At 34.4% G+C, this 144,179-nt stretch overlaps 1 protein-coding gene across 1 annotated transcript; it reads right to left on the minus strand.

Moving 5' to 3' along the window:
• Nucleotides 1–3,047: 3,047 nt before the first annotated feature.
• LOC149542191 (glycoprotein 3-alpha-L-fucosyltransferase FUT11-like) lies at nucleotides 3,048–105,357 on the minus strand. The gene is made up of 7 exons (XM_089797211.1): nucleotides 104,515–105,357; nucleotides 101,313–101,479; nucleotides 84,448–84,689; nucleotides 41,417–41,521; nucleotides 40,970–41,126; nucleotides 40,629–40,859; nucleotides 3,048–3,677 (listed from the first exon to the last, which is right to left on the minus strand). The coding sequence occupies exons 1-7, from the start codon at nucleotides 104,872–104,874 to the stop codon at nucleotides 3,422–3,424; spliced, it is 1,518 nt and encodes a 505-aa protein (XP_089653337.1). The 5' UTR covers nucleotides 104,875–105,357; the 3' UTR covers nucleotides 3,048–3,421.
• Between the last annotated feature and the right edge of the window lie 38,822 nt (nucleotides 105,358–144,179).

Below are 144,179 nucleotides of genomic sequence, written 5' to 3' on the forward strand. Positions count from 1 at the left end.
ATAGAAAACAAAATACAACATTAATCTATAAAAAACATTGAAAAATATGAAAAAACAATAATCTACACAAATCATATCTAAATATATAACATGCAACTATATATAAATTATGCATGAAACATGCAAATGTAAATTTGAATACAACGATGTAAAAGCTAAGAAATCTAATTTTAAAAATAACTTACAACTAAATGTAAATAGTGTAACTACAATTCTTAATGCGGATAATAACCAAAATGCAAAATAAAACTTAATATAAACAAAAAATAAATAAAAAACTTACTCAGCTTTTTGATCTACTTGGTGATCTTCAAATGTAGAATGTTTTTCCAAATGATTTATCTCCCTCTTTTCTTCTCTCAACAAAAACAATGAAGCTTTACTGAAAACTTTTCTTCTGCAAATGTATTCTTTTACAAATGAAGAGAAAAATGAGAGGAGATGAGTGTTTTATAATGAGACAGAGAACTCTTCATCTCCCATGGAAAAAACTCTTCATCTCCCATTAAGAAACTCTTCAATTTCCACTAAAAAAACCTTTCAATTTCCACTACTCCACTCAAATTCGAAATTCAAATTAACATTAAAAAATTAAATTTTTTTAAAATACACATATCAAATGTGTACACGTCGCTACACATCATCGTTGATAGTAATTTTTGTAAAAATGTTTTACGCGATGCGTTTCATTTCAAAAAAAAATTTAAAAAAATTTAAATGAGGTGACGGGCCACCACCCCCGCCACCCCATTCTTACACAGCGTGCGGCAGTAACAGCCGCTGCTGTCTGCGGCAGTTACTGTCGGCGCCGACAGTAACAGCCGCTGACAGCAGCGGCTGTTACTGCCGCACGCTGACCACCGTTTACATAATGTTTTGTTTTTTTGGTTTTTTGGTTTTTTAAAATTTCTTTTTTTATTTTTTTTTTATTTTTATTTTTTAATTTTTTTTTTTTTTTTTTAATTTTTTTTAAAAATTTTTTTTTATTTTTTTTTTAAAATTTTTTTTAATTCTTAATTTTTTTTAAAAAAAATTCACTTTAAAAAAAATTAATTTCGTATTTTTATTTCATATTTTAAAAAAGAATATATGTAATTTATTAAAATTTATAGGAGCCTATTTTTTCGGACCCTATTATTTCGGGTCTCATTTGGCATTTTCTTTGCCAGCTATTATTTCGGAAATATTTTTTATTGTCTTTTATGTTGGCCATCTATTATTTCGGCCTCCATTTGACTCCGTATTATTTCGGCCAGCTATTATTTCAAGAATTCTTTTTTAATATTTAATTTGAAAGTTTGTAACTGCTCCCAATTCTTTTTTATTAACAGGAATCTTGGCATATTTCCGTGCTGGGCATTTGTGCTGCCATTGTATAGAACGCCTCTCGGCATAAAGAATGCCTCTCGGCGTAATTATTATTATTAATTTTGTATTCTCTGAATTTTAAAACTTATTGTAAACTGGAAACACCGTTAAAGAAATGAAGCACTCTCAAAGAATTTCCAGAACTACTCCTTTCCACTGAAATTCATCACTATTTTCATCAGACCATTGAACATTTAGCAATTGCCTGCGATTCTCTGTCGTTCTTTAAAATTCATGCAGCCAATAAAAATGTAAACCATTCGAATGAAGCTTTATACGATTGAAAATCACTTGAACCGAAAAAAATAGTTCAAGATTTATGAACTATGACTTGTTTTGAAACCGCAAAATTTTGGGTAGGCGATCCGCGCTCAATCACGATATTTTTCACGTTTACTACTTTACTTTGAACAAAGTCCGATAGAATGTTGCCTGTTTAAGTTCGTACGAAAAATTTAGGCCTCATATATTTCTACGGCCATTCTTATGTGAAGCTTATATGGGCACACTTATCTGCTGTAAGTATTTATGTTACTACTAGTAAATACAGATAACCGGTAGCTATTTACAACTGAAGCTATTACAAGTTGTCAGTATGGTGGTCCCTGTTGGTCTCATCATTAAAAAATTTCAAGGTCTTGTAGACGTCATTAAAAATCTTTCATTTCATTTCAGTATGGACAGTCCTTAAAAATCTTCGAGGTCTCGTGGATGTCATTAACAATCTTTCATTTCATTTCAGTACGGATATATTGCCATCCCCCATCAAAATGTCTCGCAACTGAGCATAAAAAGTAATCAATATCAGGTTAATCCACTAGGTCATGGAAGCTTTTAACTGGATGACAAATGGGTGCAAAGCAATGATAAATTGGTACCGTACATAGTTCAAAAAGTGAATTTAGTCCAAATCCTACTAATGAGAAGACACTTGCTTACATTAATAACTGATAGAACTTACCAGCGAAACAAAAAGGTTAAATATATCTGATACGCTGTAACTGACAGAGGTAGACAGTCTGCCGCCCGGTTAAACTTCTTCAACACGGTTGATGAATAAGTGAAATGTCCATTAATCATATCTAGCTTGTGATTGACAGTCTTTTATCTCTTCAGCTATCTAAGCATGTAAAACGTGTTGCATGTATAATGTTTATGTGAATCCAATGTTTCTCTCGTGATGTTCTTCTCAATTTGGGACAGTAGAATATTTTGCTGAGCAAAACTGTCAATCTATCATTTCTGCTTTGTATTCCTGATTAGTTATCGTAGAATAAATAGTCACATGCTCCTCTAAATGTCTTATCAATACAAAGAGATAGCTCTGGTTCAATTCAGTTCAAAAACTAATAGCAATAAGGTTGAATAACACCTGTAAATATTTGGCATTCAACAATCATTAAAAGTTGTATTTTATGCTTCTATGCCTCCCTATATTACATTCTAATTCAAAGAAAAGAATAGCAAGTCACTTCGATGCAACTGATGCTCAAAACCATTGCCATCTAAGTGTAGTCCCTACAGATCTCTTCATGATACCTTTCAAGCCAAAGGAGTTCATATGATTAGATAAAACATTTCTTGAAGGCCTCTGTGTAAATTACATCAGCGCACAACAAAATATATATATATTAGAACAATACAGCATATAAATTTGTTGCCAAAACAAGACAGCCATGTATTCTATGTTATGCTCCATTTCCAGCTAATAATGTATTTTTCAAATTGATCAATGTAACATTTTTCCTTTGAGTAAGTCCTACCATGTTGGCTATGGTACAGTGACATCTAATAGCAAGGCTGTTTCCTTTGGGAAATCTCTTCTCGAGCTATCTTCAAAATCAATGAATCAAATTTGAGGATCATGTCTGCTAAAAGAAAAATCCTTCCCAGTCAAGAAGCGTATTGTCACAACACATAATTCCCGAACAATGAAATTTTTTCTATCAATTGAGTGCAAATCAAAGAAACGCCTCCAATATGATCCTCCATGTTGTGTTTAAACTATCACGGTAACCACCTGCTCAAAACAGGTTTGTTCTGCTATTGTAGCCTAAACAAAGATCACTTCCAATTTCGCACAAGGATTTTTCTCAATAAAGGTTTTAATGTTCTCATCATTATGAAATTTCCATGTATACAATGCTTGTCGTTGGGTCAAACCAACAGGATATATTCTGTAAATCTTTAACTCATTACTTCCACGAATCACTTCTGGGCGTTCAGTCTTCCAAATAGGCACATGATTCAGGGACTTAAACTTGGAAAGCACAGCTAGCTCAAGACCCTTCAGTGTAAGATTGTGAGACCTGACCAAAACAGAGACAAGAACCTCGCCATTAGAAATCACTGTCTACATGTCCACACTTGTTTTATTTCTTTGTTGACAATACATAAATAAGATAAGAAGATATCAAAATCTACTGCAGAAAGCACATACAACCATCTTACAATTTGAGGGGTTGTAAATATAAACATGCATGATACACTATAGCCTATCGTTAGTAATTGTCATCACAATGATTCGCTGTCTTATCCATGCAAAGCAATCATTCCTCCATCTCTATCATAAGAAATTTAATTGTGTGATACCTATAAGAGACTATCAATTTCATGCAGAGCTCCAGATTTATATTATATATTGATTACTGTTATATTTGCAACATGGAACCTCACATTGATGTAATATTATTTTAAATATATAGCTCTGCAATTTCAATACAGTATTGTAGGTTTACAATTTATATTATTTAATTTCAATCTTATATAGCCTCGCATCTCTTTTTAAATAACAATTTTTCTTGTAATATGGTGGGTTGATCCATAATGATCTAGAACACTTTCATGTCATGAACCAACCAAGAAAGAACAGAAACACACAGCATTTCACACGATGGAAAAATTGCTATAACAGCAGGGTGGCAATTTTGATACCATCAGGGCCATTACATCAGTTGTTTAACGGTTTTATGCATTTCAAATTAAGAGGCCAAGAAACAGGGAAGGAATGTGTCCCTTCCAAATCTATGACAATTGCAAGCCCTTTGTTGCACACAAGGCCATTCCCAATCTTCCTATATGAGGTCTAAACCCAATTAAAATTGGTTACTGGACAAAGTATGGTGGTGAAAAGAGAGGTTTGAATGAGCAGAGCTATGAGAAGATTATGCTGACCAAAGGAAGGCAAGGAAGCTGCAAGTGCAACTTCAAATTGGTTTTCCTCACACTGGAGCTCACAGCCGAAGTATCATAGATCAATTCTAGCAAATGATACTTCCTCTATCTTTATGTTAATTTCAAACAAGCATAAGATTAAGAAACTTGAGAGATCACAGACAAGGCCCAAAAATGGGGTTTTATTTCTCAAGGCAACCCAGCACTGAAGGAATCAAAGAAGTGATATTGCCATATTGGACAACTAATTCCAGTTTACCTGAGTCTTAGCATCATTCCAAAACCTGGTAAGGCCATAGATAATAATAAATATTATTACTAACGACTCAAGATATACTTATGGATAACTGACAATTAAGGAGAGTGGTAAGTAGTATTATGCACGTAACTAATCATGCTCCTTGATTGACAACTGTCAGGTGTCCATAAGACAGGTAGATATGCTTATAAGTGGCAATTAAGGAGAGTGATTACTAACATCCATAAACATTTTGTTAATTTCAAGCTTATCAAGCCAAGTATGCTCACAGGACACAAAAGTAAGCATCAAGCATCTTGCTAAACTATTAGCTTATCTACAACCTACAAATTCCTTTCAGATTGTTTCAGACTAAGATATGGATATACAGACCTAATCATTCTCTTACTAAAACCCTCTTTTTGTCAATGCGTCAAGGGGGATAATCTAGATGGTCTCCTACCAGGAATTTTTTTGTTAATGTTTGGTAGCTTCAGTCAGATAAACCTATGAGACTAAACTGAAGATATATATGTATATATATATATATATATTATGTGAGATATTATATAGTTTAAGAATCATTTGTTATTATATTAATCAGAAAATAGTGGATAGACATATCCCATGAGGGGACATGTCTCTCCATGTCTCATCCATAATATAAATAGAAGAGAAACCGCTGCCATTGAAAACATATACCTAACATGGCAGTGCTATTACATTTGTCAGTAATCCCCAAACCTCAACAAATTTATCAATCAGATTGAATTTTTTAAAGAATAGTTTGGATGGGGTAAAGTCTCTCCTTAACTAATGCTGACCTTATCATGCAACATGTTATCATGCCTTTAAAAAGAAGAGTGTTTCTCGCACATGCAACTACATTATAGTGAGGTAAAGTTGTATTTTGGGAATATTTTTTCATTGGGGGTTATCCTTTTCTCAATGTCTTGGAATTCAAACCCCTCCTTCCCTCTTTCTTGAATTACTATCCTACCATGCAAAATTTTCAATTGTGACCACTGTGTGTTTTTGTTTCTAGTCCTTATCTGTGAGGATGGTACTCCTGTGAGTTTGGCTGTGTAGGATGGCAGAAAAGGAATTTTGGGTTGACCTTCTAGCGCCACATTTCATCATTAGCTCTAGTTGCTGCTTCAGCTATTTGATCATCTCCTTATTTTGCATAGCGTAGCCTGCTTGTGAAAAGTAAGTGTTAGCTGCATTCCAGGTGGCTCAATTTCTGGATGGTTTGTTTTTCTTCCCCTCTGAGCTCTTCCCTGGTTTTGTGTGGGTAAAGACCCATTTGTGCAGTTATCTTTTGTTCTTAAGATGCCTTTCTTCCATATCAAGTTTTTCTCCTAATCAGTTACGGTGGTGCTGGCACATTCATTCCCCTCTGGAAAAATAGAATGTAAAGGGATGATGCCGTTAAAGCCCATCTCAAACGGACACACCAGGGCCTCACAATGTTCTCCCTGTAGAACAGTGTTAGCTTAAGCATCTGGGGTAAATGAGAATTTTACAGCCTCCAAGTTCCTCATATTGGCCTTCATGCCTCCTGATACATGTATCAAACATTTTATACAAATGCTTCAGTGATAAACAATTTTATTAAGACGTGAATTAACTGAAGTCTCAGAGACAATCCACAGCCAGTGAATGAAACTACCCCTCAAGCCTACAGCCAGTTATATGTGTCCTGCATTACTAGTTTAAACTGTAGAATATGATAATGCCCAGTGACTCTTAGAAGACTCACTTCCTCTGCATCTCTTCCAAATGCACCTCCACTGCCAAAATAGCAATTGTGATTGGATAAGTCCTTACGAACTGGAACATTTGACAAGATACTTCAAGATAATAAAAAGCTCTCTCTACCCAACAGAATCATGTTGAACACTTTTAGATGTTGTCACAAAGTGTATTTTGACATTCTTTGAAAATTTATTAGAGATAAAGATTTATATGGTATGAGGAACTTGAAAACCCCATTCTCATTGATTTTCAGGTGCATTTATGATGGGAGCTGCATGCCAGAGACTTATTTCAGCTTCGAAAAGCATCAATTCCTCAACTATTTTCTCGGGAAGGATGTAAATGAAGGTGGTCCTTGGATTGTTTCTTATATTAGTTGACACCTAACAGGAGACATGAAGGAAAATGCTCTCCTGCTCCAACAGTGAGTCAAAGACATATATTTTTGAGTGCCTGTACTCTTGGAACTGTCTTCTTGTTGGGAAGTTTGATGATGGATTTGCTGATTCCTGATGCAGTGATATTTGGTTCTGGATTAATGGATTATTGATTATTCTGGTCTTTTATAATTATAGTTATGTTGAATCATGGTTACGAGGAGACCTGTCTCCCCACACGGAGATGTATCTCGGAGACTTTTCGTGTCTCCAAAGACCTCAAAAAAGGTTGGAGACTTAATGACGAAGTCTCTTGAAGTTTTCCAGTCTCCTAATCCAAAAAGTGAAGTCTTCCCAAAGTCTCCAGATAAAAAATAAATGTAAAATATAATAATATTAGATTTATGTATGTGAAAATTAACACTATTGCAGCCACTGATTATTAATCTCCTATCGTAAACTATTATTGAACTGCTGAAAACAAATTCACAACTAATATCAAAAAATAACACAACTGCAACTTCACCAATAAAATATAGAAAGAAATTCACAACACAAAGAACACAATATTTTCGGACAAATTGTCCCTAGAAAAACTCTTAAGGGAAAACCAGTGCTGCAGATAGAAAATATATTAACTTCAGCAAATCAAGACATACAAAATTCCTTGCTTCTCACTGGCAGAATTCAGACAACCTCCTAATTTCTCCTACTAATATCCCCACTACTATCCCCAACGTTATCACTACACCTTTGCTATCACTACGAACTCATTTGCTAACTTGCAAATGCTTCTTCAACTTGTGTTCCTCTATTCTGTTATGTTCTCCAAATGATCCCACTTTTATACTATCTAACCAAGAGGTTTCTAGTTGCTTCTTGATCAAGACAACCTAACCAAGAAGTTTCTAGTTGCTTCTTGATAACAACCTAACTAAAAAGTTTCTAGTTGCTTCTCGATTAAAACAACCTAACCAATAGGTTACTAGTTCTTCTAGAAGGAGTCAATTAATTAACAAATAAGTATTTGCTGATTAATCACATATGGATGAACATCTGTCCAAGCTACCTAAAACTAACCTTCCCTCTTAGCGAGGAAGTTGTTCTACACAACACCCAACTTATCTCTGAAGAAGATGAATTTAGCCTTCCCCAATGCCTTAGTCGGAATGTTTGCTACCTGCTCCTCCGTGAGTATGTACTGTAGTGGAACAACCCCCTGTTGTACACAATGTCTGATGAAGTGATACCTAACGTCTATACGTTTAGACCTATCATGAAACACTGGATTCTCAGACAATTTGATGCAACTCTGATTGTCGCAGTGTATCACAGTAGTCTCAACTTCCGAAGCCATATAGCTTCACATGTCGCCATGCTAGCTGCTATGTATTCTGCTTTTGCTAAACTCAGAGCCATAGACTTTTGCTTCCTATTGAACCAAGATACAACTTTTGATCCCAAATTGAAGCAACACCCTGAAGTGCTCCTTTTGTCCAGTGTACTTCCTACCCAATCTACATCAGTATAGCCCATCAAACTGATACCTTCACCTTGAACATATCTGATCCCATACTCAACTGTAACACACAAGTAAAGCAGCACATGCTTGGCCGCTATCCAATGCACTGTCTTTGGTTCAACCATGAACTAACTAAGTGAGTTCATTGCAAATGCAATATTTGGCCTGCTGTTGACCAAGTACATAAGCGCACCAATCAACTGTTTGTATAAACTGGGATCTACATCCTTCTCCTTAGATGTATCTACCTTCCTCCAATTTGTGATCATGGGTGTAGACAGGGCTTTGCAATCCTCCATTCCGAATCTCTTCAAGATTTCAATGCAATTTCCCCTTGACCAAGGAAAATCTCTCCATCTATTTGCCACACCTCCATGCCTAGAAAGTAGTGCATAAGTCGTAAGTCCATCTCAAACTCTTCTACAAGGTCCCTCTTGCAGTCTTCTATGAGCCCTAGTGAACCTGTAAGAAACAAGTCGTCCACATAAAGAACAAGAATGATAATCTCACCACCAACCACCAAGTAGTAGAGGTTAGCATGTGCTTCACTCTTCACAAAGCCCATTTCCTGCAAGTATTTGTCAATGTGCTCATACCATGGTCTAGAAGCCTGCTTGAGTCCATACAATGCTTTCTTCAATCTGCACACGAGTCTTTTTGTTGTATGCTACAAAGCCTTTTGGTAGCTCTGTGTACACCTCCTCCTTTGACTCACCATTAGGAATTCTGTCTTGACATCCATTCGATGGACCGACCATCCCAACTGTGCTACAAATGAGATCACAGCTCATTTAGAAGTATACCTAGCCATTGGAGCAAATGTCTCCTCTTAGTCTATTCCCTCCTTCTAAGAGAACCCCTTGGCCACGAACCTTACCTTGTATTTCTCAATGCTACCATCTGCACCGTGCTTTATCTTATAGATCAAGCGTGATCCAACAATTATTCTATCTGTTGCTCTAGGAACTACCTCCCACACATCATTCAGTTGCTCTATGTATAACTCCTCCTTTAACTTACCATTAAGGAATGTTGTCTTGGCATCCATTGGATGGATCGGCCATCCCATCTGTGCTACAAACGAGATCACGACTCATATAGAAGTATACTTGGCCACTAGAGCAAATGTCTCCTCGAAGTCTACTCCCTCCTAAGAGAAACCCATAGCCACGAACCTTGCCTTGTATTTCTCGATGCTACCATCTGCACCATGCTTTATCTTATAGATCTAGCGTGATCCAACAACTGCTCTATTTGTTGGCCTAGCAACTACTTCCCACACATCATTCTGCATTATTGAGGAATACTCCTCAACCATAGCATCTCAACATACACGATGCTCTGTAGCCTCCTGATAGCTAGACGGCTCACTATCTACCAACTGACTAATGCCACATAGTCATTGAACTTGGCTGGTTGTCTCTGTTGTCTAGTACTCTTCCTAGGAGCTCTCACAAACTCCTGAGTATCCCTTAGTGACTCTTGAAACTCGCAATTCTTGCTGCCAATTGCAGAGGATGAAATATCAACCTCTAAATCTTTTAGAAGCATTTCCTTTTGCACCTATTGCTCCATGCTCTGTGAATCTTCACCACCTAAGCCTACACTTGTACTGGTAATTGTACTTGTGCTTTGTTGCCCTTGACTAGGCCTTGGAGCTTCTGCTAGCTGCTCACTCTAATCATCCGATGGAAAATCTTTGGACCTTCTAAATGCCTTGTCCTCCATGAGCTTAACATCACATCTGACAATAATTCTTCTAGTCCCGGTGATAAAAATCCTATATGCCTTTGAGGTTTCACTATACCCAACAAAGAACCCCCACTCTGCAGTCTGATCTAACTTGGTATGTGTATCACCTGGAATATGACAATATGCCAAACTACCAAATATTCTGAAATGGCTAACATCAGGCTTCTTTCTTGTGAAAGCTTCCTCTGGTGTCATCCTCCCTAGTACCTTGTGTGGAACCCTATTCTGAATGTTGACTGATGTACTACACGCTTCTGCCCATAAGTAGCGGGACATATCTTGGTCATATAACATAGCTCTTGCCACCTCCGATATAGAATGGTTCTTCCTCTTAGCAACTCCATTCTACTATGGATTGTAAGGAACAATCCACTCTCTCTTGATTCCTTCCCTGGTACAAAACTCCTGGAAGTTATTTCCTTTGTACTCGCCTCCATTGTCTAACTGAAGAACCTTTATCTTCTTTCCTGTCAAGTTCTCCACTAGAGCCTTGAACTCTTGGAACCGATTGAAAACCTCATACTTGGTCTTCAAGAAGTATATCCAGGTCTTCTTGAAGAAATCATTGATAAATGTAACATAGTACTCATATCCTCTGAGAGATTTTGTTGACATTGGTCCACATACATCTGAATGTATTAGATCAAGAACACCTTCAGATCTGGTGTAACTCCTTGGAAAAGATGCTTTCGCAAACTTCCCTAACACGCATCCCTTACATACATCATCATACTTTGTGCTCACCTCTGGAACACCTGTCATCGTCTCACGAAGCAATTTGAGTGCTCCATGATGAATATGGCCCATCCTTCTATGCCATAGGTCTCCAAGATCTCTAAGATTACAGCTGCTCATGAGTGCCTTGGGAGTATCAAAGTGCAACCTATAAAGGCGACCACTCCTAACTCCAATAGTTATGGGTGATTTCCAATCCTTGTGCTTAATCAACACATGTCCCTCTAAAGAGTACATTATACCCCCTATCCTGAAGAACAGATACAGAAATCAAATTCATACCTAATCCTGGCACATGCAACACATCATGAACTGGAATTATCTTTCCATTCTCCCTCTGAAACTTAACAGTCCCTTGCCCAACTAGGTTGAGTTTGGACAAGTTTCCCATAGAAATCTGGATATTGGTCTTCTCCTTATAACTAGAGAAGTACTCTCTAACTCCTGTCATATGAAATGACGCCCCACTATCTATGTACCAGATAGTCTGTGAGGTTGAGCTCATCATACAAGCTATAAGTGCAAACTCATCTTCCAGTCTATTGGAGAGTTCTTCTGCACTTGATGAAGCTGCCACCTGCTTCTTTGCCTTCTTCCTTTCTGGGCAATCACTAACATAGAGACCATACTCGTGACATCCAAAGCACTTGACCTTAGAAAGGTCCTTCTTCTCACTTTGTGAATTCGATCCTTTGCTAGATCCCTTCTTTGCTTTGCCTTTCCCCGCTAGGGCATCATTTTCCTATTCCACCTCACTTTTCTGACTCTTGTTGCCCCATTGACAAGACTTAATCTAAACTCCTCCTGAGTGAAATTAGTCCATATTCGATCCCAACTCGGTATGGTATCTAGTCCATTGACAACTTGAACAAAGATACACCACTGTTTAGAAAACCCATTTAGGGCTATTCTCACTAGCTCGTCATCACTGGGACTATCTCCAACAGTTGCTAACTCGTCCTTGACAAGCCTAAGCCTGGTGAGATAACTTGTAACGTCTTCTCCCTGGTTCATCCAGGTATTCTTCAACTTCTCTCTGAGAATCATCTTTCCATTGGTGGTAGCATTCTGGTACAAATTCAAAATGGCATCCCACATCTTCTTCGTCGTGTCTAGCTCAAAGATATGTGGAACAATATGATCCTTGACACCATCAAGGATAATTCTCCTTGCCTTGGCATCATCCTTCTTATATGTTGCAAGTTGTGTCGCATCTGTAGGTACAGCTACAACACTGGTAACATAATCCTTGATACCATTCTCTTCCAACAATAAAGAAATTTTGGTCTTCCAGATGCCAAAATTTGAGGTAACATCCAATCTGTCCTGATCTCTCAAACCAACTAAAGCCATCTCAAGAGATTAAATCAATAATAATTCTGAAGGGATCACACTAGGTTATATAAACCCTTAATTTCTTTCCTAGGGAAAAATTCTTCTACCCTCAACAATGCTTTGATACCATGTGAAAATTAACACTATTGCAGCCACTGATTATTAATCTCCTATCGTAAAAGATTATTAAACTACTGAAAACAAATTCACAGCTAATATCGAAAAATAAAACAACTGCAACTTCACCAATAAAATACGGAAAGAAATTCACAACACAAAGAACACAATATTTTCAAACAAATTGTCCCTAGAAAAACCCCTAAAGGAAAACCAGTTCTGCAAATGAAAAATATATTAACTTCAGCAAATCAAAAGATACAAAATTCCTTCTCTCACTGGCAGAATTTAGAAAATCTCCTAATTTCTCCTGCTGATATTCCCCACTGCTTTCCCCAACGCTATCACTGCGCCCTTGCTATCACTAGAAGACTGTTTGCTATCATTGCAAACTCATTTACTAACGTGCAAATGCTTCTACAACTTGTGTTCCTCTATTTTGTTCTATTCTCCAAATGTCTCCTTTGACCCCCTTTCTATACTATCTAACCAAGAGGTTTCTAGTTGCTTTTTGATCAAGACAACCTAACCAATAAGTTTCTAGTTGCTTCTTGATAACAACCTAACCAGGAAGTTTCTAGTTGCTTCTCGATTAAAACAACCTAACCAATTGGTTACTAGTTCCTTCTAGAAGGAATCTATTAATTTACAAATAATTATTGGCTAATTAATCACATATGGATGAATAGCTGTCCAAGCTACCTCAAACTAACAGTGCATTTTAGCCCTCATTTTAATGTTTTATATGCAAAAGTTAATACCAATGACAATTTAAATGACTTTTTGAAGAGCATGATAGTTAAAGACCTTGAGATGGATGATCACAACCTTGTGGAGTAGATGATAGTACCATCAACATACTAGTACTAAATAGATTATGGTTTTGTTTATTGCACTGAGTTTGTTCATTATTGTTTACATATCGACAATTTAGCATCAAACTATCTTTTTTTAATTTAAAATTTGAATATGTAATGATAATTTCAGCAATTATCAATCTGATATGATGATGATCATATGCAAAAAATCGGAAAACAAGTATGACTATGAGATACAGTAATGTGATTATGTGAGTTCTGAAATATTTGACTCTATGTTTATGTGACATTACTATTATTATTTACTTTACTCTTTTGGTCTTACAGTATTAGTATTTAGTATTTAGTATTAGACTCATTAAACTATTAAAAAAAATTGCCATCTCCAAGTACCCCCATCTCCTATTTTTGACAAATTGGTGTAGCGGTACCAGTACCAATACCAGAGACCTCCAAGTCTCCTCGTCTCCTAGTGACCTTGTGTTGAATTTTTATTTGATGATTGAGAGCTTTCTTAATCAAATTGACTGGACTTCATATGGGGTTAAAATCAGCGCTTGCATCGTTATCTTGTTATTGACTTGGAGCTTTCTATTAACTAGACAGTTTTACACTGCTACTACTCCCAAAACAAGTTAGACTTGTTAAAGTTGTAGCTTCAGTTGGATTGACTCGATCTGATATACATTACTGGTTTTTGGTAAATCATCATTTCCTATATATACTTATCCATGTTAAATTTTATATATATATATATATATATATATATATATATATATATATATATATATAAAATTTATGTTAATATAATATTATTAAATGATGATTACACCATAGAGACATGTCTCCTCTCATATTTATATGAGATCCAAATCTGCATTTGGAAACCATCAATTACGTGGACCATCCAATAAAGAACAAGTGACGATGGCTAAAGGAACTAAAAATAAGAATGAATGGAATATAGCAAGACCGTGGAAATGAAGTAGTAAAACACATATAAACAAGGATCACGGGACCAGAAACGATGATTATTTCAGGTACATCGAGATGCCATAAACCCATGCCGCCGACCAAGATGGAAAATATACATGTTAATTTGTTAAACCATATTGGGAAAAGGAGATCCTCGTTAGGCAAGACCACCAATGGACATGTAATGATGCCAACATGAAAAGGATAATAAAAATAACTATGAATACTATGCAAGAACCCAAAGGGAAAATCACATAAGATCACATGTTGGTTAAGGGTAATATCGGGCAAAGAGGTGTACCAATGAATGATCTACCATAGTCACGATATGGGGGTGATGGTCCGAGCGTCGGTTGAAAGAAGAGTAAGAACATAGACCCACAAAAGGTATGGTATGTATTAATTGTATGTACTATTATCGATGGTATCATGTGGCACATTTTTAAATAGTAATTTCTACATGTAATGTGATATTTTATCATTATAAATAATAAGAAAGTATTATTATGTGTAACAATAGTACATGTATTATTGTTACATATAATAAAAATTACTAATATAAATCTATGAGCACTTGCCTTGATTCTTGTCCCCTAAGAATGTTCTTGTAGGAAAAAGAGGGAGATTTAGATTCAGAGGGAAATGTCTCATAAAGGGACATGTTTCTTCACAGCTTATCAACTAACTTTACACTCGACCATTGATGAGATTGCAAAAACATTTCTTTATACTTTGCCGAGAATAATAATAAATGGAAGCAGTGGGCAATATCCATTGTATTTTAAATTTAAATAATAATTATTAATAAATAAATAAAAAATTTAGTGATAGTGACATTGCATATGATAGTAGTCATGAATCAAAACATGAAGGCGTGACAAAATTGCAACCTTTTGTATGGAGTGCAACATAAGCATAATACTGGGAATATTTAGATGATGTTATTAGAAGTCTTATTATAGCATTGTAAAGATTAACAATGAAGAACAATCAAACATGCTATTAGCTGATGTAGATAAGATGTTTTGAGATAGAGATTGTATTACTTCATATGTTGGAAATAGAGTTGGACACATCAAGCGAGCTTATACCTTGCATATATCATAACGAAATGATATAGATTTTGTGAGTTGCAAAGTCATTGTTCAGAGAATTGCAGTCAAGGAAGTGATTGAAAACCCTATAAAATGAAGTAGGAATTTTACATTGTGGGGGGAATTATAACCAATGTTTCATTCTCGCTATTTGAAAAATGCTTATATGTATCAAGAACATTAATGTACAGATAAGTATTTATAATCATATTTAATTTCTTATTGTAGTCTCCCTCTTATTTGTAATTCTACACATACTACAAGAGTTGTTTACCTTGATCTTTTCCTTTGTATTTAAAGTTGATCTTGCAGGAAAAGAAGAATGATACATTAGATAGCTTATAAAAGTAGCTTAAAAGTTGTTATCAAGCTGGATGAAGTAAGGCTCTTGAAGCAAATATTTTTAATGATTGAGATTATGAGTATCCTTCTACATTAAGCGGAAGTATGACACTTCTTCGAGGGCAACACATGAGATTAGAAGATCAATACTCAGATGGAGTCTAGAAGTAAATGTGTGTGACTGCATGATTTTGATGGGCCTACTCTTGAGTGCATCATGAGGAAGTATTGACTTATCACTAGAAAATCATAAGATTGATATCAAATTCATAGTGAGTGTGACAAGTATTGTTGGGGGAAGAGAGCCTCTAAGGGAGTAACTACTAGACCTAACTTCCCAAGATCATTATCCTGAGGAGTAACTACTGGACCTAATCTTTGTGAATGATATCTTCTCTATGACGAGAAGTCCTAAGTGAAATTTCTTGTAATGCATTCTTCTTTGTGAAAGAGAATTAATGTGAAACTCTTTGTACCACCCTCTGACTTGGTTCATGGCGGTTACTATTTCACATATGATATGTAATGAAAGGTGGCGATCTTTCATTGACATATATAAACAGAAGGTAACCATTGTAAGGTGACGATCTTATAAATGGTAGACATGTTATCATAATCAAACATAAGGTAACCATTGTAAGGTGGTGATCTTATAAATGATAGACCTATTATCATGATCAAACAAAAGGTAATCATTGTAAGTTGACAATCTTATAAATGGTAGACCTGTTATCATGACAGACTTGATTAAGTTGTTGTCCTAGAGTGGTGAAAGTCATGATAACGAACATATCACGGTCAGACCTCATTAAGTCGTTGTCCCAAAGAGCCAGAAATTAGATAACTCATATCCTTCTAGGATATATCATATTCTTTTGGTAGCCGTCAAGTATTTGATGCCAGTGCACATACCAAAAGAATATAGGTATGATGAATATCATATGATTGATATTTCTTGTTGAATCATACTTCATATTATAATAAAAGATAATATCTAAATTGATGGATTTATGTTGATATCCTTAAATATGATATTCCAAGAATATCATACTAAGATGATATCTCTTCATATACTTGAGAGCATAATGTGTTCTACAAATCCTCCCTAGCTAAGAGGGAGTGTTAAAATTGTAGCTTCAGTCGGATTGATTCGATCTAATATACATAGTTGTTATTGGTAAATCATCATTTTCTATATATACTTATCCATGTTAAATAATATATATCATTGTATATAATATGTATATATATTATAGTTTATAATATATTTTATATATATATAGTTATACATATTCTTATTTATGTTAATATAATATTATTAAATGATGATTACACCATAGAGAAATGTCTCATTGTCTCCTCTAATTTATATGAGATTCAAATTTGCATTTGGAAACCATCAATTACAATGGTCATGTTATTACATTTGTAAAAATCGATCCATATACCATTAACAAGACTACTGTATTTCTTGTTTGCCCAATTTTAAAATGTAATGATTTTACCCAATTTTCAAATTATTGGGGCCCCACATTTCCTTCTAAATATAAGTGTCCACAATGCATATTGCTTTCTAAATAGAGCGGTCCCACATTTCTTGATATACATGTGGGAGCCCCAAATTCAAGTTTCCTGCAAAAATATTTAAAAACTCTAAAGAGGTGTATTGAGGCTTGGTAATCCTTGGTGCAGACTTGAAGATTGAATCCAAGAAAAGCTCAGTGAGTTTGCACCCTTGACTTGGCCAACTCTGAAAGATACAAAACACCAACTTGTAACTATCTTGAGATTACAAGTGAGGAATTACAAACCTAGATATTACTCAAGGTCTGTTAGGTTGGAGCCTCAAATTGTAGAGACAAAAAGCCACAATCAAGAATCAGAAATCTAATTGGACTCACAACTTAGTCTATGATCATAATTAAAATATGATAGTAATCATAAATTTAAGAACATATATATATATATATATATATATATATATATATATATATATATTACCGTTCACCAATTATAATGATTAGTTAAATAATCATAGTAACAATTTCTCTCATGATCAATTTAGTCCGACAGAAGCTCTCACATCAACACTCCCTCTTAGCTAGGGAGGATTGTCAATTTGATCAACATATATTACTCTCAAGCAATTTGAGAGAACCATCATCTCAATATGATACTTAGAAAATGATGAGAACAATATAGTCTCATCATTTAGATGTTACCTTAAGATATCATCAGAAGTATGGTATAATTATGAATATCCACAATTTGAATGAATGAACGAAAGATTTTTAATGACATCCACAAGGCCATAAGCCTAAGGGACCCACACAGAACTCCCAGTCAGTCTGATGCGATTTCTCCAGCCTGTCTCTTTTGTTGTGAATCTGCATAACTAACATGGCCCCCTTGAGGAGTCTTGGTCCTTCGAAAAGGTCTTTTATGTTGTTCAATTTTAACGTTTCTTTGTGTTGGCTGCGAATGTCTTTGTACCTCGTGCAATCCTTCAAATAGTGTCACTCTGTTTCCACCACACCCTCGTTGCAAAATCTACAAATTTTGTTCTCCCACTCTTCCTTAAGGACCTTCCATCTACCAGTTTCACATCTCAAATGGTGGGAACCAGATCTCAATTGAGCGATTGGGATTTTTGCCTTTCCTTTGATCTCGGCTCCTAAATATTCTTTGTCGTCATGTTTGCATGTGGGATTAAATTCTTTGACATGATAGGCTTTTTTTCTACCTAACTAGTTTGCCCAAATGACAGATCTGACTTTTCCTGCCACCCACTTTTTTATTTTAGACTTGTTTTTCGAGCATTCTTGGCAGTCAATGTTCCACTTATTAAACCATATATCGTTTTGTTTCCTCCGTGTCTTCTTCCGACGTGCCAGTTCTCCATCAACCACCCTAAGAGGCCAGCGATGTGCATCCATTTTACTCACCTTCTTTAGATAGCTCAGCAATCTAACAATTGCCGAGGTCTCCACCAGGAACATGCCTGCCTTCGCTAAAATAATCTGATATGGGACTGTGAATTTGATTCTGAGATTAGTTGTAATGAAGTGTTTCTGAATCCATTCAATTTGTTGCCATTTATGGTTTTATACGCTGCTCCCCCATACCTCGCTGCCATATAAAATAACTGGTATCACCAGCAACCTAAAGAGGGTTTTCTTAGTCATCCAATCCCATAACTCTGTTGTCGTGCACCTATTTTAAAGAAGATAAGATGCCTTCCATCCCACTTGTATCCTTTTTGATCTGCATGTTTCCCAACTGAGCCGGTAATGGAAATCTATCCCCAAATACTTGTATTCTTCTACAATTTTTAGTGATTTGTCATTAAATATGAAAGTGTATAGTTGTTTTCTCTTCTTCAAAGAGAAGACCATGATCTTGGTTTTAGAAGTGTTGACCTCCATCCCTACTTCCGTGCAAAAGGTTTCTAAGTTCTTCAAATGTTCTCTCAGCCCTTGTGCTATTTTAGCAATGAGAATGAGGTCATTAGCATATAAAAGCAATCTGATCACATAATCAACCAGCTGAATTCCCTCTCCATTGGCTTTGTTTAGCCACTCCTCTAACTTGTCAATATAGAGGCCAAACAAGGTAGGCGATAATGGGCATCCCTATTTGACCCCTATGTCACTGCCAAAGCATTCTGACATGCCCACTTTAGTTCTGATTTTCCCTTTAACCTGTTCGTAAAGTTTATAAACAACAGCTCTATACTCTATTGGGACCTCTAATTCTTCCATCCTATTCCATAACTTATCCCTAGGGACAGTGTCAAAAGCTTTCTTAAAGTCAACAAAGCAGCAAAAAGCCTCATCCCCCGGTTTATCCCACGTTTTTTCTATGAGGAATCTTAGGGTAATGCAGTGATCAATGGTGGAATGTTTTGGTCTGAAATCCACTTGTCCCATAGCTCTTTTCCCTTCTTTTTATGCCTGTCCGCTGATTCTCTGCTCTACCATACTCTCGTAGAGTTTGCTTAATAGTGGGTTTACCATGATGATGTGGTAGTTGGAAGGGTTATTGACATCCCCGCTCTTATGGAGAGGAATAACTACACTGGCGATCCACTTTGTGGGAAAGCAGCCTTGCGTGACCATGTTAAAAATGTTTCTGATGTGTGAAGTCAACAAATCTGTCCCCCACTTTAGAAATTCAGCCTACAGCCCATCAATATCCTAAGCTTTTCCACTTGCTAATCTCCTTATCCCTAGAGTAATGTCTTCATCAGAAAAAAGTTCATCTGAATTGTTGGTTGTGGGAAGTGAAACTTCGTCCTCCAGTCTCTCATAAAGAGTCTTTGCATACTCTAACCATTGAGAATCCGTAATTTTATTTTCAACCTATTTTCTAGCTTCTTGTAACTTCCTCCAAAATCTTTAAGATTGTGCTTTCCTAACATGATTAGCTCCTTCCTTCGATTAATCACATATTCTTCTTTTTTGGATTTGATCAGCTGCTTGTATTCTCTTATGATTGTTTTGTTTTCCTTTCTCCCTTTAAATTTCCTTTTTGCAGCCTTGCATTCTTCGTCATACCATGGATTGGCTGGAAAGGTGTTTGAGATGCTCTTCTTTATCCTTGTTCTCTTGCAACCCTTTAGTGCTTCCTTAATTAGTGGGATTAAAAAACTGCTACTGATGTGAATTTTCTTATCACTATTGTCCTTCATATTCGTGATGTTATGATGCATTTGGAGGTGTTGTTCAAGAGCGGTGCAAAATATTTTTTTATTATCGTTGTTTATAAGAATCTTGCCCTCTTTATGTCCTTTTGTGCTTTCATCTAGGACCTAATCACTTTTCAGTCTTTTGACCTTCATATTGCATTTAATACAGAGAGGCATACGGTCTGAATTTAGTTCTATGGGACATTGTTTAATTCTGAAATCAACTACTTCAGTGATGATTGATTGCGAACATATTAGACAGTCTACCACACTTTGTTCATTATGCATTTTGCAAGTAAATTTATTTGATTTAGGCCACATCTTCATACAATTACACACAACTAGCCCGTGGAGGTTGCATAGCCCTAAGCTTTCAGCCCCAAAGTGAGACACACCACCTTTTTCATCTTGTGAAGTCTGTTTGCTGATATTATCATCATCTTCTTTTAGCCACAAGGGATTACTATCCTTTGTTAGATCATTGCCCAGCTGAATAGCCTAGTTACTCGCTGTCCTAGTATTAAAATCTCCTAGAAGGATTGTGTTACCAATTTGATTAAAGGAAAGCACATCTTTCTTTAAAGTTGCAAATGGATCTTCGTTGTCTAGATGTCTCTTTTTGTAGAATTTAGAGCTTTTTGGTGCAAAATAACACGTTGTTGCCCATGTGATCTCCTCATCATCCTCAATCTTCAGCCATATAAATTGTTTATTTGGGTCCTCTTTCTCCAATTTTATGGTTTTGTTCCACGTATCTTTTATCAAGATACTAATACCTCTATGATATTCACCATACTTATATTTTCCTTAGTATGTTCATGAGCATCAAGTCTCATGATGCCTACAAAGAAAATATCTGCACATGATGTCTCCAATACTATATCTCATAGCATACACCATGCCATATCTCAATGATGTAACCTCAAATGCTACCTAAGAGAATGCAAAATCATGATCTCCATACATGTCAACGAAATGTCATCCATCATAACAACATGTTAAACTATTGAAAGATCATCACCTTACAATAGTAACCATCATAAAACATCAATAAAAGATCGTCATCTTTTATGATGTCTCTATAAACATGTAGTAACTCACATGATAAAAGAATATATACATATTTCTTAAAAAAAATGTTTAACTGAGACTCAATCTCAGAAAATACTTTACATTTTAACCATACCAAGTTCACCTCTAAGTGATCTACTTTTAATTTTGAGAGTGGCTTGGTAAGGATGTCAGCAGTTTGCTCATATGTGCTAATATATCGCAATTGTATGGCATTTCTCTCCAACATATTCCATAAACATCAATAAAAAATCGTCAGCTTTTATGATGTCTCTATAAACATGTAGTAACTCACATGATAAAAGAATATACACATATTTCTTAAAAGAAATGTTTAACTGAGACTCAATCTCAAAAAATACTTTACATTTTAACCATACCAAGTTCACCTCTAAGTGATCCATTTTTAATTTTGAGAGTGGCTTGGTAAGGATGTTAGCAATTAGCTCATATGTGCTAATATATCTCAATTGTATGACATTTCTCTACACCATATTCCTTATATAATGGTAGGGGATCTCAATGTGTTTTGATCTGTTGTAAAATGTTGGATTTACAAAGAGTTTTATACAACTTTGGTTATCACAGTGGATGATAGTGGGGTCCATTGGTTGTCCAAACAATCCTACTAGTAATTTTCTCAACCATACTACTTCTCGAGCTCCTATGGACACTATAATGTACTCGGCTTCTATAGAATTCTAAGCAACTGAAGATTGCAACGAAAGATTGCTTTTAGGCTCAACAACACTGCTAGCCTAATTTGAGTTTGAATATCCATGGAGGTTTATATCAACATTATCATATTTCAATCCAAGTCCACTAGTTCCATGTAGATACCTCATTATGTGTTTTGCTGCTACAAGATGTATCTTCTTGGGTTCACACATGTATTGCCTGAGAGTATTTGTAGCATAACAAATGTTAGGCCTTGTATTTACCAAATATGTTAGGGATCCAATTATTTGACAATAAAGTGTACGATTGACTAATTCTGACTCAGAAGTTGCATCTTTCAACTTATGTAGCTTCGTTTCCATGGGTGTAATTAGTCCATGATTCCAAATTCGTTTAGAATGTCAACGATGTATTTCCCTTGGCTTGGGATGATACACTTCTCTTCTTCCATACTTCTAGTCCCAGAAAGTAATGTAGGAGGCCTAGATCCTTCATATTAGATTTGGATAAAAGATCTTTTTTGAATTTTATAATAAGATGATCCTCTCCTGTGATTAGTAAAGCATCAACATAAAGAACTAAGAATTAACATATCACCATTAGTTACCTTGAAGTAGAGGTTGGGATCAACTTTATTTTTGGAGAATCCCAACTTGATGAGATAATTGTCTATCCTCTCATACCAAGCTCTAGGTGCTTGCTCAAAGCCATAGAGAGCCTTCTTTAATCAAGAGATGTGAGAAGTGCTATCATAAATAACAAACACTTCAAGCTGCTCCAAATTTACTTCCTCTTCTATAATACCATTAAAAAATGCAGTCTTTATATCCATCTGGCGTATTTTCCACCCTTTTGAGTTAGTGATAGCAATCATGGTCTGCACTAAAGTGTAACTGGAAACTGGGGCAAATGTTTCCTCATAATCAATTCTTGCCTTTTGGGAGAAACCTTGGGTAACAGATATAGCTTTGTATTTTTCAATACTTCAATTTGTTGCGTGTTTTATTTTAAACAACCATTTGAATGAGACAATTGATTTTCCTAAAGGCATTGGTACTATGCCCCAGATATCGTTCTTCAGAATGGTATTGATACTCTTCAACCATGTCATCTTTCCAAACTTGATGTTTTAGTGCTTCATTAGCATTAGTTGGCTCAAACTTAATAAGTTCACTCATGAGGCAAACATAATTTGAGTGATTTCTCGGCTTCTTGCTTTCTCAAAATGTGCCCTTCTGTGCAGCATAATTTTCTGCTTATTCAAGAACTTTCCTTGCCTGCAGTGGTCTTTTTGTAACATTATTAGCAGGTTTAGATGGTGTAGGAGTAGAACTCATAGATTCTTAATTTTCTATCGGAGTTTTTCTCTGAAGTTCAATATCAGGATCTTCTATCTCTTGAGATGACTCAATGTCAGTCTCACTAATGTTTTTAGATGTTTTGAATGCTGTGTCCTCTTCAAAGGTTACATCGCTGCTTAGTTAAATTATTTTCTGACTGGGAACAAATATCTTGTATGCCTTGGATGATTCACTATATCCAACAAATATCCCTTTCTGCTACATCTCATATTTTTCTTTAAAATATAAATGCCCTATATAGTCGTTATGATTTCATGTGAATTGGAAATGGTTGGTTAGATTGGTTATTTGTTATGATTTCATGCAATCTGAAAATGGTTGATTAATATGGTTATTGTTATGATTATATTAGTTGCATTAGAATGTTTTGGAAGCGTACTTTCACCATGTTATTTTTCTTTGCAGGTGCACAACAAAGGGGGGAAAGCATTGACAGAGGGAATAGGGCACAAGCACCAACCTGTCATCAAGTTAGTTAGGTATTTGCCTAATCACGGTAAAACAAACTAGGGCAGACTAAATGATACCAAGCATCCATTATGAGATGACTAGGTCGTCTAATTTACAATATATAAATATATATATATATATAAACAATAAACTAAATAAAATTGGTACCTTTAAATTAGAATCTGGATGTTTTGCACCATCTGATGTGGAATATGATATGTTATAAATAATGGTATATTATATATACATATATATAGTGTATATGTAAATATGTGTATTATGAGTACGTACAAGTACACTTAAATATTATTAGTATTTTTAATAGTATGGGTGAAATTCAATTTCCATATTAATTTATTTTAATTTATAATGTTTATCGGACTCTTATGATTCCTTTCAAATATTTTAACCTTCTTACATTTGTTCATATTTTGCCAAGATCGTAAATGCATGTTGCACCACCTTGTTTCTTTCTACAAATGTGGCTCCACCTTATGTCATTTCTTGCCTACGTTGGCCAACCATCCGTCTATTTATTTTTCCATCGCAATTGATCATACTCTTGCTCTGCAGCTTACTGAATTATTATTACTAGTCTACAATTACATGCTGCCTTGGAATATACATTATTCACTAGCAAAAACTCAGAACTATAGTACCAGATAATAGTTCTTACTTGAGTTATTGATCGGCAGCTTCATTAAGAGATTCACATTCCGAAGCCCTTGTATCAAGTTGATTCTTATTCTTGCATTGATTTATGTTACTTGTTAATCAGACAAAAGATTATAGTCATTATATCGAACAGTCCAATCAGGCCATGTTTCTTTTGCTATATGATACGAACTGGATAGAGAATGATTATACCAATCATTCCATGAGCACTTCAGGTCAATAAAGGCCTTCTAATACAGTGTTTTACTTTTGATAACTCAATCGTCTATGTCAAAGAAATCTCCGGAACATATCATCTATATTCCAAAATATAGTTACATTAATGTATACGTCCCTAAGATTATGGAAAATTGTAAAAGTCCCTTCTTTGCAATATGAATACAACAAAAATCACCTATCTAGCTAAATATTTATAAAGCAAGCTGAAGGACTGGATAAACCAAAGATCATCAAGGATAGCCAAGGATGGCTGAGATGAAAGGTGTGGTCCATATGATATGGATAGCTTGATAAACTTGCAAGTTAGAAAGTTGTATCAGAAATATGATGAATTTATGAATAACTGAAAATTAGAAAAGCTAGTCACTTCATCATGGGAACTAGGTATTAGTTGGTATGTCAAGTCGAGCAGTGGGTAATCACGTACACAATGTCCATGAAAGTCCCTGACCAAGGTTGCTTTAGTGGCGAATGATGTTGTTATGGTCACCAAAGGTCAGGATAACTCATAACTAGATGGATAGTCTGTTGGGAGGTATCTACAATCTAGTTGGCTATGTAGTTGACAAATCTAACACCAGGATGCCCAGGTGGCAAGACGAGATGGTATACATGTGCCTTATCCCATACAAGGTTGGGCCATTTTTAGTAGAGAATGAGTGGGGATCACACTAGGCCCATGGTTGGGAGGTTAAGCTTTTGTCAATGCTTTTCCTCTCCAAATGCCTAGACTTGCAAAGAGTAAACCACTTCCTATTTCTAGACATGGTGTGATCTTAACCTTGGTAATAATTTGTTAATTCTTTTGGTAACCTATTTTGATCATTCTTTCTAGCATATCAAGAAAGTTAAATCTTTCGGTTGATAGTTAAGATCTTCTCACGAAATTACAGTTAATCAATTAATTTATGTTATTCCTTTCATGTGAATGGATAGCTAGTTTATTTCTATTCAATAAAAGAAAGGTTTTATTAAGGTCTTTATTCTTTAGAAAAATTAGGCCGTTACACCTTTATGATGACTCTTGCTTTGACCTTTTACCCTTACGAATGTGAATATAGACTGGACAACCAAATATTCTTAAGTGGCTTAAGTCAGGTTTGTTTCCAGTGAAGGCTTCTTCAAGGGTTATGTTATCAAGACTAGAGTTAGGACATCCATTTTAAATGTAGACAACAATATTAGAGGCTTTTGCCCAAAATGAGGTATGAAGATATTGATCATGCCTTATAGCTCTAGCAGCTTCTACTATAGTTTTCTTCTTTCTATAAGATACTCCATTTTGTTCAGGATTATATTGTACACTATACTCCCTCTTAATCCCAAGAGTATTACAAAATTCTTGAATATTTTCATAAACATATTCTCCTCCATTATTTGACCTTAGGGTTTTAATTTTTTTCCCAGTTATGTTTTCAACTAAGGCTTTGAACTCTTTAAATTTAGCTAATACTCATTTGATTCTTTAAGTTTTAAAAAATAGACCCAAGTCTTCCTTGAGTAGTCATCAACAAAAATAACATAGTGCAAAAATCCTCCTAGGGAGGGAACTATCATCGGTCCACATAAATCAATGGAAGTTCAAGTACATTTTTAGATGTGTTCAATACAGTGAAAGGTCCCTTTACAATTCTTTCCTAGTCCATAATCCTTACATATTCGTTCATGTTCAGGTTTTAATTTAGGTAGTCTTAGGCTAGATAACAACCTTTCCATCTAAGAAGGTTATAAGATATCCTTTGTCTTCTAGGGCTGAGATGGATAATAGATTTCCTTTGATTCCTAGTACAAAGAATACTCTAGTTAGTTATAAGGAAACTCCGAAATTTAGTTGGATAGTGCAGGTCCCAATTCCTTTTATAGGGTTTGTGGAGTTATCTCCAATGGTTATTTCTTCATTTGAATTTTCATCAAGACTATCTAGTTGTTCTTTGAACTTGGTTATATGACGAGATGCTCCATTTTCTATGACCCAGGTATTTCTACTAGACATTAATTCACTTGATAATGTTGAGTACAATACCATTTTTCATGTATCCTTGTCTTCTACTATGAAGGCTCGGTTCTTGAATCTTTCAGGACATTTTACAACAACATGACCAAACTTGTCACATCTATCGCATTGAACGTTAGACATATCCCTCTTCCTTTTGAATGAATGTTTATTGTCTTTTCCCCTCTTGTGTGAAGTTTCCTTCCTTTCCTTTCTTCTGAGAATTTGTGTTTAACACTCAAATCTCTTCATTTGTGATGATTCCTCTTGAATACAATCAATTTTTAAACAATCGAACTTTGGAAGTTTGGAACGAGCATTTATTCCTTGTTTGAATGATTCCAAGGATGTGGGAAGTCCATTTAATGCCAACATTATTAATTGTTTATTGTCAATTATCTCTCCAATTGTAGATAATTGGTCTCTCAATTCTGTTATCCTAATAAAATAGGATGTAATAGCCTCACCTTTATTCATCTTAATATGATGCAGTTGTTGTTTTAATGCAAGGACTCAACTAGTATCGTTTATCTCATACTTGTTGTTTTAATGCAAGGACTCAACTAGTATTGTTTATATCATACATGTTCTCTAAGAAAGTAAACATGTCATGAACAGTGTTTAATTTTGATATAACAGGGACTATGTGATCCTTTACTGAGTCTACTAGGATCTTATTGCTTTATTATTATTCCTTTTCCATTGGGTTTTCTCAAGTCTCATCATTTGGTATTGATATAGCATCTTCTACATATGAATCTAATTCATGTTCTCTTGGTTGCAAGAATTGGGGAATGTTGGATTCTGCAATACTAGAATTACAAGAATTCTGGAATTTGGAAATTCAAAATTAGTTTTTGGAATATGACTTGGACCTGTTTGGTTCACCTGCATGGTTCACCTGGAAGAAAACTGAAAAGATGATTTTTTTGTGTTTGGTTGCAAGCATTGGAATTTGATTGGTTCACCATCTATGACATGAAACTAAAAAGTTTAATTGTTTCATGCATTCCAACATCTTCTCTTCTATCCCTTCATTTTCAAATAGAAGACACTGCACAATCTTTGAAAACCCATTAGTATTGTCTTTACAAAATTCATATTCAGCTTTCAAGTCATCCAATTGGGACAACATTGCAGAGCGTCGTAACCAAAGGATGACCTCTATATCTCCATACAAGACTGACAATCTGAATGCCATACTTATTCCTTCATCATCTAGAGAAATGTCTTCATATAATCTCTTTCTCAATAAACCTGCATATGTTACATTTAGGGTGACTCGTATAATTCAATGGCAAAAACTCAATTAAAAACCTTAATGTTACTTACCTAGAGTTGCACGCACATAGGGGTCTTTCCATAGATGATCATACTTGTTGGAGATGAATCAACAAAGATTTTGCCATCGTTAACTCAAAAGTTGTGACCACCTTTTTTCTATGTTACTCGGGGACGCGTTTCCACCCCTAAACTTGAAGTTTCGGAAACGGGGACGGTTTCAGGGACGAGGGGACGGCAGGGGACGTTTCCCAGGCATCCCCACTTGGAGAAGAAAACAGGAAACGCGTCACCGAAACTTCGGAAACGGTCAACGAGTTTCCGAACCACGTTGACCGTTTCGAGGACTGTTTTTCCGTTTCCTAATGTCCCGGGGACTGCATAAAAGGTTTCCTATTAAAATTTATTAAACTCAAAAAAACCATTAAAAAAATGATTTTCCAGTCATCTGCAGGCCCGGACATGTAGAAGTCAAATTTTTTATAAAATATATTATAAAAGGAATGATTAGGGGCAACTATCATACCATCTTTGTTTTCATTTTGAAGCTCAGGATGATAGTGATAGTGACTTTGATATGGATGATTAGGGGCAGCTGCCTTAGTATCTTTTGTTTTCATTTTGACTTTGATGTTTCAGACTTGGAGTGTTCTGTCTTGACATTATAATATTATATGATCATTGATACACTATAGTTGATACTTCAAAAGTTTAAAACTTTAAAGTTTGAGTCCTTATCTATTCAATGTTTCCATTTTATTGAGAGTTGATGTTTTTCATTCTCTTATTTGACTCATTTCATTATGTGCTAATGGTATCTTAAGTACTTAAATGATGATTGAAAATGATGCTATTTAGAATTTTCTACAATGATTCGATTAGATGCTGATTGCTATGCTCTATGATCATTGATGGATCATTATTTGATGAATGAAATTGATAAGTTTAAACTATGTTGCTATGATGAATGTAGAATTGATGAATATATTTGAAAATTCAGATAAAATTCAAATATATATATATAGCCGTCCCCTGCCGTCCCTTGTTTCGGCCAAAAAAAAACCGTCCCGAAAACCCGTTTCCCCGTCCCCCTGTCCCCTCATCCCGGGAACTTGGGGTAACATAGCCTTTTTTAAATCGGTAGTTGCAGTACAAACAATGCCATCTAGAACACACATCTGAGGAACTGTCAAGGATTCTTCACCTCAGAAGTTGTAATCATATCATGGTATCAACTTTAATGGTAAACGCATGAATGAAATGGCAACACTGCTACTGATATTGGGTTTGGATTTATTTGCTACAGGAAATGGTTTGGAATAACCAGCAACATAGTTGTTTCATAAGCACGCAATCACATAGTGACAATGGTAATGCAGGTTTAACACTGTGAACAATTATTCGAAAAATGTTTTCACTTCATTTCAATTCTAATTCCATCTTTTTAGTGAAGCATCAGTATGCATGTTTTGGGTTAAAAATAGAATTCCAATATTCCAATTCCATTTTCAATTTTTGAAACACACAGCAAATTTGGAAATTCCAATATTCTCAATTCTAATTCCAACTCAATTCCTAGAAACAAACGGGCTCTAAGTGTCATCATTAATCTGAGTTTCCATGTGACAAAGATAGCAGCACCTTCAAGTCTATCTTTGAATCTAACCCTGTTCACCATGATTACTAATTTATTGCAAACTCCTTTTGGCAATGTTTTAAACTTTCTGAAGTTGAATATGCTATTGGTATTCTTTGCACACTAGGCTTTGATACCATGTTAAGGAATATTGGATCAGAAGTAATACCTTTAATTCTTTTGCAGCCCTTGAACAGATAAAAATATGCTGCAACTATTGAAGAATTTCTGATTTTATTCTTAATACTAGAAATATAGAACAGAGAAAGCTGCAGATGTAATAGTATTAACTGTGATTGACATATATTTCATCTGCAGCATTTCTCTCAATTTAAATATATTTTGAGGAGGCATGTCCCTACATAGGACATGCCCCGTCACCCAACACTCACTTCTTCTCACAATGTAACAAAGCATGATAACACACCTGAAACTTGCATATGTCAATTGGCATTTACATGCCTGATATGTATATGTTAATCAGCATTTATCATGCCCAATCTATATATGTTAATCGCCAATTAACATGTCCGATCAGTATATGCTATTCGGTAGTAGTTAAGGCACTTTTATATATAATGTGATCGATGCTAATAAGAGCCTGATAAGCATATGTGGTGATCTGTAATTAACAAGGCCAATTTACTTGAATGCAATTGGTCAATCAATTCAGTCTATGATCATAATTAAAACATGACAGTAATCATTAATGTAAGAACAAATATATATATGTATGTATGGATGTAAGAACATACATGCATGCATGATGCATGAATACATACATACTGCTACAAACAATGATTCAAAAAATGTTTTCCGTTCATTTCAATTCTAATTCCATCTTTTTAGTGGAAGGTTGGTATGCCTGTTTTGGGTTAAAATTAGAATTCCAGTATTCCAATTCCATTTTCACTTTTTGAAACAAACAGTGAATTTGGAAATTCAAATATTCGCAAATTCTAATTCCAGCTCAATTCCTAGAAACAAATAGACCCTAAGGGCCCGTTTGGTTGCTGGAATATAAATTAAGCATTGGCATTCAGAATGCTGGCTTTGGGATTCTGGAATTTGGAATCCAGATTATGATTAGGGAATCCAATTTGGGAATGTTTGGTTGACCAAGAATTCATTGTGAGAATACAGATTTCCTCTGTTTGGTTGCACATTGTAAAATTGGAATACTAGCCAAAATAACATGCAAAATATTATCATCCAGCTGTAGCATTATCATCATGCAAAAAAATTCAATACTTATTTGGTTTGTTGAAGTCCAAACATTTTTAACAAGTATAAAAAGATTAAGTCATGTTGAAAGTAAACATTATCATAACAGATGAGGATGAGAGTGTACTAATGGATACTAAAACTTTTATGACTCTTGTTCTATAAAAAAAAATATCATTGATTATAATTGACATAATTACTGATATGAAATATGTATATTGTTCAAGTCTCGTTGAATGAATCCGAATCACAAGAATTGATGAAATAAGAGTCAGGAACATCCCATTAAAGAATATATATTTGTAGAGATCCAATAAATTTTTTGATCATCACAGCATTCAAACTCACAAGTGCAAATTATAAATGTTTATATTAAAATTTTACAAAATCTTACCTGGAAACACTTTTACGCCAGAACAAAAATCAACAGAGTAGATTGTTTTTGTCCTGCATACGATTCATTTAACTAAGAAACAATGTATGTGAAAAAATTATTTCACCTAACTTTTTTGTAGTAACTACCGAGGTGGATCAAGCAAAAAAAGCCTGATAAATTACTCAACAGTGGCAAATATATGAGCAAGTAATAGCGGAAAATTTCCCCCACATTAAAAAAAATTAAATTTCAAAAATTTGTTCAAAAATAGGTGCTCCCAAATGGGCATCCAGATGTCAAACCCAATTAAATTTTACTTTAGTTGAAATCTTCATTTTCAAAAAATGGGATTTAAAATGGGAATTAAAACGGGAATCCCAAATAACAAGTATTTTGAAGGAATTTGGAATTCTTGTTTTGGGGGTCAAATGGGGATACCGGATTCTACTTTTTCCCAATTTCAATTTCAATTGTGCAGACCCAAACAATGGATTAGAATTTTTTTAGAATTCCGAATGCTAATTCCATTCTAATTCCAGCTACCAAACGGGCCCTAAGTGTCATCATTAATCTGAGTTTCCATGAGACAAAGTTGGCAGCACCTTCAAGTCTATCTTTGAATCCAACCCTATTCACCATGATTGCTAATCTATTGCAAACTCCTTTTGGCAATGTTTTAAATTTTCTGAAATTGAATATGCTATTGGTATTCTTTACAAACTAGGCTTGGATACCATGTTAAAGAATATTGAATCAGAAGTAATAACTTTAATTCTTTTGCAGACCTTGAATGCATGCATGCATGCATATATACATACATATGTGCATGCATGAATACGTACATAGAGACATACATCCATATATGGAAAGATTGTAAAAATAGGCCATTTATCAATGTTATACTAGTGTCTCCTGAAGGGGCAATGATTTTGAAGGCATTGGATTGTGAGGGGCAAGTGAAAGTTACAAGTTTCACTGCCAATATCCTCATAGAAGCAATTGAGAGGGCGTTGCCTATAAATGCTATGCAAGTCATAGAAAACAATGCCCGGTAGTTGGATCATAGTGAAAGCCACATATAATCACATTTTGTGGACACCATGTACAGTCCACACACTCAGTTTGATCATGCAAAAGATTGACACACAAATTGAATGGGCCAAACAAGTTTACATGGAGGCCAAGGAGATTCAATTGTTTGTGACTAATCATCACACGTCACAACCCATATTTAGGACCAACTCCAAGTTGGAACCATTGAAGGTAATTTAAGGTTTTTTTAGTGTTCAAATTTCTATAGTTGATAAATGACATGTACTTTTTTATGCTGTGTTAGGTTGTCAAAACACAATTTGCATCTCACACAATTGTCTTAAGATGACTGGTGACAATGTGAAAGGCCTAGAGCACTATGGTCATCAACACCTTGTCAATTGTATGGAAGTAGTCAAACACAAAAGGAGCCTAGAAAGTAAAAGCATTGATATCCTTGATGATGAGTAGTGGGATCATGCAAAATATGTTTTGAATTTCACCAAGTCCATGTTTGGCTGAAAGTTATGAGAGCATGGACACGATGGTGGAGAACATAAGAACAAGATAGCACATTATTGTTGATCCTTGGAGCAAGATACCCATCGCCTTACATCTCTTAGCAAATGCTATGTCGTCAAGGCTTTATAGCCAAGAGATGCTTGCATTGCCAAGGAGGGTGGCACCATATAGAGACGTGGACGTCGCTGCTGGCTACAAGGCTGCATTTAAAAAGCTATATAACAATGATGAAACTCAAAATAGCTAATTTGTAACTTCCAAATATCATGACATCATCACTCTTCATGCTCAATATAGGTCCTAGGATGAAAACTGATGAGTGGTGATATGTACATGGTCAAGGCTCCATTTTCTTGCAGCCTCTTGCATTTTCTTTTTCTTTTCTTTCTCAATTTTTATTTGATCATGATGCTCTCATTAAAGTATTTTTATTTTATAATTTATGTTGACTTAACAAGTTTCGATACAGTGAATTATATAAATACTAAATGTTGTATGCAAATTCAATAGGTTGCAAGTTCTTCTTCAGCTGAGCAGAATTTGAGTTCATATTCCTTCATCCACTCAATCAAGCACAATCGTTTGGGAGCAAAGAAAGCAAAGGATTTGTTTTACGTACACTCCAACCTTTGCCTATTGTCACATAAGCAACTAGAATAAAATGAGGATGTGACAAGGAAATGGAATATAGCCCTTGAGTGTGCTGATTTAGATGCCATAATAGCACAACTTGCTCAGGTATAGATTAATTAATGGCAGCTCTTGCAAATGATACAGGCATAGGCGTAGGTAGTGCCAATAAATTTGAACCAGATGCTGACCTTGATGCCTCTAATCATGATGAAGATGAATGTGAAATTGGGTATTAAATAATAGCTTCTAATTTGAAATTTCATTGTGTAATGAAATTTTGAGACTTGAATATTATCATTTTTGCAAACAAGAGACGCAATCCATCATAGTTCCTGCCATTAGGATATTTAGTTTATAAGATGTAAAAGAAGAATTGAAGATAGAGGGGGATATGAAGGGGCAAAGAAATCGGTAGAAAATGTTTAACATTGATGTTAAAGTCAATTTTATTTTGTCTTGGATCTCAATGTCACTATAAATGTCATTCTATTAATCCAGCCTAGACGTAGTTATTGTAAATGAAGAAATTTTAGCACATACTTACAAAAAATAATTAAATAAACTATGACTTCAGTAACAAAGACTGGTTTGTTGAGAAAAATTCCTTCCAGTCGTTAAAATGTGATTTTGCACTCTTTCAATCACCCTCCATTAATTAATTTACAAGGTTGCATGGGGACGGGGTACTTGGGTACTTAGGGTATGGGTACGGGTATGACTTGCGCATGTCAAACTTTTTTTTATTATAATTTAGTATTTATAGAAAATTTGAAATCATGAGTCACGATAATGGTTTTTCAAATCAAGACCAGTGATAAAGTTTGCAAATGTAATGTATTCTTTTCAGTTTCAGATTTTCTGTATGTTTGTAATAATAATATATGATAAATGTTTAGATGCATAAAAGAGAAGGCAGACTTTAAACATGAACAAGAATATCATAAATCATTTGATAATGACATAATGCAAATGATAAACTTCTAACTTGAACAGTGATAAAGTTTACTCTTGATCAGTATTGTATCAAAGTTTCAAACTGATTACTTATTGAATTTAGCTTGACAAACAACTAGCTACTACACAAACAAAACAAAACAAAAATCAGAAATCTTAATCAAAGTCCTTAGCTATGATGCTCTCCACTGAGTAACCGGTACTCGGGGTACGTGTCCCCAGTACTTGGGTACATGTACCAAGGGTGTGGGTACACATACCCATGCAACATAGTTAATTTACTATTAGATACTTGCATCAACAGAAAAAATGACATTTAAAAACTAAATAATTAGAAATTTAAATTATATACCAACTTAAGAAATCAGTTTTAAAAATGCATTAATTAAAACAAATCAATTTATATCTATATTGGAATAATATACAAAAAATACGTGAAAGAAATATACCTGATAAAAATTTAAAAACCAATGAAATTAGAAAACTCATTTAAACCGATGAAATTGAAAAAAAACCTAAAAAATTGTTACATCGCATTAAACCATGGGCTGATGTAAATTAGATTGATTTTGATTTATAAAAAATCTCAATTGATTAATTAGATTGCTACTAAGAAAAAAAATAGCCCTAAAATTCTATAGGGTGGTATCACTACCGCTTATGTATCTATCTCTAAAGTAGAACCAAGTGAGTAATGCATGGATAGATAGGTACCCAAATCTTGCTTTTGTCTTGCCTTCGGGTAAACTGCGGCAATGACTTGGATGCTAAATTCAGCCATTACTATAGCGTTTGGGTGGCACAAATTTCTTCTAAAAATTGGGGTATGGCATGGTGTATGTATAGAAAGGAGGAGCAAATCTTATTCTTTTTGTACAGAAATCTCTTCTAAAAATTGGGGTATGGGATGGTGTACGTATAGAAAGGAGGAGCAAATCTTATTCTTTTTGTATGGTAGCCTCTCTGATTAAAAAAAATTGTGTCCATACTTCTTAAGAAAAATCTTGCCATTAATTATAAGAAGATATTAAAGACTAATAATTTTGTGGGTTTTTTTATAATAAATTTAATTTTAATATTATATGTATTTATGTCATAGTTTGGAGATTGTAGGTGTCATGTCAGTACAAATTGACTATTCATTTTAATAGATTCATTTAATGCATAGAAAATATAAAACTTAGGTAATTTTTGAATGTACAAATTATTTTTCCTCCTTACCTTTTTCCCTTACATCCAATAACATTTCAAAAAATTAAAATGTAGTACAATTGAAAAGTATGTAGAAATGCTAAAACTATACATGTTTGACACATTCAAAAATACTTCAGTTTTACTGGTTAACAAGATAATTATAATATATTTTAATTGAACTAAACCATTACATAAGTATTCCTGCCATGGCAGGAACTAATAATGAATATGATATATGAGGTATCTTATTTATAATTTTATTGACAATTATAAATTTGTGAGTACGGTGCATCTAACTTCTTATCATATTTTAAAGTTTAACTTTGATGTTTGAGCATGTATATATAAATTTATTATATGAACAAACGTGTGTGTGCACGTAAGAACCTGAACCCAAGGAATATTTTTAGTTGTACCTGTGTACCCATACCCAAACCAAAAACCGAATCAGTAACTTAGGGCAGGAGCATGATATAGCTGCCTCCTCCATTCCCTCTTATAGATCAAGTTCTAATAGCATTTGGCCCAGAGCTCTTAAATTCAAGGAGATGCTTTATGCCACGTAATGCCCCTCCATCTCAAACATAATGAAATCAGAAAAATACAGATTGGATCAAAGGCAAAACACATTACAACAAGGCTCTGGTTGAATTCAGGTACGCATTTCCTTTGACAAAGTAGCAAGCCATTGAACTTTCTTCTTTTGTTAGCCCAGTGGGGTGTAGTTGGTTAAAGGCTATAGGTTCGTCCCATATAGGCCTCGAGATCGATTCTCTCCACCTCAATTTACTTGGTGGCAAGCTTGTTCAGGCCAAGTCTGTCACCTTGAGAAGTTACAGAGGGCAACTCACCTAGCCTAGAGCTCTACTCCAAAACTTTAGGCAGCTTGTACCAATTCCTCTCAGTTACCAAACTATCATGCTGCTTTTGTTGGCTTTTTGATTCTATATGTGAATTTTGCTATTGAACTTAAATCTTTATTGAAAAATATTTTTAATATTATATGTTATTTCACAAGTATAATATTCATTTTGATTGTAAAATCTATTTTTTAATTCTTAAAAATTCCTTTTCATATTCAACTCTTTTCCGCAAGCTTTAGCACATTAAATTACAAGGTTCATTATGTCTATATTGATGATTTGGAAAGACCAATACTGTGTGGAAAGGTGGATTATGTACAAACAATAATTGACAAAAAAAGGGATATTATAAGAAAGGGAGTTACATTATTACTCTAAAACTCTTAATAGATCGACTAATTAAAAAAATAAGTTACTCCTAAATTTCCAGTTTCTTTTTTGAGTGGTAATGTTTTCTGCAGTCAATTGATGCCTAAATGAAAATAATAATATGGAGAACCTACATAGCTTTCAGGAAACTATTGTAGCACAGGTGGGAAAAAGAGTGGTGCAAATAGTAATTGAGGATGCTGCAAATTATGTTGTTGCGGGTAGACAACTAATGGTGCAGCAACATACAAATTTTGGGACGCCTCAATCAGCCTATTGCACTAATACAATGCTACAATGCTACTAAGACATTGGCAAAATGAAGTGGTAAAAATCTATTGTGGAGCATGTCTATTCTATCTGCACATACTTCTAAAACTAGCCTTAGCTCCTCTTTAATCAATGTACTCCAAAGAACAAGTAGTGGGTCCAACCTGGTATAATTTGTTTTGCAACCTTATTCATCACCATGCAGTCTCTGGTTCAACCAAAAGCTAGTTTGAATGTGTCCTCCTATTTGAGTATCAATGGATATTTGATAAAACCTACTTTGGGATTTCAATGAACGAAACTGAAGACATATGCCTTTCTATTTTTTTTTCCATTTTCTTTTGCTTCAATGAATTTATTGTGCAGATCTTTAAATAATCAACTTTCTGTGGTCATTGGGCCACTGCTTCCTCCTCTTCGTAAAGTTGATGGAGAAAAGCACACAATATGGTACTTATGAAGGCATAAACTATGCCAATGAATTCATTAAATTTTCTATGGCAAGGCCAAGATCAAATATAATCCCCTTCAGGATGCAATTAAACTCTCTACTGCTAAAATAGCAACATAGGCCATTTTATTGTTGAATTTATTTTCTAAACTAGCTTTCCGCAATTCAAGGTGAATATTACGTCTAAGAGTGAAATATACAAATCTTAGTAGGCCATTTTATGCTTGCATTAATTTTCTAAACTAGCATTCCACAATTCAAGGTGAAGATTATGTCTAAGAATGAAATATTAAAACTATCACTAAGAGAACTTTCGTCTTAAGAATTGCAAAATAAATCTCTTGCCAAATGGATTGTGGAAATCTGATAAGGTTAACAGCTTTATATTCTATTGATAATGAAAGGGAACATTACATAGTTTTAAAACAAAGATTATCTTCTAGACATAGCCTCTACCAGTCAAAAACTGACTTTGAAACTAACCCTTCTACCACATCAGACCCCATTCCCCTTACATAAAAAAAGTTACAAAACTTTACCTTTTTACAACTACCCCATGAACACTTGACCTTTCTACAAACACTTAATTAACCTAAAGTATTACAATCTTTCCATGAATGTTAAGTTCTTTTATATCTATTTTTTATTTCTATTTTTTATGTGTTGTTCATAAAATTTCATTCTGTACAAGTTGCAATGGCAGCTAGTTCGATCTACACAAGGCAGCCTGATTTCAAAAGAGATCCAAATTCTCCTCTTATAAGCATAGCGCAAAACTTGGCGAGTGTTTAAAAACTCTCAAGTATTTTTTGTATGGCGAGTATTTCTACCAAAAACTCACAGACCTTTCTCGCTGGGTTTTTGCAAAAATATATGGAAAAATCCAAACCAGAACCATCAACTTAGTAGTAAGACATTAGGAAAGTAAAATTTGATAAAAAATAAAATTTTTTCAAAGTAAAAATTCTTATTTATTTTATTTTTTATTTTTAAATTATCGGTAAACGGCCGAAGCCTTTCATTATATTATTAAATAAATAAATAAATTACAAGTCCTCCATTCAAACGGGCACTGGTAGGAAAGAACGGGGAAAGAAAACCTCCAATCTTGCCCGAGACATATTTCTTCATTATACAGAATTTAAAGGGGTAATCCCCAATTTATTGCTTACAACATAGACTATCTCTGTGAGCTTGGGCTCATCAATATGTTAATGTTTTACATTGATTACATTATGCATTTCCACAAGTAACACAAATACAGTATTGATGCCAATCGAAGCGGAGAAAGGGGAGAGAAGATCCTAGCCTCCACTTTGTTCCAATGAAAAATCCCTGCTCTGTACAACACCAAGTTGCCAAACGAAACCCTTTTTTATTGATTATTAGATTTTGTGAGGTTTTTCAGTTTAAAATGTTTTATAGCTTATCATTAGAGATATACGCCAAGTCATAGGGTTCATCAAATTTCGGCCATGAGGTTCAAAATTCAACAAACATCAAAAAATTATTAAATAATCGTTGAAATTCACCCAATGTTTATATGGATATGAAATTCGCTGAGGGTTACAGCATTTTTACTCCTTGCATAAAGAGGTTTTGTGCGCCTTTTTGGGTGCTAATCCTATTTTATCCCTTCTTTGTCAGGTGAGGAGGACTACCCACAAACATATGGAAATCAAAAGCTTCGGCGAAGTCAAGCAAAGGGGTTGTGTGTGCCATGTTGTTGACTGGAGTAATTTGCAGAGTGTCGTGCCTAGAGAGAGGATTTCGAATAATTTGATGTTGCATACAAGATTTTTAATTATTAATAGTAATACTATGTATTGATATCGTACTTTTATATAATATTATTTTACATGGTAATATTATTTTTGTTGTTATTTAAATATAAGAGATATCATTTATAAATTAAAATGTACAATTATATAAAATTACATATTTATATTGTTAAAAAATATTACTTATATTTTTTAACATGATTTCTTTATATTATGTTTTATATATTACAAATGCTTTTTATACATAATAAATTGTTTATAGATATGTGTGTGTGTGTGTATATATGTACATACATATATACCAGTTTGTGGAAAATAATAAAAACATCGTTCAATTTAATAAAACTTAGTTATTTTTCAATTACATACATATGTTTTTAAAATATATATATAAAGCGAACTTAATCACAATTTTTGTTTGATCTTTTTCCCCTTGTCGAACTTCATATTTTATTGTTGCCGAACTAGAACTCAAACATTTTGACTTAGGATGCATGTAGATAAAAAATTGGTAACCCATGTTCACATAGGAAGACCCTAGACGAGTTGATCAAGCTCATCTTGAGGTGGAGGTTCTAGTTTTGGATGGGAAGGAATGAACACATATAACTACAGAAAAGAAATTATGGAGAATGAACTTGTTGATAACTATACTGCAGGTAAAATGAGATTGTCAGATTATGATCCATAATCAAAGTGGCCCACCAAGGATCATGAACCCATTTTCACATAGGAACAACCCGCATGAGTTGATCAAGTTCGTCTTGAGGTGGAGCTTTTAGTTTAGCACATAGAACTATGAATAAATAAGTTATGGGGAATGATCTTGTTGATAGCTATACTGCAGGTAAAATGGCTGCAGCTCCTTTTTTGGCACACTTAACATTTCATGGCATCCAAAAAGAGCGTTGGTGTAGTATCTTATAAAACAAATTTCTTAATGAATTGGACAAGCAATAGTAAACCAGATATCCATACAGAAAAAGAAAATGGGAAAAACAATTTCAACAAATATTAAATTCTCCCCTTGTGTATCAGCTTTTAAGTTTCAACTTCAACTTTCAACATTGCATTATTTTCTTATTATTATAATTAAGTTAAATTGATATGTAACATTTTTAATCCTTACCCACTAAATTTTACTCTTTTTAAAATTTATCAACATTTTGCAGGGTTTTTTTCACAACAACAGATCCAACACAAAAAGCATCTTGCTGAGTCCAAGACTCAACACTTTCATTTATGCTCAATTACAAATCAAATGTTTGCACTATATAAAATTTAAGTTACTCTTTTAACTCACCTTATAAAGACAGACTGCATTTCAAATCTTCCCCGCTCTCTGACATACATATGGTATACAGTTTCTGAACCTTTCTTACATTTGCAAGGACGGCTATCAGAAATAGCCATAGCTTTTTCTTCATTCTCTTGAACTTGTGTTGCCAGATGAATGCACAGACGACAAGAAGAGTGTACTGCTGCCATGTCAACCAAGGCCTTGAACGAATCAGAAGGACCCTCAAATTTCCACCTGTACAGCTCCAATTGTCAATCATTGGCCCAAATACATAATTTTTTTGCTAATGACTAGTTGAATGCCACACTTCTAAAACTTATTTTATAGTAACTAGGGCATCTCACTTTATTGTTTCATTATAAGCAGTGCTGTTTAAAGCAAGGTTCTTCATGATCTCAACTGTAGAACTAATTTCTTCCTCAGTTCTAATGTGTAAAATTGAGTTTGGTGCAGGCGCAAAGTCTTGAATGTTGGGAGCTCCAATCACAACTGGAACGGCACCTGAAGGCCCATGAATGAAAGTATCAACTAACATGAAACAGATACATTTCACCGCAAATTAGACCACACACTATGCCACATTTTATTTCCCTCTACAATTTGCACCAAAAATGTGAATTAAGAAAATGATAATGAAGTGCTGTAAAACATTAAAACTATCATGCCTTTCTCTACAAGGAGAAAACACTAAAATGCAGCATTTAAACATCAGACAGTGTACATAGTTTTTACCATCACTTATGTATGACAGAGAAATAGCTACAGTTAAAGACAGTAAATGTTCAGCAAACCTGCAACAAGGGACTGGAAGAACTTCTCTGTAACATAATCCTCTTCATTGGAATTTTCAAAAGCTAGGCTGAATCTGTAGTGCTTTAAGGCTTCCACTTTGTCCACTGCCAAGCAATAGATTGTCAGATAATCAAAATCTTTTTCAAGAAAAAATGTATGAGACAATAACACCAATGCTTCTCCACAACAAAGCATTGACTTGCCACAGTTAAACACCAGAATCATGTTTTGTATATTTAAACAGTCCTTTAGATGAAATGTATGAGATGGTACTACCAATGCTCCTCCACAACAAAAACACAAACTTGCCACGATTAAAAACTGTACATGTAAATTGCAACAACCCAAATGTGACAGAATTTGCGTGCTCCATCATTGGGCCTTTCATGTTATTGATTTGAAATTTTGGCAGCATGCATCTTTCTTTACTCTTCTGTCTAGGTTCCAATGTAGCAATTGTATGCATCATCTTACCTTTGGTCATTCATAGAATTTACCTAATTGAGTGAACAAGAATCACCCTTATCTACTTAACTATTTGTACCTCACAATTCAATAAGCTGCTAGTTAAATATTTGAAATTCTAACTGTCAAGTTAAAATTGAGACTGTTTGTATATACATGCCAAAGTTGGAAAACAACAGAAAAACAGGCATGCCATCTATATCTTAAACATAAATATAGAGCTGACTCAGATCTGGAAGCTACTAATAAAGAACAGGTTGTGGTTCATCTCCCACCCAATACATGATTCCTACGCTGGATTTCCAAGACTAATAGAGAAAGATAGAATTGGTAAATATCCCATGAAATATTCCAAGCACAACATAGCGAATGAGAGTGCTCAAATATTGTAATGAAGAAACTATAATAGCAAAACACAAGGAAATGATATGGTGCAAAATTGCAAATAGCTATGTTCATGAGTCTATGAGGAGTGGCATTGAAATTCTCTGTGAGAAAAAGAATAAAGAATGAACAAGAAACCTAGAATACATTAAAACTGTATAAATTTATAATGTATACTGTACAGTGCACAGATCTAACTAAGAAAATGGTGCAGATGGTCATTTCATAAGATTCATTTCCCATCCCTTCAAAATCTGTGGTGTACCTTATACAGAAGACCTAAGATGCAAAACTCTAGTATCAACCAATGTTTGACATTAAACATTTTCCATTGAAACAGGCTGGCTCTGTCCCAAATCAAAAAGTTGGATTTTGTAACTGAATAGTGTAACCCAGGAACGCATCCTCACCCCTAAACTTGACCATTCCCTTAAGGGGGATGTCTCCGGGACATGGATATGGCATTCCCAAGTTTCCCCATCGCCACCCATTCCCCACCAGAATGCAAGGACATCCCAAATCAGTGAGGGGGGTGGACAGGAGTCCCTCAATCATTCTGGGGACGTTTGGGCGGTTCCCGTGCAGCCATCGAAAGGTTTAGAAAATTGCATGTTTTGATATCATGGTACTCATTGTAATCATCTTTATGATTTTTTTGATATAATATAAGTCTTTTGTTCACCGATTCCATGATTGTATTTTGCATTATAATTTATATTTGGTAATTCAATATTCAATGTTCAAGTATTTGGTATTTGCAGTTTTTCTATTTAGTATTTTCTTTTTAATAGCCTTATAAGTACTATATGTATAGCATATACTAATATAGTACATACAGCGGTGCCCCCAACAGAGGGGTATCTATCGAACAAACTTTGACAAGATCAATATTGTCACCATACCCAGCTCTGACTCGGTATTTAACGTTAAGATGTTAGTACCAAAGGTGCCCAGAAGCGTATTTTGATCCCAATCACAGGTTTTGCACTCCCAAGGACTTAGTCAGCTCAAGATTAGCTCACTATCTAAAGGAGATATAAAATTAAATATATCGAGCGAGCAGAAAATTTCAAGTGATGCTAATGATATGAAAATGTTACGCATAAAACAATTCCATTTATTCAGTAGATTAGGACTCTAAATAGCTCTGTACTAAAGTATCACTGGGAAAGAAATGTTCAAAAATTCCACAAATTCAAATCGACAAAAAATCTTGTGGTGGCTACAACAACTAGTTTACAACAGTGATTTCCCTCATCTCAAAGCCGCTCAATAAGATAGTTGGCTAGCCTTGAGAAATCCTGTCAAATTAGCTAGGACATGCTTCAGAGTACTACACTTCAGCATCCTAATACACAAGACAACTCTCAGTCAAGTTAAATTTAAATTATGAAAGGTCAATCTCAAAACTAAATCTGAAATCATTTTACTATCCAAATAATCAACAAATAAAACATTAGTTCTCATGGTCTATCCTCAAATCTGCAATTGTTTTCATATTGTAAGTCGAAAATAGATTTTGATGATGTTTGTTCCAAAGCTGCTATGTTTGAAGAATCATTTTTTGTCATCCACCCATAAGTAGAAGATTGGTCCAAATTTACTTTAACACACAGGAATTATTTCTTTTTCAAGAAAAGAAGTATTCAAGAATTTAGACCAGTCTTATTTCCAATTCCCAATTAATTACCACATGTAAAATTATATAACATCTACATTGAAACTATCATAGCATACTAATGCCTGAGCAGCCTGGGGAGAAACAAAAATCTCGAAGTCATAACATAGCATCCTAGTGACCAATTTGTGTTACTCTTCAAAGGAGAACCATTGCTCCACCAAATATTTTAGGCTATTATGACCTATGTCAACTTGAAGTGTCTAACCATCAAATATGGCCTCCACTATTTCAATGCATAAAGTATATATACCATTTCCTTTTCGTAAAGGGTTTTGAGTCAATTCTCCCTCTTCAATTGACACATTCCAAAAACATGGGAAAAACTCATATACCATTTCTTGTCGAATCACATTCCACAACAAAATCCTTGAAGTAGTGAGTAGCTAGACTAGGGTGATACACATAATCTCCTTCAATCTCTCAGACGTTGCATTAGTTAACTCATTCCAATAAAAAGCATCCTTCAACAAATTTGTGAGGAGCTTTTCTACGTGGCCATAGCTTTTCATAAATCTTCTATGGTATCTAGTGAGCCCTAGGAAACCTCTCAAAATGTTAAACATTTTAGGAATAGGCCACTACATTATGGCCTTGATTTAGTTGACATCAATCCTTACTCTTCCACGAGACACCGTGTGACCCAAATATTTTGCCTTTTTGAAGGCGGAGACACACTTGGAAGGTTTAGCATATTGTTTGCATTGTTTGTGAACTTGTAAAGCCTTCTCTCATGGTAAAAATGGTCTCCCATGTCTTCTACAAATCAATATATCATCAAAGCACACTAATATAGAATTCCTCAAAAATACCTTGGAGATGGAACTCATCGAACTTCGAAATTTCAAAGAAGCATTAGTAAGACCAAATGGCATCAATAGAAACTCACAATGAACTTCACGAGTCCTAAATGTCATAATGCAAATATAGTCTTCCTTAGTTTGAATTTGTTGATAACCTGATCTAAGATCAAATTTTGTACAAAATATAGCTCTATTTAAGATCAAATTTTGTACAAAATATAGCTCTATTTAAGATCAAATTTTGTACAAAATATAGCTCTATTTAATTCATCTAGTAAATCATCAATAACTAGACTAGGAGACTTATCTTTGATGTTGTACTTGTTGAGCTCTCTATTTTTTAGAAACATACGCCAAGTCTTATCCTTCTTGCAGACCATCACCACAAGAAAGGAATATGAAATCTTGTTGCGCCTAATAATACCTACCCCTAGTATCTCTTGAGCCATCTTTTTAATCTTTTTTTTTTGTACGTAGGGACTTTTGTAAAGCCTAACATTGGGTGGTTTGCTCCCTAGCACTAGATAATTGCATGATCCTAATCCCATTTAGGAGGCAATACTTTTGTCTTCTCTCTGAAAACTATTAATTCATAATCTACAATTGATCATGGATTTAATGATGTGTACACCTTTGTTGGATATGCTCCTAATGAAAGAGATGTACGACAAGCCCATCTAGTCCCTTTGCTAAGCATCTTTTGCAATTGGTTAGAGCTTATCATCTTTGGAAACTTTGCCCATAACCTACTCAATCTATTTCTAAGTGAAAGCACATGAATACCTCCTAGAAGTTCAGCTTAATTATCCTTGGTGTAGTAGGCCATTGTACTCCCAAACTGTTGCACCCGTGGAGATAGCAAAAATAGGGTAATCAAAATAATATTTGCTAGGAAATTTAATATTATGGCGTTTCTTGGAACAATTAATAATACCTTCATGTACAATCAAGACCTAAAATTTTGGAGTATACCAGCACAATCACTCTTTCTTCAACAGACCCACTCCCTTGAGACTTTATGGGGTTCTCATAACAAAAAGTGTGTGACAAAAAAATGGTTGGTTAGGGATCACCTAATTTCTCCTCTAGCTCATTGCCAAACTCTAATATTTATTCTTCACCATCTTCTTCCTCATTCCTTCCATGCAACACAATCTCTTTTTTGTACATTTATGTCCACTACATTTGCTATCACAATTAAAACATAAACCTTTCATCTTTTTTCTTTTAATTTGTTGAGGAGTTCAATACAAGGGGTTGAGAGTATGGTTGTGTTGAAAAGCTCTTCTCTCTTATGCCAGTAAACACTTGTCTTTTAGTAATAAAAAAAATTCTTCTACCCAATGTACAAGGACAAAAGGCTCAAATACAAAGTAGCATTAAATGTTGGATGTGGTCCTTGAGGCTGGCCAAAAATAATATATTCATGTTCTCTTCTAAATTTGTATCTAGTAATCCACTCTCAAGGATAGGTTTGAGAATTGATGAATGAAATGCTTGACCATTACTATTTGTTGTCATTTAGCTAGCTAGTATTTTTGTTGTCTAACAAACAATTGCTCTATTGTGGGTGTAATTCTTTTCTAAAGAATGAACATTAAACAATGAGAGCTTTTTCTTTCTTTGCACGCAGTCATTGATACCAACTGAATCGTTGTGGTTATATATATAAGGAATCCATTAATACTTTTTGTCCATTTAAAATTTGATGCATGTCAAAAAAAGACCTCCATTTGTTTCATCCATGTTAACAAATACTTAACCTCAAACTTGTGCATATCCACCTTTGATATCAAGTTCCTATATGCATGTGAGTGCCAACGCTTGGGTTTTGATTAGCTTGTTCTAACCTACCCTTAAGTAAAAGGATTTAAGTTGTTCATTTGGTTGTGAAACAATTATCTTCTAAATTGATTCTTCAATCGGTTTCATTACCCTACACCATTGTTCATTGCAAACAAAATGTTAGTCGTTTATCATTTCTCCTTAAAACTCATTTTGTATAGTGTGTAAGCCCTCTTCCAACTAGCTCACTTTGTCATCCCCTAGGAAGGAGTTACAACTAAGGCCCCACCTAAACCAAACTCCAAGTTTGTATTCTCTTTATTAGGGCTCTTTCTTAGCTTCTAGAAATTCTAACCCCGAACACTAGTGTGGGTCCTACTATGATGAGATCTGACTATGCAAAATCTGATTACTTTTGTTGACTAAACTTGATTAGATGTTTTCAAAACAATCCGGCTCCAAATTTCAAAGAGCATATACCTCTAATAATGTTTCCAAGCCTTTAAAACTCCACACATTGTAGCTAGTATAACAAATAAATGAAAAAACTAAAAAAATTAATAAATTACTAAAAGCGACTCCAAATCCCTTCAAATGGAGTAATGTGCCCTTGTTCAAATCTCCAAGAACTTTTTTGCTGATTCACAACCTTGGAATTTGGATATCACCTAGGACAGCTTTGATAACATTTTATATCACCCAAGCCAACTTAATTATATCTTAAACAACACTAACTGAATGGTTACATAAATCATAAGTCTACTACAAATGTCCTATTAAAATTGATTGGGTTTAAGGTCATAGCATAATCCTTCGGATTACCATAGCATCTTTGCTTTGTCCCCTATTGATGATCAATCTACAACAATGGATGAATCTCCTTTCATCAAATAAAATAAGCCTTTGAATGAAGAGACAGTGATCTTGGAAAAAGAATGATACTTGACTTGGTAAAATTACCTGTAAGGATGATGCCCATAGATTGCACATGATTATTCAGAAAGATAAACAATTTAGGAGGAGAAAAAGTAGAAAAGATAAGATAAATTTATTAAAGTCCAACAAGGATCTAAGGGACTGGGAACAGTACGAAAGGGCAAAATGCCAGCAAGGGGAACACCAAACAGTGTTCGTGGAAAGAGCATGAAAGCAAAAGAACAGAACAAGGAATGAACTAAATACTCCTCACAGAGAATAAGTAGTCCATAACAGAATGGTACAATCTAGGATGAGAAGGTGCCCTGGATCGCCGCCTCTAGGACATACTAGAAGTAGGGTGATGCTGTCAAGTGTCCTCGATAGGACCTCACAGATCTGGTATGACTCGAAGGTAAGGTTTGTGGCTAAAGAGTATTTCCCAAACTGAAAGAATTGATTTTGGTGAGATATTTTCTCAGGTTCTGAATAGAGTAATATAAAATTCCTTTTATTTCTTGATTTTGAATTTGATTTGGAGGATGAGAAAATGAGTAACACCATTTTTGCATGATGATCTTGAAGAGGAAATATGTCTCAACCTAAAATCTTTGTTGTTGAAGGAGAGGAAGCTTTAGTTTGCAAAATTAAAAGCCTCACTATGCCCTAAAACAATCACCTAGCATATGGAACCATAACTGTGAAACATGTTTTTTTTAATTTAGGTTGGTTTGTAGTAAAGTTTATCATTGTATCTATTTAGAAAAAAGTCAATGGTCACATTGTTATTTATCATGTTGATGGTATGTTGGTTATTGGAAACAATAATAAAATGATAAAAGAGCTAAAAACTCAACTTCCTATGCAATTTGATAGGATGCTTTCTGAGGTTATAAAATTTATTTTGGGCACGGAAATAAGAAGGGACAAGCTTGTCAGAAACCTTTTCTTAAACTAAAGAAAGCATTGTTGTTTCCATTTTGCAAAGATCTAGAATGCAAGATAGAAATATATTGTTTCTCCTTCTGATCCAAAGTTGAGTTATGAATAGCGTCCTAAATGAGAGGATAATATAAAAAACATATGTCAAATTCGATATGCCAATTGTTAATGTTTAGGTAGCTTCAAGAGAGCTCATTCATATCTATCATGATCTGTTCTTATCATATTTTTGATCTGCACTATCATATGGATTCTCTCATGTTTGAGCTCTTGCTTTGAAGGCTTCCGCTTGTGCAATGAGTTCAAATTTCTTGATGGCATCGGTTAATTTGTAACACTGGGGGGATAATCTTCAGCATTGTGTTTGTGTCATTTTATTGCATCTGCGGAAGAGACTTTATTATTTGCACCTTTATTAATGTCAAGTCAGTTGGCATGGCACCAACAGAGATGATGATGTGTCTTATACAATCTGACGTGGTTCATTATCGACGTGTATTGATGTTGTCCAGCTTCTTAATAATGTCTTTGTCTCTTCATATGCAATAACAACAACTGTTTGTATTCATTATTGAAATACAAGAGTATGGGTATGGTTACAAGCAAGATTATTCGTCATTCTAGTTGTGGCAGTAATACTCTTCAAAATCAGCATTTTCTTATGATTCTGTGTTCGCTATTTTATATATTATACAGTTGGATTGATCTGGGTTGCCATGTGGACTGGACATTAGTGATTGCACTATTTCTCTTCGTGTGGCCGTATGAATTGAAGAATGGTTATCTCTTGTTTTGGAGAGTGTCTTTTGTTATGAGCAGCGATTTTTATTGTTGAGAAACTTATCATTTTGGAGCAGATGATATCTGGTAAGGTGTGGGTTTCAGCAGTTCAATCTATGTTCTGTGTAGTATCTATGATCAGATAATAATCGCATTAGCTTCATGTATGTGATACACACAGTGATATTTAGTGTTGTTATTCTGTTCACAAGACAGATAGTTCAGCATATATCTCCCTGCATTATCATTGTGTTTTGATGATACAGTGTTAATCTTGGCTAATTGGTTCACCGTATCTAGCTTGTGAAGCTTTGTACTGGAAGTTTTGGTTAATAAAGTGATTTATTTTGGGTGTGGCTGGATTTTTCCCTCGAGTAGGAGGGTTTTCCCAGGGTAAATAATGGTGTCATCTGTTTGTATGCTTTTATGGTTTTCTGTTATCACACTCATATTATTCCAGTTCAGAAACTTAACTCCAGTATTGGAAGCCTTGCCTATTTTATAGTTTGCACGAGACCAAATATTGCCCAACCAATGTGAATCTTAAGCAAAAATGTTTGATCCACAAAAAGAAGAATTGAACTTCTACAATTCAAGTCTTCAAGTATTTGCATCATTTTATATTTTTTTATTTGCTTCATTGTGAGATCTAATATAGGTAAAAAGTGTTCGTGTATTCAAATTATACAGGAAATGTGGACAGAAGGAGGATATTGGCTATGTGTTTTCTTTGTTTGGTAAGTATATTAGTTGGAGGAACAAATGACAAAATGAATTGTTGTTCTTTCAACTAACAAGGCTGCTACATGTGCTTGGCACAGAGTAGTTTGGTCTCATAAATTATGTTTTGATGTTGATTTCATAAAGGATGTTGAAAGTTTGCATTGTCATCATCAAAACGCTATTTATTTGGCTAGAACCCTAATTTCTCAGCTAGGACTAGGCATATGGATGTATTGCGCCACTTTTTTTTTGATATAGTATTTAAGTTATTGATGGAGAAGGTTGATGCATTGCAAAGCTCTACAAATATTCCGAAGGGTGTTTGTTGTACACTTTCCAAATCGACGTTGCCATGTTATAGAATTTTGCCCACTTAGAGTCATTTCAACTTGTAAATCAAATTTATCCTAGGCAACTTTTGTATGCAGGGTGAATGATCCTCTTGGAAGCTTGGGTTTTATACTTAGTTACCGGTTTGAGTTCGATTCAAAATACGGGTTTGAAGAACCGGTTCGCTAGGATGGCAAAATTTTAGAAAAGGGATTGGGTTCGTCTGTACAAAAACATGTAAAAAAATTTATATATATTATATTAATGAAGCCTAGAAGCATAAGTTAAAATTAGAATGTCACATACTATCATAAAATCATATGATTTAATCATTTAAACAACAAAAACACAATAAATTTTAAACCTGTAATCATAGCATCATTACAAAGCATTGTCCAATTGATTGACATATCTTAGGCCTTGCTAGACAATTTGAATACAAACAAGAGAGCTCCTTTGTCAAAAGCCCTCTTTATTGCAATAGGCATATAGCAAGTTGTGCTTGGAAAGAAGTGTATCATGTTATAAAAGAAGCAGATATATACCTGCAGCATTGTAGTATCCCTCAATGGTGGATTTATCCTATTCATGTCTACCACTGGAGAGAAGCTCATCGTCTCCACCTTCATGATCTAGTCTAGTCCATTTTGTGCAATTAAACATTCTCTATGTCAAAGATGCCACCTAGGATGACTATACTATAACATCTTGCCGGAAAATTGGGGAGCTGTTGATACACAATTTCCTTTTGAAACCTAGGCGAATTTTTTAACGAATTGGACCCAAATTTGGTACTGGTTCAAACCCAGACCTGGTTTGGAGGCCATAACAGTGAACCCAGGTAACCAACAACTAAGAGACCACATAGGCCACCCTTGAAATGTCCAAACACATACAAGAATTTTAAGAGCCATATGGGTCATATTGGCACCTCAATTGACTATCCATTTTGGCCTTATTTAGCCCATCATTATAACCAATCTGAGAAACTTCCATAAGGGGTCTAAGGGGTCTACTGTTACATCCCAAATCTTGCTACATTTAAAAATAGTTTTCTAGCTGTTGGAAATTAATCTGAAGTTAGTTGTTCAGTAAATTTGTTGAAATAGTTGTTCATATGAAATTGATTTATAGGTAAAGTTGTTGAGATATTTTGATTCTTGTGGAATGAAATTTCGGTTCTTAATTATTGCTTCATTTGACATGTTAGTTAGCAATTATGATGGGAATTGAAAAATGAATATCTTATATATTGGAAATGATTGTGATATTTATTATTATTTTAAATTATAGATATATGTTATTACCTGAAACCATTTCCATTCTGTAGTAGCACAATGACACGAGGAAGTGTTGCAAACATGAGAGTTAGCAATGGGACACCCAAATCCACTATCAACAATCACATATGAAATCTAACCACCTGGACCAAGGATGAAATGGCTAGACAAGCAAGAAAGTACAAAGGATGACCATGAGCTAACTAATTAAATTAAAAACATTATAAAAAATTTAAATAAGAAATATTACTTTCATTATAAGGATGAATCTCAGTGTATCTTGCAAACACTATCACATCTTAGTATAAAAATATCGTGTCTATACTCATACTTGTCTGGGTATAAAATGGGTATGGATGTACACACACACACACACACACACACACACACACACACACATATAAATATATGTATGTGAATCTCAAAATTTGGCATATACATATATATTATGTACGTATATGTATACATACATATTAAGGCTACTCACACAAGCATGAATATAAAGGGACAACATTAATATACCAAGGCATGATCGAAGATGATGTTACCATCCTTGTTCTTTTATTTCGACTCTTGACTATGCTTTTTCTTATTTATTTAATTGCCTTGAGTGGCCACCCTTTATTTCTTGTCGCCTTTATGACATTGGGCTATAGTCCTTTCCTTTATTTAAATTATGAAATTGGAAGGTTGTGCGAACGTTTTTCTTTGCCACCTCGGTCTTTTGCATAATTGAGCATATACACAAGTGACTATTGGTTATCTTGTCACTCTCCATGGATGCATTATATGCACATTGCTCTCACCCTCTCGAGCGGCTCTTTTTCGTACATTTCGCTACTACAGAATTTCTTTCTTGTTCGTACTATATCTTTCTCTGCTCACTCCAAAGCAAGAGGGTGATATAATCGGCAACTGTCTCAAATTACGCCGAGCTTGTGAACTAATTCATAATTCTTTTCTAGACACAATTGAAAGCTTGGAAGCATAGGCAGGCAGGTGCTCCATTCATACTTCTCAAATCGTGCCGATTGAATCAAGTCGTTCTTAAGTCATGCAATCTGAACTTGTTGTTTGCTACTTAGAGCCAACCTCAATATTTTTTTCCACTGAAAGTCCAGAATCGGGATGTGTTATTTTGAAGTGTTCTTTTAATACCATAGACTTGTTACAAGAAGGGAATTATCCGATTGCTGAAAGGCTTTACCTCTGATAGTATTTGAATTTGCAAACACATATTTTTTTGTCATGAGTACTGACCCATACAAAGATATGGTTAATATATCTCTAAGATGGGATATTGCTCTATATGATAAAGTAATAATCGAAATGAAGGCTTAATTCACTTATGATGTCATAGGCCAGAACTGGCATGAAAGATAGCAAATGTATAAGTACTCTTTGAACCACATATCATATAATGAAACTGCCTAGTAAACATCCATGAGGACCAGCATGGTTGAGATGAAGGGAGAAAGTGGGAATAATCCTACAATGAAAGCAAATTGCAATCAGTAATAACACTCATATATAGTAACTAAGTTAGTTCATGGGAAACCTTTGTATGAATTCTTGTTGTCAAGTCGAGTAGTGGGTGATCGGGCATCTATGTTGTCCATCCGAAATCCTTGGCCAAGGTAGTTAATGGCATGATTGCCACAATGATCACCAATAGACAAAGTGCTAATAGTTGTGAGATAGGCTGATTGGAAAGTGTAAACAGCCTCGTCAGCTGACTAGTCGACACTCTAACACCAGGATGCTCAATGCCTGGACAGGGTATCCCAAGCCAACTCCCAAGGTAGGGAGGGTCTTTCTCAATGGAGATTGTATGGGGATACTAAAAGTCAACGGTTGGGAGGTTAAGCCCACGACAATGCTTCTCCTCTCTTCCAAATGCCAAGGCTTGCATAACACAGGGTCATCATCCACTTAATCTCTGGTAACCTTTTCATGTTTTTCGCATTTCATTTGATAAATTTGTTGCTATTATGTATTTTCAATATTTTCCTAAAGTCTAGAAATAGTTCATGAAATGCAAGTGGAATGGTACTTATTAACTAAATGTCATGTGAATCTAGTAGTTGAAAAGGTTGTTAGTTTCTAGTTATTTGGAAACGTATATTATAGTTATCTAGTATTTTCCCTTAATGTGAAAGAATTGAATAACTGATTTAATTGTATCTTTCATTCGGTTAAGATTGATGCTTTTTCCTTTAGTTGGTTAATTAGACTTCAGATTTTTAGCATACTACATATGGTATTAGAGCGCTTGGTTAAACTCTGAACCCTGGGCTCATCACATTTTTTAGTAAAACCAGAAAAGCTGAAAATATAGATATGGATGTTAAACAGGATGTATACCTGTATGACACCTGGCAAGAAACCCCGACATCCCATATTTATCTATCTAATTAAGAACATGCCAAAACATGACTTCCTACTGTTCCATACCCAAGGATAATGAAACCTTAGTGCAAGCATTGCGAGTAATCAAGAAAGAGAGAATCAAGGGGACTCCGACCAAAAAGGCGATAATAAGAAACAAACTTATTGAGGCATGGAATGCCAAGCAAATTAATCCTCTTATGATTTATCATAAACTATGTAAGGGGCAAGACAAGCTCATAGATGAAAATGGATAGAATACCCAGAATAGGGTGTCTAGTTTATTGTTAAGTTATTATTTTTGATGTGTCCTCAAGAGAGGAAATTTTTGTAGATTATGTAGTTGCAGTTGCAACAATCAAATTCAGTTAAAACAATGAAATGACCAATTGTTAGTTTTTTCTCTCTTGTGTTGTATTTATTCTCTTTAAACAATCATATACTTGTAAACAAATGCGAGCATTATATTGTTTTAAGAAACAATTATGTATATCTTAGGAAAACTCAACCTTAAAACATGGCCAGCAATGGAAACACTATAGAGAACGAGGTAACGAGCGGGGCCAATCCCCGAAACTCCTCGGATCTGTTGATCCAAATTTTGCATGATACGCAAAAAAAACTAGAAAATATGGACAAGAGAATGAAAGAAACGGCAGCCCAGATTGGGTGAGGTCAGGAGGAGACCCACTCCTCACTTCCTCCAAGGTCAGAACTTGAGAACTCTAGCCACAGCAAAAAAGAAAAACAAGCTACAATAACACCCAGTGAAAAACAGAAGAAACAAGAAATAGTTAGTGATTTGTCCACCAATATTAAGAAGATCAAACCTCCTAGGTTCACAAGCTTCAAGTCTAGAGAGGATGTTGAGGCATGGCTAACTAAAATGGAGCAATACTTTGAAACCAAGAGTTTTTCTAAAACATCTAAAGCAATATGGGGGATATACCATCTCTCCGGAGAAGCAACTAATTGGTGGGGAAAAACCAAAATAGAACTCAACATTAAGACCACTGAGATCACATGGGACAGGTTTGTCTGCATTTTCAAAAACCGATGGCTTCCCCAAACCTTCTATGACCAAAAACTGTTGGATTTCAAGAACCTCAAGCAAGGAGGTTTAGCTGTGCATAAGTATTGGGAGAACTTCACCCGTTTATTAAAATACGTTCCCCCTTACCAACGAGACAAAAATTTGAAAGTTTGGAAATTTATTATGGGCTTCAACAATAGGATTGGGGGAGCTGTAGATGTCCTCACTCCGCGAACTATGGAGTAAGATCTCGAGAAAACCATTCGACGAGAGCACAAAATTAAAAGGGATGACTCCATCAGAGATAATAAGAGGAAGACCAGCTGGAATGTTGATAATTCAGATTTAGGAACCCATAAAAGGAGTTTTAAGAACTTCAAGGCCAACAAACTAGAATTCAACAGAAATAGTGGAAAGGAGGTTATAAAGGTAACCCAAGTAACAATGACAGCGATAAAGGGAATGAAAAGGAGAGGCCACCCAAAGGATGTTTTACATGCAGCAAGGACCACTACATCAATAAATGTCCTAACAAGTTCAACACAAACCAGCAATCACGACCCCCACTACATCCCAGCAAGTTGTTTATCAGCAGAGGATCATGTAGCGCTGGACAATCAGCAAGCTCAACATCAATTGGACCCTATAGAAACTCTAGGTAAGATTTATGGTAATCCCATCTCTGTTTTGATGATGTAGGAGCAATAGAATGTCTTATTTCCCCAAAATTGTTGAGTAGGTTTCCTAAGAGAACTAGATTTATGGGAAAACCTTGGACTGTTGAGTATGCAAAAAAGACAAGGGCTAGGGTAGAGCAGTGTCTTTTTGAGACCCGATTAGATTCCTGAACTTCTCTACTGAGGTAAATATGTATGTAGCACCCTTAGGGTCTTATGATATCATCATGGGAATGAATTGGCTCAGTGAGCACAAGGCTAAAGTAGACTGTCTTGCCAAGCTAGTAGAGTGTTTGGACAACCGAACAAACTCTAAGTATTCACGAGATAATGCATGAGATAAAACCTCACCAAATTTCAGCCATGTGGCTTAAAAGATGCAGAAGGAAGGAGTGTGAAATCTTCGCGGTAAAGATAGAAAACTTGGGGGAACACCTAGACACCGCTTATCAAGATGACTACATCTTTGAAGATGGGTAAATCAGAGAAAAACTGAAAGAATCCTTTAAAGAGAAGTATCTATACCTTAAAAACTTTCAAGATGTATTTCCAGAAGAACTTCCCGGCCTACCTCCATCCAGAGTATTTGATTTCACTATAGATTTGGTGCCCGACAAAGAACCCATATCAAGAGCACCCTATCCAATGACCACTACCCAACTGATGGCACTACAAGTGCATTCGCAAGACCTACTAGATAAGAAACTCATTCGACCCAATGTTTCACCCTAGGGAGCCCCAGTACTGTTTGCCAAGACGAAGGACGGAACTATGAGACTTTGCTAGATTATAGGATGCTTAATAAGGTGACCATCAAGAATAGGTACTCACTTCTCAGGATTGACGATCTATTTGATCAAATGAGAGGAGTGACAATGTTTTCCAAGATTGACTTAAGATCGGGCTATCATCGACTTCAAGTCAAGGAGGACATTCACAATATTGCCTTTAAAACCCATTATGGTCACTACGAATTTACGGTATTACCTTTTGGGCTAACCAATGGTCTGGCAACCTTCATGAATAGTATATTCTAGGATTGTTTGGGCATATTTATGTTATTTTTTATTGATGATATTCTCATCTACTCCCGAAATGGAGAGGAACACCAAAGGTATCTAGAAATAGTCCTTCAGAGACTGTGTGAACATAAATTGTATGGAAAACTATTGAAGTGCTCTTTTTATCAGAAGGAAATCTAGTATCTAGGGCATATTATATTGGCTCAAGGAATAGTTGTAGATCCTGCGAAGATTTAGGCAATCAAAGATTCGCCAGTGCCTAAGAATGTGTCAAAGAGAGGTTTACTAGCTTAGCCAGATTTTATAAGGAGTTTATAAGAGATTACTCCATAACTGCATATCCTATCACCTCACTTCAGAGGAAAGGAAAGAAGTTTATTTGACCGAAAAATGCCAGACAACCTTCGAATACTTGAAGGAAAAGTTAGCTACCGCTCCACTACTCAGTCAGTTTGTAGTTATAACAAATGCATAAGGGGAAGGGCTAGGAGGCATATTGATGCAAGAAGACCAAGTCATTGCCTATGAGTCCAGGAAATTGAACATTTACAAACAAATAATGCACTGCATGACTTGGAAGTAGCAGCCATTGTTTTCGCTCTACAAGTGTGGAGGCACTATCTAATTGGGAAGTCCTTCGATCTTCAGTTAGATCATCATGGGCTGAAATATATATTTACCTAGCCTGATTTCAATGCACAACAAAGAAGATTGTTAGAGTTTCTAGTAGATTATGATTTCAAGATCAGTTATATCAAGGGTAAAGAGAAAAAGGTCGCAAACGCTCTGAGCTGATGAAGGCATATATCAGCTATAGTGGCAATAAATATTGGGCTCAAGGAGCAAGTACTACAGTGTCTACCTAGTGACAACTTCTATATCAAGGCCAATCAGGCATTGTAGAGGGATCCTCATCATCCCAGATATGAAGGATACCACCTAGAGGAGGATGGACTCTTGAAATATAAGGATAGGATGTATATATCCAAAATTCTAGAAATTCAAAGGATGATCTTAGGAGAAATTCATATTGCTCCTTATTCCGAACACTCTAGGGTGACCAAAATATTGGCAGATGTAAAACCTTTGTACTTTTGGAAAGGGATGAAGAAAGAAATCACAAAATATGTGGCAGGATGCCTTGAATGTCAGAGGGTCAAGGCAAAGCACTGTAATCCAGCTGGACTATTGCATCCAAATGAGGTTCCAGAATGTAAATGGCAGATAATCACCATGGATTTTATTCAAGGGTTACCCATGCCCTGGAACAGACATAATACCATTCTACTGGTTGTGGATAGGTTGACCAAGGTGGCCCATTTTATACCAAGTAATCTAACAGATGGAGCATCAGAGATTGCTCATAAGTTTGTAAGAGAATTTTTTTAACTCCGTGGAATCCCAAAGAAGATTATATCCCACAAAGATGCCAAGATAACATCTAGATTTTGGCAAAACTTATTCTTGGCCTTGGGAACCAAATTAAATATCAGCTCCTCTTACCATCCCGAGATCGATGGTCACACCTCCTAAGGGTATATCGTATGGATTGGCAGTACCAATGGGAAACATATCTTCCATTAGTGACTTTGCATATAACAATTCTTACCAATCTTCAATTAAAATGGTGCCCTTTAGGCCTCTATAAGGGCGTAAGTGCAAAACCCTTGTGTAAGCTGGAACAGGATCGAGGACTGAATCATCCTTGGGCCTTAGATGCTTCTAGAGATGGAGGATCAGGTAGTTCAAATTCGTCAGAGGCTGAAGGAGGCAAACGACCGATTAAAGAGCACTACCAAGTTTGGCAAGAACTCAAAACTAGCCCCAAGATGTGGGACCATTTGAAGTGTTGGATGTCATAAACCCGGTAGCCTACAGAATTGCTCTACCTCCAGCCCTTGCCAAAATCCATAATGTGTTTCACATATCATACCTCAAGAAATATATAGCACATCATAAGCATGTCATTGATTATAATCTAGTGCAAGTGCAATATCCAAGGGTGGTGAAAATAGAACCACTCAATACTCGAGGTACGTAAGCTTCACTTGCGAAATCAAGACATAACTCAATGCAAGGTCCAACGAGAACAATATTCTGATCAAAACGTCACTTGGGAAGATTATGTTGAGATCTTCCAAAAGTTTCCTCATCTTTTTCCGACAACTTGAACTATGAAAAAACTCTAAATTATATATGTTTGGATTTATGTTTTAGTTATAGTATTTTGTTATGTTGCAAAGTTCATTAAGGACGATGAAACACAAGGGGGAGGATATGTAACATGCCAAATTTTATGAAATTTAAAAATAATTTTCTAGTCGTTGGAAATTCGTGTGAAGTTAGTTGTTCGGTAAATTTATTGAAATAATTGTTCATGTCAAATTGAGCTATAGGTAAAGTTGTTGAGATATTTTGATTCTTGTGGAATGGAATTTTGACTATTAGTTATTGCTTCATGTAACATGTTAGTTAGCCATTATGATGGGAATTGAAAAATGAATATGCTAGAAATTGGAAATAATTATGTGATATTTTATAATTATTTTAAATTATGGAAATATGTTATTACACCAAAACATTTCCATTTTGCAGGAGTACGATGAGGGGAGAAAGTGTTGCCAAAATGGGTGTTAGGAATGGGACACTCAAATCCACTATCCACAATCAGGATATGTTATTTTGAAGTATTCTTTTTATACCATAAACTTTTTAGAAGAAGGAAATTATCCAATTGTCGAAAGGCTTTACCTGTGATAGTATTTGAATTTGAAAACACATATTTTTTCTGTCATGAGTGCTGACCCATAAAGAGATATGGTTAATATATCTCTAAGATGGGATGTTGCTCTATATGATGAAGTAATAATTAGAATGAAGCCTTAATTCACTTATGACACCATAGGCTAGAATTGCCATGAAAGATGGCAAATTATAAGTATTCTTTGAACCAAATATCATATAATGAACCTCCTTAGTAAACATCCATGAGGACTAGCATGATCGAGATGAAGGGAGAGAGTGGGAATAACCTCGCAATGAGAGGAAATTATAATCAGTAATAACACTCAAATATAGTAACTAAATTAGCTCATGCGAAACCTTTGTATAAATTCTTGTTGTCAAGTCGAGCAGTGAGTGATCTATCTAAGTTGCCCATTCGAAATCATTGGCCAAGGTAGTTAATGGCATGATTTCCATTGTGACCACCAGAGGTCAAAGTGTTAGCAGTTGGGAGATAGGCTGATTAGAAAGTGTGCACAGCCTTGTCAGTTGGCAAGTTGACACTATAACAACACGATGCTGAGTGGCTGAACAAGGGTGTCTTAAGCCAACTCCCAAGGTAGGGAGGGCATTTTCCTACGGAGATTGTTTTGTGTGTATACTAAAGGTCTGCGGTTGGGAGGTTAAGCCCATGGCAATGCTTCTCCTCTCTTCCAAATGTCAAGGCTTGCACAACACAAGGTCATCGTTGTTACATACCAAATTTTTGCCCTAAATTTTTTAATTGAACTTAGTCGTTGATTTAACAAATCAATATCATGTGAAAGTGAGTTAATTAATTATAGCCGTTGTATCGATTTATTTCTTTTTCCTGATCATATGAAAGTGAGTTAGTTAATTATAGTCGTTGTATTGATTTATTTATTTTCCTGATCATGTGAAAGTGAGTTAGTTAATTATAGCCGTTGTATCGATTTACTACTTCCTGATCATATGAAAGTGAGTTAGTTAATTATAGCAGTTGTATCAATTTATTTCTTATCCTGATCATGTGAAAGTGAGTTAGTTATTCTGACGTTGATGAAATCTCTAATAGTCACCAGATGATTTTGAATTAACCATTTACAAATCTTGAATTGATGTTTTGGCGAGAATGTTGTTTTGAATGATTACAGGAAGAAAATTGAAGAGAGGGGAAGCATTGCTAAATGGGATCATTGGAAGGGGATGATCGAATAGTCCAGTCATCTGAATTGACAAGTTTGACCTAAGTCTACTCTAGCAAGGATACTAGGTTTGATAACATGTTGCAATATGGAACTCACATGAGCTATTAAAAAGAACAATATAATGACCAATTAAAAAAATTAAAACTATAATTCATACCTTTGATGAAATTATTAATGAATTCATTATTTTATTATTATTATTCACATTTAAATACGAACATATGTACATTAAAATAAAGTGAGACTAATAAATAATAAGCCTTTATCTAATGATGCCACTTTACCTAAACGTACACATGAACGTATTTAAAATGAACAAAAATAATCAAATAATCAAATCAAACTTTCCAAATTCTTAATCTTTTTCCCACTTTTCTTTCTTTTAAAAATTTGAATTGTCTTTGCATTCAAAAAGTCTCTCTTTCTAACCGATGGCAGCTGAAGAACCAAGCACAAATCTTTTTATAGAGCCTCCTGATCGTGTTTCAGCTTATCTTTCTACCTTTCATCCTCCTTAGCTATCAAATTTGCTGTGATCTCTGAGAAAAGAAGCCGGATTATTAAAATCGATTGAAACCATCAATACCCGATTTGTTCCATATTGCCCTTTATACGTACACCTGCGGTTTTCAGAGCAAGGAATCGAGCTCATTCCTTTTTGACCAAAAAAAATCCGCACAGGACAGTCACATAAGAACTCCCAAGCTTGCTCAGTATTTATTTTGGTATTCTTTCTTAATTTCCAAGTCAGTCGTGATTAAACAGAGTATAATAACCAAAATTTGTACACGTCAACCATGTATATAAACTTCTTTGATAATGCACCCGGCGGATGTTCTTTTGAATGTTAAATTCCTCATTCTGATATCAATTTAGTACTGGCCGAACCCAAGGAAATTATAATCAGATTACCAAATAAGGTCTCTATCTTATGTATATATCATTGATGTTTCTTTTTTTTTAAATCAAGATAGGGTATCGATCATGTATGATCAATTATCTCTGTTCAAAACCTATTGTATTCAGAAATGAAAATGATATCATGAAATCCGAACACTGAGGAATTCACCAGGCAATGATGTCATTATTGGTGAGGAGGTGGCAAGCAATGCTGTGGATATAAACTCGCGAACACCTGGGAATCACCGGCGTGGAAACCTGAAAATGGTGAGGAGGTGTAGAGAGTCTACACAAATAAGAATGAAATCAGATCAAGTAAAAATAATATACTAAAATTATAATAGCTCATGCATGTTCCAGTTACGCAATATATTGTCAAGTCGAGTGGTGGAGATCGGGTTTGTAGACCCAATATGAAATCCTTGGTCAGGGTAGAATTTAGGCGGATGTGCTGAACATGTGATCTTTGTTGATTGTCCACTCGCTTCAATTATTTTGGAGAATAACTGTTGGGACTTCAACCCACTGGGTTGCTCTGATGGCTAGACTTATGAACATCCCAAGCCCGATCTCGAGGTAGGGAGGGTCATTCTATTAAATTAGAATATGTGGGGATAAGTAATGGTCCGCAGTTGGGAGGTTAAGCCTATGTCAATGCTTCTCCTCTCACCAATGCCGAGGCTTGGACAACAAGTTAAAGAAATTCTTTCATTTATACAGTATGTTTCTTTGCACTTTTCACCTTCAAATGATTAGATGGTTATTTTCATTTCAAGATAGAGAAAACATTTACTTTATGAGAATGTCAATTGATATAATTAGCCGTTACTTTAATTTTAGTTGAATAATTAGAAGTAGTTAAAATGTTAACAATACTTTAATATCTCAAAATTATGTAGATTTCCTTTCAGTTATAATCAGATGGTTTAAATCAATGTCATGTGAAATGAATTCAGTTACTTTTGAAATTACTTTTGAAATTAGTTATTTAAGATTGTATAATTTGGTTAAGAAAATTCGTATTTTACATATGGTATCAGAGCATTGGGTTCAACACTGAACCTTGGGCACCCTACCTTCTTGGAACCTGATAAAAATATGAAGTGGCTACAGGATGTTAGCACGTAAAACTCCCCGTAAGAAAACTCGGCATCCCATATTTTTCTATCTTATTAGAAACATGACTAAATATGACTACTCCTGTTGTTCTGATACCCGAGACAATGAAACCCTGAATCAGGTAATTCAGCAGATGAAGAAGGAAAGAGTCAGGTGGACTCCTACCAAGAAGGCAGCATATAGAAACAAATTGATACAAAGCTGGAATGCTCAACAGAGCAGCCCTTTTTTACAGTTTCATAGGTCTTGGATGGTATGAGATATGTACCAGTTTGAACCAAAATGTAATGCTGCAAAGCAAGATTAAAAATGTGTGAATGTAGACTTCCTCAATAGAGTAAAATTTTGTAAATAAGATTGCTTAGTTGAGCAATGAAAATAAAATTAAGTTATTTGATAAGATGCGTTGTGAAACTTTTTCACTTATAAATTTCTTCGTTTCGCATAATAACACAATTGCAAATTAACAGGTGGAAATCCTAAACATAAAAAATGAATAAATACAGAAAAACAAGATATAATACACAAGAACCCTCAATCTTCCAATGAACTGCTACTCCAAATTTTGCAAGAAACACAATTAAACCTAGAAACCATAGAAAGAAGGATGAGTGAAATGGCAGCCCAAATGGGACAAAACCGTGAGGAAGTGCAAACCACATCCACTTTTAGAGCAGAGACAGAAGTCTCTGAACGTAACAAAACCCCCTCTCCCAAGCGATCAAAAAAGCAAAAGAAGAAAGAAACAATGACAGATCTATCAGCAAACATAAAGAAAATAAAACCACCTAATTTTCCGGTTCTAAGTTTGGAGAAGAAGTAAAGTATGGTTGACCGAGATGGAGCAATATTTCAAGATTAGAAATTTATCTGAGACCTCAAAGGCCCTATGGTGAATATATCATTTCACCGGAGAAGCTGCAACTTGGTGGGGAAACACTAAGATTGAGCAAAACATTAGAACCACTAATATCACCTGGGAGAAATTCGTAAGCATATTTCGGAGACGTTGGTTGCCTCAAACCTTTTATGATAAAAAATTCTTGGATTTTCAAAACTTGAAACAAGGAGACTTGTCAATGCATAAATATTGGGAGAAATTCACACGATTACTTAAATATGTGCCACCTTATCAACAAGACACCAATCTGAAGGTGAGAAAATTTATCATGGGGTTGAATAATAGGATAGGAGGAGCTATTGATGTTCTTGCTCCTCGAACCATGGAAGAGGCCCTAGAAAAGGCTGTTCGACAAGAGCACAAGATCAGAAAGGACGACTCCATCCGAGACAACAAAAGGAAAACTACCTAGAATTTAGAAGGTGCTGACTTGGGACCACAGAAAAAACAATTTAAGGATTATAAGAATCATAAACATGAATTTAAAAGCAATGGAGTAAGGGATGTCAAAAGTATTTTTTATGCAAATAAAAAATACAATAATAATAAGGGACCACTAGGAGGATGTTTTAACTGCAGAGGGAATCATTTCATGAGATAGTGCCCTATTAAACCCAACATCAACCAGCCACAGTGACCACCTTTGCTGCAGCAGCAACAAGCCTTTCAGCAGAGGATTCATGCAGCCCTAGATAATAGGAAAGCAGAGCAACAAATAGGCCCCATTGAAACTTCGGGTAAGATTTACAGGAACCTTATGTCCATATTAATTGATACTGGAGCAACTAAATGTTTTATATCACCTAGGTTGTTAAGTAGATTCTTGAAAAGATCTGGTTTTATGGCAAAACCATGGACAGTCGAGTATATGCAAACCAGTCAAGGGCTAAGGTGGAGCAATGCCTATTTGAGGCTCGGGTTGACTTCCCAAATTTCTCTACGGAATTAAACTTATATGTAGCACCGCTGGGGTCATATGACATTATCATAGGAATTACTTGGCTCAATGAACATAAGGCCAAGGTAAAACTGTAAATTATGTGGATGATCAAGGCAGACCAACAAGCGTTTCAAGGATTAAACATGAAATTAGATCAAAGCAGATTTCTTCAATGCAACTTAAGAGCTATGGGAGGAAAGGCTGTGAAATTTTCGCAATTAGGATCAAAGATACAAGGGAATCTAAAACAACCACGTATGGGGATGATTACGTTTATGAAGATGGAGAAATCAGGCAAAAATTAGAAGGATCCTTCAAAGAAAAATACCCCTATTTGAAAAATTATCAAGATGTGTTTCCTGAGGAACTTCCTGATTTACCCCCTTCCTGGGCATTTGATTTTACCATAGACTTGATATTAGGAGCGGAACCCATATCCAAGGCCCCATATAGAATGACCACCACAGTTAATGGAGTTATAGATTCAACTGCTGGATATGTTAGATAAGAAGATGATTCAACCTAGTGTCTCACCATGGGGAGCCCCAGTGTTGTTTGTAAGGAAGAAGGATGGAACCATGAGACTATGTATAGATTATAAGATGCTTAATAAAGTCACCATCAAAAATTAGTACCCATTGCCAAGGATAGATGATCTTTTTTACCAAATGAAAGGTGCGACTGTATTTTCAAAAATTGATTTAAGATCAAGATACCATCAACTGCAAATTAAAGATGAGGATATACATAAAACTGCATTCAAAACTAGGTATGGACATTATGAGTTTACAGTATTGCCATTCAGATTAACTAATGCCCCAACAGCTTTCATGAATTTAATGAACAATATATTTCAAGATTGTCTAGACAAGTTTGTATTGGTCTTTAGAGATGACATTTTAATATACTCCAAAAATGAAGAAGAACATCAAAGGCACTTAGAGATAGTTCTGCAAAGAATAAGAGAACACAAGTTATATGGGAAATTATCTAAGTGTGTTTTTTACCAAAAGGAAATTCAATATCTAGGGCACATTATTTCAGCGCAGGGTATAGCAGTAGATCCATCTAAGATAAAAGCAATTAAAGAATGGCCCATACCTAGAAATGTATCTGAAGTTAGGAGCTTGATGGGCTTAGCTGGATTCTACAAAAAGTTTGTTAGAGATTTCTCGAGGATAGCCTATCCAATCACTTCACTTCAAAGAAAGGGAAAGAAATTTGTTTGGACAGAAAAGTGTCAATCAACCTTCGAGTTTCTAAAAGAAAAATTGACTACTGCACCTATTCTGAGGGTACCTGATCCACAAAAATAGTTTGTAGTTATAACCGATGCATTAAGAGAAGGTTTAGGGGGTGTGTTAATGCAGGGAGAACAAGTCATTGCTTATGAGTCTAGGAAACTGAAAAATTATGAACAAAATTACACACCCCATGATCTTGAATTAGCAGCAATAGTGCATGCCTTGCAAATGTGGAGACATTACTTAATTGGAAAACCTTTTGAGCAATCTGATCACCAAAGTTTGAAATATATTTTCACCCAATAGAACCTTAATGCTAGACAAAGGAGGTGGCTGGAATTTTTAGCAAATTATGAGTTCGACATAAGCTACATTAAAGGTAAGGAAAACAAGGTGGCTAATGCCCTAAGCCGGAGAAGACACATTTCGGCGATGACTACAGTAAACTTCAAATTGAGGGATCAAATTTTACATCTCGGACATGATGAGTTTTATACAGAAATCAGCATGGCTCTTATCAAAGACGCACAGGATCCTAAGTATTCAGAGTTTAACTTAGAAGAAGACTTGATTGTTAAAATATCATCATAGAATCTATGTGCCTGACAACCCTGAACTTTGAAGACTGATTTTAGGTGAATATCACTCAGCTCCATACTCAGGACATCCGGGAGTAACAAAAATGTTATCCGATATAAAACCTTTATAATTTTGGAAGGGGATGAAAAAGGAAATAATTGAGTTTGTAGCAAGATGCTTAGAATGTCAAACAGTAAAGGCAAAACATCGGTACCCAACAGGTCTGTTGCATTCAAATGAAGTACCCAAGTAGAAGCGAAAAGTAATATCCATAGATTTTGTACAAAGGTTACCTATGACCCGGAATCGACACAACACTATCTTGGTCGTGATTGACAAATTGACTAAGGTCACTCATTTCATACCAGGGAATTTATCTGATGGAGCACCCAAAATTGCTCATAAGTTCATAAAAGAAATTTTTAGGTTGCACGAAATTCCAAAGAAAATTATTTCAGATAGGGATGCTAGGATAACTTCCAAATTTTGGCAGACATTATTTACAGCTTTGGGCACCAAATTGAATATTAGTTCAGCCTATCATCCTGAGACAGATGGTCAAACCAAACGAGTAAATCAAGTATTAGAGGATCTCCTAAGAGTATACTGTATGGACCGGCAATACCAATGGGAAACATACTTACCTCTGGTAGAATTTGCATATAATAACTCTTTTCAGTCCACCATTAGAATGGCTCCTTTTGAGGCTTTGTATGGTCGTAAGTGCAAAACTCCAATAACATGGAATCAATTGGAAGACAAAATCATTGTTGGGCCTGAAATGTTACAAGAGATGGAAGAGCAGGTACTCCAGATTCGTCAAAGGTAAAGGAAGCAAACGACAGATAGAAGAGTTATGTTGATGCCAAAAGAACACCTAGAGAATTCTCAATAGGGAAAAAGGTGTTACTCAGGGTTAAACCTCAAAAAAAGTACTATCAAGTTTGGCAAGAATGCTAAATTAGCCCCGAGATATGTAGGACCCTTTGAAGTTTTGGAGGTTGTTAACCCAGTGGCTTACAGGATTGCTTTACCACCAGCCCTTGCCAAGATGCATGACATCTTCCATGTGTCTTATCTTAAAAAGTATATTACCCACCATGAAGATATGATTGATTGAAAATTACTGCAGGTGCGAAAGCCAGGAGTGGTAGAGGTAAGACCACTCAAAATACTCGAAGTACGTAAGCTACGCTTACGAAATCAAGAAGTAACGTAGTGCAAGGTCCAGTGGGACCAGTATACTAAAGATAATGCCACCTGGGAGGATTATCATGATATTTTTCAAAGATATCCCTATCTTTTCTCTGAGATTGAAAACTGAATATTTCTTTTCTTTTCATATAACTGATTAAGTATTACTTAAATTTGCTATTATTTTCATCGAGGACGATGAAAAATCTAAGGGGGCAGGTATGTTACATTCCAAATTTTTGCCCTAAATTTTTTAATTGAACTTAGCCGTTGATTTAACAAATCAAATATCATGTGAAATTGAGTTAGTTAATTATAGTCGTTGTATCAATTTATTTCTTTTTCCTGATCATATGAAAGTGAGTTAGTTAATTATAGTCATTGTATCGATTTATTTCTTTTCCTGATCATGTGAAAGTGAGTTAGTTAATTATAGCCGTTGTATCGATTTACTTCTTCCTGATCATGTGAAAGTGAGTCAGTTAATTATAGCCGTTGTATCGATTTATTTCTTTTCCTGATCATGTGAAAGTGAGTTAGTTATTCTGATATTGATGAAATCTCTAATGGTCACTAGATGATTTTGAATTAACCATTTATAAATCTTGAATTGATGTTTTGGCGAGAATGTTGTTTTGAATGATTACAGGAAGAAGACTAAAGAGAGGGGAAGCATTGCTAAACGGGATCATTGGAAGGGGATGGTCAAATAGTCCAGTCATCTGAATAGACAAGTTTGACCTAAGTCCACTTTGGCAAGGATACTAGGTTTGATAACATGTTGCAATATGGAACTCGTATGAGCTATTAAAAAGAACAATATAATAACCAATTAAAAAATTAAAACTATAATTCATACCTTTGATGAAATTATTAATGAATTCATTATTTAATTAGTATTATTCACACTTAAATACGAACATATGTACATTAAAATAAAGTGACACCAATAAATAATAAGCCTTTATCTAATGATGCCACTTTACCTAAACGTACACATGAACGTATTTAAAATGAACAAAAATAATCAAATAATCAAATCAAACTTTCCAAATTCTTAATCTTTTTCCCACTTTTCTTTCTTTTACAAATTTGAATTGTCTTTGCATTTGAAAAGTCTCTCTTTGTAACTGATGGCAGCTAAGGAGCCAAGCGCAAATCTTTTTATAGAGCCTCCTAAACGTGTTTTAGCTTATCTTTCTACCTTTCATCCTCCTTAGCTATCGAATTTGCTGTGATCTCTAAGAAAAGAAGCCGGATTATTAAAACTGATTGAAACCATCAATACCCAACTTGTTCCATATTGACTTTATACGCACACCTGCGGTTTTTAGAGCAAGGAACGGAGCTCATATCTTTCTGACCAGAAGAAATCCGCACAGGACAGTCACGTAAGAACTCCCGAGCTTGCTCAGTATTTATTTTAGTATTCTTTCTCAATTGCCAAGTCAGTTGTGATTAAACAAAGTATAATTACCAAAATTCGTACACGTCAACTATGTATGTAAACTTCTTTGATATTGCACCAGTCGGATTTTCTTTTGAATGTTAAATTCCTCATTCTGATATCAATTTAGTACTGGCCGAACCCAAGGAAATTACAATCAGATTACCAAATAAGGTCTCTGTCTTATGTATATATCATTGATGTTTCTTTTTTTTTTAATCAAGATAGGGTATCGATCATGTATGATCAATTATCTCTGTTCAGAACCTATCGTATTCAGAAATGAAAATGATATCATGAAATCCGAACACCGAGGAATTCACCAGGCAATGATGCCATTATTGGTGAAGAGGTGGCAAGCAATGTTGTGGATATAAACCCGCGAAAACCTGGAAATCACCGGCGTGGAAGCCTAAAAATGGTGAGGAGGTGTAGAGAGTCTGCACAAATAAGAATGAAATCAGGTCAAGTAAAAATAATATACTAAAATTATAATAGCTCATGCATGTTTTAGTTACTTAATCTCTAGTAACCTTTTCATGTTTTTCGCATTTCATTTGATGAATATGTTGCTATCATGTATTTTGAATACTTTCCTAAAGTCAAGAAATTAGTTTATGAAATGCAAGTGGAATGGTAGTTATGAACTGAATGTCATGTAAATCTAGTAGTTGAAATGGTGGTTTGTTTCTAGTTATTTGGAAATGTAAATTACAAGTATCTCATATTTTCCCTTCATGTGAAAGAATAGAATAACTGATTAACTATATCTCTTTTCATTCAGTTAAGATTGATGCTCTTTCCTTTAGTTAATCGGTTAATGAGACTTCAGACTTTTAGCATGTTACATCTCCCTTGTTCAAAGATGGCATAAGTGTTTTTGTCCATCTTTTCCTATGTGCCTATCATAAGTGGGAAGTTGCCAAAGTCCCTAAAATATTTGACTTATGTAGGTTTCTATTTCTAATTTCTAAAGACTTTGCTTATGTCAAAGTTTCAAAGCTTCCCTTCCTAGAATGTCTTTCCTCCCAACTCCATTATTTCCTTTGTCCCTTTCAAAATGCCGAAATTTCCCATCTAGGCAAACTGTTACTCTAAACTCTACATGTCCTCTCTTTTTTGTCAAGATTTCAAAATGTTCCTCCTTAGGATACATTCCTCAACCCAGCTCTTTCCCTTGTCCACATTGGAATTTCAAGCTTTATGTTACTAGCATCACTTTCATTCAAACCTCAACTTTCTCAATCTTAAGTAACTTTCTGAAGTCAAAGTCTCAACCATCCCTTACCTTAGTACCTTTTCCATGGTAACACCAACCCAACATTTTTACTAGGTTATGTCATCAAGATCACAAGTTCAAACTAATAGTTTTTTGCACACCTTAACGAATAAATTCCTTGGTACCTTATGTTCCTAATTCCTTGCCAATTTCCTTTGTTTGTCCTCGCAGTATTAAAGATGTAAGAAAATCCATATTTGCCTATTATTGACACAGAGTATGCCACACCCCTAACAATTCTGACACCCAATCACTCATTCAGAAAATTTCACAAGATCTAAACCCAAATTGCACACAACATCCATTGACCATCAAATTCTCAATTTTCAGAACAGCAAAGCACTATATATGTTGGTATGTTTTCCAAAAGAAAGTCACTCTTTTTGTGTTTACACGTGATTAGAAGACAAAGGAGCTTCTAGAAATTCAATTCTTGGAAACCCAATCACCATTAGAGCAATAGATTTTTGCCAATCATACAGTTTATTATTGTCAATAATTTATGTAACTAGATGTCTCCATAACTCCACTTGTGCATCTTGAAGAAAAATCTATCTTAAGAGTTTTCTCTTGCCACATGTGCTAGTAAGAATGTAAATATATTTGATGAATGTCACAACATTCTAAGATATTGCAAGCTTTGTTATGGTCATATTTTTATTGCATATATATTTTATTTTGCAACCTAGAGATGGATTACTAAGCACGCCCAATTATTTGAACATCATATTTGTGGTGTATGTCTATTCATAGCTAATAGTGTCATAACCCAAATTTTGAATAAATTATTTATTTCATTCATTAATAGATAACTAGGAAAATTATAGTAATTAATGTAATTTCCCTATTGGTTACAAATGAAAAATAATAATAATTTGATTTGATCTAATTTTTTAAGTTTACAAATATATACTTATGAATTAAAAAATTCAGAACATATTGTGAATTTTCTTTCATGAGAAAATGCATGTTTGTAATGTATTTACAAATAGGCTTGAATAAATTAAATGAATTATTCAAAAGCCTTTATTTATCAAACTACCAAAGGACATGGTCAAGCATTTATGAAGTATGGCCTGGATATGGTAGAGATGATGAGCAACATGACATTCATGTTGATTAGAAGAATGGTCTCATTTTTATTTATGTTTTTGAATTTAATCTCCACCCGCATTAATAGATAACTAGGAAAATTATAGTAATTAATGTAATTTCCCTATTGGTTACAAATGAAAAATAATAATAATTTGATTTGATCTAATTTTTTAAGTTTACAAATATATACTTATGAATTAAAAAATTCAGAACATATTGTGAATTTTCTTTCATGAGAAAATGCATGTTTGTAATGTATTTACAAATAGGCTTGAATAAATTAAATGAATTATTCAAAAGCCGTTATTTATCAAACTACCAAAGGACATGGTCAAGCATTTATGAAGTATGGCCTAGATATGGTAGAGATGATGAGCAACATGACATTCCTGTTGATTAGAAGAATGGTCTCATTTTTATTTATGTTTTTGAATTTAATCTCCACCCGCATTAAGGCGAGTTGGTATGTAACTACAATGGCTAGGAAATCATATTTACTCAAGCAATCGTGGTAGTTGGTGGAACAATTGTATGATTTGTTAGAATATATAGTCCACTGATATAACTGAGTGGGGGGGAGCGGGATGAATCAGTTATCCAACTATTATCACAATTATCTCAATTATCAACCTTAAACAAACTTAACCATATGAGCAATGTAAACTGAAGCCACAACAAGATACTCATACACAATAACAGCAGATATGTTAACTAGAGAAACCCTTGATTAGAGGGAAAATCCTAATGGGGATGGTACCCACAAGATGATGTACTAATATAAATATTTGTTGTTAGAGGATGGACCCTATTAGGAGTCTATGAATACATTCAGTACATATGAGTCCCTTTAAGGAGAGTGGAATCCCTGTTACGAGTTGTGCCAACTCTGTTAGGAGTTGTGGAAGACAGTTGGACTCATTGCCCAAATAGCTTCAAGGGCAAAACCAATGAACCCACTGTCCAAAAGATATTTGTATTATTCCTTGCAGAATAATAGAAATGAGATGTACTTCCTTCCTCTTCTGTCATGCCAATCAGACCTCAGCTCCTTTTGATCTTGTAACCAGATCACAACACTCGCATCCAATAATCCCTTGGATCGCTTACTCGCATTCAGTAAACACTCCACTCCTTTTCGCACTTCGCACTTCATACAATAATCAAAACACTCATGCTCTCTTCACATACAAGGAAAACATCTTTCCTTTATACCATATCTTCATAATAATTTCTTGAGTCGGCCTTGAGGCTTTCCCAATTAATTATAATAAGATAATTAATTAATTACAATTACAATAGCACTATTGGCTCACAGTCTATACAAAATTTCACACGTGCGATACTAGGGCTTATGCACTCGTTGATGTCATAAACAGACTGTCCTCTGTAACTACCAAACTGCGCATCTTCTCATTGCATCTCAGATGTAAGATAGCGAACAAACATTAAAAACTGCTCTCTGTAAATCAGGTACAACTTCCGTACGTCTTCGACTTCGACTCTTTGCGCACTTGACCACGTCATCAGGACATTGTGTCAAACATGTCCATAACTGCGCATTACCAGACAATCAAACCATTGTCCATACCATTAAGAACTTTGTTTGCTACTCAGCTAGTCTTTACAGAAACCATGCTATGTTGACATCAATGACAAACACGGTCATGAATGCAACATGTCAATACTATCCAATGCTTAGAATACTCCCCCAAAGTAGTATCATCAGCATTCATGCTAACAAGATTCTCATTTAATTAAGGGAGCAAGGTGGGGATCTCGAATGATCTTGTTGGAGGGCTTCCTATATCCTATGAAAGAGATTGTTTTAAGGATTTTCCATCCATTTCTATGAGTGGCGGTGGTCTAAAGAAATATTGCTTTAATGGGGACTGCAATGCAAACCGACATGTACATGGAGGTGTATCATAGAGAATGTATGCTTCATTGCCAATGAAGCCACCATTCATTCATGTTCCCTCTTCTTGCAAATGAAAACTGATCATGAAAGCGTTCTTTTTATTGTGATGGTTTTGTTATGGTATTAGTTTTCGTGTTAAATCTATAATCATTGCAATTGTGAGAGCTTATTAAATTAGGAATTTCGATTCATCAAACAAAGAGTTTTAGCATAGACTACTAAGAAAGATTGTAGCATTTCTATCTTTCCCATTTTGTTCGATTACTGCTTCTCAAGGGTTTTGTGTAGGAATAGTTAAAGCTGGAGGTAGGAAGGAAACATGCAAATTTGCTTGAGTTGGTATATTATGTTAGGCAATGTTTGATTTCAATCTTATGCAGTCAACGTTTTCCATGGGAAGTTTTGAAAATAATCACGACATTAGTTTCAGAGAAAATATGCAAAGTGACGCTCAGAGTTGATAGCTCTTTAGGCATTTGTTCTATCAGTCCAACTAATTTGCCTATTCTTCCATGTTTTGTATGTGTGTATACCGATGTGCCTCTAACTATAGTTCGCATCTAGAAATTCAAATCGAGAAGGCATGCATTTTTAACTGATTGAGATGAACTTTCTTGCTTAATGAGTGTAGGATTTTGGGATTAGTGTCTTGAAAAATAGTAATGGAAAGAAAATATTGCATTCCATCAAGAGTTTTGGGACTTGATTATGTTTACCTATCCTTGGATGTATGTCTCCCAATAATTACATACATTATAAGTAATTTGCCAAACACATGTTTTGTTTTCTAAACTCTCTGTAGCTGATTTTGTGTTGTAGACTTTACATGTATAATTTGCCTATGTTGCAATATTACGCCTCCTTTTGGCATTCTTACCTACTCAAACTAAGCCCAAATGATAGTTGATGTAATTACTTCCATTTGATTGTAAATTGTCCATAAATTTTACAAAGCCTCCCATGTTATGCCCGACGACAAGATAGTTAGAAGAGGATGTTGAATCTATTTTTATTTTACGCCTGTAAATTACATTTTTCCTGAAAGTTTTGAAGCATTTTGATGCAAGAGCATCCTTGGGCTATTGGCAATCTTGCATCACCCAAAAAGATATTTGTTGTCTTCTATTTTACAATTACCTGTTTGATTGTTTGATGTAGAGAACACTTGGTTTTATTTCCAGATTATGCAAGCTTTGTTTCATATTATGGACATATCATGGAGCATTACCCTATGTGCACATAATCCTATGTGACAACTAGCGTTAGTTATGCTTTATCTTCTCAAGTGATGATTTCCTATGTTGTTCTTCATATGATTCCTAGTATTTAATTCAGTGAGGTTCTATATTTAAGAGTTAGCTTATGCGCTCTTGGATCAAGGTAGTTGGTTAACGTGTGGACCTATACCTGAACCAGCATAATGTTATCTCATGTATTATGTATTTAGTCATTAATTCATTGTGGTCAGTCCTATAATGTAATGCACGTTTCCTATTATTGGAGATTGTGAACTCCCAGCCGACTTGTGTGTCCTGATGGCTATATATGTAGTGCTCTTGGGTCTTAGAAAGGAGTAGAGAGGAAGTAGTGATCAAGGAGATACTTGGAGGGAGCTTGGGATAGCGAATTTTGGTCTGTAATTCTGGAATGTAATTGGCTGTAACCAAGAAGGCCTTACAGACTGGCATATAGTATATTTTATCATGCGAGTCGTCTTATGAATCCATGGAATGTATTAGAAACATTTGATATAATTGAAGATCTGTTGATCATAAAGTGGTTTTCTTGCAATTGTATATTTTGTACTTCTGCTGTGTTGTATTTGCTAGGGGCTTGGTCATCTCCTTTGGGGATACACCTGCCTTGTACTGCATCACATTTCAACAAATCCATTTATTTTGTGCAAGTACTACATTCATTGATAACAACAATTTGTAGGTGATATGTGATTCAATTATCATAAGGATTTTCTCAATGAACTCATTTTGCAGCATACCCTGCATAAACTGTGTGGCAGTAGATGGCTTTTTCTGTTTGGCATTTTAAATTTTTAGTTCTTGTTTCTGTTTTTACAATCAGCCGTGACTTCCATCATGAAGTATGTATGTCCTTTTACATATTCATATGGGAAGATTATCATCTTTACAAAAGTAATTTAACAGTCATTGAGAATGAATTCATGTGAGCAGATATGGACACAGAAAGCACTGTTATTTATAATTATATCTAGATGACTCTCAGGATAGACGTTCTAGAATGGGCAAAATATACTTGGAAATAAGATACCAAGTAGAACAAGAGGTTTCTCATACACTAAATCTCATATCATTAACCCTTATATAGGCTTTGGCTCCTCCATAAGATAACTTACTGTGTGTATGATAGCTACTTCCTTAAGTCAATGCATCTAAGTAAGAATAATTCATCTGTAAGAATACATACATGGGAGTAGCATTAAAATTATTGACTTTTCCTGTTTTTATTAATCTATAGCTGAAATGTCATATGGATGCCTTACCTTACACTTTACTAAAGACTTAGAAAGCCTACGTAAAGCTAAGCTTGTTATAAGAAGTTATAAAAGAAATGCAAGTTTATTTCAGGTTTTAAAAATGTAATTGTCTTTAGATATATTTATATGTTAAAAAATGCAATATTCATAAGCTAACAAATATGAGTTGGAAGTATCTTTTAAAGCTTATACAATAAAAGTAGAATATTTAATGATCTTAACTTTATTAGAAAGTAATATTTTATGTTTCTAAATTTGAGGTAATTAAATTATCTAAGTTTTTCTTTCTTATTTAAGTTATTATAAAATAAATGCAAGTTTATTTCAGGTTTTAAAAATGTAATTGTCTTTAGATATATTTATATGTTAAAAAATGCAATATTCATAAGCTAACAAATATGAGTTGGAAGTATCTTTTAAAGCTTATACAATAAAAGTAGAATATTTAATGATCTTAACTTTATTAGAAACTAATATTTTATGTTTCTAAATTTGATTTAGGTAATTAAATTATCTAAGTTTTTCTTTCTTATTTAAGTTATTTATTTTAGTAAGGGGAGGGAAATGGAGCAAGGCTATATCATGTTATAAACTAATTTCTTTAGGATCTTTGATGAAACTTAAGGGTATTATTTTCTCTTATTTATTGCTTTATAATGAGAAGCAAATGTGAGCATACGAACATTTTATGTAAGAAAGTAATACTTTGACTTGTTTCTTATATTACAATAATTTGTCACTCCTCCAAATAAATTGTTATAGTTATTTCAAACTCATTATGTTTAATAGTACAATCCATAAAGGACGATATAATAACAATGACCTAGAAGCTTTTATTTAAAAGATCCACTTAAAGGGAAAGATGTGAGTTATCAATATTAATATGAAGTATACTCGTGAATGTAGTCAAGTATATCCCATGAATGTAATCAGCTATATCCTTTTAGAATAACATGGTTTGAGGAGTAGATAGGGGAATTAGCTAAAACCGATGCTCTTTTATATCGTATCTCACTTGTATGTCCGTGTCTTGCTCTTGAGCATTCTTACATACTTTTATATGGTTGAATGCTGTAACCAAGGATGCATATTGGGTGATCCTCAAATAGTCAGCATCTTGAAAATACATGTTCTACATGCCTATATCCTATAGTTCTGCAATGATGTGCTTATTAACTTAATAGTGGTTATAACAGTAGGTTAGTCCTTGGCCTAGTGACAACGTTTGGGGTCAAGTGTACACCAGATACAACTACACAATTCATCCATTTGTCTACTTTTAGTTGTTCTTAATCCTATTCATGATATCCCTATGGAAATCCCCCAACTCTAGTTGAGCTTGAAGTCGAAGGTCTTACCCACCTGAGCGAGTATTACCCGACCTCAACATAAGTTAGAGAGATTTGTCTAGTGTTTGACATCCCTAGCACTTAGGTTAAGATCCGGGTTTAGGGATTTGAGACCGAACTGATGCACCAAAAGTGCACTTGGATGGACACGTGCCTGTTGGATTCATAGTTTTGGGAAACTGTTGATGATTTCATGTTCTGCTCTTGCTTATTTACTGAGTTCTTGGGTTTGCAGTTTCATAGCTGATTCTAGTGAAAGGAACTGTTCTTGGAATGCTGCCAAAGCTCATACAAAATTAGGACATAATGGAGTTTCAGTACAAGAAGACTTGTTGTATTTGTAATCAAACTCTGATGTTAATATAGTGAGCGGTGATACTTGGGTTGGGTTTGGTTTTCCAGAATGAAGTGTTTTGTATGTTGCAATGTGCCTGAAGGTTTGTTGATAACTTGAAAATATTTTCAGATTTCTCTTACGTTAAGATTATCAATAATTTAAAATATTCAACATTCATCACCAATCACATGGGCCTTCATCCCACTACAAACTGTTGTATCTTCATCTTCTAGTCTGCTGCAATATTACACTAGCAAATTTCTTCATGTTCTCGTCAAAATCTTTATGAGACCCCAACATAAACAATGTCTCCATAATGGTTTCAGTAACATACTTTATTATAAAATGGATCACCATTCATTCCGGGCATTTACAGCTTAAAGATAATATGTAGCATAAGCTTTAAAGTATGGTTCGGCATATATCAATGTAGACAATGTGGATTTACAAGCTTTTGCAACTAATTTATCAAGAATTATACTAATAATCTAATTATGAAAAAACTCAATTTTAATACTTCTGAAAGTACTTTGCTTTGTTCAGACAATCATCCCAAATATTCTTTTTGAAAAAAAAAATCATATGTTGTCATTTTTGATACTACCACAAGCAATTCATACATGACATTAAATGCTCTTTGACTCAATTTCTAATCTCACAATGTTTGTGCCACAATTTTCTCAATTGAAGGTTCCTATGTGAAACTATAATCACAGCAGAAACTTTCACATCGTTTCAAAATCATTGCTAGAATCCTTTCTAAAATACCCATAGCACTAATGTGCCCATTAATGCCTTAATTGAGTTCTTCCCTCCAAATTTAAGAGAATATGAAACTCATTTCGGGTGCTGGCCTACTAAAATATCCGGTTCCCTAGTAATGTGATATCTTGTGATGATTGTGACTTTAGTTACCAGTTCAAATGCGGGCACGAGAACCCGGTACATGGATGTCTAGGAAAAAAATTAGGGGTTTGGATGCATTTGGGTGTGGATGTGTGTGTGTGTGTGTGGGTGTTTACAAAAAAAAAATTAACAAAATATATAGAATTGCAAAACTAAATCATTTGATAGCATGATACTTCATAGTTGATCAATGCCAAATGCCAAAGATATATATTAAATGCCAAATGATAGTTCAAAAAAATTATTATAAATTCTATTTTAAAAAACACTAAAAACAAAATAAAAACACTAAATTTTATTGTTTAAATATAAAATATAAAATATTATTAATTCTTGATAACTTCAAAAATGAAAAAAAAAAAAAAAAAAACCAAATAAAAATTACTGCATTTTATTCTATTTAAAAGCATATAATTAATAAATTAAAACATGACTTTTACTACTTACATTATAAAATTATAAAATCATTGTTTGAAATTTTCTAATATATGTTTTCCCCTTTGTTCGATTGATTCCTCCCTTCAAAGGTCGTGGAAGCAGTGTGTTTTCACTTTTTCAGCTCCATTGACAAACTGCAATCTTCTAGATGGTTCCTTCACCAAAAGTATTTCAATCAATTCATGTGATGCAGAAAAGAGTCCCATAAAGAATGGATCTTTGCAAAGAGGGTTCCATTCTATTACCCCGCCAAAGGGAGGCCGACCATACATCATCTTGTATGGGAAAATTTCCACTGACCACTAGTCTATTGGAAAAGCATGTCCAATGCTCCAAAGAATCTCTTGCGCCATATACCTGTTCCCACCAACTACTACAGTTGCTGTGATGTTGCCCCATGCAGGAAAAAAGTGCCCTATAGGCAATCGAGAGGTGGAGGAGGGGTGTTTTGTCAATCCACAAGTCCCAAGGGGAAGAAACAACAAGTTTTTAAGGGGAGCACAAATTTGTGGACCTCTAAGAGATTCTTAATTCAGGATTAGCACTGCGGCTTCAAAACCTAATATTTAGCCTTCATGGATCTCTTTATGCTTTACAAGGTGCTCCTGGCCCACATTGCATTTGCATATTAGTTGTCACGTAGACACTCAGGATTTATTTTCCCACATGGTATAGGAGAAATCCACTTTTGTGGAGTTCGTTTTTATCTCATTCCAATGTATGTGTGAGATCAACATTTAGTGCTCTTATCACATTATTATCCTCCCATTGTTCACGTGTTTGCACATTACTTCATTGTACAATGGAGGATGATCCACCTTTGTTGGACATGTGATTACACCTAGTGAGGTTGATTCATTATCACTTGCATATCTCCTAGTTACCATGAATTGCATCTGGATTGTAAATTAATGAGCATAATGGGCATTGCATCGTTGATCATTAATGTAATCAATTCATCATATCATTTGCCTCTCTCTCTCTCTCTCTCTCTCTCTCTCTCTCTCTCGCGCGCGCGCGCACGCTATATGTTGAGATTCTAGATCTTGGCATTTTCATTCTTTTCCTTAGGCAAGTTCTTACAAATATTCTAAACACTTTAATTTATGATCATATGAACATTTTGTAGGATTTCAGCAAATACGCAAATCAAATCCACAAGCCCTCGAATCACCTGCACGTAGAAAATCTATCACAAAGAAGAAAAAGACAAGAGGCAAGGGTTTGGTCTGAAAATATGAAAATTGTATTCTCAAATAAAGAAAAGATCTGTAAAATATGATATGATATGCAAATACACTAGAAGAGCCTGTTTATAAAGGCCTCTAGGAAGCTTCTAGAATGCGCTAGAAAGAGCTAGGAAATAAGCATGACAACTAAGAATACATCCACAAAAGGTGGATTATCCTCCACGTAGACGAGAGGATAAGTATGACAAGGTAGGTGCAAACTCCTGTGTTGTCAACATGTAAAGGTATGCTTACTCCTAGGTGACAACTAATAAATAAATGCATTTATCCTAAGTAAACTTAAGTAAAGTGTAAGTAATAATTATTAACACCCCCCCCTAAGTACAACTTAGGGGAATGCACTTAAGCTCACAAAAGCAATGATGAAATGCATAATGGGTCTCAGCAACGAGGCCATGTTAGGTACCCATGTATAAATGCAAAGAAATGAAATGCAATCTCTATAAACCGGAGACAGTAGAGAAAACCCAATGGGAAAAACCCTACTCCAAAAAGAGATAGTTGAAAACCCAATGAAGAACTAAAGAAGCGTCCAACTAGAGGAATGTCCCAAAAGATAGGAACAAAAAGAAGATCATAAAGAACATCACTGAAGCATGAAGAAGCCGCAAACTCTGTCAAAAGGAAATTGCTGATCTGTAGAACCTCCTCTGAAATAAAAGGCTGCAACCAAAGTAGGAACGCCAAGAAGACTGCCTATATGGTAGATGATCCATCTCACCGAAATGCATAGGTACCCAGCCACTGCAATCGCCTAGTATATAGGATAAAATACTGAATACATGGCTCACTCCAACGAACCATCGAACCAAGGAAGCATTAGAAACAACAAAAGAACCCCCCTTAATGCAGACAGGGCGAGGTGACAGGCAACTGAGAAAGTGGACCAAAATTTCTCTGTAGAAAGAACGAAGAACAGCAAGAGTGAGAAAGAGGTACAAACACCTATAAAGGCATGTGTCACCGACACATCATGGAGCTAATGTCGTCGAAGGTACACTCACTTGACAAAGGAAGACGGCTCTAAAAAGGCATACAACTATCCCCCCCATGGCACTTTATAATGGAGTGTGAGTACAACTGACTCAAAACAACGTTCAAGATCCCGAAATGCAAGAGTGGCACTTTATCTCAACAAAAATCAGAAGGGGAAAAAAACTGATAGAATAGATAGTATAGCCCAAAAGAAAAGATCCCATGTCATGAAAACGATCCTTGAACCTGGAACACCCAAGATATCCACCATAGTGCAAAAAAGAAAAAAAACATGATAGAAAGAGCATGGGGCAGAATCTAAAGGAAATTACAACAATTCTGAAAAGATGATAGGAACCAGCTTTCTAAAAATATAATGTTTTCAAAAAACGGAGATGGGACGCTCAAGATATGTCCGTCGGAGTGAAAAACAGAACATTCAGCTTTGACTGAAAAAACAGGCAACCAAACTACATCAAAACCAAAAAATACCTGCACCAATATCTCTCTCTCGGAACCAGCTTTCTGACGCTTCTTTCGGATCGAAAAAAGACCTCCGTATGCTCAAGTTATGGCCGAAAAACCAAATGTAGGTCAAAAAAGGACCTGAAGGGCTTGCAGGAGGTGTTGATGCAGTGCTGACGTCAGCATTTCACTAGCCTAAATTTGACGGCTTAGAGGTCGTCGCAACAAAAAAAGACTGCCACATGGCAATACAGCCTGGAAAAGATGACGTGGCATGGCCACGTGGCAGGTGTCAATGTGGCACCAGTGCCACGTGGGCGAGCACAGCTAGTGGCCGCAAGGGCGGCACGGAGGTGGCGTCGCTGGCTGTCGGCAGCAGTGCGATGGCTGGCGGGAGTCCGCAATCGATGGAGGCAATCAAAGGGTGGCCCGCCAGCAGCGACTAGGAGCGGGCTACGACGCAGTTGCGCAACCGGTGCTGACTGAGCGTGGGTTGGGCACGGGTTGCACTCCGATGGCAACGCGATGACCGGTGGGTGGCCGCTCGGTGGTGCGGCCTGTACGAGCTTAAAAATTTTATTTTATTTTTTGATTTTCTATCAGTACGGTCCTCCGAGAGGCCAAAAAAATTTTGTCAAAAGCTACAATGTCCAAAATTCGAAAATTTTATATGAATCTTGACTGTACCGAGCCTTCTGAGCGCAATGGCAACGTCCGTTTTGCCTCAAACTGCTTCGAAAATCAATGATCCCCCTATTTTCTCAAGAAATACCCAAAAAACTCCAAATATGACCCGTCAAACCCTTGCCTTCCCTTTCTTTCCAAATTCCGAACAAGCTACAATAGATATGGCTCTGATACAATGTAGGATTTGAGAAAATATGCAAATCAAATCCATAAGCCCTCGAATCACCTGCACGTAGAAAACCTGTCACAGAGAAGAAAAAAACAAGAAGAGGCAAGAGTTTGGTCTGAAAATATGAAAATTGTATTCTCAGATAAAGAAAAGATCTGTACAATATGATATGATATACAAATACACTAGAAGAGCTTGTTTATAAAGGCCTCTAGGAAGCTTCTACAATGAGCTAGAGAGAGCTAGGAGATAAGCATGACAACTAAGCATACATCCACAAAAGGTGGATTATCCTCCACGTAAACGAGAGGATAAGTATGACAAGGTAGGTGCAAACTCCAGTGTTGTCAACAAGTCAACACGTAAAGGTATGCTTTACTCCTAAGTGACAACTAATAATTAAATGCATTTATCCTAAGTAAACTTAAGTAAAGCATAAATAATAATTATTTACTCTAACACATTTAGTTAGAAAACCATCAAGTTGCTACTAAAAGTTGTGCTCCATGACAGTGGCACCTTCTTGTTAAGAACCACCCTTGTGGTGTTTTACATAAGTCATCTTAGGTGAAAATTAAACCTTTTCTTTAACCATGATCTTCTTTTGAAACTGAGATATTTTTATCTGTACACTATAGTTAACATGTAATGATAAACTCAAAGTTTTCTCCATTTATGTGAATAATATAGCATTTGTTAGTATACTGAATTTTTGCCAACAATTTCCCATCCTTAACCCAGGTTATTGGATTACATTTACATAGCAATGATGACAGTTTTCCTTTTAATCTATAACCTTACGAGCATTCGGGACATTACCCCACAAAGTACATGTTCCATGACAGTGGCTCTTACTATTTTGGGACCAGCCTTTTTGTCTTCACAGAAACCCTCTTATGTGAGAAAAAAACAGCCATTTAGAAAGTTCTTCTCTTACAACTGGAATATTGTTAATAAATTATATTTGTTTCTAATCTCTATAAACTATATTACATGAAATAGCATAGTCCAAATTTTCTCTATTTTTATAAATATTGTATAATTTTTAACTTCCAGGTTTTTGCCAAGTTTCCCGTTTCAAAACTGGCTAATAGGATTCCATTTACATTTTTGCCACATTAGTAAATGGGATGCTACCATGTCATAAACCACAAAGTGTGGATTTATAATAACAAGATGTTCAATACAGTGACCTATCATAATAGCGATATTAGGCAGAAAATGGCACAGTCCTAAGGCCTAACCTACTCACTAACTATAATAACTATCAAGACTTGTAATTTTGAACTTCAACATAAAAGTGATCTCTCCAGCACCACTTAAAAAATGGTTCTATCACCAGTGTTAATTGATCTTGTGGGCTAAATTGCATTGCTATGATGATATGATCAAACTATCAACCTGAGACCATATTCTTTCCTTATACCATGAGGAGAAAATGTAATAATTTAATATAGGCAATCAAACAATCAAAGGTGACCAATTAAGTGTTCTTAAAAGAAATTCATCTTCATTCAATAACATGAACCTACAAAAAAACTCTACTATCTTCTAAAATTAATAACACCAGATTTAAAATCACGAACATCACATCTTAAAATGTTTAAATTTTAAATAGAATGGCAATAAAGACTTATAGTTTTGAACTTCAGCATAAAAGTGATCTCTCCAGCACCACCTAAATCATGGTTCTTTCAACAGCATTCATTGATCTTGTGGGCTAAATTGCATTGCTATGATGATATGATCAAACTATCAACTAGAGACCCTAAGAAGTCTTTCCTTATACCATCACAAGAAAATGTAATAATTTGATATAGGCAATCGAACAATCAATGGTGACCAATAAAGTGTTCTTACAAGAAATTCATATTCATTCAATAAAATGAACCTACTAGCAGAAAAAACTGTAATATCTTCTACAATTAATAACGCCAGATTTAAAACCATCAACATCACATTTTAACATATGTAAATTTTAAATAGAGTAATATTTCATAACCAAATATATTCAATCACTTGCATTCACCAAACACTCGAGAAAAAAGTTACATCAAATTTTAAGTTTTATATCACAGCAACCCAACTGCATTTTCCAAGTATTTCTTACTTCAACTATAGGACACGTGGACATATATGAAGAAATATCAAAAGTTCTAACTGCATACCTCTGCCATCACGATTTCGATGACAAGCACCATAAGAATCAACTGGAATATGGAGCCTCTGAAGTTTCTCTAGGGCCTGAAGACGAAAGTTATGGCCTCCACAGTTGGAGATGAAGGCAGCTGCAAGAGCCTTTTCGGTTTTTGGTTCAACTGGTGCCATGATATCATACTCAGCCCAGGAAAAATAACCTACAGGAACATCTGATGAGAGACTGGTTGTCATTATAACTTTGTAACCTTTCCTGCAAAAAAGAAACATAAAAGAAATCCAGAGAGTGATAATCCAGGAAATTTGGACAGAACTCAGAGAGAGAAAAACTTTAATTATTATCCAAAAGTATGCTTGAGGTGCAACAGTTTTAACCCTTCAACAGAAATGTCATGAGTGAGCAAGAAAATAGTGTTGTTGAAGTTTATTTTGATATGGATACAATTGATATGAAATACAAAACAAATTTTCAAAAAAGAAGAAACAATATGAGCCTGTCTCTCGCAAGGAAACGACATGATCTAAAAATTTCTCACAAACTAAAACTATTCTAAAACAAAAGCAACAGTTGAAGTCCACAAATATAATATCAAACTATAGCAGCTTTGGCCAATTTTGGAAATGTCATATATTGAAAATGGGACATGATTACTGTCATGCAATAGCACTGATAGAAGCAACCTATTAATCTCACATCTTCACTGGCACCAAAATGATTCAAGAACATCATGCTTGTCCTATTAACACCACTGATGATATTTCAGGAGATAATCTAATTTTAAATTGAGCACTATGTACACATCAGAATTCTACACAAAATGACTTTGAAGTTAAATGTACAGATGAGACCCCTATCATTTGCATGTCCCAATTGGTAAACAGAAGCACAATTCACTAAATATGGTGACTGTCAGATAAAATCCTCTGACTTTATGTAATATCATTCAAGGACAAGGCATGGTCCCAGCCATTTCCCAGCCATTGTCATGTCCCCATTTTGAAATGAAATTTAGTTATAAATAATAAACAAAATATAAAATATAAATAAATGGTAATGATGATTGAATATATTACAAATGAAAAAATATATATAATTAATATAATAAATGGTAATTAAAGATTAACACTATTATAATATATAAAATAATATAATATTGTTAAAGCTAATAATTAAATAATAATAGTAAATATTATAAATAATAAACGATAATATGTTATAATCTATTATTAATATCCTATAAGTTGTTATTAATAAAATAATGCATAGAACATAGCTATTAAGAATTTATACTTGCGGCTTCCCTACCAATCGATCCATATATGATAATACTAATCAATATAAATCTTAATCAAACAACACTTAATTAATGGAAAGATGTAATCTTTGGGAAGGTCCCCTTGAAAACTATATATTCATTTAATACACCAAAGGAAGGGGACATTAGGGAATGATATGGAATCAAGAAAGGAAATAACATTTTTATACTTAACATCCGATCAACGTCATAAATATACTAATGTGCATGAGCAGACATATCAATCTAATTCAAGACACAATATTTATTTGAATGAAAGGTTTAACCCAAATTATCAAGGGACATTTACAGTGGTATCAGAGCAACTTTCCTGCAAACCTGTGCTTGAATAGTATATAAAAACATATTAACAGATGGTAAGAAACACAACAATACATGTTTGTCCAATCAACATGATTTCTCATCCTTAGCCATCACATTTTTATCCAAAATTGGGCGTGGACAGTGAGATTTCATTGATCAGATATAAGTTTATAACAATACTCAATCAAGATAATTGAGTGACGACAAGAAGTTCTCTCTATATTTGACTGGTGATATTTGAAGGTCATAATTTAGTGGCTATGAACCAGAAGTTTCACATATGATCATCATAGGATAATTAATACAGTTGCACAACTGCAATCGTTCGCACACCACCCCTATTAGAAAACAGATAAATAGGAATCCAAACTATCTAATGGCCTATGGAGGATTTCAGGCATTCAACATTTAATATAAATTGCATCTAATAAAGGAGAGGAGAATATCGAGCTAAAATGCTAAGGGAAAGACCATTGTAGGACGGAGAATCCGCTGAGTGGTTCAGAGATGTCAGGCCATAAACTCTGATCGACAAAAGTTTGACTGCGGATAGTGCCTTTAGGGCTTGCGTGCTCTCTTCTCTCACAGTTCCGGCCAATATACTTTTTCCTTACCTTGGGAGCAGCAAATTATACACGGGGACAGCAAAGCACATGGAAGGAATAACAAAAAGGTTTGAAAAGACGATTAAAGATGCAAATTCCATTGTGGCAAATTACCATATTGGAGAAGTGAAATGCATAGTCCATCAAACCACTTTCGGTCCTAGCCTTTATTATTACCAAGATACGTTGGTAAATTTATAAAGGAACATAATTCGTACGTATCAATAAACAAAACAAACAGGAAGGTGGCCAAGTGGAGATACTCATATGGTAATAAACAAATACATTCCATATGTCAGAAAGCGTGCAGTCAGATAAAAGAGAAGAAAAGACATTACTGAATGGGTGAGGCGACATAAATGAAGTCCACATTGAATAAGGGGAATTAAAAGAAAGTCAACTAAAACACTTAATCGCAACTAATGAGAGGACATTATACAAGAAGTAAGATGAAGACATACGTTTCTATCTTCAATAAAATGACAATGCAAGTGGATTAAACAAAGGAGGAAGGGATAAATAACAAGGGCCATCATTTCAATTTTCCACGTCGACTTGTTAAGAGGAGTAAAGCCGCCACCCACATGAATAAGGTAAGGGAGTTGAGGTTAAGTGCATATCAATAAATATGATTAATAGATTAGCAAGCAATACAATTTAAGAAAGAAAATAAGTATATTTTCTAAATACTAGACAAATGATATAATATGTAATGAACATAAGGTATATTAAATAAATAAGATTATTTGTTAATTTATTTATCGCTAAATATTTTTAAATGGACACAAATGGTCAAAGATAAACATAATGATGTTGGGAGGAAGGACTAGGTAGGTAAGAGGGTACGGTTGATCCCTAAGACAAGATGAGTATGCAATCCTCTCTTGGGTTTAGGCTTATCGAGTTATAGGACCCCACTACAATGTCCTAACATTCCAATATGGAATAACATCTAGGCATGATGAGGGTAGGCGAGCACCCATTGAAGTCACTATAGGGGAAGCCATTAAAATGGACAAAGGTTCTACCCAAAGGCTTCTTGGCCAACCCTAGATGACCTAGCCTATACATACATAGTGTTCTTATGAAAAATAAATATAAATATTATATCCAATGGAAAAGATCATCCCTCAAAAAGGGTAGGGTTGATCACTAGGGCAAGAGGAATATGTTATTTCCTTGGGCCTAGATAAATCAAGCCTGAAGATCCCACTCCAAAGAAAGGGTAGGGTTGACTGCTAAGGCAAGAGGGATATATTATTCCCTTGGGCCTAGATAAATCGAGCCAAGGATCCCACTACAAAAGAGGGTGTAGGGCTGATCGTGTAATGTCCCCTTCTCCGCGCTAGGCTTTTTGGTGCCTTGTTGGTCTATCTTTCCATCCGGATAGACTAACGGCATTTATTTTGAGGATGTTAGCCAGTCACAGGATTCTATTTGGTTTCGTTGGGGAGATATTTAAGTTGTGGAGCTCCTATAGTTAAGTCACTTTATTTTATAAAGTTGATTTATAAAGTTACTTTATGACTTAAAGTCATTTTATAACAAAAGTAACTTAAGTGACTAAAAGACGAAAATGGTTTTTATCCCACATTGCCTAGTTGTTTGTATTTCCCCTCATCGAGGTTATAAAAGCAAGGAGCTACATTGGGATTCACAGCATGAAAAATATGATATTGATCAAAATATAAACAGGTAGCTGAAATGTGAGTATGCTTTCTTAAGGACAAAACCTCTTAACAGAATTCGAGAAACTGGACGTAGCCCTAGTCTCTCTTTGGAGATTTCAACAGATACAAGGAGAATGCAGATTAGCATATTATTCCAGCAGACCCACGATGAACAGGAAGACGGTATGCATTGATAGGTATGTATGAATTCCTTGATATATCAGCTGGTGAAAACGTGTGACCAAGTATCCAGTACATACAAAGAAGTGGGAATGCGTAGGGTAGCAGTAGTAAGAAGCTAAGTACCTACAAAGACAATCAGGTCATTTTTTAAGAGGACGGTAGGAGTTTGAAGCAGATATCTGTGGGAGGTGTGACGACTCCCTAAGGCCAGACAACACCATTTCCAGTCTGATGTACTATCAGATCCATTTGCCAGTTACACCCAGACTGGAGGACTGATTACAGAGATAACGGGAGGCAGCAGGATAAAGCAGAAACTTACTGCAGACCATAAGTTTCTCATTACTGGGTGATGCCTTGTTTGACAGCCATAAGGGATTAAAAGAGGGAAGTCACGACCAAACACAACCGTTGTTTCGTCCAGACACAATACTGCAGGTGCTGTTAGATAATAGCAGGTTGCGGGAAGTCATGGGAGACAGTAGGGATTTGAGGGAGCTCTAGTCATTACACGGGTGTCAGCAGATCACACTAGCAGACATATCCTCCACGGAAAACAAGGGGATTATCTCCTATGTGTACCTCCAGTCATCCTTCCTTAGAGGACCCTCCACATATCTTCAGTAACAGGTTCCTCATATCTCAATCGTTTTTGCATCTTGTTTACTTTGTTGTTATACCTCTAGACTGAATGTTAACATAGTCATATGCTATTTCCAAAAAACATTACATGTCCCTTAGGAGGTAGTAACACGGAAGAATCGAATACATGTTTTAATGTGTGTTGGTATGTTCTTTCTTGTATGAAGTTATCCATCTGAATATTCATAATCTGCATATTACCATCACCATATTTTGGAAAAAGTTATAAGAGTTGAGTTAGAACATTTCACTGGTATCAAAGTCACAAGACCCGCTGACTTGTGGGTAACTTTTGACTTGCAGGCTGGTTTAAACAGGAATAATGTCAGACATCTCATCAAACAAGCAGCCAACTTGTATGCCACCTAAAGATACTAAATTCAGCACTAATAGACTTTATTTTAACATTTTATGCTAATTTTGCTAAATATGTTATCTTGGCTATAATAGCTTTTGGTGACATCAAATACTCTCAATCAAAGTCGACAACCTCTCTACCCTTACCATTTCTACTAGTTAAAAAAAGAAATGATATTCTCTCTTTTTTCCCGCGCCAATATTTGTTAGCATGAATGTTGATGGTATTCCTTTGGGGGAGTATCCTAAGCATTGGATGGGTGGATAGCATGATTGACATGTTGCATTCATGACTGTGTTTGTCATTGATGTCAATGTAGTATTGTTTCTGTGAAAATTGGCAGAGTAGTAGACAGGGAATGAGGTCGTACGGACTGAGTATTAATGATGAGATCAAGCACAGTTAAGGATGTATTCTACATTATATCCTAATGAAGTAGACAAATGCATGTACAAAGAGTCGAAGACATGCAGAAGTTATTCATGAATTACAAAAGACAGTGACCAAACAGAGTACCTGATAAGTGGTTTATGATGATTGAATTGTATCTCTTAACTGAGACAGAACCATAATAAGCGTAGTTAGACAGTGATAGTAGACAGTTTGATGATAATGTCAACAAGTGCGCAAGGTCAATCGTTGCGTGTGAGAAGTTGTAAAGACTATGAGCCGACAATGACTTGTAATTGCAAAAAGATATATCTTGATGAGGTCCTATTATAATTAATTTGGAAAGCCTTAAGGCCAACTGAAGGAACTATTTTGAGAATATGGTATAAAGGAAAGTTATTTTCCTTGTGGTAAAATGTGAGTGTGATTGATTTATGAAGTGCGAATTGTGCAAATGATATGAGAGGTTGGTAAATGCGTGTAAACGATCCAAAGGATTATTTGGATGTGAAGATTGTGATCTGGTATTGAGATCATAAGAAATTTGGACTAATCAAGAGGACAAAGAAGGAGCTGAGGTTATTTCATTTCTATTATTCTGCAAGGAATAATACAGAGACCAATTGGATAGTGAGCTTGGTGGTCTTGCCCCTAAAGTTGTTCAACAATGAGTCCATCTACCTTCGACAACTCCTAACAGACATTCAAAGTCTCCTTACAGGGACTCATATATGTTGAATGTATTTCATTGGCTCCTAATAGAGTCCATCCTCTTACAAGGAACTTTTATATTAGTACATCATTTTGTGGGTACCATCCCCACCAGGGTTTTTCCTCAAATCAAGGGTTTCTCTAGTTAACATATCTGGTGTTATTGTGTATGTATATCTTCTTATGGTTGTTGATCATATTGTACACATGATTAATGATTAATAAGGTTAGTAAGTGATTGAATAGTTGGATAATTGATTCACACCCCCTACCTCTCTCAGTTATCTTGGTGGACTTTACTTTCTAACTATTGGTATCAAAGCATCAGGTCCTTGAAGAAAAAGCTTAAATGGTAGGTCACTTAAGAAGATAAAGTCCTAAATTTGATGGAGTTAACTATGACAGCTGGAAGGAGAAGATGAAGACTCATTTTCTATGTATGGGTCCAGGGTATTGGCTAATGACAAAGAGTATATAGGAGATTGTGGAAGAAAGCAAACTTGAGGAATGCACTGAAGCTGAAAGAGATTTGTTTGTCTAATATGCTTGCCAGAAAAGCATTATTGTCAACTCTTCATGAGAATGAATACAGTTAGGTAAAATCGTTAGAAACATCTCATGAAATTTGGCAAGCCTTAGAATCTACTTTTGAGGGTGATAAGCATGCTAAACGAATTAGACTACAGAATCGGATAAGATTGCAGGAATTAAGTCTTCTAAAGGATCTAAAGATGAAGATGAGATTATATGGAAGATTTTGAAAACTTAACACCATCATTCAGACAGACAGCGTAAATGATTGAACAAGTGATACCTTGTATTGAGAAGTTTACTAGAGAAACTTTACTTGGAAGATTGGAAGCTACAGAAGTAAGCTTGAAGCAATCTAGAGAGTTGCCTAGAGTGGAAACAGCTTTTAGTGCATTAAGCGTTCCTCTTTCTTTATCAAGAAGTGCAAGCACCAGTGGAGACTTTGCTAGCAGCAATAGATCCAAATCTGAGGAGGACAGAAGAATTGAAGAAGGAATCGCCCTACTTGTAAGAGAACCAGATGGTAAGAGAGTCTTTAAATGTTGGACTTGCAATGAATTTGGTCATTATGCTTCTAAGTGTCCTAAAAGAGAGAAAAAGTATAAGAAGAATTTCAAATCTAGAAGACCTAGAGATTGTTTGTATGCAAATAAAGATGATGAGTCTAAAGAAAGAGTTCAGAGTGAAAGTGATGATGAATTAGGATTTGTAGCTATAAAAGAAGAAAATCCTGAAAAAGAAATTAGAGAAGAAAAAGCCCTAGTTTCACAAGTTGAAAAAAAATCTGATTGGATTATAGAACGTGGATGTTCCCATCATATGACTGGAGACATGAATAAATTTGTTAAATTTAGTAATCATGATGGAGAAATTGTTAGAGTTGTTAACAATGCAGCTTGTCATATCAAGGGAATAGGATCTATTACTCTTGATGGAAAGGCTAACACTGATGATGTTTATTTTGTTGATGAATTAAAGCAATATCTATTGAGTGTTGGACAATTGGTTATCAATTACAATTCACAGAGAAGACATGTGTCATCAAGGATAAAGATGGTATGTTGATTGGCACTAGTACAAGATCCAGAGATAGTGTGTTTCAATTGAGCCCTACAAAGATGACTTGTTTGGTTGCAAAGGTGGATAATAGTTGGTTATGGAATAGAAGATTCTGTTATATAAACTTTGATAACATTGAGAAGGCTAGAGTACATCTGTTGTCAGAGATCTACCTAAAATTGTGAAACCTACTAATGTTGTTTGCAAAGAATGTGTTATGACTAAACAAAAGAAAAATTATTTTCCTAGCAAAAAGTTCACTACCAAAGTGAAATTGGAGATTGTTCATACAAATTTGAGTAGTCCTATCAGAACAAGAGGATTCTATGATGAAAGGTACTTTATGATTTTTGTTGATGATTCACTAGAATGATACGGGTAGCATTTCTTAAGGCATTTGAAAAGTTTATGTTGTTTAAGAATAGAGTTGAGAATGAATCTGGAGTAAAGATAAAATGTTGAGGTCAGATAGAAGTGGAGAGTTTGCTTCAAGAGAATTTAACACCTTTTGTGAAGAAAATGGTATTAAGAGACAGCTATCAGCACCTAAGACTCCTGAGCAAAATGAGATTGTTGAAAAAAGAAACAGGTCTATAACAGAAGCAGCAAGAGCAATGATGTTTGAGAATGATGTATCCAAAACATTTTGGAGAAAAGCGGTCAACACAAAAGTATACACCATGAACAGAGTACAGATCAGAAAAGGTACAAGCAAGAACCCTAATGAATTATGGTTTGGACATGCACCTTCAGTAAAATATTTCAGAATTTTTGAAGGTGTGTTACATAAAGAGAGATGATGATATGGGTAAGTTTGATGCAAGAAGCGACAAAGGTATGTTCCTTGGTTATTCATTGAAAAGCAAAGCTTATAGATGTTTTAATCAAAGAACTAAGACTATCGTTGAGTGCGCAAATGTGAAAGTGGATGAAAAGTTTGGTGTTAAAGAGAGAATGTTGGCTTATAATTCTGATGAAGAAGAAGATAATCCTAAACTTGTTAGAGAGAATATTGAAGTTTTCTTTGAGACTAACAATGATTTGCAGAATGATGTTCAAGGTGTTGAACAAAGAGAAGAACCAAAAGCTGAACCTAGAGAAGAAGTAAGAATTGAAACAGCAACGCCTACACCAAACAGAAATTTGACAAAGAATCATCCTATTGATCAGATTATTGGTAGCAAGCCAAAGGAAATATGACAAGAAACAAAGTACATGAAGAATTGTGTTTGATTTCTCAAGTTGAACCAAAGAGTGTAGATGAGGCATGTAAACATGATCATTGGATTCAAGCAATGAAGGAAGAACTAGATCAGATTGTAAAATATGAGACATGGGAATTGGTTCCTAGACCTAAACACAAGAATGTTATAAGAACTAAATGGGTATTCAGAAATAAGATGAATGAACAAGGTGAGGTTGTGAGGAATAAAGTGAGATTGGTATGCAAAGAATATTCACAACAACAAGACATAGATTATGAAGAGGCATTTGCCCCTATTGCCATACTTGAAGCAGTAAGAATGTTCTTGGCTTATGCAATAAGTATGAAGTTTAAAGTGTATCAAATGGATGTAAAGTCAGCATTTTTGAATGGAGAACTTGAAGAAGAGGTCTACATTGAGCAGCCTGAAGGATTTCTGTTGACAGAATAAAAAGACATGGTATGTAGATTGAAGAAAGCATTGTATGGTCTTAAGCAAGCACCTAGAACCTGCTATGCAAGATTGGGCAAGTATTTGGCAAATTTGGGATTTGCTAAACGTACGGCAGATAGCAATTTGTATCTAAAAGAAATTGAGAATGGATTGTTGACCACTGTGATATTTGTTGATGGCATAATCTTTGGAGGTAATAATGAAGCAGGTAATAAATTTGTTGACGACATGAAGAATGAGATGAGTATTATTCGTGAGATGAAATTTATCTTGGCTCTACAGAATGTACAAAATAGTAATGTTATTTTCTTATCACAAGCTAAGTATTTGAAAGACTTGTTGAAAAGGTTTGGCTTGGAAAATTGTGAGCCAATAGGTACACCTATGATAACTAATCACAAGTTATCTAGCAAAGATGAGACACCTACAGTTGAGCAAAAGAAGTATAAATCTATGATTGGAGGTTTCCAATATCTAACTCACACCAGACCAGATAAAGCAAATGCAAATGGGATAGTAGCAAGATTTCAAGTTGATCCTAAGGAATCAGATTATGCAGCAGTAAAGATAATATTCAGATATTTGAAGAGTACACCTGATTTTGGATTGTGGTATGACAGATCAAGTGATTTTACTTTGTGTGCATATACTGATGCGAATTGGGCAGACAGTATGGATGACAAAAAGAGCACCAGCAATGGAGCATTTTTCCTTGGAAGAAGATTGGTTTCTTGGCTAAGCAAGAAACGGGATTATATTTCACAAAGTATAGCAAAAGAAAAGTATGTAGCAGCAGCAAACAATTGTAATTAGAGCATGTGGATGAAGCAGATGCTAAAGGACATTAGGATAGAATTTTCAAAGCCTGTTATCATACACTGTGATAACACAAGTACAATGAGTATGTCTAAGAATCCTCTATTGCATTCTAAGACTAAACATATATCTATTAAGTCTCATGTTTTAAGAGAAAAAGTTACCGAGAAAGAGATCAAATTAGAGTATGCAAATACAAAAGAACAGATTGTAGATATCTTTACTAAGCCATTGCCTAAAGATACATTTGAATATTTGCGAGGTATGCTTGGGATTATGGATGCCCCTGCCTACTTCTAAGTCAGTGTAACCCGGAGACTCGCACCCCCCTCCCAAACCTTGAAGTACCTATCCCCGAAACATCCCTGCACCGGGTACTTGAGTACCCAAGCACCCACACCTCTGTCATTCTGCAACCATGCCGCCACTAAGATGTGTACGTGAATTTCTATTTGAATTTTGATTTTTGAATGTTACTATTGGGTATGTAATACGTTACTATGTTGAATGTCAATAGTTCTAATTCATGTTGCAATTTTGCTATGTTCAAGTATTTTAATTTGGTATGTTCTAGTGAACTATTGAAACATCATTTCATAACTAGCATTTTAAGTTCTCTATGTATACTATACAACACCCCTCTCTAGCCTATCCTCCCCTTGCTGTCATCCCCTAGCCGTCCCAAAAATGAGACCTATTTTCCCCGCGTCCCGAAAAATCGCCCCGACATCCTGTTGTCCCAAAGTACCCCCGTACTAGTGTAACACTATTCTAAGTAAATGATGTAGAGAATGCATCAATCCAGTGGTACAGAGCACTATAGTTTATCAAGACTGAATGTTGATGCTTCCTGTATGGGCAATCTCTGTGATGAGTAGAGTCATCAAGGACTCTTGGTAGTTGGTATTAAACACTGTCTTTGGAAACTTGAGCTAGTGGAAGACTTTGAGCAGATGATTGACATAATGAAGCCTTTGTCATTGATGTCAATGGGGGAGATGATCACATGAAAAACATCTTCTGGTAGTATATGGCAGATGTATGTATAAGAAAGATATGTAACAATGGGGGAGAATTGTTCATGTATTTATTGATGTCAATGGGGGAGAAAACATTGAGTTATATCAATGAGGGAGAAGTGTGAACAACTGATGTCGATCCTAAGAATGAGAAAGCACAAACAAAGCAGTGTTCCTGTGAGTTTCAAATTTGATTGATGAAAAGGATTTGAAAAGAAGATGGGCAGTAGCAACAGAGTTGGATTTGGTATCCTTGGAACTTAGATGTTTTTCCTCTATGTTGCCATCAATGTCAAATGGGGAGATTGTTAGCATAAATGTTGATGGTATTTCTTTGGGGGAATATCCTAAGCATTGGATAGATTGATAGCATGATTGACATGTTGCATTCATGATTGTGTTTATCGTTGATGTCAACATAGTATTGTTTTTGTGAAGACTGGCAGAGTAGTAGATAGAGAACGAGGTTGTACGAACTGAGTATTGATGATGAGATCAAGTGCAGTTAAGGATGTATTCTACATTATGTCATGATGAAGTGGACAAGTGCACATACAGAAAGTCAAAGACATGCAAAAGTTATTCATAAATTACAGAAGACAGTGAGGAAACAGAGTACCTGATAAGTGGTTTCTGATGATTTATTTGTATCTCTTAGCTAAGACAGAATCATAATAAGTGCAATTAGACAATGATAGTAGACAGTTTGATGATGATGTCAGCACGTGTGCAAGGTCAATTGTTGCACATGTGAAAAGTTGTTAAGATTGTGAGCCAACAGTGACTTGTAATTGCGAAAAGATGTAATATCTTAATGAGGTCCTATTATAATTAATTGGGAAAGCCTCAAGGCCAACTCAAGGAATTATTTTGAGGATATGGTATAAAGGAAAGTTATTTTCCTTGTAGTAAAATGTGATGTGAGTGTGATTGATTTATGAAGTGCGAATTGTGCAAGTGATATGAGAAGTTGGTAAATGTGTGTAAGTAGTCCAAGGGATTATTTGGATGCGAAGATTGTGATCTAGTATTAAGATCAGATGAGGTTTGGTCTAGTCAAGAGGATAGAGAAGGAGTTGAGGTTATTTCATTTCTTTTATTCTACAAGGAATAATACACAGACTAGTTGGACAGTGAGTTCAGTGGTCTTGCCCCTGAAGCTGTTTGGACAGTGGGTCCATCTGACTTCTACAACTCCTAACAGGGTTGGCACAACTCTTAACGGGGTTGGAATCTCCTAACAGGGATTCAAAGTCTCCTACAAGGACTCATATGTAATGAATGTATTTTACTGGCTCCTAACAAATTCCATCCTCTTACAAGAAACTTTCATATTAGTACATCATTTTGTGGGTACCATACCCACCGGGGTTTTCCCTCAAATCAAGTGTTTCCCTAGTTAACATCTCTAGTATTATTGTGTATGTATATCTTCTTATGGTTGTTGATCATATTATTCACATGGTTAGGTATTAATAAGGTTAATAAGTGTTTTAATAGTTGGATAACTGATTCCCCCCCCCCCACCCCAATTATCTTGGTGGACTTCACTTTCTAACAATATTTTGTTTGGCAGCAGGAGACAAATTTTCTGGCCATTTTAGGATTTGTTCTAACGATAAATAGCCTATCTGCTGAACAAGTTTGTTTGATTCCACTACGTATGATTTCTAACAAAATTATGTTTGTTGAAAGTACAAAGAACATATTTTAGCCATTAAGGGTATAATTCAAGCTCTTCAGAGAATTTTAGTTTGCTTCCATGATGTCTCTAAATCTCTTACAATAGAGCAATTTGATTACCTTGTACATCTCATCTATAACTTGGATTTGATTTATCTGCAACTAGTTTACTAACCATAAACTTCAAGAACGGCTTATTAATGTAATATTGTTATATTTAGCTTATTATAGTCATTTAAGTCATGGACTTTGTTTCTAGTAACTTTCTATTTTGTCTTTAGCTCTTGATCGTTTCTGTTATAGAAAGATCTTTTGTAATCTCTATTTAAGGAGTATTTTTCTACTTTGTAATTAATCAATTATCTCAATTATTTCATGGCATCAGAGTCATTGGTTCTTATTTTGGTAGATTATTTAATAATAAAGTTCACGGTCTTTGCCTTAAAATCTCGAGAAATTCTAAGAAAAAAAAACTTATAAAAAATTGTGGGTTTCATTTTCAGAGAATCTCAAAGATTTGATGGGTTTTTAGACAAAACAAAGTTTTTCTTCAACAATTTTTGTAACAAAATTAGATTGACTTTTTTTATCAAAATCATATGATTTTTTTCTCTGAAAATCATGACCAGTTTTTTTATTTTATCATTTTTTGAGTAAAAAATGAGAGTTTACAAACAGCAAAGTTTCTGTTTTTAGACACTGTTTTTCCAAAATAACTGCAGTTTTCCATTTTAAGTGGTTCCTCCCTTAAGTCACTTGACTAAGTTGCTGTACCTACCTACAGAATAATATCTGGTTATGTCTGCACAATCACTTGAATGGCATCCATTGAGTATTCCTTGATGTTTTCGAGTGTTCCATTTAAAGTGATTCCTCATTAAAGCCACATGACTAAGTTGCTGTACCTACCTACAGAATAATATCTGGTTATGTCTGCACAATCACTTGAATGGCATCCATTGAGTATTCCTTGATGTTATTGAGTGTTCCATTTAAAGTGATTCCTCATTAAAGCCACATGATGAAGTTGCTGTACCTATCTACAGAATATTATCTGACCTAATTTAAATATAATCCTCACACTTGCAAGAGTGGCATGTGATTCCCCATTTTTGGAACCTTGTTACAAATAACTTATTATATATTTTAAGTGGTATAGGATGTGTATATGGCTATACAATGTACACAAGAAGGCAGAAAATAGTACAGCTGGATATCAACGAACCTATTATTATAAATAGTATTTTTCTACGTATTATCTAACTGCTTATTATATATAACATATAGTGTTGCATGTGATGGGTAAGCACGTGGTTGCTCTTACATATGTGAGATGTTAGAAAAAGGCATCACTAGACATCCAACCAGTTGCCTTTATAAATTATCATTAATCTCCTCACGATGTTCCTTTCCATTTCCAAAAAGTTGTAAACCTCACATGCTTCTTAGTACGATGCTCCTCCAATAACACGAAAAAACAATCATTCCAGCCATTTATAGAAGAGAATGAAGTGAAGGGGTTCAGTTTATTAGGACTGTAACCAAAAACTAATTTCAAAGGTTCCTAACAAAGTTGCTCATGAACATTCTTGTCTTTATTTCTTTTTAAAGAGGGGTATACACTTTGACCTGGAGCTACGAACCTGTGAAGCCACCAAAGGGGGATCTCATCCGCAATGGGATTTGAACCTTGTTGGGAAGAGCAACAACAGAACAATTTAACCATCAACATGCCAATAATGGCTAATTTCTTGCTTTTATTTTAAACAGATTACTTCGCACATATTATTTGTACTTGTATCTCAAAGTTTAATTTCTGCATGAAGCTTTCTGTTATCCTCACATTTCTTTTTAAGATGAAATGTGTGCAGATTGGCATTTTGAAATTTTTCAGCTTATGGAGCAGAGGTCCAAGTGCAAAGACTCCACTGAGAAAATGGAAAGTTGATCTAAAATAATGTTTTATGATTTTACTATTATGTTCGAATGCCTAGTTTATTTACTATAATCATGAGAAAGATATTTCATAAGATCAAGGATGCAGAGGCTATGATATGACAAAGCTGGTCATTGGCATGACATGAGATTTCTCAAGTTGTTCTTCCATTTTTGTGTCCTTTTTGAGTTATTCTGCAGCATTGCTGCTTTCCTGACTTGAATAAACTCTTCAAGGTTCTTGACCATTTGAGTATTTTTTCCCATTACCATCTTCATCTGCGTGCTTTGGTCTCACTTGAACATCACAAGACAGAAGATATTTGGAACAGGAGAGCCATTGAAAAGTACCGCAGTTTTCTAGTAACAGTGGACATCTGTGATGAGTGCAATTTAGAAAATAATAGATGGCTTACCCAGAGAGGTGAAAAAACGGATCTCACTACAATGCTCTAGGATCTAGAAAAGTTTGTCAGAAATAAAGTTTTACCTTAGGCTTGCAAAACTTAAGTTGACAATTGTCTACAGTCCTCCTGTCCATATCTGATGCATGTCCCACATGCATCCACCGTGTGCACGTCTGGAAAACATGCCCAGGCCCATCAAATGCTTGTAATGTCTCAATATACTAGCATCACTATAAGGATAGCAATAATGAGAACCAAAAACAAAAATTTCAATCTTGTGAACGTGATTTAATCTTAACACATCATATCTTGCACAGAAGCATCTGGGACAGAACTGTCCACTTACAATCAGTTGAGCATTATGCTAAATAGTAAGTCCGAATCTAATCTCTATCTACAAAGTATATTTCATTTAATATGTATGTTCTTTGAGTTATTAAGTATGGTTTAGTAATGGATACATTCCAAAGATAAAATCTGAGTTCTAAGTTAAAAAGTCAAATCTTCACTTCCTCCGAAACTGCTTTCATGGAGAAATCATCCATGTGAATGTCTAGCAGACAGTGTGTACCCACTACAATCTTCATCTGCATGCTTTGGCCACACTTGAACATCAAAAGACAGAAGATATTTGGAACAGGAGAGGCATTGAAAAGTACTGCAACTTTCTAGTTGCTTTAGTCGCACTTGAACGTCAAAAGACAGAACATATTGGAACAGGAGAGGCATTGAAAAGTATTGTAACTTTCTAGTAACAGTGGACATCTGTGATGAGTGCAATTTAGAAAATAATAGATGGCTTACCCAGAGAGGTGAAAAATTGGAGCTCACTACAATGCTCAACGATCTAGAAAAGTATGTGACAGAAATAATTTTTTACCTTAGGCTTGCAAAACTTAAGTCAACAATTAAGTGTCTACAGTCCTCTTGTCCATGTCTGATGCATGTCCCGCATGCATCCACCGTGTGCACATATGAAAAACATACCCAGGCCCATCCTAGTACAAATGCTTGTAATGTCTCAGTATACTAGCATCACTATAAGGACAAAAATAATGAGAATCTTGTGAATGCAATTTAATCTTAACACATCATATCTTGCACAGAAGCATCTGGGACAAGAAGAGTCCACTTACAATCAGTTGAGCATTATGCTAAGTAGTAAGTCCGAATCTAATCTTTATTTACAAATTTAACCTCAATTAATATATATGTTCTTTGAGTTGTTGAGTATGGTTTAGTAATGAATACATTCCAAAGATACAATCTGAGTTCTAACTTCTACGTCAAGAATTCAAATTTTCACTTCCTTTAAATCTACTTTCATGGAGAAATCATTTATGTGAATGTCTAGCAGACAGTATGTCTTTTCTTTTATAGTGTATTTTCATCAGTATATGCAATCGAACAATATAATCCCAGATTGTATTAATCATTTAAACGAGCTATCCTTACCCAAATGGAGAAGAAAAACATACGCACCAAGTATTCAAAGAAGCAATTGTTCCAGGTGGTTGTATTTTCACTTTCTATGCTGAACACAATGGAAAAGAATGGAAAATGATTGATGACCCAACATTTCTTACCCACCCTCGTGCAACATCTATGTTGTTCTCAGGATAGTAATGAGAAGATTCCATGGACCGGAGAACACTGGCTGTTTCACTATCACCACGAAAACCAAATCCTGCATCTGGTTTCCTTTCAGAGGAATATGAGCCTGAAAAGACACACCCCACGCCACAAGTTGTCCAGTCCTGGATTGAAATATAAAACCCATGTGGTGTAACAAAATTATGAATAAGTAACTGACTAAAATCCAAAATGGTGATACAATCATTCACAAGAGTGTAAGAAAGAAATCATTGAACTGGCAATTTACACGCTAATTTGCTTTACACCAGAAATTGCTCCCTTTCAATCCTACATTAACAGTTAAACTGCATAACTTCGTAGGATCTTCCTGTATCAAACGTAAGTCCTCATAAACACAATCTATTTAATGAAGATTACTTTATATGATAATTTAGTACAAAAGGCGAGTTATCAGGAAGATGCGAAAATTAATTTAAGTGAGTTCACCTGAAATCTGACCATTTGTAAACCAGCTTATCAATAATCGAAATGTAATTTGACTGAAACTGTTTGATTAGATTTATCAGAAAAGAACAACCAGTTTATGTTGCCCAATATATCATGAACCATTGCACGTTAATAGGTCTTTGGTGGATCATCCTAAGCTTAAGGATAGATCAGAGGTCCCATGGAGTAAGTCGGAAAATGAATGGGTAAAAGTAAATTTCAATGGGGCATCCAAGGGTAATGCAGGCCCTTATAGCGCTAGTTTTGTAGCATGAGATTCAAATTGTAGCATTCTCACAATAGAAACAAAGAAACTTTCAGCAGGAACAAAATAATGAGGCTAAAGCTCAAGCAGCATTAATAGCATCTGATCTTGCGACCAAGCTTCGTGTGGAGCAACTCAGTTTGGAAGGTGATTAACAGGTGATATTAAATGCAACTGTGAATGGGCAAGCACGAGTATGGCGACTGGATAAGGTGATTAATATCATTTATATGAAACTTGCACTTTGTAAAGATTATTAAGTTTCCCACATTTATAAGGTGGGTAACAAACTAGCAGACTCCCTGTCTAAATTAGGAGTGTCCTTTGCAAACAGATTTGGATCAAATTTGGCTGAAATTTTGCTAGAGGCGACATAAGGTGTTCACCGTTAATCATGACTTGGTACGCTAGCATACCACAGGTGTGTAGGGAGCTCACGTTGCACATGAACCAGTGCAATGCATTGATTGTTTTGGCAGAAGAATTTATTGCCGGGAATTTCTCCAATCAAGTTCAAGATAGTTCTTTTTGTTTGTCATTTCGGAGACTGCATTTGCGAAGTGGTCAGGTGGTGCATGTTTGTTTCAGAAGAATGGAAGCAAATTTCAGTTTAAAGGCTCTGAAACAACAGATGTCCTTTTGGGGTCCAATTTCTGAGGAAAAGTTGAAGATTGTTTTCGGTGAGTGCACTGCTTGGAATTGAATTCATTGTGTCAAAATGCAGTACGTACCAATACAGACATGTCATCATTGTTCTGCGCATGGGGACCGCAGTTCAGAACAAGGGCCAAAGCAAAGACAGAGGTAGAACAGTGTGAATTGGTTTGGATGAGATTTTGGCCTTGGCAGAACCAGGACATGGCTTTGTTGCAGCCAGAGGAGACTGGATTGGAATGCCAGGCTTTCCCCATCATGTGCATCTTTTTCTCCTCAAACGAGCACTGGACAACAAAATGGAAAGGAGGGCTGAAGCAGTACTGGGGTTACATTGTTGATTATGTCCATGACTGGGAGTTGTTGGTGGCTGCAGGTATTCCTAAAGAACAGATGGACCAGAGCCCTTTCAGGTTCAAGTTAGTGGGGTGTTGGAGTGATATATAGACACAGAGGGCTTGTCCATGGTTGTGGATATGATATGGCTCGTGGTTGTAGATATGGTATGGCTCATGGTCGTAAGCAAGAAAGGTGGAACTGGAGATGGGTGGTTCAACACCCAGTTACTGGGTTTTTGTGCACGATTTCCAGGTTTTTCATATATGTTTTTGAGGACAGTGAAGATTTTGTAATTGACCATTAATTTTGCATTGTTCTGTAGATTTCAAGAATAGGCTGGTACTGGTTCGCATTGGGTGGACGGCATACCATTTTGGTTTGACGGAACTGTAATGATCTAGAGTTTGATGGGGTCTTGAGAATTGTTTGAAATGTAAACTATGAATGCAAACAGATGGTGATAATGGTAGGTACAAAGAAAACTTTCTTATTACTTTGATTTCTGTAATGAACTTATAATATTTTTAATATTATAGAATAGAAAACACATTTTACCGACCAAAATAAACCATAAGCATATTGACATTTTCTATTGTATCATTCTCGTGTTTGTAGTAACATAGTTGAAATGTGGTCCAAAAAATTGTGGTACAACGGCAATGTAGGCAGAGGACGCTTATAATAGCATAACTTAAGTTCACGTCAATTCACCAAAATCAGCTGGCCTATAATCCCAAAAATATTACATAACTGTGAACGTCGGTAATAACATCACCGAGGGTCAGTTGGCGCATCGTAATAAAATGAATCTTAACGTCATCCGAAATGTGGTGAGATTGTGATGTAAATATTAAAACTATTTTAACGGATGACCCATAAGAACAAATCTGAATAATGTAGTTCAAGCTAACCTCGCTCTGTGTTCATGACCTCAACCGAGAGTTATTACAGAAACAGAGAATACATGGCATTTTGGATGTAAAAAAAATGACATGTAAATGGTAAAAAATAGGTCTAGAACATCAAATCTTCTCTTCTCCAGCAAACCGAATTGGGTTTGCTTTACAATCGCAAGTGACAACACTGTTAACGATTCTGAAGTACATACCTACATTAGCCATGACTCTGTTCATATGTTCCACTTCAAATAGACTCCTAACTCGAAGGACATGTAACGGGCTTGTGGCTTATAACTTGTGAAAATAAAAGAATAGCACGTGTTACCAAATGTAAGAATGCTGCCTAAGCTTACATATGAACCATGTTTGCGAGCAGTAAAAATCATAACAAATCTTACCTAATTCGGCATTAAAGGTGGCCCAGAACCCCGCCAAAGAGTCCCCAAGGATTTAAAGAAAGAAGAAAAAAGGAATATAAAAGTAGATTGAATGAACAGCACATGAAATAATGGAGGTTAAATATACCATAAATGAAATAGTGGAGGTTAAGTACCTTCTCTTCTCCAACAACCCAAATTGGGTCTGTTTTGAAATTGCGAGAATAGGTAATTTGATCCTCTTTCTCCAACCAATCCTCGCAGATATCATCAACTCTTGAAACCGCCCTCTTTGTCGATGCACCCTTCTCACCAGAGCTGTTTTTCACCCCTTCAAAATAAAGCTCAGCGCGACCGTGCGTGCGGGCAGAGGGCTCCCTCTCATAGAAATTATTTTTCCATGTTGCCAAAATAGAAGATTGCATACCTGCATCTAAACTGCCCAGGAAAATGACCTTCCACACCCCAACTGCCAATACTGCAAACAACAGCCATCTTGCCCATCTCCTATTGAGGGTACTTCTGGATCCTGCCATTTGTTCTTCTCTGTAAAGAGAATTAAGATTTAATAGCAGATGACGGATCTCTTACGAAGATCATTTTGGGACCCAATTTTCCCAAAATGCGAGAATTAAAAAGGTTGTCAGAGGTGACAATTTTTCTGAATTGAACCCCGAGAAACAGGGAAGTGGGAGGCAGTATTCTTGTGCGAAAATCTGCTGAAACAATTGATCAGGATTGTGTTTCAAATCTTGTACGAAGTCAAGTCAATGCCATGTGCCCCGTGTCTGTCTTCAATCTCTCAATCCCATGGGAACTGAAATTTCCACGTTTGAGATTTGTATCCATTCGCAATTTTTGGTCGTTGGTACGAAATTCACCTTCACCTACAATTTTTTTTAAAACCGCAATAAGGTATGATGACCTAATATTGTTGGCCAAGCGTCCATTTCTAATTCTAACTCAAATGGACAGCTTCCAAAACAGCAGTGTTTTTGCTTATCAATATTTGTGAGTGTGTGGGGAGAAAGGCGGCTTATTGTGGGAAATAGCTAAAGAGCCAACTAAAACGTAGATTTATGAAGAGAGAAAAATTAAACTAAGCGTCCTTATAAGAAGTAGATTTATGAAGAGAAAGTAAAAATGAACTAAGCGTCCCTATAAGAAATATTTCTATTCTTGTATATGGGAGATTATTATTGCATTCAGTTTAGTCATATAAAAGTGACAAGTCATATTTCTAGTTCTTGTATATGGGAGATTATAGTTGCACAAGTATCATCAATCAATCAACCAAAGATAAGGGAGGCACGGTGAGAACTAGATGGAATCATCGGGCACAACATAAGATCTGATAGTAACAATGTGGCATAGAATCAAATGGTCAGTGCACCCGTAACAACAGAACAACAAGCAAGTTTGGGGGAGGTTGTTGAACACAACGACATCTCTGGTAACAAAGACATGGTTTTGACACACGAGGATAGTTTAATACAAAACAGCATCATCAAGTGGAATCAAAGGAGCTTCCTAATTCTTCCAGGACCCCCAACCGGATACATGAGTTTGCTCAGTCTTGGAGGAACAAATGGCAAAAAATCCACAAACATTTTGAGCTTTCCACAAGTCATCAGACCACCTACAGGAGGAAACTATATTTATGTGAATGTCAAACAATATAAAAGAATAATCAGACAGAGAAAGATGAGAAAGATTAAATATGCAAAAAGAGGGAAGCTCATACCTATACTTCCAAAACTGATACCACAAGTCCCAGACAATACAAAGGCGGGGGAATAGAGTTTGAGGCCGAATGAAATCTCTGAAACAATTAAGCAGTTTAATGGTATCAAAGGTAAAGGGAAGATAGATAATTCTCAGGCAATGGATATAGTGGAAGATGGGTTGTCAAATAATTATAGCCCCACGAGGACACCCATGACATGGTACATGGACATCTTTGTGAACGACTTGGTAGCTATGAAGGAGAGGGTGTGGGCACTTGAAGAGAGGAGCCAAATAGAAAGTATCACAATGAAAAGAGTCACTCAAGATAACTAGAAACTAGCAAAGGAGGTCAAGTCATGTAGAGAACAGATTCAAAATTTGTAATTTAATATGGAAAAAGGAGAATATGAATTAATATTGTTAAAGAAAGAAGTAGAGGAAAAGAGGACAACAACTGGTACCATGGGAGAAGGAGGGGCTAAGGAAGGAGACAAAAACCTACAAATGAAAAATATACAAGATGGCATGGCCAATATGGAAATAAAAGAGAACCAACTCAGAGAACAAATTGACAAAGTTAGATCGTGGGCTAACATAGTAGAGGGGCCAGCAAACACTTCTATTGACAGCATAGAAAAACAAGTTCGGAGGTAGATTAGAGAGGAAAAAGAAAGAAGTAAGAAAACAACAAATATCGTCATCAAAGGGCTATGAGACTATGGAGAATGGGAAAACACAATAGATCTAGTTAAAGACTTCCTTAAAGACCAATGGAACAAACATACAAGCACAGAGAATCATAAAATGGATAAGAGGAGGCAAGGACAGGCATGTTAGAGTGACAATGAGGAATACGAGGGACAAAAACAACATCTTTGTAATAGGAAATTTCTCAGAGGCACACATATATATCTTGATGATGACCTCACCTTAACTCAGCAGGAAAAAGAAGGAAGGAATGGGAAAAAGTGAAAACAGCAAGAGAAAATGACAAATGAGCATGGCTACAAAATGGCAGAGCCCAAATCAGCAACAAAATCACACACAATAAATAGGAACTTGGGCCTACCCAAAAACATATAACTATAGTCAGCTGGAACTGTAGAGGTTATCCTTGGAGAAGAAGACCTAGGTTAAGGTCGATGGCTAAAGATAATGACATCATTATGCTTATTGAGACTCACGAACATGATGGATGCAAGGTTCTGGATTTTAAGGGGTATAAGAAGATATCACTATGGAATGAGAAGATAGAAAATGGTAAGGGGCATGGAGGCATCACCGTTCTAATTAAAGAAACTTGGAGTGGATTTATAAACCTGGAGAAAGAAGATGTAAACAAGCAGTATATATGGATAAAAATAATAGAGAATCATATTTATAAAATGGTGGTTGTTTTCTACTTTGCCCCAAAAGGCTCAAAAATGTATAAATAACATAGATTTGATCAAGAAGACCCGTTCACTGCACTCAAAAAAGACATAGCAGCCTTTAGCTCTCTAGGGGAAATAATGATAATACATGATTTCAATGCTAGAACAACAAACAACCAAAATCTCAATCTTAAGGAGAGTTACAAAGAAAGTAGAGACCCAGTTTGGCTAGAAGAAGAAGGGACACAAAAATAGGAAAGACCATCACAAGATAGTACGGGAAAGGGGTGAACCCACAATAATGGGTTCCACTTTTGTGAGACAAAGGAAATAAAAAGAAAAATGCAAAATTTGCATATCGTATTTATCATATGTTGGCATGAACATACTAATTATGTTCACGCGAACATAATAAAAAAAAAATGTTCGGGCGAACATATTTCATATATATGAGGTATGTTTGCCCAAGCATACCTCATTAATATGTTCGCCCAAACATATTTTATGGCGATTTCGCTTTGAAGCCCTTGTTTTCCCATTTTACCATTCATTTTTACAGCAAGTGAATTCAATTTGGATGTTGGAACCAATGTATTGGATTGGTAAGCGTGTTGCGTCATTTTTCGTCATTCTCCTCCAAATTCTCATTGTTGTGCTATTTTGGGTATGTTTATATGTTATTATTTGAATGTTTTTTATGTTTTCAAAACATATTTTCATGTTAATTTAATATTTCTATTTTTTTTTAATCAATAATTTAATATTTTTATTGTTTATTTATGTTGCTTAATTCTATTAATTTAACGTTTATTATTATTTTTGTATATGTTAGTTATATATTAAAAAAATATTAATTTAGCATTAGAAAATAATTATTTTTTGAAATGGTGTTAAATTAGATAAATGTTAGAAAATATTAGAAAAACAATAGTTTAGAATATTAGAAAAATATTAGAAAAACAAATGTTAATCTAGAATATCATTAGAAAATATTAAAAAAATGTTAATCTAGAATATCATTAGAAAAAACATTAAATAAAAATATTAGAAAAAATGTTACATTTAAATATTAGTTTTATTAGAAAAACATTAGAAAAAATATTACATTTAAATATCAAAAAACATTAGAAAATACATTTAAAATATTAGTTTGGAAGATCTTAGAAAAATATGAGAAAATATTACAAAAAACATTAGAAAAATATTAGAAAAAACATTAGAAAATAATTTTAAAAATATTAGTCTTGAAAATTAGAAAATATTAGAAAAAACATTATAAAATATTAAAAAAACAATAGTGTAGAATTATTAGAAAAATATTACTAAGTGAAATATTAAAAAAAGAATAGTCTATTAATAACATAGAATATTAGAAAATAAAATTTAGAAAAATATTAGTTTAATTAGAAACAATTTTTTTAGAAAATTATTAGTTTTATTATAAAAACATTAGAAAAAAACAAATTTAAAAAAATATTAGTTTTATTAGAAAAATATTAAATTTAAATATTAGAAAAATATTAGAATATATATTTAAAAATATTAGAATATATATTTAAAAATATTAGTTTGGAAAATACTAGAAAACTATGAGAAAATATTAGAAAAATATTAGAAAAAACATTAGAAAATATTAGAAAACATTTTTTAAAATATTAGTCTTGAAAATTAGAAAATATTCGAAAAACATTATAAAAATATTTTAAAAAACAATAGTGTAGAATTATTAGAAAAACATTACTAAGTGAAATATTAAAAAAATGTTAATCTACAATATTAGAAAAATAAATTAGTATTATAACATTAGGAAATATTAGTATTTAACACTACAAAAAATTAATTAGTATATAACATTAGAAAATATTAGAAAAAAACATTTTATATTAGAAAAATATTATAGAATATTTGAAAAAAAACTACAAAATATTAGAACAAATATTAAAATTGAAATATTAGAAAAAAAAAAAAATAGTGTAGAAAAATAAAAAAATATTAGAATGAACTATCTCCAACCCTTTAAGACTAACCATGACCCTAACTCTAACTCAAACTTTAACCCTAATTTCTAACCCTAACTTGAAAACTCTTTAACCCTAATCTAAGCCTAGAGTTTCGTAACTGAAATAGGTTAATGTAACCTTAGAATCATAACCCTAATCTAATCCTAACTAAAAATTGAAACCCTTAGATCTAACTCAAACCCTAATCTAAATCAAACCCTAATCTAACTGAAAACCCTAATCTAAGCATAAGTTTAGAAATCAAACCGTAACCAAAACCTAATCTAACTCAAACCCTTTAATCTTTAAATGAAACCCTATATCTAAATCAAGCCCTAGAATCTAACTCAAACCCTAATCTAAGGTAATCCTAGAAATCAAACCCTAACCAAACCTTAACTCAAACCGTAATCTAATCGTAACTGAAAACTGAAACCCTTTAAGCTAATCCTAAATGAAAACCCAAATCCTAATCTAATTCAAACCCTGATCTAAATGAAATCCTATAATCAAACCTAATCTAACACAAACCCTAGAATCTAACCGTAACCCTATAAATCAAACCCTAATCTAAATCAAACATTAATCTAATTTCCCAACTAAAAACTCAAACCCTAATATTTACTCAAACCCTAATATTTACTCAAACCCTAAGTTCTTTAAATCAAACCCTAGAATCATGAATCCTAATCTAATTGTAACCCTAAAAATCAAACCCTAACCAAACCCTAATCTTTAACTCAAACCCTTTAATCTAAATTGAAAACCCTCTAAATTAAACCCTAACTCAAACCAAGTAATTAATGTACAACCGTAACCCCAACCAAACCCTTTAATCTAGAACTCAGACCCTAATCTAAAACATTTGAACCCTAATCTTTAACTCAAATCCTAATCTTAATCGTAACCCTAATCTAACTAGATAACCCTAACCTAACCCTAATTGTAATTGAAATCCTAATCTTTAAAACCTAACTCAAATTCAAACCCTAATCTAACTCAAGTTACCCTAACTCAAACCTTAATGAAATCATAATCAAACCCTAATCTAACCACATAAGTTCCCTATAAATCAAACCCTAACCAGACCCTTAGATCTATTTATCAAACCCTAGAATCATGTGTACCCTAATCTTTAACTTGAAAACCCTTTAATCTAAATCATTTGAACCGTAATCAAACCCTTTATCTAATCCTAACTGAAAACTCAAACCTTAATTTATAAAGTTCAAGTGAACTAGGTAATCTTTAAATCAAACCCTAGTCATGAACCCTAATCTAGAACCATAGTTCCCTATCTAAATCAAACCCTAACCAAACCAAGTAATCTAACTCAAACCCTAATCTAAATCAAACCCTAACTCAAACCTTAAGTAATTTGTACAATTGTAACCCTAACCAAACCCTTTAATCTGGAACTCAAACCCTAATCTAAATCATTTGAATCCTAATCAAACTCTAATCTTTAACTCAAATCCTAATCTAGAATCGTAACCCTATTAATTTCTAACTAGATAACCCTAACCTAACCCTAGAACCATAACTAAAACTCTAATCTAACCCAGGTTTAGAACTCAAATTAAAACCTAATCTAACCCAAATCCTAATATTATATCCTAACTTCAAACTCCAACCCTAATCTAAGTTCTCAAACTAGATAATGTAATCCTGACTGAAAACTCAAACCCTTAGATCTAGAAATGAAAGCCTTTAATGTAACTCAAACTCTAATGTAAGATTTTAGGTAACTGAAAGCTCAAACCTTAATCTTTTAACTCAAACTCTAATGTAATCCAGAATTGAAAACTCAAACCCTTTAATCTAAATGAAACCTTAATCAAACCCTAATCTAACTCATTGAACCCTAATCTAACTGTAACCCTAGAAATCAAACTCTTTAATCTAAATGAAACCCTAATCATTACCCTAATCTAACTAAGTGAACCCTTTAAGTCAAACCTAGGTAATCTTTAATCCTAAAGTTCTAAAAACTCAAGTTCCCTAACTCTAACTCTAACTCTAACTCTCATGTATGATCATATAAATTTTATTGATACATGTTACATATTATCTAGACATGTGATGTACATGATTACATATCTTTTAATTTAAATTAAAAATTGTGTGTACTAGACTAGAGACATGTACATTATATACAATTTACAATATATATTAGCTCCATCATTATACATATATGACTTCACATGATCAGCTTGATCATCATCTTGAGGGCACTGATGAGGTTCCCGTTGTGACTCCTCCTGTTACAGCTCCTATTGTAGCTCCTAATGTGATTCTTGTTGTGACACCTGATGTGGTTCTTGCTGCGGCTCCTTGTGCAATTTGTCGTGTTGCTCATGTTGTGGCTTGTCTTAGGGCTCATGGTGGGACTCGTGTTGTGGCTCTTGGTGTGGCTCCAGGTGGTGTAGGTCTTGGCGTGGCTCGTGGAATAGCTCTTGTTGGAGGTCCTACACTTGCAGCTCTTGTTGGAGGTCCTATTGTGACTCCTGTTGCGCCACCTCCACACATTGATATCAATGCATTATTTGCATTTTCAGAGCAGGATGTTGCTAGATTAGAGCAATCTATATTGTCCTTTGATGATGGTATATATAGAGACATATGTGCTACCATATGTAGGAGTTTACAAGATCTGACTAATAGATTTAGAGCTCATCATTCATTTACCCCTACTGTATTAGCTACCATATCTAGGGAGATTAGAGCTAATATTTCAGGAGATTCACCTTTTAATGATGTCAAGAGGGTGGCCCCCAAAGACGTCATCAAACAAGATCTATTTCCATCATATGAGGGTACATAGGGCAAGGTGAGAGGCTATCGAGTCACATGATGCAAAGATCCTATTATTGCTAGTATGATCTATCCTCATTTTTAGTTACACATGGTCTTTATCCTAATAACGATCATATACCTCTTTATTTTGCACAATAGTTGTATGCTAAGTTTTGTATGGGGCTCAACATCAACTACTTAGACATTCCAGATTATTATAGATAGGGGCATAGTCAGATCGCAGAATGTGACCAGTATAACATTGCACAGTATTTGCCACCTTCAAATATGAGACAGTTCATTGGATAGAGACTTCCTCCAGTGACTCTAGCACTAGCGCCTATTGCAGATAGAGTTGTCATTGCTTCCCAAGGTAGTAATTGATAGTATTGGATGCATTGCATCTGCGGCTGCTAGTATGACATTTGATTCTCTTGGTCATTATATTCACACTAGACAGAGTCGTCCAAGTCGACCATGTTCAGAGGAATCCAGTAGAACTTTAGGTAGCTCTCTTGATGAGGTATATAGATCTATTGGACTACCAGTGCCAGGCGATGTTTGTGCTCTTTCAAGATAGCACACACATATGGATTTAGTGCTATATTTTTTGGAGGATTTGTTGTAGAGTATCAGTTATATTTTTGATATACAAGGGATGCCAATTCACTTAGTGATGGATGCCATTAGATACCATTAGAGATCCGTAGTTCCACAGGCACAGACCACACCAGTGACAGTTGCCACACAACATAGCTCAGAGCATTCTGCATCAGGCTCATGACACTCTACAGATGACTTGGGCATATGAGTTGGAGATGTTAGGATCACAACTAAGGGCCTTGATGATTTTGGTGAGCAGTTACGAGGGCTATCTAAGATTGATACTAGTCTGAGCATGGGATTTTCATCGTACATGGGTATGTTATTCAGACTCAACACTGATTCTACACCATTACCCAGCCAGTTACACAGTCTACTTCACTCATCATTACTAGCAGTTGGAGATTGTGGTGCTGAGGGTGGTTCAGCAGGTGTCAGAGTTTTAGGAGATGATGCTGGAGTATTAGGACACATTGATGTTTTAGACAATAGAGGTGCATTATAGATGATACGATGGAGTCTGTTGATCATCCTCCACCTCTAGAGACCCAAGTACATATGTATAATTTATTTTTAAATTTAAATATATGGAATCAAAAAATTCAACTTTCAAATAGATATTTAATTTAAGTTATAATAAATCATGCAGGCACAGGTCGTCGAGCATGTAATTACATCTAGTGTTGGGTCAGGGCATGTACGTCATAGAGATGATTCTATTGAGGCACCCAGTAGTGCTTAGGTACAAGTTTTAAATAGTTTGTAAAGTTATTTATGTTTCAAACTAGATATATGCACTCATATTTAATTCATGTGCATACATGTATATTTATATATGTATGTATAGGAGACTTGATCAGAGGGTCGTTCTATTCGTATGGGTTTTGAGGGGTCCCTCTAGTAGTAGTAGATTTATATATTTTTTGATGCATTTATATATTGGAGACTTACATACACATGTGTATTTAAGTACCTCGATGGCATGTACATGTTTCACTATTTATTTGACTATTTAGTACTTCAGTAGTTGGATGGTCACATGTATATGACTTTTTATATTTTGCTACATACATGTTTATTCGAGACTTATAGTTTGCATATGTATGCATTTCAGTAGAGATATTAGATGTAGATGTTTATTCTTGAGAGGTACATGTATGTGTATTTTTTTGTATTTTAGTATAACTTTCATCATGAATTAGATTATACATTTTAAACTTTAGATTTTATTGTGATCATTATAAAATAATCAAATTAACTTCTCTTTACCTGCTTCAATGGTTAAATATTCAAAGAAGTTCCAAATTGATTTGTGAACCTAATTTATAATTTTGAAAAAAAATAATAATTTATAGAGTGATTGAATTGAATTAATATAGGTGCTTAAAACTACTAAATTAACCCAAATGATTTTGATTACAAATTTAAAACATTATATTTATTTGTAATCATTAAAAAATAAACAATTAGTAGAACTAAAGATACATATTTGGTAAATCAATTAGTAGGAATAAAGATACAAATTTGTTAAATCAATTAATAGGACTAGAAAGATACATATTTGTTAAGTTATCAATTAGTAGGGGTAAAGATAAATATTAGTTTTATGTGGATAAAAATATGCTAACTAGGTAAGCCAATACATTATTTTAAAAAACATTTACAAAATATAATATTTAAAAACACATTAACAAACTAATAAACTAAGAGTATGACCCTACAATAAACTAACATTGATATATAGTTTTTTAATAAACTAATGATAACTAAGAGTATGATCGTACAATTTTAAAAACACATTTAATTCAAGATGAAATTCAATAGTTTGAAAAGAAGTTGATAAAAGAATTTAGATAACATAATAAATTATCTTTGATACATATGTATCTAATGATTGTGTAAGTTCCAACTAACTTACATATCAAGCCTATTTAGATCAGGTTATTATTAAATTCATCCATGGTAATTAATATTATTAATTTATATAGTTTTTTAATAAACTAATGATAACTAAGAGTATGATCGTACAATTAAAAACACATTTAATTTAAGATGAAATTCAATAGTTTGAAAAGAAGTTGATATTTAAGAATTCTAACATATTAAATTATCTTTCATACATATTTATCTAATGATTGTGCAAGTTCCAACTAACTTGTATTGCCTATTTATGTCAAGTTATTATTATTAAATTCATCCATGGTTATTAATATTATTAAAATGTATGCATTTAAAAACACATTAATAAATTAATAAACTAAGAGTTGTGACCTTGTACAGTAAACTAACAACTTTAAATTAATTCAAATTATTATAAAATAAATCTCAAAGGTCAGTTCAACCATGATGTACACTTATAACATGTAATATCTTCTCATGATCTTCACTATCTAGTCTCTACTTGTGATGTACACGCTTAAATTTGACTGGATGTAGACAAATCCTGGTAGCAACAACTAGGTGGTTGTATTGTAAAACCTTGTTGTCAGATTGATAATCAACAAAGTGTATTCCATGTTGGACTATTTTGTCTTGCTTCAAATATGTTCCCTCTATCACAACAGAACCTGCATCACAAATTTAAATATTTTAAAATTTGATAGATATAAAGTTACCTAGATATATATAAATTCATATATGTACGTGCACACATGTATGTATAATACCTATGAGGAACAACATTTCATCACTTTCTTTAGGATCATATAACTTTTTCCTCTCTGCAATACATCATAATAAATAATAACTAACACCTTCATGATTTCCAGGCTCAATAATCACTGCAAAGACATCTCTTGCATAACAAGTATACATACATGTGTATAGTATATATAAGATAGTTCAAATTGATAATTAAATAACAAGTTGAGATTAATTTTTATGATACTTACCCACTTTTACCAATCCAGAGATATGATTATAATCATCAAAAATCAATGGAATATCATCAAAATTATCATCACCTTTATCAAATGTATCGGTAACATCAAGTGGTACCAAAATCCATGTACTTGTATATCCATGTGTTTGATTGATGTATTCTTGATAGTCTTCATCAATGCGACTATCATAAAAACATGAGATATTCTCTTGTCTTTAATGTCCAATTGTAATTATCTGTACTCATGACTGAATGTAAGGAACGTGTCTTTTCTATCCTCTTGCAACCATGCATGTTTTTTCGATTAACACCCGAAAGTTCATTAAATTGAAAATATGGACAAATTAAATTTAAACTTCAACAGATTGAAAGATAAAACTTAACAATAAATTTTTATAACTTAATTGCATAAAATTTAAATAGATGTACACATCCACACCTGTTATCTCCCAAAAGACTCTATATGGTACCTATTGATTTTTTGTTGATGATATTCCAACCTCATCTGATACAAAATGTGTCTTACACCATTCAACAACATCATGTGCATCATTTATACAAACTCTCAGATAATTCATTTGATACTTTCGCAAAGCATGTTTGATGCAAGCTCCAACACCATCATGTTCACCTTTTCCATGGCCACTCTCAAAGAAATTCCATATGCATTTTATATTCTCATTGCAATGATATCTACATAATGCATAAAATGGTCTAGATGATTTGAACAATGTAGCACATCCATTAGACCAAACATAATGTTTATCAAAATTTATGTCTCTTTCTTTCAAATAAGAAAAGAACTTATTAAAACAACGTTATACATAGTGAATGTCGTGTTCTTTATCATCACTTGTATAAAAATGATATTCCTTTTTAATTACTCGTGCTTGAACTGTACTTTGAACACCATCCAAATCTAACTGTGCATGTCTATAACAAACATGTACCATAATAGTGACCTTCTTAGAAAAGAAATAATCTGATTGAATTTCTTTCTGATGAACAAAGGAATAGTTCTTTGCAAAATCAACAACTGATATAATTGTTCCAAGTAGGAAATTATCTCTCAAAGTTTGAAACTGTTGTTGCTTGCCACTTTGCAAAAAATGTGTGACGAATATAAGGTTAAATCAAATTCTTAAATCTATTCATAGATATTACAATAGGTAACTCCTCTTCAACATATTCCAATCTTTTTGTCTCTTTCCCCAACTTTGTTTCATTCTTCACATACTTGTAACTTTTGCAATTCAATTTTTTTGTTACATCAATATTTTCAATTTCCAAAGGAAATAGAGCCAATTCACCACATGTTTCCTATAATCCTTTGATGCAATTTATTTGACCCACTGGATCATCTATTTTGTCATATAGAATGGATGATATAAACTCACTTCTCCTACTAAGAGGAGTAGTATGAAAATCATATGTGTCTTCTACAAACTTTCGAGATACCTAATAGTGGATATCAAACTCAATATGGTGACGACAACATGTTTCAAACACTTTGTTTAACCTCACAAAGTATGGCTTCGATTTTTCAAACAACATTTTCCCAACTTTTACATTAGGATGTTTACTATAAAATGACACATACAACTCATGTTGTGTTCTGTCCAACCAATGTTTTGTATGATGTTCATATTGACCAGATGCAATCCTATACCTGATAACATCTCTACTATTTGATGAAGGACAAGTGTTATCAATCCAAAATGATATGAATAATTTTTTTAATACCTCATCAATCCCATCAGAACGAGGTGCTCTACACATGATTGCCCAATTGCCCTCCATAGTACTGTCATCCAAAATTAATCTTCTCTTAACATATTCTTTCATTGTTTTCCTACTAAAACCCATTTCAGACGAAATTGAAGATATTTGTCTATTTTTGGTCATATTCTTATTTACAACAGACATCAACATCACTTTTCTTGCCATAGACTTATCTTTAGTTCGAAAGTGTTTTCCTATGTTTCTCAAACCTTGTTTAACATTTTCAATCACACCAGTTTGCATGTTAGAAAATCTTCTCTTCTTTGATGTTGTGTATACACCTAACAATTTCAATGCCTCTCACAACTTATTTTGTGTAAGCAAAAGTGAAAACAACTGAGCTTGTTCAAGTGTTTTAGTGTTATCAAATTTTGTCATAATTTTTCTTATCTTCTTATTCATTGACCTTTACTTAGACAAACTTAAGGGTTGAACAGTAGTTGCAAGTATTCTCAATTTATCCACATCCATTTTAAGTAAATGATCTAAATTTTTATGAGAAATACCATTCTTTATAGGTTGGGCAATATTTATGAGTTCATCCATACCAGTTCTTGCACCTAATCCTGACCCTTCTTTGACTTTTGTTACTAGAATTTCTACAAGGAGCAATCTTGAGCCTTCTCAAATATTCATTATTTGAGATTTTGGAGGGAAAGATTCTAACCCTTATCCGACTTCTATTATTTGAACCTCTATAGGGAGTGATCTTGAATCTTCTTCAACATTCATTGCTTGAGATTCCGTAGGGAGTGTTCCTGACCTTTCTCCCATATGCACTTTTTCTACTTATGTTGAACCTTCTTCAACAATTCCTTCACCTTGTTGATTGTCTGCAACAAATTTATAAATAAATCAAACTAGATAAAAAATAAGATAGAAACATAATTAAATTCAAGACCATAAAAATAATTTAATATATATAATTATAGACCTTATTTAATTCGATGATAACGTGCCACCGTCTTCTGAGGATTTCTTCATTTTGCTTCATCAGATCTCTTCCTTGCATTTTTGTTTTGCCTTTTTTTCTTGTTTCCCATTAAAAAATTAAAAAAATAAAAAATTTACCCTTGCCTTAATAAATCACGCAGTAAATTTATAAAAATGTCACAATAACAAAATATTCGGCTTCACTATCGAAAAATTGTCCTATCTGCAGGTGACGTTAGCATGTTTTTTGTTTTTTGCCATGTCTGCATGAACATGAATTATTTTACATGCTTAGGTGAACATGTCAAATCATGTTTCCAGTAGACAAAAAACTTAGATCTGCATGTTCACCCGAATACACATTCACACAAACACCTTTTACATGTTTGGGCAAACATTATGTTCATGCGAACATGTAAATTTATAAAAAATTCACCCTCTTTTCTGAAATAAAATAAAATAAAATAGGCTCTTTTGATACCCAAAATTGAAAATGAATGATCTCCTACTATAAAATAAAAAATGCCAATTTGTGCTACTTGGAGCAAGCTTTCCAACGACTATAATTGTAATACATATTATACTAATTAAGACTTTCAAATATGAGTTTAACTCATTATAGGTTCATTACCAATTGAACATCTACTGACTTCGACACTTCCGGAAAATTAGTAAAATAGGTCAATTTTTTTTGAAAAATATCTAAGAAATAGGTTATTGAGACAACTGTTTATTCAAAAAATAATAATTAGATTTATGATAAACTAAGTTCAAGTTATATGTGTCAAAACAAATGTATGTCTGAATTACGATTGGTGTCACTTCAAAACTTCATAAACTATACAATATACAACCAAATTGAATCAAATCAAATCCATCCTCTAGATATTGATGTTACAAATCCAACGCCGAAAGAATTACCTCATTATTATTTCTATAAAAAAAATTTGTGTGTCAAGCGGACTGTCACTCTTTAAAATATTGATTTTTAATATGTACCACTTTTTGAAGGAGAAGAAAAAATTGACTTAAATAATTTAAAAATAAAAATAAAAATATGGTTACAAAGTAGGAATAGAGTACTAGAAATCACTATTTTACATCATCTTGAAATTATTCATAGTTTTAGAGATAGAGTAACTCAAATCTAAGGTTTGTTTCAAAAATATTGATTTCAATGTCAAAATTGGTCAAAAAGTGGAACCCATTATTGTGGGATCACCCAATTAGGTTAATCACTTTGGGGCTGAATTACTTGGCTTATGTTGTCTATATAATGTGGTCATATGCAATGGTATGGAAAAGTGGCCTAAATCGGGTGGAATCACATGCAAAAGGCACAATGGGAAAAGTGTTGTAGATTATGTCATATGCTTGCAAGACTATGTTGCAAAGATAATTAACTTTGAGATAGAAGATTTCCCCATGGAGCTAAAATCTGACCATAACCCCATCTTGATAAGGGTAGCCACCCACTTTAAAGACCAACATATTATCTCGAAACCTTTATAGAAAAGGAAGATGATTTCGATCGGCAAAGTTCTAGTGACACAAGAAAACCATAATATTTTCTAAGACTCTCTTTTGCGGTTGTCTAGGGTTCAGGGAAAGCATCTCAAGTCTGATAAACAACATTCCATGGAAAAGGACAATCTTGTTCTTACTATCATTAAAGCCCTGGAGGACTGTAAAAGATCTAAGGCCACAAGAGAAGCCAAGAACACTTTTTTGGTTAATCCGTGGTTTGATGAGGAGTGCAAAACGGCAAAAAAGAATTGGAAAAAGAACATGAAAAAAGAAAGTAGAAAGTAATATGATCAACTGATTGAAAAGAAGAAAGAGGAATATGTGAACATGAGAAGAATGGAGTTGATTAATCTTCATAAAAGCAGCCCCAAAAAGTTTTGGAAAGAGCTTAAGCAGAGAAAAACACAGATAGAGAACAACATCATAGGAACCAAATGGCTGGAATATGCCAAAACCCTATATGAGTGTGATTTAAGAGAACATAGAACCATGGTAACTAAGACTACAGATGAGTTATTCAGCCAGAAGGATATTATTCAAGGCATAAGGAGGTTAGCTGTTTGTAAAGCGCAAGATATAGATGGGCTACAAGCTAAATACTTATAATGGGGTGCTAAAACCATGGCACTGCACATCACTAAGATTTTCAACAATGTTAATAAAGAAGGCTTCCCTATAAATTGGACAAGTGTGGTGATCCCACTCCACAAAAGCAGAGATATAAACAACCCTTCTAATTACTGAACCATCATGATCAATCCACTCTTCAGAAAGTACAACCCTTCTAATTACTGAACCATCATGATCAATCCACTCTTCAGAAAGTTATTTGGTAGCATGGTAGAACAAAAAATCAGTAAATGGGCTGAAATAGAAGACAAAAAAGCAAAAGGGAAAGTAGGCTTTAGACCAAAACACTCTACTATAGATCACGACATCACTCTTAGATATTTGATAGAGAAATTTTGGGACACTTAGGGGGACGAGGCTTTCTATTGTTTTGTGGACTTAAAAAAGCATTTGACACAGTGTCACGTAACAAACTTTGGGACATATTGAAAGAGTTGGAAGTTCCTAAAAAACTTAGGTTTGTTGTTCACAAATTATATGAGCAGGTCAAAGCTAAAATCAGAATGATGGAAGGGCTATCCGAGGATTTTGGTAGCAACATCGGGGTTAAGCAAGGATGTCTGTTATCTCCAACATTATTCGAGCTCTATATTGACAAGTTAGAAGAATGGATAAACAAGACCAATGGGGAGGGGGTACAGTTGGTCCACTTTGTGATAAGATTTCTCTTATATGCAGACGATCTCATAGTACTTGCTGAAATGGCTAAAGGTTTGAAAGGACACTTGAAAGAACTAGAAAGTTTTTGGCATGAAGTGGGAATGCAATTGAACACTAGCAAAACCAAAGTTATGATCTTCTCATTGAAGAAGAATAGAGGTATACAGGACGAGTTCCTGATTGAGGGTAACCCTCTTGAGATTGTGGAGGAGTACAAATACTTGGGCATAGATTTTCATAACAAACTCAATTGGGATACATGCAAGTCAAAAAGGATTCAAGGAGGCTAAAAGGTATTATATTCTTTACAAAACAGGTGCAAGAACGCAAAATTATGGGATTGGACGACGATGAAAACTCTTTTTGGTTTGTTGGCCACTCTGGTTATTCTATACGAATGTGAAGTGTGGGGTGGTAGTATGTCTGAACAAAAATGGCGACAAGTAGAAAGAATTCAAAAACACTTCATCACATGCAATCTTAAAGTCAAGTCCACGGTGTCGTATGAGATCTTATTGGCGAAGGTGGGTTACTTTCCGTTAGAAGTCATCACATTGGTTCAGATGCTAAGCTATTTAAAGAAAACCTAAGGTCTAGAAACACATGGTTGGCCCAAGCTAATCGTAGAGGAAAAAATTGTCAGACAAAAAAGTAGGTGGATGAAAAAAATGACAAATGGATGTGAAAGTAGGATATCAACATCCATACTTGCCTAGATAACATTAAAGAAATAAAGAAGTTTGTTATGGAAAAATTTTGCAATATTCTATGGACAAGGCACATAGGGCAAAAAAAATCTTGTTAAATTAAAGAATTTAACCCCACTTCTAGTCATGATGAAAAGGCCAATATAAGAGCACCTATTAATTGGAAAGAAAAAATGTTGATGGCACAACTCAGAACTAGTTCACACTGGCTGCACTATGAAATTGGTAGATGGTAAGTTCTAAAGGAAGAGTGGGTAGATAGAATGTGTTTATTCAGTACAATATGGGAACAGTAGACATGGAGAAACACTTTGTCAAGGATTGCTTGGCATACAATGACATTAGATCTGGTTACATAGAGATATTGTAGAACAAGGACTTCAACTACTTATTCAAGAAAGATCAAGTAAAGAGAACAACGACTCTAATTATCAAACTTTAGAGAAGGAGAGACAAGTTAACCAAAACTTTGCAGCTAGATTAGTTCTGCTACTGCCTTGGGGGGTGATCGTGTGGGTCCCATAGGCTACTTTAGCCTCATGGATGTCATTAAAATCTATCAAATCATATCATATCATATATAAATTAGTTTTATATTTATATATTTATATCTATTTTTAAAATAGTTATCTATTTTATTATTGGTTGTTGAGAAAAAAGGTAAGGAGATAATTTCAAGAAAATAACCAAAAATATAAGCTCTATTTGCAATGTTTCATTTCTTTGCATTTGTGTCATAGACACTGCCATAGCCACCATCTGATACTACCTCACATGCTATATTAGGGTCACATTGCTAAATAGTGAAGGATATGTCAAACTAGATACCCTTTCCATGGAAATCAAAGAGTTTTTTTTGTCCTTGTTGAGTGTGAATGCATTATAACAAGTGTCATTTTTAGCTGAAACACTAATGGTTCCTTGGCAGCAAAGAGAAAACTCTAGACATCAAATTTGTTGCCCCTAAGAGCCTCCCATCGGATGTGCATAGAAAGCATCTGCAATATAACAAAATCAAACCCTAAAATTTAATTCAGTGTTGGTTCATGTGTCATGTTTAGGATCATGATTTGCACAATTTGAACTACTTGCATATGGATACCCTAGAAACATGGTTTGCTATGTTAGGAGAAGAAGTTTCAACTTTTAAGGAAGTAGTGAGAGGAGAAGGATATGTTGGTCACATTAATCCTTTATGAGTCATAACAAGGGGTTCTAATTTCAATTGACCATTCCCTAAAAGAGTTATTTGGTGTCATCTAATTTCCCCTCACTACCTAATTGAATGAACAATTTATTAAAGATATCAACATTAGGCCAAAAGGCACTCTCAATTATGTTCCTTACCATCTTAAAGACATCTTCCAAAATCAAAATATTATATGTTATTGTATTAGCCTCACAACACCTCTTCATTATATCCTCAACTAGATAATCAATTCTTCTAGAGGACAAATCATTGGCATGCCCCTTGAAATGGTCATTCAACAAAATATTGTACACAGTGCAGTATTTGGTGCACATATTTCATCTACATGGTAAAAAAGGAAGAGCTTGTGATCTGTGTTGCTTTGGTCAATAAGACAACTCATGATTATTGCATATGTAGATGCATTAGACATAACATCTTCTGATTTCAAGGAATCCAAAAAGTCCATACCTTCCTAATCTTGACCCATCTTAAACAACTCATCCAACACAACATTATATGATAAAATTGTGGAGTAAAGCTTCTCAAGAATACAATTAAAAACCTTGTGGAATCATTTCACTTATATTATTCCTTGTTGGTGCTACTATCATACTTTTCCTCGTATTTGCAACAAAATACATGCAAAATGTTGAAGCATAGATAAGGCATGTAGAATGTTCACCCAAGTGTCTCAGAGAGTTTTCTTCGCCTAAAATATTGAATTTAGGACTGAAATAAAAATATATAGCATGCCATTAAAACAATTGATGGAAAATATCAAAACTTATGAGAGCTACAAGAAGCATGGTCTGCATCCAAAAGAGTCCATGTGCACCATATTTGTATTTGTGCAATTTGGAGTGTAATCAAGAATTTGTAACACATCATACATGTCTCAAAATTACTCTACCCATTGTTCTTTAGATGGATCAGTTGCAAAAATTGTTGGTGGAGCATTATGTTCAGTTTGTTCTTAAGAGTGAGCATATTGACTGGGTTGTTGAGATTCATTTGATTTAGATGTTTGTATGGATGAAGCTAAGATAGTTAGTGTATAGGTTTTTTCTTTTGTCTAAGAAGGACTGGAAACCTTTGGTGAAGATGAATAAGGTTACAGATATTTATTTTGGTGTCAAAGTGTGGGACACACTTTTCTATCTACCTAGGGAGTCCGATGCAGGAGCATCTTGCATTAGAAAATAAAGGGTAGCATAATTATTTTTGTAATTTTTTTAAAAAGAAGAAAATAAAATTAAATAAATTATAATTGTGGAGGAGAGAGAAAGTGACAAAAATTAGAAGATTTTTTGTTTTAAAAAAAGTGGAGAAAAGAGGAAAAAAGGCATTTAATAGGTGGCATTATTAAACTAACTTGTAGCTTGAGGGTTTAATTATTGTAAGTGTTTATTTAATGTAACTTGCTAGCTTGACTTGTGGCTTGGTTTGGTATAAGTAGAGGTTTGTGTCTTATCATTATTCAACATCCAGCTTGGAGAAGAGGATGTGGAGGAGGAGCGAACTTTGAGAAGGGCTAGTAGCCGAGGCTTGGAAAATAAGGAGATTACTTGGTGGGCTTGCGAGCACAATTTTGGATCTCCTTGGAGGTTTCTACTAGAGTGTGGATTTGGACTAGCTAGTGTTTGGGTTGGATCTTCAGGGATCTTGCAAAACTGTTATTGTAATTGCTATTGTATTTGGCTGTAACCAATAAGGCCTTACAGCCTGACACATTGCATGTAAACAATTATTTATGAATAAAGAGTTGCATTTGGTATTAGATTGTGTATCTTGTGTTATTTTTCCATTGTGTGGTTATTTGTTGGGGGTTAGGACATCTCCTTTTGGGATTCTCTTGACTTGTACTGTGTTAGATGGTATCAGAGTACAGTTGTTCTTGAGCATGTAAACAGATCACCAAAGCTGAGTCAGTTTGCACCAAGACCTTGGGTTGGGAGAACTTGATATGAGAATATCTTGATTTGGTGGTGGATTGTTATTTCTGGAGTCTTAGATATCTTGGTTGTGAGGTGGCATCTCATGGTTATGATTTGCAATTTTAGAGGACTTGTAGATGGATATTGATACAAAGAGATGGTTACAAAGATGGAAAGTTGATCTTCTTTCTTGAAGGTTGGAACCGATTTGTGATTTGTTGTAGAGGGTTTGCAAAGATCTTGGAAGATGCCACCAAGAAGATTGGACCCTAGGTTGATTGTGAATATTTGTAATATAGTGGAGACAAGGATTAATGAGATGATTTCTAGGGTGGACACTGTTGTGGACACTCTTTTTCTAACGAGTTGAGGAACCAAAGAAGGAAATTGTATGCTACTGGAGTTGGAGTCTACCGATCCAAAAGAGAGTTGTCTAGTCGATTAAAAAACTTATTCAAGAGAGAAGATGGCATAGCAAGGTCAAGGTGGAAGAGGTTGGTTTTGTTGATTAGTCTATGAGGTTTGATACAAAACTTGTAGAGTAACTTGAGGTCGTTACTGAGGATATTCCTAATTTTGTTGATGTTAGGATGAGGATTTATTTTCATGATTAGTTGGTTGTGTTTGACATGGAAATTGTAGAGCACTTGGTCATGGATAATCATGCTTTTGTGGATGTGGAGTTGAATTTTGCTAGTGCAGATTTACTAATTGCTGATGTGGTTGAGGATCTACATGATATTGCAAATATGTATGTTTCTGATTTTCCTGTAGTTGATTTGGCTGAGGATTTACGTGTTGTTTTGAGATTACATGTTGTTGACATGGATTTCATGTTTAAAGATTTTATTATGGCTAGTTGTGATCAGTTGAAGAAGTTGTTGGTGAAGCATTGTGTTCAATTTGTTCTTGGGAGTGAGCATATTGATTGGGTTGTTGAGATTCATTTGATTCAGATGTTTGTATGGATGAAGCTGAGATGGTTGGTGTATAGATTTGTTCTTTTTTCTAAGAAGGATTGGAAACCTTTGGTGAAGATGAAGATGGTTGTAGATATTTCTTTCGACATCAAAATGTTGGACACACTTTTCTATCTACCTGGGGAGTCTGATGCAAGAGCATCTTGCATTAAAAAATAAAGGAGAGCATTTTTTTTTTTGAAAATAAAAAGAAGAAGAAAACATAAAAATAAAATGAATTGTTGAGGAGAGAGAAAGTGACAAAAATTAGAAGAAAAATAAATTTAAAAAAAAAAAGGAGAAAAGAGGAAGAAAAGACATTTAATAGGTGACATTATTAAATGTAACTTGTAGCTTGAGGGTTTAATTATTGAAGGGTTTATTTAATGTAACTTGTTAGGTCAACTTGTGGCTTGGTTTTGTATAAGTAGAGGTTCTTGTCTTGTCATTATTCATCATCCAGCTAGCAGAAGAGCATGTGGAAGAGCGAACTTTGAGAAGGGCTAGTAGCTAAGGCTTAGAAAACAAGGACATTGTTCGGTGGGCTTGCGAGAACAAGTTTAGATCTTCCTTGGAGGTTTCTACCGGAGTGTAGATCTAGACTAGTTAGTGTTTGGGTTGGATATTAATGGATCTTGCATAATTGTTATTGTAATTGCTATTATATTTGGTTGTAACTGGGAAGGACTTACAACTTGACACATTGCATGTAAATAGTTATTTATGAATAAAGATTTACATTTGGTATTAGATTGTGTATCTTGTGTTGTGTTTCTACTGTGTGGTTATTTGACATCTCCTTTGCAGATTATCCTACCTTGCACTAGGTCAATGTTTATCCCTATTGCAAAAGAATGAGAATAAATTAGGCCTTCAATACAATCTTGATGGTTATTTGAGGAGACCATAGTGTTCTCTAAAGCATTTGTATCAAACAATTCATGCATTGTACCAATATTTCCACATTTTCCCTATGTGCCCAGTTGTGCATGCAAAAATGATGGAAATGGCCTTGTGCATGCGAGGTACATTTGCTTGTAAGTTTCCAACTATTCTGAAGAACTTTTTTTATGTGCCTTGTCATATGTATTCCCATGTTCCCTTGCATTGAAAGCTAAAACGTTGTTGCATCATGCAATAAGAGTTGACCATCTAAAAATATTTTATGATTAATCATTAAAGTTTGATTGCCTATCTATCTAAGTAGTTAGATCATATTTAACAAGATAAAACATTAGTGATTATATTGGTTGTTTAAAAACTTGTTTGATCACCATTTAAATAAGCCTCCTCCGTTATAATCATCATAGGAACTAACAAGAGTTCTAGGAGAGCTTAAGTCCCTGCCTTGTGCAAGGGATATAAGGTAGGTGAGATAGATATATACTCAAAGCTATTAACAATTCATTTTTCAATAGCTTTGACACTACTGGAAAAATCAAAAGCTTATTTTTGGGTATAATATGTTCCAACCATGTATATATTTTGTTCAAACAACACACAAAATCTTTATCAAATATTTTTGTTAGAAAAAATGTCAAATCAATTTAAAATATCATACTAATAAAGATAAACTCCTTAAATTTTTAAATATATAGTTATAAAATCATGTTTATTATAATTTTTTAAAATTAAACTAAGCTAATTTTTGTATTGTATTCCAATTTCCTCCTAGAATAATTGAGTTTTACACTTACAATTATTTTTATTTTGTTATTAGATTAAACCAAGGTATGGTGAATTTACATGTATTAAATTAGAAAACATATTTTATACTTTTTCTTTTTATAATCATATCCATTTTAAATCATTAAATTATAAAATGTAATTGGACTCTTCTAGGCCGACATGGTTGTAAATTCATAGACGAGAAATCATTCGGCTCCTCAAATGTCATCAATAAGGACAATTATGTTCTATCGTTTGATATAAGTTCCTCCATTCCCTCTTTTCTTATTACTTGGTTTGCCCTCTTTGTTGTAATCGTCATTTTTACTTAGGTAAGGATTTCACTACCTTTACACATCTTTGTTATTGTGAAGGGTTGACAATGATGATTTAGGCTAATGATTGTCATAGTGTTAGATAACTTGGGGGGGGGGGGGGGGGGGGCGGGGCGGGGGTGTGCATTAGTTATGTCCAGTTATCATACAATCCCTTCAAACATTTCAGTACCAACAAAACAACATAAAATTCAACAACAATCACTCGATGAAAACATTAATCAACTCTATCAAAAACTTTAATCCAAATGGTAAACTTTTTATTCTTTGCATTATCGGCTATCAGTAAAATTACTTAGTGATTATTGATCATAAACTTAGTTATTACTGAGTTGCAGTAAACTATAAAACATGTAAAATAACTTACAACACAAATATCATTCACAAATTTGACAATAATATTTGAACATGGAAACCATGTGAAGGGAAAAAACACTTGTGATCGACAACCCTTACTCTTCTATAGTGAGCTTTGCTAGGAGCCAACATTGTTAAAGGTTACACACACATTATTTATGTGACCTTATTAGAGGATGTCAATGAAAAATCCTCCAGACCTTATCACTCCTTGTTTTAGACTAATGAGTGGCCCGATTTAAAGGACTTACAAACACCACTAATCAATGTTACCATATAGGATTTCATAGACTTGTTAGGTCCACTCAGTTATTTTTGAGATTTTCTGCTATAATGGTTAAATAGTAATAGTAGAAATGATATGTTAAGAATAAAAACTATCTTTGCTTGTTTAGATCTTTGTTCCTTGCTCTTTCTCTACCTAATCTCTCTCTTGGACCTCCTTTCACTATGTTCTTTGGCTTGGCTGATTAACACCTTCTCTTTCTCCTTCCACTACTTGGTTCACCTAGCTCAATAATCTACTTTCACTTTCTTTAACTTCACATTCATAGTAACTTAATACTTTAGCAACCAACAACATCAGCCAAAAACCTAAAATTGTCTTTGTCTCCTCCTTAAATACTTAACTCAAAGCTTCTAGATCCTTCCATCTTTTGTTGCTTAATCACAATCGTCAATCTTAGGTTCATGCAAAATTTCTAGATATTTGAATCTAGATAGTCAAAAAATATAACTTGCATAGAGTTTTGTGCACATTCTTATCCTTCTTCAATCTCCATCATCAAATCCTTCTTGAATTTTCCCATTCGTTGATCTTGCAAAAAACTTTGACATGTGCCTTAAACTATCTTGAACTTTCCAATTTTCTATTAAAAGTTGGCCTCAGAGTCCAACTCTCCAAACTTGGTCATCCAATTGTTACTCGGTAAACATAACATTTACTTAGGTAATATAGAACTTGGTTAATATTAACTTGCTCTAGCAACACTTTGTTTCTCCTTTTCCTTGTCAATCATTGGGACAATACTACAGTCACTCGATGAATACAATTTCCCTTCATCTATGTTACTCAGGGACGCGTTTTCGACAAAAATTGACCCTGTCCCAGTCCCAAAAACTCAAAAACTTTCGAAAACCTTTCCCTTGACTGTCCCATAAAATTAATGTTTTAGTTATGATAATTTGTTTGATTTCCACTCTCATGTGAACTCTAAAGTTAAATTATTTAACACAAACATTATATGTTAAGGTTCTATGATTTATATAAGCATGCATTATCCATGTTTTTATATGAATAGTTAAAATTTCCTTATATATTTTAAATTTTCCCTACTTTTTATATAGTTGTTCCCACTACTGTCCCCTGCTCTGAGAAAAAAAAATTTGTCCCAAAATATCGTTTCCCCGTCCCCACGTCCCCCCATCCTGGAAACCTGGGGTAACATAGCCCTTCATTAACCTTGTCACTTGGTTAAGCTTGTGTCCTTCAATACATTGCAACAATACATATTTGTAAAATAATCAAACCAATAATACATTATCTTTGTCCAACCCATTCAAGTACCTATTGAATACCCTACATCACTTATGTCTTCATCACACTGTCTTCTCTTCATCAATCAAATGATATGGTACTCTATAAAGTTAACATACTATCTAGCCAACTAAAACTTTGACATCAATGACAATATAACAACTGATATGACTATTTTAGATACATTCATAACATTATCAGCTAACAATCTCCCACTATCAATTATGTTATCAATTGAGACTAACACACATACCATCTAAAAATTTGATTTCAATTGGAGAGATTATAGCATAAAATTATATATCAATTTATATTTCATTTTAAATTATATAATTAAGAACTGTAGTTTCATAAGTACCACCAACACCCATTAAAGTACTATAGAATAAGTAGAGGTGGAGGAAGATGCAACTCTAGCTAAAGATTATGTTGATTCTCCACCAAATTGTTTTCAATTCCATTCCAGTTTTAATATCAATAACATATATTTTGAAGCCACTAGTAAATACCAAACCACAAACTCCAATATATCAATTTATATTTTAGTTTAAAATATGTGATATTAAGATTGAATAAAAAACAATTTGTGGTAATTTAGTGAGACTGCATGAAATAGGCATAGGAAGAGTATTTGATGGCATTCCACAACCTTTTTCATAGGATGTGCAAAATGGTAAATAATTGGTTGGAGGACAAGGAGATGGTAAGAATAGAGCACCTATTCGACTAAGTAGTGTTATTTTGTAGCAATATAACTAACTAGTAGTAGTATGTTGAAGGAGGAGGAGAAAAGAAAGTGAAAAATGATGTGTTTGGAGCTTGGTTTTGCTGTTGCGTATACTGCATCATAAAAAGTTTTATGTTAAGTAGTTTTTTGAATTGAAAAAATAATTAAAACTCAAGTAAATTAGTACTAACCAATGAGAAAAAGAACAAGAAGTACATAAATAAATTTTAAAAACAAGGTTCTTAAAACCATAGAAAGTAGATTATTTTGTTTGACAAATTAATAGACAATTGCTCATGAAAACATTAGTTTCGTGCCTAAATAAGGCAAAGACAAATAAGTAGGCCCTTTACATGCTTTTGATGTTGTAATTAACATTATTTAATTGTTGGATACAATTGTTCAATTGTGTGTTGTTTTTGATGTTACGCAAATGTCATATCAGTTGGTAGACAGAGTCTACCGAGCTCATTTGGTTAGCAAAGCAAATTCTAGAGTCTACCAAGTGTTCCTAGAAAATACTCTATGAAAATAGTGTCTACCAAGCTCACTCAGGTGTTGAAGGATTTTGTGGTAGAAGTCAGGGGTAACTGAGCTCACAAGGTTAACAAAGGAAAATCAGTGTTTATTGAGTTCACTCGGTCTCCAAAAGATTTTACAAAGTTCGCAGTGCTCACTAAGCTTCAGTTGTTTAACACTGGAAATCATTTCTGGAGCAGTGTTTATCGAGTAGGGTCGACCAATGAAGGATTTCATTGTTTTGGGAAATAAAGCTTAATTGTTCTATGTAATAATTGTAGCCGACTGATGTAATGATTATTGATAAATGTAACTTGTAAATGAGCCAACTTGACAATTTGCAAGGTATAAATAAAAGGTCAAGTTGTGAATTCTAAATTGTAATGAGTGAGCATGCAAGTGTATTGATTCAAGAGGAAAGTGTGAGCGAATTTTGAAGGATGGTCTGATATCCTTGAGGAGCAGCAAAATTGTATTCAATAAGAGAGGATCTAGTGAAGTAGAATAGAGATTTGTATCAAAAATTTAGTTGCATCTCATTCAAATCAATTCATTGTTACTTTCTCACCATTGTAGCAGTGATTTCTAAATTTCTTAATAGAGTTGGTCTAATAGCCATTTTTATAGATCTTCTAACAAGGTGACAATTCTATTGAACTGTTCTAAAGTCCTCTAGCAAGGCCACTCCTAGCAAGGTGATTAAATCCTCTAACAAGGACACACCTAACAGTGTGTTTTGTAACCTTTAACAGGGTTGGCTCCTAACAGGGCTCACTTTAGAAGAGTGAAAATCAATAGCTAGTTACTTGGTGGTTTTTCCCATATTGGGTTTCCACGTTAAATCTAGTGTCTCATGTTTTCATGTTATTTTCTTTATGGTTGCATGTTAATCACTGTGAATGTTTAAGTTCTGTTAAAAATAACATACATTGCATCTACTGAGTTACAACATTTTCCTGTGTGGTTACCGAGTGACAACAGTAACTAGTTTATAAGACACATCTAAGGGATATATGGATTTATTTTAGTGGTAGCTAATTCACCCCCCCGCCCCCCCTCAGTTACTCCATCTATATTTTCAACAATTGGTATCAAAGCATTTGGTGCTTACAGGAAGGATTTCAAGGATCTAGGCTAAAGATTAGGATGTCATACAAGAGGGAAATTTCAAGGCTTAACAGAGATAACTTTTTAGCATGGAAAGGTCTCATGAAACTCCATCTGGCTTCCATTGGAGATACAAGATTGAAATATCTTGATGAAGAATACACAACTCCTTCTGGTACATTATCAGTTAATGACATTGCTGAGAAAAAGACTCATAACACCATGATGATAGACATTTCATTTGACCTAAGCTATGAAGAATTTGATAATATCAAGGACTGCAAAACTGCCTTTGCTATGTGGAACAAGCTAAAAGATATTTATGGAGGTGATGACAATGTGAGGAGAGCCAAAGTAGAAATTCTAAGAGGGTGATTTGATCAGATGAAAATGAGAGAGGATGAAAACATTTCCAAATATTTTGAGAGAGTCAAAGCAAGCATCAGTGCAATCAAAGCTTTTGGAGGAGATATCAAAGAAGAAACAATTGTAAGTGAAGTTCTTAGAACATTGCTTCCCATTTATGCAATTAGAGTTTCTGCAATTCAAGAAAGAAGATGTGAAGCAAATCATAAGATAAATTTAGAGGCCATAGTAGGAAGATTGACTGCATTTGAGCTAGATAACTATGACAACTATGTTCCAACTTCCAAGAATATTGAATCAACATTTGAAGCCAAGCTTTCACTCAAAGAAAAAGGCAAGAAAATAAAGGAATCCTATTTAGAAAGTGAAGAAGAATCAAAGGAAAGTTATGACAGTGATCTTGAAGTAGTTGAAGCTCTACTTGTAAGGAAATATTCTAGAGGCAAAAGAAAATACAAAGGTAAAGTTCCTCTAATCTATTTTTCATGTGAGGAAATTGGTCATATTGTTGCTAGGTGCCCAAACAAACAAAACAAGGATGCAATGGCAAGAAATATTTCAAATCATTCAAGGACAAAGGTAAGAAAACATGTTTCATGGCTAAAGATTCTAAGGATTCTGATAATAGTGAAGATGAAATTGTTTACATTGCTATGAAAGATGAATCTGATAACGATGAGGAAGATAAGCTAGCACTTATCTCTCATGTAAGAAAAAATGATACATGGATCATAGACAGTGGTTGTTCTCATCATATGACTGGTGACAAAAAAAAGTTTGAACAATTTGAAGATTATGATGGTGTTAGTGTGAGATTTGGTAATAATGATCCTTGTTGCATAAAAGGAAGAGGAAGAATCTCATTAACCAAAGAGCTTGTATGTGATAATGCCTATTGGGTTGAAGGACTAAAACACAATCTGTTGAGTGTGGCACAACTAATCAATATTGGATTCAAGGTAGAATTCATGCATGGAAAAGCAAGACTACTGGATGACAAAGGAAAGCTGATTGGATCAGGCATACAGACAAAAGGTCACTTGTTCTATCTTGAACTTGGTGAATGTTCATCTTTTATTGCTCAAGTTGAAGAAAGTTGGTTATGGCACAGAAAGTTATGTCATGTGAATTTTGATAACCTGGTGAAAATAAGCAAATTTAGGAAAGTAAGAGGCATTCCTAGTATAAAGAAACCTGATGTTGGTCTATGTAAGAATTGCCAGATTGGTAAGATAGGAAAGACTAGCTTTAAAAGAAAAATATATCAGTTTGAAGAAATTTTGGAAATTTTGCATATTGATTTATGTGGACCTATTGGAATTGAGAGCTATACTGGAGAAAAGTTCATTATTTTTTTTGATGACTACTTAAGAATGATGACTGTTATGTGTTTGAGAGAGAAGTTAGAAGCATTTGAAAAATTCAAATGGTATTTGGCCATAGTAGAAAAATAAACAGGGAAAAGACTGAAATGCTTGAGATCAGATAGAGGTGTTGAATTCATCTCCCATGAATTCAATAACTTTTGCATTGAAAGAGGAATCAAAAGACATGTATCTACCCCTAGAACTCCTGAGCATAATGGAATAGCTAAAAGGAGGAACATATCTATCATGGATTGTGTAAGAACTCTAATGATTGAAAATAACATTGCTATCAAATACTAGAAGGAAGCTATCAGCACTGCAGTTCATACCTTGAACTAAGTACAGTTGAAGAAGGACTCATTCAAAACCCCCTATGAGTTATGGTATGGCTATAAACCCAATGTAAGTTACCTAAAAGTATTTGGAAGTAAATGTTATATTTTGAAAGAATCTAGAAAAGGAAAATTTGATGTGAAGGGTGATGAAGGCATATTTTTGGGATATTCTTGCAAGAGTAAGGCATGTAGATGTTTGAATTTATCTACTCACAAAGTCATAGAAAGTGCACATGTGAAAGTTGATGAGTTTGCAGAAAGGACTGAAGAAGAAAGCAAAAAGGAACCAGAAGATTACAGGAGATTTATTTTCATTGAACCTGATACAGTACTAGATACATCTGTCAATCAGGAAACTTCTACTCTCGAGTCTTCAATCACTGAGTTGCAAGAAGTTCAAACTGAGTTGCAGGAACTCGAGTCACATTCAGATACTATTGAGCTAATGTTTATCAAGCTAGAGTAGCCAGAACTTGAAGTTGAAGTTCAAGAGGATGACAATGCAATTCATTTAAAAGGCAAGGAACCTATATTGGCCAAGTATGTCAGGAGACATCATGCACTAGATCAGATTATTGGGGACAAATCTGAAGCTACTATGACAAGAAGTAAGCTAAAAGGTACTTATTTACTTTCTAATTTTGAACCTAGAAATGTCAAAGATGCATTAGAAAATGAAAGTTGGATTGAGGCTATGAACAAAGAAATAGAGCAAATAGAGAAGAACAAAACATAGACTCTTGTACCCAGGCCTAAAGACAAAAATGTGATTGGAATTAAGTGGGTATTCAGAAATAAGTTGAATGAAGATGCTAAGCTATCAAGGAATAGAGCTAGACTGACATGTAAAGGCTACTCTCAAGAAGAAGGAATAGACTATGGAGAGACTTTTGCTCTTGTTGCAAGAATGGAAGGTGTCAGGACCTTACTTGCATATGTTGCACACAAAGGATTTAAGGTATATCAGATGGATGTCAAATCAACATTTCTTAATGGTATTCTTGATGAAGAAGTCTACATTGAGCAACTTGAAGGTTTTGTTGATCTAGACAAGAAGGACATGGTCTACAGATTAGACAAAGCATTGTATAGTCTAAAACAAGCCCCTAGAGCATGGTATGCGAGATTGCATAACTATCTTATTCAGATTGGTTTTCAAAGAAGTAATGATAACAATAGCTTGTATATCAAGGAAGGACCAAATAATAAGATTGTTTTGGCAGAAATATTTGTGGATGATACTTTGTTTCCAAGAATGATGATCTATGCGAAGAGTTTTCAGAGAAAATGAACAAGGAATTTGAGATGTCAATGTTTGGTGAGATTAAATTCTTTGTTGGTCTTCAGATTTAGTAGAGTAAGAATGGTACTTACATTACTCAGTCTAAATACATCAAGGAGATACTCAAGAAATTTGGTATGGAAGATTGTAAACCAGTTGGAACTGCCATGTGTACTGGACTAAAGCTTACCAAGGATGATAAATCAAAAGAGGTAGATTAGACCTTATATAGATCAATGATTGGAAAGTTGTAGTATGTAGTTCATACAAGGCCTGATATTGCTCTTGCAGTTGGCATTGTAGCAAGATTTTCAGCAAAACCCAGAGAAAATCACATGATGGAAATCAAAAGGATCTTGAGGTACTTGAAAGGCACTAAAGATTATGGATTGTGGTACAAATTTGGAGGAAATTTGGACTTGAAAGTGTTTATAGATGCTAATTGGGTAGGAAACATTGATGATAGAAAGAGTACAAGTGGTGGAGCATTCTTTCTTGGAAAGAGGTTGGTTTCTTGGACAAGTAAAAAGAAAATATGTACATCCCAATCTACAACAGAAGTAGAGTATGTTGCAGCAGCAGTACATTGTTCTAATATTGTTTGGTTTAAATGATTGTTGGAAGGCATGAAGGTTGAGATCAAAGAGCCAGTTGTTATGTTTTGTGATAGTACAAGTGCAATCAACATATCAAAGAATCCAGTAATGCATTCCAAAACCAAGCACATTGCAATAAAGTATCACTTTGTTAGAGAATTGGTGCAAGTTAAGGAGATCAGATTTGAATATGTTCATAAAAAAGAACAAATTACTGACATATTCACCAAGCCATTACCTAAGGATGCATTCTTGTGGTAAGCTAGGGGTCATTCCCCTATCTAAAGCTCACTAAAATGAAGTTTTAGTGATGCATCAACAGGAACCAAGTTAAAGATCTTTCAGTTGATGCAACATAGTCATGGAAACATTACATATGAATCAGTACTCAAGGTACATTGTTACTCATTTGGTATGTGTTGTCTTTGGCATGTGTTGTCAAAGAGGGAGAGTGTATTATCATATCTTTCTAAAATTTGAATTTTTTTGTGGAGAGTTTGTTGTTTAGAAAAGAAGCTATCTAATTCCTTCACAAAGGGAGATTACTGCATTAGAGAAGTTTGTGGCATAAAATCTAAGAGGGAGAAATGTTCTGTCAGAAAAAGACTTGTTTCCAATTTCATTGTGCTATGACATGTTGTGTTGCCATCAATGCCAAAGAGGGAGATTTTTGGATACAATTTTTCAATTGTGTGTTGTCTTTGATGTTACACAAATGTCATATCAGTTAGTAGACAGAGTCTACCGAGCTCAGTTGGTCAACAAAGAAAATTACAAAGTCTACCGAGCTTAGTTGGTCAGGAAAGAAAATTCCAGAGTCTACCGAGCATTCCTGGAAACTACTTTGTGGAAACAGTGTCTATGGAGCTCACTCGAGCATTGAAGGATTTTGTGGCAGAAGTCAGTGGTAACCAAGCTCACAAGGTTAATGAAGGAAATTCAGTGTTTACTGAGTTCACTTAGTCTCCAAAGGATTTTACAAAGTTTGCAGTGTTCATGAGCCTTAGTTGATTAACACTGGAAATCATTTTTGGAGTAGTGTTTATCGAGCAGGGTCGGCCAATGAAGGATTTCATTGTTTTGGGAAATAAAGCTTAATTGTTCTATGTAATAATTGTAGCTGACTGATGTAATGATTATTGATAAATGTAACTTTTAAATGAGCCGACTTGACAATTTGCAAGGTATGAATAAAAGGTTAAGTTGTGAATTCTAAATTGTAATGAGCGAGCATGCAAGTGTATTGATTGAAGAGGAAAGTGTGAGCGAATTTTGAAGGATGGTCTGATATCCTTGAGAAACAACAAAGTTGTATTCGATCAAAGAGGATCTAGTAAAGTAGAATAAAGATTTGTATCAACAATTCAGTTGCATCTCATTTAGATCAATTCATCGTTACTTTCTCACCATTGTAGTAGTGATTTCTAAATCTCTTAACAGAGTTGGTCTAACAACCATTTTTATAAATCCCCTAACAAGGTGATAGTTCTATTGAATTGTTCTAAAGTCCTCTAACAAGGCCACTCCTAGTAGGGTGATTAAATCCTCTAACAAGGTCACACCTAACAGTGTGTTTTGTAACCTTTAATAGGGTTGGCTCCTAACAGGGCTCACTTCAGAAGAGTGAAAATCAATAGCTAGTTACTTGGTGGTTTTTCCCATATTAGGTTTCCACATTAAATCTGGTCTCTCATGTGTTCATGTTATTTTCTTTATGGTTGCATGTTAATCACTGTGAATGTTTAATTTCTATTAAAAATAACATACACTGCATCTACCGAGTTACAACATTTTTCTGTGTGGTTACCAACTGACAAAAATAACTAGTTTATAAGTCATCTAAGGGATTTGTAGATTTGTTTTTGTGGTAATTGATTCACCCCCCTTCTCAGTTACTCCATCTATATTTCCAGCATTTAATAATTGTTAACTTATCCCATTTGGAGCATGTTCATGTTTGCTAAAGATAAATAGAAATCATTAGCCTTGTCATGGACGGAGCTAATGTCAACAACTTAAGTTATTATTTTATTTTAGTGTTGTTGCTAGCTTAGAAACTATAGGTAACCTATAATCATCACATTAAATGTTCTAAATTTTCTTGTCATGGGAAAGGAAATTAGGTACCAAGTATAATTACACTAGAAGTAGGTTGTTTATAAATGTAAGAAGAAGCTCCCATATTTGTGTTTGTTTCTTTGAAATAATAAAAAAATTAATAAAGAAGATTTTAATTCATTTTAAATATTTGTTTTATTTATTTTTTATTCTTTTTTGACCAAAAAAACTTTGCACTTCAATTTTAATTTTATTAAAAAAAAGATAATTTATCTTTTGTTTTTATTTTAAATAATTTTTTATTATATTTTATAAGTCTATTTATTAATAACTAACATAGGTAGTCATTGCCTTTTTAATAAATAAATATTATATTTTTCTACTTTTGTAATAAGTTTTTGAACATTGAGTTTCTTAGAGTAGTTGGCTTTCAAAGAGAAGTTTATTACAGAATCAATATGTTATTTATCTTTGTGACAATCTAAATTTAAATTTAGAATACATTTAATTGAATAACTATTTTTGTCTTTTATGTTATCAATTGGTGATTTTTGCTCTGTGCTTTGATTCTTCTCTACACTTTGATCTCATGAAATTCCCTTATCATTCATCGACTTTCTTGCATGGACCATTTAAAGGGGACCTTTGGGAGAAAGATTGGCTTGTCATCCCTTGCCATCATATAATGTATTTGAGCTTCTGGCGAATCAAGAAAATTATCACTCTGATTTCTCCTTAGCTCTGCCTACTTCCAATAATGATCAATCAGAATGAAACCTGTATGTTTGTGCTCCAAATTAGTCTTTCTCATTCAAGATAGATCTCACTCCTTCCATAAAAAAATTTGTTTTCTTTTCCAAAATAAAATATAGTGGCGTACTAAGCGATTCAACAAAATACTTGCCTCAGGATGTGGATACAAACCCTATTGAAGCCCTATTTTCAAATGCAAACCCTAGAATCTAGGGAAGAATAACCTTACAGAAGATAATAGTTGGATTATGGTTTTAAAAAAGCATCATACTCCAAAGAAATGGAAAATATCAAAGAATAAGATCATCCATAGAGATATAGATAAGCAAAAATGGTATTTTAAAAAAATTAGTACATATTTTTCTTAGGCAACCCCCCTATTGTTAATAATAATCATGTCATGAATGATCACATTAATAATATTTAAGAAAAAGCCGAATTTTAATTAGTAATTGATGGAAAAATGTTAAGGTGAAATCACTTCCTACAACGGAGAAACCAAACTTTGAGATCAAAACTACAGATTGACAACATTAAGAGAGCAGTCATTAATATAGATAAAATAGAGGAACTATGGTCTCAATGAAAATTTTTTGAACTTATTGCTCAGTGGGATGGACCTAACTCATCAATCATAAGGTTGACAGACTCACTAGAATCAAATCTCCAAGACAAGGTATGTACTACTACTCTTATGGAGAATTTAATATATGTTGAATGACCTAATTCCAAATTAAGAGAAGAATTTTTAAATGGAGAAAAGTTAATGTTTGAAGGACATATTTAAAATAAAATAAAATGGGCATTGAACTTTCAGTCAAAGTCATGCACAGGTATTATAGGATTAAGATGGGTTAGCTATAGGAATTTCCTAGTAGAATTAATGCACCATAGTATTATTAGGAAAATAGGAGAAATAATAGGTAAGATGGTAGGTTTTGAAAAGTTCTTCATAAAAAGTCTAATGTCAAACATCTTTTATTCTTAGATTTATAGGTTAAAGACATTAAACCTTTCCAAATAATCACAAATCAGTCAATTATTCTCTCACACCAAAGATTTATAAAGATAAACTCGAAAATATAGCACTTCTTATAGAAGATTCCCCTACTCTTTTTGAATCATTCCCAAAGAAGTCCCCCTTAAAATTTTCATGAAAATTCCCTAAAGACCTTAACCAAACTAAGAAACTAGATATATCATCTAAAAATCCAATTCAACCTAATAGTCATATAGATCTATAAGTTGAGGAAGGCGAGATTATAGAATCTCAACTTGATAACTATTCAAAGAGTGGCAAAGAAAATACATTATATTAAAAGGCTAAATCTATCCTAGAAATTCTCACCTTAGAAACCCCTACAACTCTCCCTATTAAGATCTTTGATAATAAAGAGCCTCAAAACCATTCTTCTTCACTTCAGGAAATACAATCTACTTCAAATAATACTATTCTTTGTAATCTTCTTAATCAAGAGAAACTTGTGCATAATATAGAATCTAAAATGAAGGATATAAGTGTTTTATTAAGAGATATAAGAGAAATGCATAACGAAACTAACCAAGAACTTCCCTCATGACTATCTCTTAAAGAGAAGTTGGATGAAATTCAGCACTTCAAGGAAGCTAAGGAGGGGACTCAATCAAGAAAAATAAATATTTAATATTAGATAACAATAATCCCAGTGGTAGTTTTAAAGAAAGACTACATAGTCAAATTAAGGACAACTATGTTGATAATGTCTTAGATCAACATAAGATTCAGGAGGTAGACTTAGACAAAAACAAAACAAAAAAATTCAATAATTGCATAGATAAAATAAACATGGATTTTTTAGCAGGGGAAAACATAGATGGTAGTCAGACTAAGAGTTGTATACCTGCAACAGTTACAGATGGGAAGATAGAAAACCCAAAAAGAGAAAAAGAAAAAAGGAAATTTTACAAGTTTTGGAAAACACCAATAGGAGGTAGAGACTCATTTGAAGATGACAACATGATAATTAATCATCAAGAAGTGGAAGGAATTAAGAAGAAAAACCTTAATCACATTCTAGTAGAAGTAGAGACTCTCATAAGGAATTGTGGGATAATTAGCTAGGATGAAGTAAATAGGGATGACATGGTCCATCCAAAATGTGGAAAATACAGAAAAAGATGTGGGAGGAAATCCTTAGTTGAATTTAGAACAGTTATTGGTAAGGTCGGTAATCAAAAGGAGATTAATGACTTATTTCATGTAGGGAAGGGGAAGATCCTTCCCACAAACCCATGAAACTTACAACATGGAATGTTGGAGGATTAAATGTCCCTAACAAAAAGCACCTTCTCAAGCACAATTTAGCCTTATCTAAATCAGATATAATTATAATACAATAAACTAAACTAAATAAAGGAGGAGGGAAACTAAGTAAGAAATTGGAAATTTAGAAAACATAAATGATAGAATTGGTAGGGGCTTCTAGAGGAATTGGAATAATTTGGGATCCAAGGAAGATTGAATTTATTCCACAAGTAACTAAAAACAGATGGATTGGGGGTAAAATTAGAAGTTTTAAAAGTGAAGTTTAGTTCATACTTATAAATGTTTATGGACCAATACCAACAACAAACAAGAAAGTTGTATAGAATGAAATCAATAACTTCATAGAAGAAAATCCTATAGAGAACTTATTTTTAGGGGGAGACTTTAATGCTCTCATTAACTTAGAAGAAAAAAATGGTGGCCCACAAACTATCTTATAGGTGATGACAAATTTTAGAGAGTGGTTTTCAAAGAATAATCTATTAGATATTCCTACCACTAATGGGATATTCACTTGGAATAACAGAAGATCAAGATTCTACCATAGAGCTGAAAGACTAAACATATTCATTCATAAAGGAGATCTAAGAATTTTTAATTTCTCTTTTAATGTTATCATACTTCCTAATGCAAGATCATATCACCTTTCGGTTATGTTATAAGTAGGTGAACTAAATAAGTCATCTAGGAATAAGAGCATTTTAACAACATATTTGAAGAAAAATTAGATAATTAAGAGGAGCTAAAAAAGCTCATTGAAGAAATTATAAAAGTGGGAATGGATAATGATAAATATATTATGGAAAAAAAACTTCTAGCAAAATAGATAAATATTTTAACTAAAGAAGAAATATAGTGGAAATAGAGATTGCATGAAACATGGCTAACAAAAGGTGACAAAAACACATTTTTTTTCATAACAACACTATTAATAGAAGGAACATAAATATAATTACGAAAATCAAGGACAACGGTTGAAATGAAATAGAAAATCCAAGCCAAATAGCAAAAAATTTCATTACAAGTATTACACTAATATTTTAAATAAATTTTAATCATTGAATCTATTAGCTCATAACAAGAAGAAAAGCAAACTTCCTAAATTATTAGCACTAGAAGATAATAAATATCTAAATAAGAGATTTACCTTAGAAGAAATTAAAGAAGTCCTTTTTTACCTCAATCTAGATAAATCACTAGGTTCGGATGACTTTCAAGCCTTCTTCTTTGAAAATTATTGGGATATTTTAGGCTATAATCTATATGAGGCTATTGAGGCAACTAGAAATTTGAGATCTCTCTTAGCTAAGATAAATAATACATTTGTAGTGTTAATCCATAAGAAATCAGAACATGAGGAACTAGAAGACTTTAGGCCCATAGCATTATGTAATACCATCTATAAAATACTTTCTAAAGCATTAGGAAATAGGATGAAAGTAGTATTACCTGAACTAATTTATGAAGAACAAACTGGCTTCATTCTAAGTAGGGAAATCTTTGATGGTATAATTATTATCCAAGAACTAATACATTTAACTCAAATCAACAAGGAATTGTGTATGCTAATGAAGTTGGGCATTTATAAGGCTAACAATAAAGTAGATTGGAGATTTTTATGTAAAACTATGGAATCCTTTGGCTTCTCACACCAATGGATCAATTTAATATATAATTGTATCTCAACTTCCAAGATTTCCATCCTCATTAACAACTCAATTGAAGGTTTCTTTAGCATTTCTAGAGACCTGATTCTCATTTCCTCTTTATCATAATGGTCAAAGCATTTGATAGAGCCATAAAAAAGGGTCAATCAGATGGAAAAATTAGAGGAATCACTATAACAGAGGAAGTCCCTAAGATAACACATTAAAAATTCACAGATGACTCCATTATTCTAGGAAAAAGTACGATGAGTAAAGAGGCATGTAACTTTGAACAAACAATTAAAATTTATATGGGGCATCAAGACAAAAAGTAAATTCTAATAAATCAGATATTTTCTTTCTCAACACTCCTCTTGAAATAGAAATAAATATTTGTAATATAATGGGATATAGAAAATTAACTTTTCCCTATAAATATCTTGGTATTCAATTGGAAAAAGGTACTAGAGAAAGTAAAACATGGAATCTTATATCTAAAAACTAGACAAAAAAAATGGAAAGATGGAAAGGGAAATGGATAACTAAAGCTAGAAGAACAACCATGATTAATTTTTTTTTATAATGTCATTCCAACATATCAGATGTCACGTCTTCCAGTCCCCAAGGGATTTAAAAGAAACTTAATTAGCAAGTTAAGAAGGTTCTTCAGACAAGGCATTGAAGAGAAGAAAAAACAAACAGTATATACAAACCTAAAGAATACAAAGGTCTAGACATAAAGAACTAGAGTTGGCAAAATGAAGCTCTAGGAGAAAAACTAATTTGGAGAATATATCAAGAACATGATAGAAAATGGGCAAAATTTTAATTTCACAAATATTTGAGTAGCTTGGATCCTCGAACTTTTTTTTGAACTAGAAAAGCAACCTAAATGATCAAGAACATAGAATTTAATGTTGTATTATCATCCCCTTATATCTAATTATCTTACTTAGGACATTGGCCAAGGTGAGGATGTTCTATTTTGGAAAGATTCATGGGATGGGCTTCCTCCACCCGATAGTCTTAACTTGTCTGTTAATATTAAAAATACTCTAATAAATCTATGGGGATACCATGCTAGCAATTACAAACAAATTATTAATGATGATCAACATGGACCTTGGAAGTGGAAATCAAATGAAGAAACAAATCTGTCAACTCGGGCAAAATAAATT

The sequence above is a fragment of the Cupressus sempervirens genome, chromosome 8 (genome assembly GCF_028749045.1).
Source record: "Cupressus sempervirens isolate cs-2001-9-10 chromosome 8, ASM2874904v1, whole genome shotgun sequence".
Lineage (NCBI taxonomy): Eukaryota > Viridiplantae > Streptophyta > Pinopsida > Cupressales > Cupressaceae > Cupressus > Cupressus sempervirens.

Excerpts from the sequence above, each read along its gene's own strand:
- LOC149542191 (XM_089797211.1), bottom strand. The coding sequence starts at position 104,874 with ATGGCAGGATCCAGAAGTACCCTCAATAGGAGATGGGCAAGATGGCTG. Across the intron at positions 40,860-40,969 it reads GCTTATAATGAAACAATAAA|GTGGAAATTTGAGGGTCCTT; the intron begins GTGAGATGCCCT and ends GGAGCTGTACAG. Across the intron at positions 3,678-40,628 it reads ATGCAGTCTGTCTTTATAAG|GTCTCACAATCTTACACTGA; the intron begins GTGAGTTAAAAG and ends TGTTTTGGTCAG.